Source organism: Delphinus delphis, chromosome 14 (assembly GCF_949987515.2).
Source record: "Delphinus delphis chromosome 14, mDelDel1.2, whole genome shotgun sequence".
In the NCBI taxonomy this organism is placed as follows: Eukaryota; Metazoa; Chordata; class Mammalia; order Artiodactyla; family Delphinidae; genus Delphinus; species Delphinus delphis.
In genome coordinates this window covers 35481082-35625260 of record NC_082696.1, presented here as the reverse complement: position 1 = coordinate 35625260, position 144179 = coordinate 35481082, and the positions used below count along the sequence as shown (strand labels likewise).

At 38.5% G+C, this 144179-nt stretch overlaps 1 protein-coding gene across 2 annotated transcripts; it reads left to right on the top strand.

The window, feature by feature from the left end:
* The first annotated feature begins 136562 nt into the window (after window positions 1–136562).
* On the top strand, window positions 136563–139105 carry LOC132437278 (transcription factor BTF3-like). 2 transcript variants are annotated; one of them, XM_060030540.1, is made up of 2 exons: window positions 136563–136578; window positions 138482–139105. In XM_060030540.1, the coding sequence occupies exon 2, from the start codon at window positions 138490–138492 to the stop codon at window positions 138958–138960; it is 471 nt and encodes a 156-aa protein (XP_059886523.1). In that variant the 5' UTR covers window positions 136563–136578; window positions 138482–138489; the 3' UTR covers window positions 138961–139105. The 2 variants fall into 2 exon arrangements, with proteins under 2 accessions (XP_059886523.1, XP_059886522.1); XM_060030539.1 differs by lacking the exon at window positions 136563–136578 and having other exon boundaries at window positions 138475–138856; window positions 138914–139105.
* The last annotated feature ends 5074 nt before the right edge of the window (window positions 139106–144179 follow it).

The window sequence follows — 144179 nt, the reverse complement described above, 5'->3', positions numbered from 1 at the left end:
GCGTTCCCTAGAAATTCAGCCACTTTGGTCATTTCTCCTGACCTTCCTGAGACTCTAGAATCAGACCATTCAATTATTCATATTATTATGTTATAGCTATCACTAATTATGTTTTTGTGTGTGAATGTTGTCGTCCCAATCAGATTATTTCCTCTGCCAAGAACAGTGTCACTGACTTTAAAAAAATATTCCTGACAGTTATTAGCACAATGTACAGTGTACATAGCAAGCACTCAGTAAACATTGCCATTAAATTGAATTAAATTAAACAAAAGACATTTTATGACATTATTTTTCCCTTGAAAAATTATTAACAGAACCAAAAATCAGAACATGACCATCTTCACGTGTCCCTGTATATAACAAATAGTTTCTTTTCTCTCTTTCTTGTTTTCAGTATTATAAGAGGGCATTATGCCACACCAGTGGTTTTAAATCTTGGATGCACATTTGAATTGAGTGGGGAATTTTTGAAATGCAGACACCAAGGCTGCTATCTAGACCAATTCAACCAGAAGGCACAGGGAGCATAAAGGGATCGCCAGGTGATTTTAATACAGCTAGAGTTAAAAAATACTGTGCAGTTGCATCAGTTGAAGAGTCAGTCAGTTGACAGTGCTAATTATTAAGGTGTTCTTGGAAACTGCTCACGTGGGCTTCTACTGGTTGCCTTTTATAAGTGTGCCATGCTGTTCATGAGTTTTTAGGCTTCTCAAATATCTCAATATCCCCTTCTTTGGTGTATAGGTACTTTTTCTTTCATCTATTTATAATAATACAAGCAGCGTTTAACTAAAGAGTAATTTGGTACAACCAAAATTCAAGAAGTTTAGGGAGTTTAATGAGAGCAGAAGTTTAGGTTGGTTCTATACACTTACAGGAAAAAAGAGAATTAACTTACTTTGCTAGAAAAATCAACCCCCAAACCATTTTCATCTGAAACCCACATCCTTTTAAATATCTAAAATAGCTGTTTTCTCAAAAATGAGAATTAGTTCACAATTACTTGGATAATTACATAAACTCCTAGTCTTGCTTGCAGTTACAGACCAGTATTGTATTGTCTTGTTTTGTTCTTATTTTTAAATCATTTATTGAAATCTTACTACATGCCAGACACTTTGCAAAGCTCTTTACATATAATCTCATTTAATTATCAGACTATCCATTTGAGGCGTGTGTTGGTATAACACAAGGAAACGGAGGCTCAAAAAGGTAAGAAACTTAGGGTCCCATAGTTACTGAGAAACAAAGGCAAGATTCAAACCCAGGTGGGAACAGGTCCAAAGTTCTTAATCTTTGCACTGTGCTTCAGGAATAACTTCTACCATATGGTGCTTCTGAGCAAAGAATTGAATTAAATGCTTAACCTGAAATCCAAGGGTGATGGAAAAGAAATAAATTGGAGGAGTTTCTTCCTCATTGAAGTTCAACTGTAAGTCATTTGTGAATTTATATCTACTGTAATTGTGTTTGTAACTTTCCCCTAGAATGTGTTTTGGATGATCTTGTAAAATTTCAAAGAAAATTCATGGGATTTTTTTCTCAGTATTAAAAGTTGGGGAAAAACCGCAATGTGGCTTTAATGTATGGTTTACTTATAAGGAAATTATAGAATATATTAACACAACTGTTCTGTATTTAAATCCAATGACAGTTCAACTACTGGTTCTTGAACATGCTGTGCTGTTTCTTGCCTCTGTGAATGTGCACATGCTGTTTGCACTACCAGGCCCTATACCCCGCTATCCTTGGTCATGTCTACTTGTCAAATTCCAGCTAATCCTCCAAGATGCTCAAGCATCTTTCCTCTTGTTGAACTCTTTTCACTACTACCTGCCAGGAAACTAAATAACATTTTTTCTTTGTTTCCCTAATTCAGCCTAGACCTTATGACTTTCTCTGTTAGTTTCTACAGTTCTCATGACAACCCTTCCTCACTTGTCTCTCCTGGGAAACTTCTTTGAGGCAGAACTGTTTCTTGATTTTCTATCCACAGTGCCTAGCACAGGGTATGTGCTCAGGAGATGGATGGTTGAATTTTTGAATGAATTGTGATTTAGACAAATTGGAATTGACCAAAAAGACCATGCTGTGCAAGTAGAGCAAAGCTTCCATCCATTTCTGATTAGAATTCTGTTCTGCTTGAAAACCTGTTGCCTCCCCCAAAAAAATTTTTAAGGGAAATATAGGTATGCATATACAAATAAACACATTTACTGTTGATCAAAGCCTTCTCTGAAAGCAATTAGTTGATTTACAGTGCCATTGGTAGCAATGCTTATGTACGTGGGTGTGTATGAATGTAAGTCTTTATCTCATGTCATCTGTTTGTCTCTTGATATTTAATTTAATTTAGAAAACCAAGACATCCGTATATCACTGTTTGCTCTAGTACATAAGACTGGTTCATCCTGACATTCATCTGTGCAATTTCTGTGACTAAAATAACAACATTGAGAGAGACTCCATACATGTGGGGTGTGGGTGTTAGTTTGTTAATATGGGAAACAGCATCTGAATCCATCTTCTTCAAAGCTTTCCTTTGAAACAGATGTGCTCTCTCACACTGAGGAGAGATATTTGGGGCAATGTCTCTTGGGTACACTGGGTCAGGTCCCCTCTGCCTGGCACTGTGAGGGTCCTCAACCTCAAAGGCATGGCAATCTAGTGTGGCAACTTGATTGTTTACATAGAAGCCTAAGGAGCACTGGTTACCTTCTTTGGGGTTGAAATGTTAAAACTCAAACAGTTATCTCAGTCTACAGAAGATTGTGCATTTTGATGACACATTAATTGCTTTCCATCAGTATATTCTGGCCTTAAAATGACTGTATGGAAATTCATTCAATATCTTGAGATTTTTCCAGTTTGCTCAAATTCTGGCTTCTTAACTTATTAATTTATATTCCATGTTTTTAAATTACTCAGAAGAGAGAAGTTAAAAATAACTCATCACTGTGTTTACGAGTCCTAAGAAGCATTTAAGTTATATACAATCATATGATCTCAAAATGTAAGAAGCTGTGCAAGAAACAAATAGCCCGTTAAGGTAGTTATTCAGATGATTCAAGTTTAGTCTTATAAAAACTTTATTTGGTGTGATTAATCATAATTACTTGCTCATAGTGGTTGAATTCTCTGCGTAGATTTAGTTTTCATTTTCATTTAAGTACCACACCTGGTTTTCTAACCGTTAGAGGAAATGAAGCACACAGTGAATACAATCTGAGGCCTTTTGCTCTTCGCTGTGGCTGGTCCATATGCTTGTTTATTTCTTTATTTTTGTTATGATATTTTTTTTATTTAACTTTTTTTTTATACAGCAGGTTCTTATTAGTCATCCATTTTATACACATCAGTGTATACATGTCAATCCCAATCTCCCAATTCATCACACCACCACCCCCCTTCCCACCACTTTCCCCCCTGGTGTCCATACATTTTTTTCTCTACTTCTGTCTCAATTTCTGCCCTGCAAACCGATTCATCTGTACCATTTTGTTATGATATTTTGAGTCTGTGGTGACTGTGAAATTCTGCATTTGTCTTGGTGATTTCTAGGAATTTCAGGGACTTTGACCAATTCAGTGGTTCTACTTCCAAAGATTTATTTGTTAGCTGATAACTGGATACCAGAATTGTCACAAATAGGTAAAAATGACACATTCTTAATTTGTGACTCAGAAAGTATGTGAGCTCTGCCAATCTTGGTGGAGCCAAATGATACAGTTCTAGAAACTGTACAAGAGTTCTAAGTTTACCCCAATGTACTCTGGACCCCTCACTCAAATCTCGTATGTGCTAGAGTTTGTCTGTGTGAAAAGGAATCTTACATTTTAATCTGCTCCATGAACTGTTTCTTACTTATGAAATACTTTCTGCATTGCTTATTTAATTGAGGTGGAAAGAGGGAGATATTTTCCCAGAAAGGTGTTAAATTATCTTTTAAAAGTCCAAGTATAATTTTGAGAGTTTTATGAGTTATCCTCACATTTGTTTGATCACAAATCTGAGTTATGTGGGTAAGATAAAAACACATAACAAATTAGTGATTTTTCCTAACATGTCAACTCCATCACATTGCCTACTTTGAACTTCAGACACCTGAGAGGAAGATGTAAACGCTGTTGGCTCTGGTTTTCAACACTACAAGATTTCTTTCCTCGTTGCACACTCTCTGTATGTTATGTATTTGGAATGTCAAGATAAATTAACTATAAAGATAATTCCAATGTAAGTATGTAGGATGAGAACTTTGGAGACCAGTAGAAAGGACTTATAACTCCTTTCTTCTGAGTGTAACTGGGTTCCAGACGCACTAGGGGTGATGCTGCTTCAGGCTTCAGTACACTGGCCAAGATTGTTTCATTTGGTACCCTAGTAGAGAAAATAGGACATATTTTTTTCTCCCTAGTACTGGATGATCAGTTGGGTGCTGGAACTTTCTCAAGAACTTAGAAACAGAAAATAAGAGGAACTCTGTTAGAGAGTTAAATTATAGAATTTACACAGGTTAGTGGGAGAGTACAGTTAATCAGGTACTTAAGTAGCTTGAGGCCTACAAGACATATATATCTCCTACAACTAATAAGTTAATTTAGCAAGTTCATAGGACATAAAGTCAATATATAAAAATAAATTACATTTCTAAATACTAGCAATGAATAATTGCAAATTTTCTGAGTTAGGAGACTTATCCAGGATGCTTCACCTAGCTCTAGAGTTTTTTCCAAAGTGTGATGTAAGCAGCAGGAGGACTGAGTGCTTTCTGGAACTGTGTTTTTGAGCTGACTTTCAGGGTGGTATGTTCTTGAACAGTTGTTCCTCGATTCATGGTTATTTAAGTGGTGGAATGGAAAAAGTGATTGTATACATGGGACATCACTAAGCAAACTGGTAGAGCTGTCTGTTGAGTTTTCTCTGACTACTATGTTTTTGTGAAGTATGCCTGGGGAGGTGGTATTCTCATATTCATTTAATTTTGTTTGTGCTTCTCAGAGTAATAAAATCTCATGTGTCATTTTGAGCATGGTTGTATCCTTTAATCCTGTGTGGAGGTAGAAACTCTGTCAAAGAGGAGCATATATCTAGTAGGATGGAGAGGGATGTTCCTTTAGAAGGGAAATTTTCTCATTTAAAATTATTGCAGTGTTATATATTTATATGTCAGTGTTGACATAGTCTCAAGGAGCTTTAAAATTACTGCCCTAGTTGCCGGGATTCAATACTTGTGATTTTGTCATGGAGAAATAGAAAACCCTTGGTCTGTTGTGTCTTCCAAAGGCTTTATGCCGAAACCTTGGGACACAGTAGACATGTCATAGGAAAGGTTATTCCCTGGCTGATGGGCATGGAGAATGCCAGGGATCTCATAGGCATGACCTGGGTTTGAATGTAGAAAGAAACAAGATGATGGTTCTTTTTCGTACCTTTTAATTACTATGTGTGAGCTGAATGTTCAAGAACAGGCTTGGGGTGAACACTGTAGGTCACATTAACTGTGGCCTATTTTCTACTTAATTAATAACAAGTACATTATGTAGAGTCTTTTCAAAGAACTCTCACATATGTTTATTCCACCAACACATTCTGCCTTATTTTACCCTCACAATGAATTTGTAAGGCAGGTGGAGATCTGCCTTTTGAGGTAGCTAAAGAAGCTTGGATGGAGAATCAGATCTAGATTCTAGTAATTAATTTTATGGCCTAAATCTCCTGTTTAAGATACTTCTAAAACTCTCATTGTAATATTTCCACTTTCTAAAGATAAACTCATAAAACACAGAGAGTTAAGTTATTTTTTTCAAGATCATGCTTTTCCATGCAGTTAGGGCTGGCTCTGAGCTTATAGCATTGACCTGTAGAATTTAAAAACACCATGCTAGGAATGTCGATACTAGCAGTGTTGATAAACAGATACTAGTGGTAATCAATGTGTAATGGATGAGACTGGCCCTCCTATGTGATTATTTAAGCATGAAGCCTTCACTGAGAAGTACAGACCTGGAAAGTAATCTCTTCAGTTGTATTGCCTACTGAGGATTGATGAAGAGCTGCATTATTTGCAGTAATCTGTGAAGGTTTTAAACATACTCTAAGGGAGAGGAAGCTGTGGTCACCTTGGTCCTTGTGTGAGGTAATGGTCTAGAATGGAATTGACTGCATAATGCTAGAATGGCTGGATGACCTCGTGTTCATTAAGAATATTTAATTCCCTTGCTTTTTTTCTTTGTTTGCCATATAACTTTTCAATGCCAACTTGGCTTTTCACATAGAGTCACTTATTCAGTCAGCAAAAAATTTTTTGAGTCTGCCAAATGCTAGGTCCACATATTCAGAGTTGAGAAATGTGGTCTCTGTCCTTGTCCTTGTTCATGACCTATTTGAGGTGGGGGAGGGGGAGCTAAACCAAACATAAAAAATAATTATTTTAGAGTGGGAACCTGCTGTAACAGAGATATGAACAGATTGTAATGGGAGCAATTAACTCTTCTGGGCCCAGGTTTAAGTGGAAAAGAAGGAATAAGAAAAATTTTCACATGGGAGGTAATACTTAATCCAAGTCTTACAGTATGAGAAGGGAAGAAGAACTTTCTAAATAGAACCATTTGTTAAGGGATGGAGGCATGAGAAAGCATGGCTTATTTAAGGAAAGAATGGCAGATTTCGTGTGATTGGAGCTTGGTTTTGGGGGGGGTTATGGCCAGGTGTGGGAGAAAAGAAGAGATAAAACTAGAGTCAAGCTGACATCAGACATCGAGTGACTGATTCCCAGGCCAAGGTTTTTCTGCATCAAATGATGAGCCAACAAGGGGAGAAGAGTTTGCTATATTTAACCAATAGGGGAATTCTGGTTGTCTTGGAAATTAACTCTTGACTACAGAGTAGAGTATTTTGGTTTTTAGTGTAGTCTTTCTCTTGGTCCAGTACACCCATAGAATTCCAGGTTCATTGGCAAGTAACCTGATCAGTGCAAATAGGTAAAGTAGTGTTCTAGTTTACAATTCAGTCTATTCTAAGTCTTGATACTTTCAGTCTCCTTTGGGCCTGATTGGTTCTGGGTAATTCCACAAAACTGTATTTTTTGGATCTGCACAATGGAATACCCTCCTGTTGATCCCTTTGTGATGTCTCCTGTGTCCTTAATCAGCTTATCTCCAACTCTCAATTGGTGGCAGATTGAGGTTAGACTCTAGAACCTCTTAATCCTAACTAATTATTTATAGACGTCATGCTATCTCTAATTTCAAAAGCCCATATGAATTAGATTTCAGTCTCTTTCTCATGAGAATCAAATGCTTTAGCTAGCATGGTATGGTGATCATGACCATTAGGGCATTGTTGCTGTTTGTTGCCTTGTCTTTAAACCTCTGTAAATGGAAATGGGATTTATTAATCTTTGTATTTCCCCTCTACCCCCCATCATGCCTAGTCTTGTGCATGTAGTAGGAGCTCAGTAACTATTCACCAAATGCTGACTTCACAATCATATTTCTTCTATAAATAATTTTTGGGTTGCATCTGGGATCTGTCTCTTGCTATTTTGCTTTACCTATTAATATGAAATTGATTTAAATTGATCCAACTTTCTTGGAGAATTTCCTTAAGAAGAGGCTTGTTATATCAGAGCTATGAAAGGCTAAAATTTGGAGAACAGAACACAAGGCAGTGAGTCACTGCTACAGATATAAGCTTGGGGTTTATAACCACAGTCAATGGCTGGAACCATTTGTGATTACACGGAATGTTATTTGTTTCATCAGACTATTCCGACTTGCAGGCTTTTCTTCCTCTCAAACAGCTTAACTTTTATTTGACATTAATGTATCAAAACTAAAGATGACTAGATACATAAATTAGTGGGTTTATATTTTCCCAAAACTGTGTGATTTGACGGTGATGGCTATGAAACAGAGGAACCTTCTGATGGTATTGTTAGAAGAAAAGTTATTAACTTCAGAGTTCTAATAGAGTATCTAGATTGGAAAATAACTTTCTCTCTTGGGAAGGTAATCTCCCTGACTCAGCCTCTCTGTTTGTTATCACTGACGGTGTCTCATTAGCTGCTAAAAAGCAGCAATAAATAATGCTTACATCATGGGACCTCCATTCTGTATTTAAAAGACCATATAGTAGGGCTTCCCTGGTGGCGCAGTGGTTGAGAGTCCGCCTGCCGATGCAGGGGACACAGGTTTGTGCCCCGTCTGGGAAGATCCCACGTGCCGCGGAGCGGCTAGGCCCGTGAGCCATGGCCACTGAGCCTGTGCATCTGGAGCCTGTGCTCCGCAACAGGGTGGCCCCAACAGTGAGAGGCCCGCGTACCGCCAAAAAAAAAAAAAAAAAAAAAGACCATATAGTAATAAATGATAATTATTTTAAATACTACTCAAGGGAAAGCAAACTTCCAGAGAATATGTTTTTGATGTGCCAAGGTGATGAATAAAAGGAACATTTTACATCATTTTAACTTTCCTTACCTTAGGGCAATAGTATATTATGGAACTTGTCTGAGAAATATGACATAATCTCTATTTTATTGCATGCATATTGAGTGTGAAACGTTCCCATATTTTTAATGGTTTCTGAGCGTGATTCATGAATTTTTTTGTAATATCCTGGGTGTTCTCAAACTTTTTTTTTTTTTTTTTTGCGGTACGCGGGCCTCTCACTGTTGTGGCCTCTCCCGTTGCGGAGGGCAGGCTCCAGACGTGCAGGCTCAGCGGCCATGGCTCACGGGCCCAGCCGCTCCGCGGCATGTGGGATCTTCCCGGACCGGGGCACGAACCCATGTCCCCTGCATCGGTAGGCGGACTCTAAACCACTGCGCCACCAGGGAAGCCCCCAATCTTTTTAATCAATTGAAATTTTTAAAAAATCTGAACTTGAGCCAAGATTTCTTCATCTCATCTTCTTTTGCCTCTAGAGATTTAGTTGGCTTATAAGACTAAAATTGGTTTAAGCTCTTTATTTCTGAACTCTTTAATTTCTTTACATTTCAGTATGTGTGTGTTCTTGGGGCAAGGGCTGGAGAGTGTGGGCAGTAAGGAGAGGAAGTGGAGTGAAGCACTTAAAAATGCCTCTTACCCTTTTAAAGAAACATCTCCAAGCTCTCTTTGTTTGTTCTTATGGTAAGTGGTTTTACAAAGTGCTGGGTAGGATAATTTCCCTGAAATTTTCCCTGGATTTTAATGACCTGAGAATTATTCAAAATTTCTTCCAGAACACTAAATGGAAGGGCGTGTGGTCTAGTCTGGAGTTTCCGCACTGTTTTTCTGGACAGATCACACCTCTAGACTCAGCAGGCCACCCCAGAGGAGATGTCCTTTCCTCTCATTGAAGAACCCTTCTGCCTCCCTGCCCTCTAAGCTATTATTTGGGGTAATTACGTATTGCATTTGGTGTCCACTCACGTCTCTGCTCCCCTCCATGTCCTCTTTTCTGCTGCCCTCATTTCCCTAGTCAGGTGCGGCACAGCCTCTGCACAGGTGTTCCTTACTGCACTATGGAAGCTTTCTCTATAAGGTCTCCTCTCAGTCTTGCCCACTCTGAACTTCCCATTACGACTTGTCTTCTCTTTGTCTTGGGTGCTATTTAAGTTTAAAAGAATTATTCAATTATTTGTATATATTCCTCTTAGATATACTTGCCTTTTAATTAAGAGTACAGTACATGTCAGATGCATTATTGGAATGCAGAGAAATGAATGGTGGTTACTTTGGGTTCCATAAAATCTGAGCTTTTTAAAAGTGTGCCTGTACCACTCCATGTAGGCCACAGGTGCCATACAACCCGTTTACATTCCTGCCTCAACCTGCTTCTCTCTTCTGCAGCAATTCTGTCTTTCCCCCAACATAGTTGCAATCATCTCCTTTCTTTAGCCTTCCTGCAGAGATCTGAGAAACAAGATTGAGAGAGAGGAGGGGGCAGGGCAGGACAAGCTGGAGAACAGTACAGTTAGTAGAAGCCCAGTAAGGAATATTAATATGTACCAGTCCCTCACTTTAGTGATCAGTTTTCCTCTTGATCAAATGGGCCTACATAAACAGATGCCTACACCGTTTTGCTCTTTCATGTTTCAGCAGCTTAAGAAATGTCCAAAAAGGGGATTTCTTTTTTTTTTTTAAGGAATGGGTAAAAAATTTATGGGTTTAAACTACTAATTAATTTAGAAAGTGTAGGTGTTCAACATTCATTAACTCTACAAGGATGTATTGAGTACCAGTTATGTGCCAGACACAGCTGGCAGATAATTAAATTAGGCAACTGCTCACGTAGCATTAAATCTACCGAGGAGTTGCTTCCCAACCTCCCTCTTCTGGGAGTTACTTCTCACTGCTAGGAACTTGGTAGCACCCTTAAATTATCTGTAGTCAATGCACATCATTTGGTTGCCTTTTAAGAATATATTGCGTTTGTGTATTCTGCTTCAAATGTGTTGTGTTTTGAATTCAGGAGGGCATATTTCCCCAGATTTCAGTAAAGCCCTACTCTTTGGTATAATATTAATACCATACCTCTTAGCCTTTACTTTCACATTCTCTATATCCGATCACACCACCTGTTCAGCAAAATTCTCTGTCTAGAAGTCTTGTTCCACATATCTCTGTCAAAATGAAAATAAATTTTATTCATTACTCAAAATTTGTCCACATGCTTGTGAGTTGATATCAGAACTAATAGACTGTACGTAATTGACTTTCTATGTATTGCTAAACAAGACTTAATGCTGAGATCTGCCAGGTAATTCTGATCAACTTCGTGCATGGGAAGTTGGATCCCTGTACTTTTCCTGATAATAATAGCAGTTAAAATTTATTGACGTCAACTAGGTTGGGCTTTTGTGTAGTATCTCATTTAACCTATGCTAGTCCTGTGAGGCTGGGTCCATTTTCTTCCCAATTTTACATTAGATGAAATGTAAACTTAGGTTAAGTCATAATGATAGCAAGTCAAATTTAGTGGATATATTTGGGAATGTTAGAAAAATCAGATTCTTCTTTAACATCTGAGACATAATAAAGGTAAAGTAAGATAATTTTTTTCTCAATATATTTTGAGAAGGAAAAAGAAAACAAAATACTTTAAGGATTGTGAAATCCTTCCCACATCTTTGCAACACTGAGTGCAAAAACAAGGAGGGCAGGGATTCGATCTTAGTTAAAAAAAACCTGTAGATGTTATTAAATCTCTCTTCATTTTGATATATTGTATAAGTCTGATTATTACACAACCCCAAGTATTAGGCCATTTTTCATTTCTCCAATGAAAAGATAATAAAATCAGTTTTGTGGCCAAGTTGAACACATAGCTCTTATAGGGATAGATAAAATAGGTAATTTGTGCCTATAATAATGATTGATTAATTAGTTGTTCATGCATATTTGAAATAAAATAATATATTGATTTTAGAGTCAATATGTTGATATGAAATAATACATGAACTAGTATATTGATTTAGAAATGATTTTTTCCACACTTTTCATGAAACAGTTTCACTGAAATGCTTTACATACATCTTCAACATCACTAGAAGAACTTTTGAATCACCTACCAGAGTTTTCCCAACAACTTCATATTTACCTGCACCTAACTGTTGAGTTATAACATTGTTCGATTTAGTATATGATGCCGATACTGGAAATTTTACGCTGTTTGTAATTTCTGTATTATAATAACTTATTTTCAAAAAGCCTACTTACAATGTTAAATCTGTATTAAGTTTCTTTGCCTCCTACCTAATTTTTAAAAATCAGTTCTTTCAGGTGACCTCTATAAGTCTTGTCTGATACAATTTCAGCCAACATTACTTTTGTTCAAACTAAAACAATTGAGAAAGTGCCCTGCAGTATGAGAGATATTGTAAGGACTTCGGTATATGATGATCCTCTCATTTCTGAAGTATAGTTTTTGAGGGAAAACAAAAGCTAGATTTATATTCATGAATATGTTGTAGTTCCAGAAATTTCACTTCTGAAGCACAACCATAGTAATTTATGGATGTAAAATGATGTGGAAACGGTGTATCAGGTCCAAAGGACTCTATAATGTCTATACGATCCAACCTTTTATTTTAAGTTCTTTGCTTACAGTGAAGACACCAAGACCAAAGATAAGATGTTTACAAAGTTTCTTGGGTAAGAGTAGAGGATAAAATAGTACATGGAGAGTCAAACTTGAATGCAAAATATATTATCAAAAAGGAGGCACAGGGCTTCCCTGGTGGCGCAGTGGTTGAGAGTCCGCCTGACGATGAGGGGACACGGGTTCATGCCTTGATCCGGGAGGATCCTACATGCCGCGGAGTGGCTGGGCCCATGAGCCATGGTCGCTGAGCCTGCGCGTCCGGAGCCTGTGCTCCGCAACGGGAGAGGCCCGCGTACCGCAAAAAAAAAAAAAAAAAAAGAAGGCACAGAAGCTGTCTTTTCTAATTCTGCTTGAAAATCATGATGAAAACAGGCATTGCCCTTCACGTGAGTACACCTTACACCCTCCATTTCATGCTTCTTTGTTCTCATCTCATGCCAAAAACAAAAATGCAAGGGGAGGCAGCATAACTTACCTCTCTGAGGTCAACAAGAAGACTGACCCCTGCCCATGAAGAGTGAGCCACACGTCGATATGATCGAGGAAGTAGCTGGAGAAGTATCAGGACAAACCAACTCTCTTTTTTGATAAAGATCTTGCGGTTTCATATTAGGCACTTTTAAGAGCTGAGTATGTGCCTGGCACTTGGCTAGGTTTTGGTCGCTGGTGGTGGTGGGTATGGTTTGACCCAAAGAAAAATAAAAATGTGCTCCCGGTTTTCAAGGAGCTCATGGTCTTAGAAGGGGAACAAGCCTCAAGATCTGAGCTATGAGAGGAATTCCAAATTCCTGGTCTCCAGGAAGTGGGTAGAGAGGATAATTTGGTTAAGGCTTAAAGTGAAGGTACTTCAACAAGGGAGGACAGACCAGGTAGCTACTCTGGGAAAGAGGTTTAATGAAGGAGGGTGGTACATGGGTAGCTCCGGAATCAAGGGAAGAAATGGCCTAAGACTTTTTTGTTGTTGTTGTTGTTAATTCCAGAGATTGAAAAGGAAATCAATCAGACTTCTGAGGTGATATTTGGGATTGGAAAGAAATATGTGGTTGTGGGTCTGGAAAAGATGGGCCTCTGTACCAGTCTGGGCATGGAGGCTTTAGAGCAGCAGGGACTTTGGAAGGGCCTAGCTGAGCATGTGCCTGGCAGGTCTGGCAGCCTGGGTGGAGTGCGGTGCCGAGAGGGTAGTGCTGCTGACAGTTTTCCCTTCTTTCCAGAGGCCATTGCAACCTATGGCACTTTTTGCATGCTTTGGATTGGAAGTTAGGTGACCCTCCTGATTGGTTTTTGTAAACCTGGGATTCTCAGATAATGCAGGGGAAGGAGAAGAAGGTGAAGTAGAAGATGAAGCCAGTATAAGATTCTTGAGTTCGTTTTAATCCTATCTGGTGAAATAAGAGAAAGGATCTCATTTGTACCCAAAATTGTATAAGCATTTCAAACGAGTTCCATTTTATAGATTAGGATTAAAGTTGTGACCAGCTCAATGTCACATAACTAGTAAGTCACAATGCTGAGATTTCAATAGCTGTAACCAGATACCCTAGGCAGTCTCATTTCTTATGTTACGTTCCTTCTTTTTGATAGTCTTCCCATTTTGAAATTCTCCCCTTTTCTTTGTATCCTTACCTCATTATTGTCTCCCTTATGGTTTTAGAAACCTTTCTTGTTGCAGGTGACAGAAACCCAACTTAAACAAGGTTGAGCAAAACAAAATTTGCTAATGGAATCTACTGTATAGATGTGGGGGTGACTTCACATACTCTGAGGGTAAGAATGGGACCGAGCCTCAGGAACATTGTCCCGATCGTCTGTGGCCAGGAGGACTCATTCTATACCAACATGGTGGCTTCCACACTACAGATGATGTCTGGGCTAGGGGAGGGGCAGGGAGGATCTGAGGCAAACGTTCCCAGAAGAAGGTATTCTCTTTGGCCAACAAATGTTTATTACAGTTAATAATAATTTTGTATTTATTATAATGTATGCCCCACTTACAAAATGATTCCATGAAGCTAATAATAATAATAATATTTTATGAGGCTATACAGATCTTCCTCAACTTACAAAGGGATTTGTCCCAATAAATCCATCGGGAGTTGAAAATATGTAAGTTGAAATGCGTTTAATGCACCTAAACTACTGAACATCGTAGCCTGGCCTACCTTAAACGTGCTCAGAACGCTTACATTAGCCTACAGTTGGGCAAAATCATTGAACACAAAGCCTATTGTATAATAAAGTGTTGAATAGCTCACGTAATAGATTGAATATTTACTGAAAGTGAAAAACAGGATGGTTGTGTGGGAACAGAATGGTTGAAAGTCTATCAGTTGTTTGCCCTTCTGATCACGTGGATGACTGGGAGCTTCAGCTCACTGCCACTGCCCAGCATCATGAGAGAGTATCATACTGTACAGCACTAGTCCAGGAAAAGATCAAAATTCAAAATTTGAAGTACAGTTTCTATTGCGTGTGTATTGCTTTGGCACCATCATAAAATAAAAAAGGAGTCCAATCATCATAAGTCAGGAACCGTCTGTATATGTTACATGATCTAATTCCAAATCACAACTACTTGATGCAGTCAGGTGGCAGGTGTGCCTGTTCCCATTTTTTTATAGATGAGGAAACCGATGTGCAGAGAGGTTACAGTTTGCCCAAGGACACACAGCTGGTAAGTTACAGAGATGGAACTCATGCATTTACCACCACATCCTCCTCCTGGAGGCTTTAATTCTCAAAATAAATCAGCTCTGTTGTTTAGGTCTTTTTCATTTATTTTAAGGAAACAACATTCTGGATTAATTTTAAGTAAAAGTACCCTGAAGGTACACTGAATTTTCAGACTTGGACAGCTGATTATCTGATGGAGCTATAGTGTTTCCATTTCTCTTCTGGTTGGGAGAAAGGCCATTCTCCATGCTTCTCTTTTCATTTGATTTCCTATTGGCATCTCTGTTTCCCTCTATACTCTTCAACAGTCAAGCCAGATGCCAGTTGTCTGTGTGAAGACACACTGCTCCTCAAATACACCAGGATGCCAAATGTATGCGTAATATTTGACCATATGAAACTCTCCCAAGTAAACTCCTGGGTACTGATGTTCCAGTGTCAGCACCGAACAACAGGAAGACTGTAAATTCCATCACCTAACCAGAAGACTCACATATGCCTCATATTTATAAATTTTCTATAGATGTAATGCAGTCTAAATTTGACTTTTTAGTATGATAGAGATGTTGTATGCTTTCTCCATGGAGGCAGTGAGAGCTTGCAAAAATACAAATCGATGGGACCTCAACAGGTTATTGCTGTCATTATTGATTATAGCAATTGATTATTGTGGAGAAACTTGCAAGCAGGGAACATTTCTCAAGACGGATCCTGAAAGAAAAGAAGAGAAGGATGTGTAAGTGGTAGGCAATAGATATGCTACAAAAAAATAAAAGGTTGAACTACTACTAGCTGGGCCAGGAAAATTCCCTGCGGCTGGACAGGGTGGGCTTAAATTCTGGAACTTCAAGCAAAGTATTTCAAAGGACCTAGGATAGAGGCTAGGATTTTAAGAAATGTCTTTACCACGTCCCAACCCCCTCCCAACTCCTGAGATGCTGCCCTAATCATCACTGAAAAAACAAAACACAAAACAAAACCCCTTTCGGAGGATTTACTACATGCAAAGCTTTTTTTGGGACCTGGTGCGCGTTAGGATGAAATAGGCCTTCGTCCTCAAGTCACTCGGGGTTTAGTACAGGGAAACTTCATTGCCATCAAAGTGCCTGACAACACAAGGCAGGAAGCCAGAGTGGAAAGCAACATTTCTTTGAAATGGCCCCAGTATTGAGAGAGAGGCTGAGACTCTTAACTTGCCTCTGAGCTGGCTGAAGGATCTGGTGAAAAGAGAGCTCTCTGTTGAACTGCAGTCTCTTCTTCTAGCAGGTATTAACAGTCCTTTTGGTAATAAAAGAGCAAGTATTTATCAGGCACTTACATGTGCTAAGCACTTTAATTCTGTTTTTCATTTGACTTTCAAAACAACTTAATGGAGAGATACCATTCCTCCCTCCCCCCCGCCCCCCACCCTGGTATGCGGGCCTCTCACTGTTGTGGCCTCTCCCGTTGTGGAGCACAGGCTCCGGACGCGCAGGCTCAGCGGCCAAGGCTCAGGGGCCCAGCCGCTCCGAGGCATGTGAGATCTTCCCAGACCGGGGCACGAGCCCGTGTCCCCTGCATCGGCAGGCGGACTCTCAACCACTGCGCCACCAGGGAAGCCCAAGTTACCATTCTTATACCTGAATTACAGTGAAGTGAACTGAGGTTGTGAGGATAAAATAACTTGTCAAGGTCATATAATTGTAGGCTCATAAAATTGTTGATCCCATAAAAAATTGCATTTTCATTCTACAGAGATGGGGATGTGTTAACCATTCTCTAAAGGAGGTGTACTTCGAGTCACAAATGTGTTACTTTTCACCTCTGCCAAGGCAAACCCTATTCATCCTGCAAGAATTGTTGGACTGGCTCAATTTCCATCAGAAACTCTTCCTGGCACCCAGTGACCTGTCTTTCCAAATAGCACCTAGAACACTTGTGCCTGCCTTATTTATATGGCAGTTAATTATGAACTGCCCTGAGCTCTCACTTATCACACAGTACTGTTTAACTTCATTTAATCTTTCCATCTGGCTTGTAAACTCCTTCAAAGTTGGAGGCTTTGTCTTAGGAATCATAAAAATAAGGCTTCTATAGCATCCACCACACTGTCATTGTAATCATTTTTTTAAATTTATTTGAATTAAAGTTGTATTCATTATCTCTTGGGGCTTAACAAATTACCACAAACATTGTGATCTCACAATTTCCATGGGTCAGAAGTTGGCCACATCTTGACCGTGTCCTTTGTAAAACTGCAACTGAGGGGTCAGCTGGGGCTCAGTTCTCATTTGGAGGCTTGCGTGGTGATGGTTATGCTGTCAGGCTCTCTCAGGTTGTTGGCAGAATTCACTTCCTTGTGGATGTAAGACTGAGGTCTCCAGCTTCTTGTTGGCTATCAGATGGAGCCCCTCTCAGCTCCTATAGGCTGCCCCCAGTTCCACGTTACATGGTTCTCATCCATAGATCCTCTTCTAAAATGGCAGTTTCCTTCTTCAAAGCCAAGCAACCGAGAGCCTCTGGAGTGAGTCCGTTAGTAAGATGGGGTCTTACATAATGTAACAATCCCATCACCTTTGCCATATTCTATTTGGTTAGGAGCAAGTCACACGTCCTGCTCACTCTCAAGGGGGTAAAATTATTCAAGGGCTGGAACAGCAAGAGTTGGGGATCATGAGAAGCCCACCTTAGAGTCTATCTACTGCAAAAGTGAGAGAAGCAGAAAATGCACAAATATTTGAGACTATCAAATTCATCTAGCAAATCAATAATAGTACTTGAAATAGAATTCAGAAACCCGATTCTGATCTTGTTTTAACTACTAAATCATCACCATCAATAGTGAGATGCCCTTGGCTACATAGTCAGTTCTGGCTGGTGGAGACATAGCCCAGGAATTAATCAACTAGGGGTGTGTGTTGAGGGAGATAACTTGCTTTGAATAATCACTGTCCAAAGTGGTGTGGTCAACTCAAACTTCACTCTTGCTGGAGCTGAGATACAAGGTCATCTATCCAGGAGTGGGCAGCAAAGACCTGAGTGTATTAAGATTGCGGTTCATTTAGTCTCTCAGAGAGAGAAGTTGGAAAGGTCCAGCTAGTTTGTCAGGACCTTAGCCTGAAAGGACCAGGATATAGCCTAGTGGAGGATTCAACTGCTAACAGGAAGCTGAGATGGAGCCACAGCTATGAAGAATGGAGAAACACACATGTGGGGTGGAGGTTGGATTGTGGCTCATTGCGCCCATTCCTCGCTCACAGGACTAGCATTTGGCTGCATCTGTGGGCAGAGGGAAGGCTCCTAATGTACTCCCTGTGGAGGGCCTCACTGAAGGGAGAAGCTGAGAATTATCTCGAGAAATGTAGGCTCTGATTCCGTATTGATCAAATTTGTCAGATCCAATACATATTTGCATTTTGTTTTTCTCTGAATGTAAGACACATTTTCTTAATTATTTTAATGACTTTTTCCATCTTCCTTTCTCTTTTCTCCTTTTCTTTAAACACTTTAACTTTTATTAAAATCCTTTGATTACTATCCACGTATTCTTTTTTCATTGAAAATCTAATGATAAGATATAATCCTATCGATTGAACAAATTGAATCAGATATGCTTTTTTGCATATCTCTTATTTATTACAACTTCCTCTACATTTTAAAATAACACATGTTTTATAGGGTCTTTCTCCCATGACTCATTTTTGGAGCTGGTCTGAGAAGGAGTTATTCTCCAGACATGGCACCATTGACCCTCATTTCGAATTACATTTTTAATTTATTTTTAAAAAGATATTTCATTCACAGAATCCCCACTGAGCTTTTTACTGTGGAAAATTAGGGCCTGTAAATCATCCCCCTCGGAAAACTATAAATTTTATACAATTGAAACATTCCATGGACTGGGCTTGGCACTTTGATGAAATCACTCCTTCTCATAATTTATGTGCTTCCCCTGTTCTCCTCCCTTCTGCGCCATCATCATCTTGCCCTCCCAGCAATGGCGGGGGGCGGTATCGTGCCTTTAAACTGCTCGCTGGGGTTTACTGAGTATAATTTTTGAGTGAATTCATATAAACCCACAATATTACAACCTATCCAAAATTATGAATAATAAAACTTTTCATTTTCTCCTGGCAGGCAGAAGGGACTGGGTTGATCACGAGGGAGGTAGCTCAGCGCGACGCACGGGGGAAGGACAAAGTCCCTGGAGCCAGATGACATGGGATCTATGAGTGGCTTCCTGAGTCCCAGGCCTCAGTATCCTCAGAAATTGGTAGGTGCAGATGGGTGATTTTTAAGGTTCTTTTTAGCTGTCACTCATTCTGATTCTATGGCTTGAAGATGGTTCTTGGCATGTTGCTTCTTTTAAAGGGTAGTTAGGAAACCCAACAAGATATATCTCAAACGTTTGATGTGCTATCTTGAATGTGGGTGGTTAACTCTCATTTTTTAGAGGAAAGCACAATAGTAGTAAAGAACAAAGCACTCCTGGTTTTTGTCTGTTGGTTTTTCACTGGATTATCAGGTCTTGGAAACTAGGGGCTGTGTCTTATTTAACTTGGAAACCTTGGCTTTTAGTATAGAACCTGATACTAAATAATAATAAAAGCATTCAATAATAAAAGCATTGAATGAACACAGAGAATCCAAAGGTGTGTTGCCTCCATAAATTCAAGTGCCTGGAACAGTGCCAGACACACAGTAGGTATTTGATACATATTTGTTGAATTTCCAACAGATGGGCTACTTGCCATCATTGGGATGTTTGAATTTCCCTGTGTCCATTCCCAGTCCAGTTGGAATCTTTATATCTTAGTGTTCTTCCTCACTAGAGCTCCAGATGGGTCTTCTAAGAAATTGCTAGCTTTACGGCATCACTAGTACTCACAGTCCTGGAAAGAGTTTTGCTGCTGGAGAAACAGGACAGAATTAGAAGATAGAAGTGGTATGGCAGAGTGGCTGAACTTGAGCTTTGGAGTGAGACCTGGGCATACATCTTAAAATCACTGTGATCTTGGGTGGAACATTCCCTCTGCTAAGCTCTCTCTATCTTTTGAATTGGGTGGGGGGTGTCATAATTGCATAGCATGGTGGGGGTCATAATTGTACTTATCTCTTAGGGTAGAAGCAGGGATTCAAACAGATCATCTATGTCAAGTGCTTAGCCCAGTGCTCGTATATAGTAAATATTCAGTAAATGTGGGCTATGACTTATTTTTAATTATTATTATTAGTATTGGTGTATACATCAGTACTTGCTATAGTTTTTACTTTTGTGTTGAAATTCAGATTCTTTTGTGGCAGTGTAACTATTGTCCTATGTAAAATTTGTTTCAGTTTTAATTTAACCATTTATTTAGCTTTTCAGGGCATATTTTGAGATCCTTGCATTAAAAGAAAAGAGTATCTCTGATACTCATTTGAAGAACCTCACCATTTTGGATGGCGAGTGTCACTTTGATTTCTTGTTATTCTGAAATACAGCTTTTGTGATTCCAGGCTTTTGAGAAAGAATGAGAATATAGTGCTCTATAGAAAGGGTCTGGTATCTCTTTTTTCCCATGGAAATTTTTTTCCCGGTAGTTGTCAGTTATGACTTTGCCTACACGCAATTATAATATAACACACTACTATTTAAGGAAGAATATTATTTAGGGTCAAGAATGCAAAACTGTCTGAAATACTACTTGAAAATCAAGGTGAAGCCAGTTAGTTGCCTTTTCTTTGACCTGCTTGCAGGATACCCTGACAAGGTATGAACTGGAATATGTGTCTTGGAAATATTTACCCCCTAAATATTAAAAACATAAATAAGCAGTAGAGTTTGGGGTGACAGTGGATCTAAAGTGATGGCCGCCCAGCCTTTGCTGGTCAAATATGGCTTACCTAATAACATTTCAGCCCTAAATCACTTCACTGCAGGCAGGTTTGCAGCTGAGGTAGTTGCACAGAAACATTCCTTCAAGACCATTTAAAAAGGCTGAGCAAAGTATCCTGTGTGACAACACTCAATATCAAAGGGGCGTTCAGGTACACATATTATTGCCCATGGCTCCATGCCCAATAACCTTTTCCTCATAGAGATATATTCCCTGGACAGAAAACAAATCTCTTTCCAAGTCAGAGAACTTTATCAGATTTATCTCTCATTGTCAGATCAGCATGTAGGAAACAAATGAAGTGTGCAGCATGATTCAGATTAGAAGCAGAGCAATTTACAGTGTTCACTGGCTTCTCGTAAACCTTATTAATGTTTGGCACGGGGTGCCAAGGAGCCATAAAGAATCGTCCAGCTGAACATTTATATCTGCTTAGTCTCTTATTATATATCCTCAAAACAGCTTAAATAATGGCAGCCAGAGCATCTCGTGAGCAGGAAATGAGAAAGTTACACATGTTTTTGTCTTATAATCAAATATTCTTCCCTATCTTTCTAAAGCCTCCCCCTGGGAGGCAAAGTACTGTTTTTTGGTTTCATTTTTCCTTAAGCTGTTGCCTGTAATTTCTACTTTGTTTTAGATTTGTCACAGCTCTATAATGGAATTAGTTTGCTTATTTATGCTCATGTCTTCTATTATTTTGGATTCGGGGCATTTCTTAATTCAGTCATGGCTATGTAGTTGCTTGAATTCATATTCCCTTCTGAGTTCTAGCCCATAGTGTCCTAACAATGTGAACACATTATGGATAGCGCCAATTATTTATTTATTAGAGTCAAATTTTATTTTTCTTTAAGGTCCTCAATATATTTAACCTAATAAGACAAATAGGTAACATTCGTAGAATACTTACTGTATGGCAGGCATCTTACATTTTAATCTTACTTAATCATCATAAATAAGGTAAGAACTAGTATCATGAGGTAAGAACTAGTATCACCTTCATTTTAGAGATGAAAAAAAAATCCTTTTCCTGGGACACACTGCTGTAAACAGAAGAGCCAGAAATTGCATCCTAACATCCTTCTCTTATCCACTGCATTGCACTCCATCTCTGACACTATAGTTCATTGAATGCAATGCCTTAGAAAGCATGAGTGTAACAGAGAAGATGGGAGGAAGATGTGAAGAAAGAATGTTAAATGTGGAAAGAGGAATAACATGGAGTTTTACCAAGAGTGGAACTGAGGGAATCTTAGTCACACAATTGGCTCTTGTTGAACTGAATTGTCTTCTCAGGTGCCTTGTTAATGGGCAGTGATGTGGGTGGGTCATTCACACATTCTGATCACTAGAAGAGGACAAACTTATGCTATATAGGATTACATATTTTTTAGTACTTTTTTATTTTGAAATAATTTTAGACTCAAAAAAGTTATAAAGTACAGAGAGCTTCATACTCCTTTACTCAGTCTCCCTCAAATATTAATATTTTACATTTGTTTTTATCATTTTCTCTTTCTTTAGATACTTAATATTATTTTATGAGCCATTTGGGAATAAGTTACATACACAATGGCCCTATACCCCTAAATACTTCGGTGTACATTTTTTTAAGAATAAGTAAATTCTCTTACATAACCACATTATAATGGTTATCTTCTGAAAATTAACATGGATTCAATGCTAATGTCTAATCTATAGATTTTATTTATATTTCACCAGTTGTACCAATGAAAATATTTTGGGAGGGTGTGTTCTGGCACCAATCTAGGATCACATGATGCATTTAGTTGTCATGTCCCTTTAAGTCAGGAACAGTTTCTTTGTCTTTTTCCATTTTAACATTTTAAAAAGGAGTTCAGGTCAGCTGTTTTGTGAACTGTCTTTCAATTTGAGTTTGTCTGATGTTTCCTCATGATCGGATTGAAGTTACACACTTTGGGGGGAATAACACTGAAGCAAAGTTGTGTTCTTCTCAGTGCATCGTGTCAGGAGGCACATGATACTAATTTGTCCCATTATTGCTGGTATTAACAGGTTTCTTTAGTGTAAACTTGCAATTTTTCAATGAATTAAAGTTAAAATTTGAGTTAGATGCTGGTTTCTGGGAATTTGTTTCAAAGAAGGTCCATTACCCGAGCAACTTTGAATATTCTGAAAAATCTAGTTTCCCGATCTCTAAGTCTCAGGAACACGCTGCGAAAAGTGGTGATTCAGCTGAGATGTTCCTTTAGGGAGAATTAACCTAAATCCCACCCCTGACACCAGAATCTCAGGTTGTGCTTCTGTTGGTACTTAAGGAAGTGTCTTGGTATTTGGTGAATCTTTAATAGATACATGAAATATCAAAATATTTCTATGTTAAAAAAATATGACTTTTACCATAGATTCAGATTATGGGTGAGTAGAGTAATTTCTAGAGCAATTGCTCTTGGGGTGAGAATAAGGATGTGTGATCAGATAGCTCTGAGCTGTTGTTGGACAAGGAAATAGATGCCTTCCTCTCTAGTCTGAAGGCCCAATTCATTGCAGCAAGATTAGGCCAAGTCTGAAGGGCTGACATCTGAAACTGCAACCTGCCTTGAAATGGAGGGAGCTCAGTTTGGCAGAACATCATCTCCTGGAAGGCACTAAGGGATAGTGCTACTTGTGAACATTTGGGGATTATATTAAATGATGGAGGTGTCCAGACAGCAGGCAGGTGGGTCTACCAGCAGCCCGTGTGTGTGTGTGTGTGTGTGTGTGTGTGTGTGTGCGTGCTTGTATGTGTCATGGGGAAATGGGGAAGGTGTGTAAGTGGGGGTGGCACAGATAGAGAATAAAATTAGAAAAGGAAAGGCAGGTGAGGACCCAACTGTCAAGGGCTTGGGGCATTAAGCAGACACACAGACTGGTACTCCAGCCCAGGGAAACAAATCAGAAGACTGTAGAACTGGGCTACAAACCAAGTCTGGGCTGGTACTAAGTAGCACTTGAAGGAGACTCCTGACAGAGAGGCTAGAGAACTAGTGAAATTTTTAGCCTAAAGTCTGGTCTGGTCTTAGGGATTGAGGAAAAGAAACATAATTTCAGCTGGTGGAGAGGCAGGGCACAGGGTCTGTGGACCAAGTGTGATGGCTTATGCTGTTAAAGATCTGAGGCACATAATCAGCATTTAGGCAATCAGTGTGAGCAGTTGTATTCACCTCAACCAAGCTACACTCACCTTAGGGTTGCACTGTTATTGGGTGGGGTAGGGTTTTTTTGCATTTTATGAAAATTTCTCTCTTTCAAGGTTATCCTTCAATCACATATCAGTTGCGCAATGTGTTGGAGCTGAGAAACACATAGCATGATTTGGTCTGGTCTCCATACCCTTCCAAGAAATACCTTAAGACTGAGAAACATAGTTTTCTTTCCATACATTTGAGTTGGGTGACAATAGAAGGCGAAAACCAGAATGCTCAATGAAATATGTATTGTTAAAGAACTGTCAGAATAAAATTATTTTAGAAAATAATTGCTTTAAAAAAATTTGGGTAAGATGTAGACATAGAGAATGGACTTGAGGACACGGGTTGGGGGGGAGGGGAAGCTGGAAGTGAGAGAGTGGCATGGACATATATACACTACCAAGTGTAAAATAGATAGCTAGTGGGAAGCAGCCGCATAGCACAGGGAGATCAGCTCTGGGCTTTGTGACGACCTAGAAGGGTGGGATAGGGAGGGTGGAAGGGAGGCTCAAGAGGGAGGAGATATGGGGATATATGTATGCACATGGCCGATTCTCTGTGTTGTACAGCAGAAACTAACACAACATTGTGAAGCAATTATACTCCAATAAAGATGTATTAAAAAAAAGTAAATGATTGCTTTTAAAAAAAAATGCCCATTCTTGCCTCTGTAATTCTGTTCCCTTTCAGCTTCCTTTTTAAAAATCCCTTTCTTCTCCCATGACATTTCCTATTCGTTTAATTTAAGCAATGTTCCTAGAGAGTTGTATAAACATAAAAAGGGACAATGGAAACCCATAGAAACACATGCGTGTGTGTATATAAAGCATTTTTGGGGGCAAAGCTTTGCAGGGCTCATGAATTGGGAAAAAGAAGTGTTTCATTGTGATCACACTGCTATTTGAATCTAGTGTTGTTGTCATCATGATTTAACATTTATTGCAAGTCTGTAGTTCCCTGGACAAGACCCTGGAATTAAATGTCAACTCTGCTTAGCGAATTTATGCTTGAAACTAGATAGCAAAGCCACAAAATGGAAAAAGATAATACTTCCAAAACAGAAATATTGAATAATGCATTCCCAGAAAAGGTAGGTAAGGAGAAAATGAGTTTGATCCAGCCAGTTAAGAATGAAGCAAGTGTGAGAAGACTTAAATATAGAGCTTAGGGATAGTTTGCAGCCATTTCCAAGAACCCTGGGAAGGGACCATGGAGACTGCATGACCTAACACTTTAATCCTCCTCTGCCACAGCTCAGACCCCATGGGGAGGAGTCTTGATGAGGAGACTCCCTGTCTTGGATAATAATAACAAGCTGCCCTCTCTGTGGCAGATTTTCAGGTGGAAGTCTTACTCTGCTCTTTGCATAACCAATGCAGCAAATAATCCAGTCCTCAAACTGGGAGGGAAACCCTGAGGGTTTTTTTTAAATGTCATTCAAAAATAAAGATAAAATTTCTTAGAATAAGTTTTTTTTTCCCTTTAACATGTGTGTCAGACCATCTCTTTCCTACCTCAGACACCCCCTACACTTTTTAATACTAAATGTCTCTTAATGACAAAAGTAAACTGCATGTTATTTATGGAAACTGCACAATATTAACTTTGCTAATCACATGATTGCTCACTTTCCCAGGACCCCGTCACCTCCTGTTTATTTCCAACTGCTGTGGCCAGTTACTTTAAGAGTAAGACAGAAATAATAAACTGCAAGTTTCACGTGTTATTTCTGCAGCTGACACAGGGAATTTGCCGTCTGGGTTTGTAGGGTGCATCTTCTCAATGGAGTGAGTTGGGCTTCCCTTTTCACCTGCCTATTATAACTTTGGGGAAATTTCAAATGGAGTTTTGAGGCCAAAACAACCCAGGTTCAGAGACCTGGTATGGCAACTTACTTAGTCTGTGAAATCTTCAGCAAGTAGCTTCTCTGCCTCTTGGCTCTCTGTATATAGATTAATGATAATGAGTGCTAATTTCTAGTGTGGCTCTGAATCTTCAATGGTATGATACAAGACGGTGCCTGGTGCTTGGCACAGGGTAAGTTGTCAGTGAATGATGGTTCTTAGTTTCTTCCCATTCCATTTTATGTTCCTTCAAGCTTTTGAATGCTAAACTGAGAAGGCACAAAAGATGGCATATATACCAGACTTGCTCTAAATCCAGAATTAAAAGCTCAAACTGGGCTACGTTCTGCAGGGGGATTTGCTGTGTCATGAGAACTACTATTTACCTGGTGTTAACTATTCCTCCCATCCCTCCTTGGTTAGTGAACTTGTGCCACCACCTGCTTATTGGAGAACTGAGCTATTTGTAGAGGGATGTACATCTCTGGACCCTAGAACTGAGCTTGACTAAACTGATAAGTCAGTCAGCAACCCTTTACTGAGGTCTACTAAAGATGGCAGGAGTGGTTCAGCCTCTCCAGATCTGTGAAATAATTCCTGTGGTTACATCAACTTGCGTCTTTGGATCTATAAATTCTTTCTGTCTTTTCTTTTTTTTCAAGGGCTTTCTACTTGAATACTGTTTCGCCTCAAACAGCCTGTTCCATTCTGACAAAGTGGAGATATGGAGTTTCCCTCAACTGACACAGCTTGGCTAAGTGCCAGCCAAGAGTTCCTCCAGGGTATTTTAGCTGTGGGATAAGTTACAGATAGCTTGGCCTTGCTATCTGCAACGATCATTTGTTGTAGTAATAACAATCACTGGGTACATAATTGGTTGTCTAAAAACGTGAACTTTATTAATTACCCTCAATTTCTGCTTGGCTGCTGGCAACTACGTCTAGACTCTATTTCTTGGCATTCTCTCATCTGCCATTTCTACCACAAATCCTTTACTGATTTTTAGCTGCCTACTTTCCTTTATTTCATTGTCTGTCTTTCAGCCTCTGGCTTTTACTGTGATTTTTCACTAAACCGGAGATTTAATGTCCTCCTCCGTTGTAAGGGAAAGAAACTGAGTCCCCTTGAATCAGTATCTCCTCATATCTTCTGGTTTTCTATGTCTGCTATAGCCCGATAACCTATTACTGAAGTAGGCTATGCATTTCTAGACTATCAAATCCATTCAATATACACTTATTGAACATACGGCAGTAGGCTTGTAGCTGGAAACAGAGGTGAAACCCCCCCTCTGTCCTTGAAGAACTCCCATTCCATTTGGGAAGTTAGGCATTTAAACAACCACCATACAATGTGCTAAGTGCTATAACTAAAGTATAAACAAAGTGGCTTTTGGGGGTCTGATGTTGCCTCCATATGCATCTGAAGCAAGCTATAGTATTTTGACCTCCTCTAGAGTAACTGTATATCTCTGTTTGCCCAGCAGTTCTGATTTATTAATAGGGCCCTCTTTCACTTTTGGTGTCTTTATTTCAAAGATAAATTGCATGGTTTTCCTATTTATAAATCAAAGACCAACATATGAGGCTAGTTTAGTTGAGGAACAGTTACATTGCTATTTATCAATAATTTTTAAGTTGCCTGGATTTACATAAGTGGTTGAGGCAATGGGGTAGGTTCCTGATCTGGTTCACCTTTCTCACCAGCAGTAATACTGTACTTTTCTCAGCTTACATCAAGTGTAGGGAAACAATCCTTTGCCCCAGCCTCTTTGTGTTCCTTTAATAAATAGATTCAACAATAGTATGAGTTTCCAAAAGCATTTTTCCCTCACCCATTTGAATTTTAAAACAACTCCCCAAGGAGCTGACTAAATATCTGGGGGGGGGGGGAAGACTAGTCCATTGAAAACTATTTTAAAATAGAATAGAAAAGAAAAAAGTTGGAGTATCTTTCATGCCATGATGATGTGTTGTTTTATGAAATTTGTCTCAGCTTTTTATATAAACACACATATATATGTACTGTCTTGATGAAAATGTATTTCTTTTCTTTAAAATTTTTTAATTTAATTTAATTTTTTTATACAGCAGGTTCTTATTAGTTATACATTTTATACATATTAGTGTATACATGTCAATCCCAATCTCCCAATTCATCCCACCACCGCCCCACCCCCCGCCACTGCCCCCCCTTGGTGTCCATACGTTTGTTCTCTACATCTGTGTCTCTATCTCTGCCCTGCAAACCGGTTCATCTGTACCATTTTTCTAGGTTCCACATATATGCGTTAATATAAAATATTTGTTTTTCTCTATCTGACTTAATTCACTCTGTATGACAGCCTCTAGATCCATCCACATCTCTACAAATGATCCAATTTCGTTCCTTTTTATGTCTGAGTAATATTCCATTGTATATGTGTACCACATCTTCTTTATCCATTCATCTGTCAATGGGCATTTAGGTTGCTTCTGTGATGTGGCTATTGTAAATAGTGCTGCAATGAACATCGGGGTGCATGTGTCTTTTTGAATTATGGTTTTCTCTGGGTATATGCCCAGTACTGGGATTGCTGGGTCATATGGTAATTCTATTTTTAGTTTTTTAAGGAACCTCCATACTGTTCTCCATAGTGGCTGTATTGATTTACATTCCCACCAACAGTGAAAGAGGGTTTCCTTTTCTCCACACCCTCTCCAGCATTTATTGTTTGTAGATTTTTTCATGATGGCCATTCTGACCAGTGTGAGGTGATACCTCACTGTAGTTTTCATTTGCATTTCTCTAATGATTAGTGATGTTGAGCATCCTTTCGTGTGTTTGTTGGCTATCTGTATCTTTTTTGGAGAAATGTCTATTTAGGCCTTCTGCCCATTTTTTGATTGGGTTGCTTGTTTTTTTAATATTGAGCTGCATGAACTGTTCATATATTTTGGAGATTAATCCTTTGTCCGTTGATTCATCTGCAAATATTTTCTCCCATTCTGAGGGTTGTCTTTTCGTCTTGTTTGTAGTTTCCTTTGCTTTGCAAAAGCTTTTAAGATTCATTAGGTCCCATTTGTTTATTTTTTTTTCCATTACTGTACAAGGTGGATCAAAAAAGATCTTGCTGTGATTTATGTCAAAGAGTGTTCTTCCTATGTTTTCCTCTAAGACATTTATAGTGTCTGGTCTTACATTTAGGTCTCTGATCCATTTGGAGTTTATTTTTGTGTATGGTGTTAGGGAGTGTTCTAATTTCATTCTTTTACATGTAGCTGTCCAGTTTTCCCAGCACCACTTACTGAAGAGACTGTCTTTTCTCCATTGTATGTTCTTGTCTCCTTTGTCATAGATTAGTTGACCATAGGTATGTGGGTTTATCTCTGGGCTTTCTATCCTGTTCCACTGATCTATATTTTTTTGTGCCAGTACCATATTGTCTTGATTACTGTAGCTTTGCAGTATAGTCTGAAGTCAGAGAATCGGACTCCTCCAGCTCCGTTTTTTTCCCTCAAGACTGCTTTGTCTATTCGGGGTCTTTGGTGTCTCTATATAAATTTTAAGATTTCTTGTTCTAGTTCTGTAAAAAATGCCACTGGTAATTTGACAGGGATTACATTGACTCTGTAGATTCCTTTGGGTAGTATAGGCATTTTCACAATATTGATTCTTCCAATCCAAGAACATGGTATATCTCTCCATCCGTTTGTGTCATCTTTTTTTTTTTTTTTTTTTTTTTTTTTTTTTTTTTTAAATATTTTATTGGAATAATTATTCAATTGTTAGCATGATATTCATGATAACATTATTCATAGGGTGATTCTTTCCACTTTAAGGAGATCTATTTTTATTTTATTTATTTATTTTTGGCTGTGTTGGGTCTTCGTTTCTGTGCGAGGGCTTTCTCTAGTTGTGGCAAGCGGGGGCCACTCTTCATCGCGGTGCGCGGGCCTCTCACTATCGCGGCCTCTCTTGTTGTGGAGCACAAGCTCCAGACGCGCAGGCTCAGTAGTTGTGGCTCACGGGCCTAGTTGCTCCGCGGCATGTGGGATCTTCCCAGACCAGGGCTCGAACCCGTGTCCCCTGCATTGGCAGGCAGATTCTCAACCACTGCGCCACCAGGGAAGCCCCGTTTGTGTCATCTTTGATTTCTTTCATCAGTGTCTTATAGTTTTCTGAGTACAGGTCTTACCTACTTAGGTAGGTTTATATCTGGGTATTTTATCCTTTTTCTTGCAATGGTGGATGGGATTGTTTCCTTAATTTCTGTTTCTGATCTTTCGTTGTTAGTGTATAGGAATGCAAGAGATTTCTGTGCATTTTGTGTCTTGCAAATTTACCAAATTCATTGATTAGCTCTAGTAGTTTTCTGGTGGCCTCTTAGGATTCTCTATGTATAGTATCATGTCATCTGAAAAGAGTGACAGTTTTACTTCTTCTTTTCCAATTGGTATTCCTTTTATTTCTTTTTCTTCTCTGATTGCCATGGCTAGGACTTCCAAAACTATGTTGAATAATAGGGGTGAGAATGGACATTCTTGTCTTGTTCCTGATCTTAGAGGAAATACTTTCACTTTTTCACCATTGAGAATGATGCTTGCTGTGGGTTTGTCATATATGGCCTTCATAATGTTGAGATAGGTTCCCTCTATGCCCAATTTCTGGAGAGTTTTTATCATAAATGGGTGTTGAATTTTGTCAAAAGCATTTTCTGCATCTATTGACATGATCGTATGTTTTTTATTCTTCAATTTGTTAATATGGTATATCACATTGATTGATTTGCATATATTGAAGAATCCTTGAATCCCTGGGATAAATCCCACTTGATCATGGTGTATGATCCTTTTAATGTGTTGTCAGATTCTGTTTGCTAGTATTTTGTTGAGGATTTTTGCATCTATATTCATCAGTGATATTGGTCTGTAATTTTCTTTTTTTGTAGTATCTTTGTCTGGTTTTGGTATCAGGGTGATGGTGGCCTCATAGAATGAGTTTGGGAGTGTTTCTTCCTCTGCAATTTTTTGGAAGAGTTTGAGAAGGATGGGTGTTAGCGCTTCTCAAAATGTTGTTTAGAATTCACCTGTGAAACCATCTGGTCCTGGACTTTTTTTTATTGGAAGATTTTTAATCACAGTTTCAATTTCATTACTTGTGATTGGTCTGTTCATATTTTTTAATTCTTCCTGGTTCAGTCTTGGAAAGTTATATCTTTCTAATAATTTGTCCATTTCTTCCAGGTTGTCCATTTTATTGGCATAGAGTTGCTTGTAGTAGTCTCTTATAATGCTTTGTATTTCTGCGGTGTCCATTGTAACTTCTCCTTTTTCATTTCTGATTTTATTGATTTGAGTCCTCTCCCTCTTTTTCTTGATGTGTCTTGCTAAAGGTTTATCAACGTTGGTTATCTTCTCAAAGAACCAGCTTTTAGTTTTACTGATCTTTGCTATTGTTTTCTTTGTTTGTATTTCATTTATTTCTGCTGTGATATTTGTGGCTTCTTTCCTTTTGACTTTGGATTTTGTTTGTTCTTCTTTCTCTAGTTCCTTTAGGTGTAAGGTTAGATTGTTTATTTGTGATTTTTCTTGTTTCTTGAGGTAGGCTTGTATTGCTATAAACTTCCCTCTTAGAACTGCTTTTGCTGCATCCCATAAGTTTTGGATCGTCATGTTTTTGTTGTAATTTGTCTCCAGGTATTTTTTGATTTCTTCAGTGATCTCTTGGTTATTTAGTAACGTATTGTTTAGCCTTCATGTGTTTGTGTTTTTTGTGTTTTTTTTCTCTGTAATTGATTTCTAATCTCATAGTGTTGTGGTCGGAAAAGATGCTTGATACGATTTCAATTTTCTTAATTTTACTAAGGCTTGATCTGTGACCTAAGATGTGATCTATCCAGGAGAATGTTCCGTGTGCACTTGAGAAGAAAGTGTAATCTGCTGTTTGTGGATGGAATGTCCTATAAATATCAATTAAATCTGTCTGGTTTAGTGTGTCATTTACAGCTTGTGTTTCCTTATTAATTTTCTCTCTGGATTATCTGTCTATTGGTGTAAGTGAGGTGTTACAAAGTCCTCCACTATTATTGTGTTACTGTTGATTTCCTCTTTTATAGCTGTTAGCATTTGCCTTATGTATTGAGGTGTTCCTGTATTGGGTGCATATATATTTATAATTGTTATATCTTCTTCTTGGATTGATCCCTTGATCATTATGTAGTGTCCTTCCTTGTCTCTTATAACATTCTTTAGTTTAAAGTCAATTTTATCTGATATTTGTATTGCTACTCCAGCTTTCTTTTGATTTCCATTTGCATGGAATATCTTTTTCCATCTCCTCACTTTCAGTCTGTATGTTTCCCTAGGTCTGAAGTGGGTCTCTTGTAGACAGCATACATACGGGTTTTGTTTTTGTATCCATTCAGCAAGCATGTGTCTTTTGGTTGGTGCATTTAATCTGTTCACTTTTAAGGTAATTATCCATATGTATGCTCCTATTAACATTTTCTTAACTGTTATGGGTTTGTTTCTGTATGTCCTTTTCTTCTCTTGTGTTTCCCACTTAGAGAAGTTCCTTTAGCATTTGTTGTAGAGCTGGTTTGGTGGTGCTGAATTCTCTTAGCTTTTGCTTGTCTCTAAAGCTTTTGATTTTTCCATGGAATCTGAATGAGGCCCTTGCCGGGTAGAGTAATGTTGGTTGTAGGTTCTTCCCTTTCATCACTTTAAATATATTGTGCCGCTACCTTCTGGCTTGTAGAGTTTCTGCTGAGAAATCAACTGTTAACCTTATCGGAGTTCCCTTGTATGTTACTGTATTTTTTCCCTTGTTGCTTTCAATAATTTTTCTTTGTCTTTAATTTTTGTCAATTTGATTACTATGTATCTCGGCATGTTTCTCCTTGCGTTTATCCTGCCTGGGACTCTCTGTGATTCCTGGACTTGGGTGGCTATTTCCTTTCCCATGTTATGGAAGTTTTTGACTATAAACTCTTCAAATATTTTCTCGGGTCCTTTATCTCTCTCTTCTCTTTCTGGGTCCCCTATAATGTGAGTGTTGTGTTTAATGTTGTCCCAGAGGCAGAGGTCTCTTAGGCTGTCTTCATTTCTTTTCATTCTTTTTTCTTTATTCTTTTCCTTGGCAGTGAATTCCACCATTCAGTCTTCCAGATCACTTATCCGTTCTTCTGCCTCATTTATTCTGCTATTACTTCCTTCTAGTGTATTTTTCATTTCAGTTATTGTATTGTTCATCTGTGTTTGTTTGTTCTTTAATTCTTCTAGGTCTTTGTTAAACATTTCTTGCATCTTTTTGATCTTTGCCTCCATTCTTTTTCTGATGTCCTGGATCATCTTCAGGGTCATTATTCTGAATTCTTTTTCTGGAAGGTTGCCTATCTCCACTTCATTTTGTTGTTTTTCTGGGGTTTTATCTTGTTCCTTCATCTCGTAGCTAGCCCTCTGCCTTTTCATTTTGTCTATCTTTCTGTGAATCGAAGATGTATTTCTTAATGTGGGTCTAAGCCAATAGAAGTTTGAATTAACTGCTCTAGACAAGCTTACCTAGGCACAGAATGAAGTGCTCTGAGCTGATTGCAGGCTAGGCACAGAATGAAGTGCTCTGAGCTGATTGCAGGCTAGAATATAGAGGTCACCCAAAAGGGATTCTGTTAACATCTGAACCATCCAGAATCCTAGTGGAAACTCCCAGGAAAAAGTAGAATATTGGTGCTAGGGACATTCTCTATCGGGGTACCAATTTGTGTGATGATTTGGTCATGAGACACCATGTTTAACTGTATGTGCCAGTTGACATTAGGTTTTTCTTTTTAAATTAATTAATTAATTAATTTGGCTGCATTGGATCTTCATTGCTGTGCACAGGCTTCTCTAGTTGCGGTAAGTGGGGGCTACTCTTCATTGCAGTGCACAGGCTTCTCATTGCGGTGGCTTCTCTTGTTGTGGAGCATGGGCTCTAGGCGCGCAGGCTTCGGTAGTTGTGGTGCATGGGCTTAGCTGCTCCATGGCATGTGGGATCTTCCCGGACCACAGACTGAACCTGTGTCCCTTGCATTGGCAGGCAAATTCTTAACCAGTGCGCCTCCAGGGAAGTCCCAACATTAGGGTTTTTTTGCATGACCAGATATTTTGGACTGTGAACTCTTTGAGGACAGGGCCTGTGTGTTATTGCTGAGGCTAAAACAGTGCCTGTACCATAGCAGGAATTTCCTGTGTACCCTGACTTTTCTTTCCTTCATACTACGCAACATACGTATGTTGCCATTAACGTCCTCTCTGCCTCATCCACTGGGAGCCATGTCTTATCATCTTTGTTTTTTTCTAACGTCTAATTCAATACCTAAAAGTAGATATTCAGTAAATTCATTCATTCAATAAATGTTTTCTCTGTTATTCTGCAGAGTATTTTCTGTCAGCTGTGCAACAATAGTTCTAGAAGGCACACAGCTGAACAGGTTTGATAAATAGCAACTCTGTGAAGAACCAAGTCTACTGTGGCCTAAATGTCATCATACTGCATAGCAAGTCACACTTGGCACTGATTTTTATACTGTATTATTTTACTTTCCATTCCTTTTGCTTAAAGTTTTGGTTTTTCTCCAAAAGTTTTGTGTGTCAACCTATCTCCTATTGTCAAGCATTTCTTACTTTGTGTGTGTTTTTTTCCATATACTTTGCTCCCTAAATCACTATGGAGCTGTAATAACGTGGTCTAAACATCTGCCTTCTGACCACTCTTACCGAGGGCATCAGCTTTTTCTATGCTGCAGTTGGGGAGCCTTCACGGCACAGAGCTTCCTCTCCCTACCAGTCCCACCACCAAACCTACCTCTCCAGCTTCAGTGATTGCTGCTGTTTCTAATCTCAGGTGATTCCAATGTGCAGTGAAATTAAGAACGACTGCTTAGACAGAGAATGAAGCCACTTCATATTTAAAGTTCAAGAACTTTCTTCAGCACTCAGAATATATTTATGTCTCTTCTAGCCTTGCCCAAATCTGACAGTATTTATATTGCTGTTTGAGGTAAAGCAGTTAGAATGTATGTTACCCAAGAGGGAAAAGGCATTAAATCATTACTTAACCTCTCACCTGTGCTGGTTATTAATCTATTTTTTTACCTTCCAGATTCCATTTTATATTCCACTTTGTGATGCTGGGGCTGGGAATCTACAGATGACAATTCTTAGCCATCTGGCTCCTTGGGGGTGCTAGAGGAAGACCCTGTGGGAGGGAGGAGGAACTTGCTTCTTCCTGTCTGCTTTCTGTTCCTTCAGCATCACCCCAGCACTGACCTTTCACCCTGGAGTGGCAGGAGGTATTAGTTTCCAGCTTCTTTGGGTGCTCCCAGAATCAGTCTTGCTGCACCCTCTGAGAGGAACTGGCAGCAATCAGGTGTGGATCCCAGCCTATGGGCACCTCCTCCAAGATTCTAGGTTACTGTAATCTCCTGTAGTTATTACCTGTGTTACTTTAGTGTCTTAAGAAAAAAAATCTTTCAGTACTTGTTTAACCAGTTTCCTATATTAAATTACTGTGTGCAAATATCTGTTCTTTTCTTCTCTGACTGGATCTGACTCTTAAATTGCCTTACTTCAAATTAGTCTTTAGATTATCCAGTTTAACCAGTATGGCTCTACAACGAGGTGGGCTTTCAATGGAGGCAAAAAACAAGGTTTAGGTAGCTTGTCTCCATCTGGGGCAATGACAGTGTGCTGGAAATCTTCCTAGGGGCCAAAACTGGGAGAGAGGATGCGAGAATGAAGAAGAGGTGGACAGACATGTGGGATGAAAGTACACTGGGTACAGTCCTTCATAATTTTGCTTGATCTGTTTTAGCTGAGAAACTCTGGGAGTATGAATCAGAGATAAATGGTAAGCAAGGAAGAATCTATAGTAATCCACAGTGACATTTGTTAGTAATACAAACCTTATGGCCTCCATCCCCTTTCCTTCCTATAGGCCCACAGTTTACAATTTTTTTCTGTATTTGTGGTCTCATCCTTAATCACAGGGCAGTGCAAATTGCTATTCTTCTTTTGGATGTGCGATTCACTCCTCCTACTGCTAAGAGTAGGCCATCCTATCTGTTCTTACATAACGTGTAGTAAATCCATTTGGATATGTTTCATTAAGTCAAAAATTTAGGTTCTGCTTTCTCAGATTTGTCTATTTTGGTCAGCAGTATCTTAACTCTAAAAATAAGGTGGGTTCTATTTGGTCCAGTTATCCCTACTGCATCTAATATATTTAACGTTACAACCATTTTTATATAAGCAATGAGTTGACTCACATACTGTCATGAATGAACTTTGGGCATTAATAAGGGAGAGTTAAATTCACACACCACTTTCTTAAACTGTTTCATTGTCTTGAGACTTTGCTATTATTAACTTTTTTTGGAGTTATTTTGTGCTAAAAATGAACAAATATAATCACCTCCTGAGTATATTTTTGCATATGCAACAATGTAAAGAAAAAGCAAATCTTGCTAAGATGCAGAACCTAGGACCAACAGCTAGTCTAGAGGTTCAACCCTAGAAGGGTTCTGAATCACAGGCTCAAGCCTGTGATTCAGATTGTTACACCAAAAAATTGCAGAGGTGAATTTTGGTGGGGTTACTTATCAATAACTGAAACCACAAATATTAACTTTATGAATGTCTGGGTGCTACTTTGCCATAAGTGCACCAACTGTCAAGATTATATATTAAATTTTTGTATTTATGCTAAAGAAATGGGATAACTATTCGCCAGTATATTTAGGGGAAATTTAATACAGCCTAGATCCTCTACCATGAATTCTATATCTCCTGGCCTCTAAAGAGATCCTTATTTCTTATGCTTATTACTAATTATAGAAAAATTTTTAGTCTTAGTATCTGTTGAACTGGCTGAGCAATACTGCAGATTTCTAATCCAAAGTAGCTCATCTGCCTGTTCTTTGATGAGTCTGTTTCTCCATGTGATCAGCATTCTCTATGGTGTTGGAAGGGATGCTCTGTACCTTCTTTGAAACGGAGAGTCAATTCCTGTTTGTCATCTGAAAATGGTTTCCCTATTGTATGATAACATCCAGGAAACAATAATCCTTTTTCTCTCACCTTGAATGGGTATGTTGAGCCACATTGTTAATATTGTCTAGTTTATTCTTTCGTTGATTATGTTAGTTTCAGTGCGTAGTGTAATCGAGACCTTCAAGACCTTCAACTGAACCTTTTATTCTGACCTGTGATTATTCTGCAGGACCATTGATTAACTTAAAAGGAATATGGATGACTAACTGTAACCCTACCATCTGACTGGGAAAACAAAAAAAAAACAATGATAATAAACCCTTCAAAATATTTGCCACCAGAAAGCAGTGAATAGGAGAAAGATCACTGAAGATGGAGTCAGGAAATCGAGTTTCTAGTCAAAGTACTACTACTTATTAACTGTGTGACCATGGGCATTTCACTTAACCACTCTGAACCTTAGTTTCCTATTCTATAATGCAAAATGTAAGTTATAATATGCATTTCTTCTACCTCACAGACAAGGAACTCTTAAGAGCCTGGAAATTCCCCAATTCCCAACTCTTTTAGGCAGGTTGACTTTCTGGAAAAGGGCTTTATTTTCAGAGGATTTGATTATTGAGTTATCTTTATATTCCACTGCTGTCAGTAGATTTACCATAAATGCTTCCTGAGAGTCTCTCCTTGAAGAGATTCAGGCCGCAGTTAAGTTCATCCCAATTAAAAATAGAACCCTGAGAAGCAGCAGCTGTAGCACCTCTTAAACCTCTTCAAGTAACATTGAATGACTAAGTGCCTGCTACTGTGGAGATAGTGCCCACAAAACCAGCAGCAGACCCTCTCAGAAGACGATAACACTTTAAGTGGCTGTCAGTCCTTAGTAATTTCTAGTAGTTCAGGGCATGCTACCTTATCTTCTAAGAGTTCTAAAAGTTCCTGGGTGGGTGGGGGGGATTGCATGTTTGTTATTAAAAAGCAAAAAAATCAAAAAACTCCCTCCCCACAACAAAATCTTTCAAAACAATACTGAACAACTAGGCATACAAGTCATAACGAAGTTCTGTCATCTGAATGGAGTAGGTAGCTGTAGTAATGTTGATGTCTGGCAGGTTTTACGTAAAGGGTTGATGAAGCAATTGCATTTAGAAAATGAGCATTGATTTCTAGGAAGATGGACAAATTTACTTCCATTCTTCCTATTTCTTGAAGAAATTACTAGCTTTCAGAAACATGACTCAAGAATTGAACTCAGCTCTAATGGATATTCTTTTGATTCTTTAAGAAGAGTTTGAAAACAAACTTTCCTTATCTTCTCCATAATAGAAATTCTGACTATTAAGAAATTACCAAATGAAAAATTATAGAAGGTACTGTGTTTATAAGGCAAAGCTCAGAGGAAGATCTCTATTGTATTTCAACCAATATTCACTGTGGAGACATTTCTTTTCCCTTTTCTTAAATCTAAATTGCATGTATTCATTAATAGAAAAATGACAACTATTTAGGCTGCCAAATCTCTTTTATAAACATTTCCTCAGGTAGGTAGGAGTTTTATATACTTTCTGAAAGGGCCAAGTTGACAGACATGGACTTTTGCTTCATTACCACAGAGCTCTGAATCCGAGTCCCTGAGTCAAAATATATGCCATTCACTTCCTACATTTGGTTGTGTGATCCCTCTGAAGGTTGACCTAAGAGAGTCCTTTCTGATGAGACTTTCAGCACAACCATTAGTCCCTAGATAAACATGGGAATGTAGTCATTTGCAAAGTAAAAACTCCCGAAGCAAAGGTTTGTCCTTTACAGTAAGAACAGGTCCAGTTTTCCTTAAAAGCTATGTGGTGTGATTTGAGAAATCTTGAACGCTTTGTCCCAAGTATGTTTCCCATTGAGCTCTAAATTTTCACAAATAGTGTGTCACTAAGTGGGTTAAATCTGTTTTTTCCAGGCCATTCTCTTTAAAATATGGCAGTAGCTCTGGAAAGGTCCTGACACATTAGTGTGCTTGACTTCTAAGATCCTTTCTCCTTTGACAAAAGAGATAGGGTAGGATGAGAAAACTGGATGGCTGGCAGGGAAAACATGTTGGAAGAAGAAAAATGATGCACAGAATGGAAAATGAAGTGCTACTGTGCTGATGAGAGTCAGCCTGTTTCTCTATCAGATGTCCTGAATTTATGAATGAGGATTCAATATGCCTATGCCCTGTGTTAGCCTTTGGAATGTTCCCATGAGCATCTGGCTGAGTGTAAATTGAGAATATCTTTCTGGAAAAACAAGTTGGAAATATTTATCAAGGGGATAAATAATATTCATATATATAGAAACAATAATTTCAATTGCAGGACTCTATCCTAAAAAGTAAACAGCAGTGAGCAAATTTGGACCCAAAGATGTTCATTGGGACATTACTTATAATTGCAAAAGTAATCGAACAAGTTAAATGTTTATTAATTTATAGGAGAATGAATACTATGAGAATGAATTTATGTCATGGATATGACTAAAACAGTATAAAAAATATACTAATAATATGATCTCAAGCATATAAAATACATATGCATAGATAAAAAATAGAATTTTAATTAGTGGTTGTCATTTTTCTTTATTCCTTTTGTATTTTCCAAATTTTCCACAATGGTCGTTTATTACTTTAGAAACAGAAAAAAATATTATTAAGAAATTCATCCAAAAGCAAATATTTGTGTCATGGTTATAAACCTAAAATATAGTGTCCTCTGGGGAGGTTGTCTATTGCTGTATAGCAATTTCCCAGTGGACAATTAAAGATCTGTCAGACTTTCCCATATGTATGGGTCCTTTATATTCAAGGGCTATAAGTCTACATAAAGATGTCTACATAGGATGAAATTTGGCACCTAATGTTTGACTTTGGATAGTATTATAGCTTGCTGTGGCCAAATTTGAGATTAAAAACAAATTGGATGGAGTTTAGTTTTCTAAGCCGTTTTCTTACAACTGACAATGGCAGATACATGTGAAAAGCAGAGGAAGCCTTGAGTTAGGTCTCAGCCCAAACATATATGTAATGGTTTCATTTATTCACTGGACATGGACCTGGGTCATCAAACTCTTTTTCCTAAGTTTGGTTTGCTTTCCATGTTTCAGGCACATTTGGTATATCTGAAGAGAGGATCTATACTCACTGTCTTGGTACCATTTTGGTGGTCTTTCCTCCACCTGGAATGCATCTCACACTTATCCCCTCTCATGTTCTTTAGGCCTAAGTTACATGAAAGATCTTCTTGAGGCCTCTCCTGCTGCCCCAACGAGTGTAATCACCCTCCTCCTTTGAGCCTCCATGACACACGTAGTGTGTTTTTACATTAACTTTCTATTAGATTGTCAATTTTTTAAGCACAAGGGCTGCTATCTTTTATTCCCCATGCCTTGCCCATCTTGGCAGAATTAAACTTATCTATTTAATGAATCAGGTGTTAATTTGGCTGGCCCAGTGTCTCCCTTCTCCCTTCTTCTCTTCATGTGATTTAGATATGATGCCCATCTATCAGCTCAAAAAAGTCACTACAAGTAAAGGTAACAATGAATTTTTCAAAACTTCTCCATGAGGTATCTTTCTAGAGTAAACTATTTATAGATGAAAAACATGGAGTACAGAGCTACAAACTTCTCATGATTTAAGTTACCAGGGCTCTCCACCATGTTTTATTTAACTTTATAATGTGGAAGAATGATGTGGGCTTTACTGTTAGAAAGAACTGGTTGAACCTAACCTTGACGCTTATTGGCAGTGGTGTAAATAATTTATCCTCTCCGTGCCTCAGTTTCTTGATTTGTAACATGAGGTTAATTATTGGCTGTCTCCCAGCCTTGTTGTGAGGACTGTGTGAAATTAGGCATGAAAGCACTTAACATAGTGTCTGGTACACAGATTTAAGTCTCTGCGTTCATGAGGGCAGAGGATCCATCATGTCCTGGACAATTTATGCCCTCCTGGAAAGCCAGGGCTAAGCTCCCTAGAATTTGCAGGGCAGTATTTACTTAATTTCTGGGTCTGTTGCTCTGAAATTACTATTCACATAATACAGGCCCCCAAACAGTGGCCCCTTTTGAAAATTGTGAGGGAACACCGAGATGGAATATAGAATAAATTTCTGCAGTTAAAAGCCTGTTTAGCTATAAGTATGTAATGTATGAATTTTTTATACTCAAAGCAGGAGAGTTTAGTGGGCTCCAGAGCTAAACTGCTTGGGTTAAACGTCCTGCTGCTGTGTTGACCCTCTCTGTTTCTGAGAGAGGTTCTTATCTTTAACAAGAACTAATGATAATAATAGTAGTAGTAATAAAATACCCGCCACAAAGAGCTGCTCTGAGGATAAAATGAGTGTGTGTCTGCCAAACATTTAGAACAGCGCCTGGCACATAGTAAGCAGCCCACCAAAGCTAGCAACTCCGAATCAATTGATTTAAACGATGGAGCTCTTCAAGGACCATGCTGAGCTAAGTATTCCAATATGGAAATGAAGCTTGTGTTGTAGCCCTGGTGTCCTCTTTGGGGGGAGGAAGGGAGTGTATACTTTGGAGACTTGTGCCTCACAGTGGTTTGGACTTGTTAACAGCACTAGTCAAGGAACACAGTGTGCTGAAAAGGTTGCCAGACCCCAAATGAGATAAGGAGCATCCTGTGAGCAGTGACAGACTTGAACACTCCCAGCAAATAGACAAGGAAAGTGATGGCTCTGCCTAAGAAACCTTGTCCTTCAATCTTGACATCACTGATTTTTTTTTCAGATGCTGCTGACCATATAAATAAACACAGGAACTTCCTGATAATGGAACATCTTTACTTTCTAATGTAATTTCCACCTCTACTTGCAACATGGGCATTTAATATATTGGAAATAAAGTGGTATGCCTGTGTGGATAACCAAGTAACTAGATTATCTGATCTTAATAAATAAAGAAAATGTTTAATTTGCTCTGATTACCAGATCTGTACATTATGGCTAAGTCATTTGATGTTTCAGGGACTGTCTTCTTGTAACTAGCCCTTAACTTTCAGATATTGAATATCCTCTAATGATCTATCAGGCTTTTTTCTTCTTTCTCTCCTAATGTTCTACCTCTTGTCGTCCTTTTGAGTCTTTTTTAAACCTAATAATCTACTAAACTTTGATTGAATATCATTTTAGCTATTATAGTTTTTAATTTATAATTTGACAGATTATTTAACAGGTTTTTAAGTTTTTTCCTTCTCCCTCCACACTGTCTCTTCTTCCTCTGCTTTTTTTTTGGTTGTTGTTTGTTTGTTTCTGCCTTTTATGTTACGAGATTTCTTCAAATATCTGGTGAACCTAGGTTGTCCATTCATAATTGTGAGACAATAAAAAGGTATATTGACATTGTGATTCACAGAAAATTAAGGGAGTAAATCAGATCTCTCATGGGAAGGGGGAGTCCCCAAAATGTCCTGGTCTTAGTTCTTCTCTCTGTCAGTCTCTGAAGAAGAATTTTACACTGTTTCGGAGGTATAAGGTTGAATGCTAGCATTCTCAGAGCTGAATGTGGGCATGGAATGCGAGAGGCTCACTCCTCAGTATGCAGAGTTTTACCTAATTGCACTCACTTTTTAGTACAGGTGTGACAGATTGAATAACAGCACCAATTCTTTATACATCCCTATATTCATGCCCTTTGCTGTATGACTCTGCAGTTCCTCTCACCTCAGAGGTGGAGTCTTTTTCTCCATGAGTTAAATCTGAGCTGGCTTGTTACTTACTTTGGACAATAGATTATGGCAGAATTGAAAGTGTGGCCTTTCCAAGCCTAGGACTCCAAAAACTTTGTGAATTTTGGCCCGTTCTCTCATACCTGTCATCAATACCAGGACATTTTGAGCTCTCCTGCTGGAAGATGAGAGGCTTGTGGATCAGTACAGAGTCACTCTGGTCATCCTAGCCCAAGTGAGCCTAGATCAGGCAATCAATCTCCCAATGTGTTTGCATCTCCAGCTAACTCCATATTCATAAACAATGAATTGTTATTGTTGAATACCACTGTGGTTTTGTGGTTGTTTGTTACAAAGCATGATCGCCATAACAGATAACTGCTACTACAGGGTTTCACCCTCCTCCTCAGGGCTACAAACCTCTTGAGAAATTAACTTCTTGCCTCTGCCCAGACTGGGGGTAAGTCACATGTTATATACAGCAGGAAAGGAACTGGGCTGATTAATTGCACCTTATTTGTACTAATCTTCAACTGGTCCTCTTGAGTCACACCCTGGGCCCCATACTCAGGTGTCTCTGATGTGATGATTCCTGAGCTTTTCCAGGGCTCTGTGTCATAAGTGGAGTTGTTTCTTTTTGAATCTCCCTCCATAGGCACCAGGTTTTGTCCTTTTCCTGTTGGCTAAGTCATCTCCCCATACACTTCCCAGTGTCTGAGATTTTGCTGCTCATTCTTCTCCACCTTCAGTTCTCCTTGGTTCCTCTCGTCCTTTGGGATTTAAACTCCTTTAATTCTTTTCCTCTCACATAGAAAGATTTTAGGAGGAAGTGTGGATAAATGTGTTTCAATTTCGTGTTTAGCCAGAAATATCTCCAGTTATTTATTTTTTCCTCCCTGATTCTAAGTCTTGCTTTGTTGTTTTCTTGTGATTGTTCATCTGCTAGGTGTGCCTTACTTCAGGGTGCTAAATGATACGATTATAAACATCTCTCTGAATAATTTAATAATATAATGATAATTGACTCCTTTACTAACGCTTTCTCGTCTGTGTTGAATCTCATATATTAATTCATTCAATGGCTACTTATCAAGGGTCTACTATGGACCAAATATTGTGCTAGCACTGGTGAAACAGTGGAGAACAAAATAGACGTGGTTCCTCTTATCAAGGAACCTACAACATAGAGATCTACCAGTTGTCTGCCGTGAACACTTCTTTCTGCAGTCCTAGTAAATATTATTTATTTATTTATTTTTTGTGGTACGCGGGCCTCTCACTGCTGTGGCCTCTCCTGCCACGGAGCGCAGGCTCCCGACGCGCAGGCCCAGCGGCCATGGCTCACGGGCCCAGCCGCTCCACCGCACGTGGGATCCTCCCGGACCGGGCCATGAACCCGTGTCCCCTGCATCGGCAGGCGGGCTCTCAACCACTGCGCCACCAGGGAAGCCCTATTATTATTTTTTAAATAAATTTATTTGTTTTTATTTTTATTTATTTTTGGCTGTGTTGGGTCTTTGTACTGCGCGCGGGCTTTCTGTAGTTGCGGCGAGCAGGGGCTACTCTTCATTGTGGTGCGTGGGCTTCTCTTTGTAGTGGCTTCTCTTGTTGTTGAGCACAGGCTCTAGGCACGCAGACTTCAGTAGTTGTGGCACGTCAGCTCAGTAGTTGTGGCCCTCCGGCTCTAGAGCGCAGGCTCAGTAGTTGAGGCTCACGGGCTTAGTTGCTCCGTGGCATGTGGGATCTTCCCGGACCAGGGCTCAAACCCATGTTCCCTTCATTGGCAGGTGGATTCTTAACCACTGCGCCACCAGGGAAGCCAACCTAGTAATTATTATTGGTCACCCAACAGCTACCTCCATTGCTTACTGGGGTTTATAATGTGCTGAGCCAGTTTAAGAATGGAGTCACATAGTCGTCAGCTTAACTATTGTGCAGTAACTTATCCTCTTTAACTCTTGGGATCTTCAGTGTAGTGCGGAGTCCTAAAGCAAATTTAGAATATCTGGTCAACGTTTAAAAACTAGGATTACTCTTCTCTTTCTCTCTAACACATATACACAAGCATGCATAATCATGCATGCACACACGTACACATTCTGATTTCCAACTTCTTTAGAAAAATCAAAAGATGCTGCAATATCAGGCCACCTTCCCGCATGGCAATGTTAAGCAGAACTCATAGGGGCTGACCTCTTTATTTTTAATTTTTTAATTTTTAATTTTTAATTTTATTTTTGGCTGTACCACGCAGCTTGTGGGATTTTCATTCCCCGACCAGGGATCAAATCCTGGCCCTCCACAGTGAGAACGCGGAGTCCTAACCACTGGACCACCGTGGAATTCCAGGGGCTTACCTCTTTGGTAGGGTATGATCTGTCTCATTTGCCAGGGTCCCCACAACCTCGCATTGTAATAGACCTGTCTGTTTTACACGTTTACAGTATTTGCCTGGTCTCTGTGGGCATTTGAGTTTTCTACATGCTCTAGAAATTAGGAAATTGGAGACCTGTATTTAAAATATTCCTAAGGAATATTTAGTTAATCCGTAACTTTCAAAGACATGAGACATACTATTACTTTTCCCATATCATATTCTTTTTCTATTATTAATCATATCCCTAAATATAAATGTATTTATTTGTATATATTTTTAAATGTATTTCAATATTTGTTCCACCAGTATTTGTTAATGACTAGATTGTGGATTCTGTACAGGTTTTCAGCCTTCTTAGGTATCTGTGAAATCCCTAATCTATCTGATTTCCAGCTCTTTATGCCAGATCACTGTCCACAATTGATCTGATATATAGCCCTCTCCAAACTGTTTCTGTGTTGTTTTCATTTTCATTTAGTCTCTGCACAGTACTGAACTCATGACTCCATTTATGCAATTTCATGCTCTCCCTTCAGAACCAGTCTTCATATTTGCTCTCCATGGTATGCTGGCTGTGAATATTCTTTAAAGACTTTAGCCTGGCTTATTCCTCCAGTCCCTATTGCCTCCTATTAACTTAGGTTCAAAAGAACTGTTCACCCTGCCCCTGCATCTCTGCAGAATGTTAGCTGTTTCAGCCCTGCTGAGGTCCACCCCTCCCAAGATCAAAAAAGGGGGTTCAGACATCCTGTAACCCTAGGATCCTATGATAGTTACATTGAGCAAAGCACTCTTGAGATATTAAGATAGATTTGAACACTTGAAATAAACTTTATGATTGGTTTCCACCTATGGAAACTCATGAAGAGGGATTGATTCTCCTCACCTCCTTAGGAAAAATAAATAAATCTTTGTTCTTTAGATACTATATGGTGCCCTTATATTTTGCCTGATTCCTTCAAGAGATATGAGATTAATAAAAGCAAATATGATCCTAGGGTGTGGAAGTAGGAGGACAATATTACAAGAAAGAGGCTGGTCTCATTCTTCCCTGCAGTGTTCAGTCCACTTCTGGGCATTGTGATTCCACCTGCACACCATCAAATAAGGGGGAGGTAGTTAAGCTAAAGGGTGTCACCACGAGAAACTTTAGGATCCGTTGTGGGAACCCAAAGCCATATTATGTGAGGAAAGGTTGAGAAGAGAAGACTTGGGGATGGTTTGAGAGAGGACAAGGAATGTAGTTATCATCAGAACCATCAAATTGTCATGTGGAAGAGAGGGCAGATGACTCCACGGAACTGAAGATGGTTCAATGTGTAGGAACCTAAGTAGACATATTTTGGCTTTTTTTTTTTTTTTAAGAAGAATAGTTTAAAGCTGAAATTTGCTGCCCAGGGAGAATATTCTGGACCTCTAAGCAACCAAGCATAAAGTGGATGACCACTTGGTGGGGATGTTGTAGAAGGGATTGACTCATTGATGGGATGGTTGGACCAGATGATTTTTAAAGTTTCCTTTTATCCTGAGATACTGGAGTGTTTGAAATTGTCATGGCAGGTGATTCCTGCACACTAAAAAAATTAAAATCGCAGTATTGTGGCATGTTTTTACATAACCTAGGAATTTATTTATTTCTGCCTATTATAATGGGAATAATAAAATATTAATGTATGAATATGTTCTATTTACTCATATAGCAGATTAGACCTCTTTTTTTTTTTTTTTTTTTTTTGGTCAAGAAGTGCCACAACACATTGTTGAAATAAACTTGGCTTTTTTCCCCCACAAATTAATCATTTGGTCGATTAAGATAAGAACATAACAAATGTCAGCTTTGGCCCCAATTTCTGGGTTAAAAATAACATTTATTCCTTTTCCTTTTTCCTTTTCTCTTTCCACATTAGTAGAAAAAAGATATAAATACTCTTTTCATATTTTTGCTGAGAGTTAAGAATATGGGAAATCGGGACAATCTAGTTAGGAGGACTTATAATTGAATAATTCATTCTCATCCCTATCATGTTGGATGAACCTCAGCCTTATTAACTTTTCTCCCCATAGCCTTACCTAACCTTCTCAATCTGAATTCTTTCCATTTTCTTCCATGTCCCTGGACCACTTCCTGTGTTTTGACTAGGGAGCAGCCATTTGTGAACATGTTTGTTGCTCCCTGTGGATGACAAAAAGGAAATCTGTCTTGTACATTTTTGTAATCTCCACAACACCTATTGCCCTCTCCTGCATTAAGTGATTCTCAATAAATGTTTGTGGTTTTAAATGGTTTTTATCATAAGCTCATTCCATTTATTCACCACAAGTCCGGTCTATCAGTTAATATGCTAGCACTCATTAAATAGCTCCTGTGAGATTGTGATGAACTCACTTTGGAAGTTATAGATCACTACCATTATGTGAGAAGATGACAAACCTGATGGCTCCGGACATGTCGGATCATGGCTGAAAAGGAAATGCATCTGATTTTTTTTTTTTAAAGCACAGTTTTAAAGAGGGGCCAGGCTTTTCCTGTGGTCTGGAGCCACTGTCTCCTGCGCTTATACAGAGTTGTGAAAGAACAGAGAACACTTGAATCTAGTCCCAGCTCTACTACCAATTAGCAATGTTGCATCGGGTCAAGCATTGAGTCTTTCTGGTCTTAGGTTCCTCATCCATAAGACAAAGGAGCTGAAATTCACTGGATTTCTAGTCCCTACCAGCTCTAATATTCCTCGAGAGTAAGTTGAGAGATCCCCCCTATGGCAGACATTGTTCCCTTTCTCTACATTCCTTACAATGTGTGCGACTGCAGACAAGTGATTTAGCCTCCGTGTGGCTCAACTTCCTAACTTATAAGATGGGGAATACCTATTTCTTAGTGTTGTGATCAGAATTAAATGAGTTGATGCATGTGAAGTATTCAAACAGTGATGCAGAAGCAACACCAACTTAATGTTAGCTCTTTTATTTTGCTACTTTGCTGAAAATATGTTAGCTCATCACCAACTGTTAAAATTACAAATGAATTCCTGACATGGTGCCTGGCACAGGGAGTACACCCAATATGGATTTTAAATCTATTTTCTATCATTCCTCTTTCAAGAAGCATTATATAAAGTTGTATTTCCATCTGTTCTTAGAATATGTTGATCACTCACTCATTCTGGTTCACAATTTGCTATCTTCATCTCCTACTCTGTGATGCTCAGCATGTTTGCTTTTACACAGCCAAACTTTGGCTCCCGGCTCATTGTCCTATTTTCTGGGAGAGACTTTGGCCTTGCCATTTCCATGTTCATAGAACTCATCAGTAGCATGGATGGAGACAAATGGCACAAGAGATGGTATCTTTGGAGTATCTGAGTCTAAGAATCTAATGCAAGGTTCAGCATGAGAATGCACTGATCTTCTAGAACCTTTATTTTGGCTTGGAGCCTGATGTTACCTTGCCATAATGGAAGGTCAGTCATTTCAGTTCAATACATTAGAAGCTTAATTAAATCTACTGAGCATTTTGATCTGTGATGAGCTCTGTTCTAGTTTCGTGAATGTGAAGAACTATATTCCACTGAAGGTTGGAGAGAGAAAGCTATGAAGGAAACAACAGTGGGGACTTTGGTCTTAAAGAGTTTGCAGTCTTATTTGATGTGGTGTTCTAGGTATTCTGAGAACAGTATGCCTTAGAACATGATTACTGACACAAAGAAACTCATTGCATACAAAATCCTTTAATACATGTAATATCCTTTAATCCTTTATCACTATTATTTGATTTTTTATATCAAAGGGTCAGTTGAACTTGAGAGTTTAAATAAGGTACCAGCAGGTAGCCAAGCCAGAATGTGAACTTGGGACTTCTGACTCTAGGGTGTGTTCTTCAAGGTGTTCAGAGAGGAGCATGTAATGACATTTCTGCCAAAGAAACCTTGAGTAAAATGTAGAGCTTCCTAGTACATTTTACTGGTTTTATTGTTAGTCTGCAGTACATCTCTGATTCTCTAAAGTGATCCACAATTTTCCAGCTATGAATTTTGACAGAGTCATGATTTAAAGCTTCAAACATATGATTATGAGATGGTGGTTCTCAACATTTACCACAGCCTTCCTGCTAACCACACAGCAGCCAACTCTCAAGACTTCCTCTAGAAGAGCAGAGGGATTTTTCTCCCCATAGGTGGTCCTGTTCCATGGGAAAAAATTAGCAGTGACAAATGACTCTGAATGAGTGCTCGAATCTGAGGTGAATTTGAACCTTAGCTCTTCCATAAGAGGAAGCCACCATCAGAGTATTTTCCATGAATAAGTTTGAAAGACATCATGTGAACAATTTTGGTGACCATCTATTAGCCTTTGGGAGAATTGCTGTAAATTACTCAGCATGCAGTGGGAAATGTTATTTCTTGGAGTCAAGTCTATTTACATGGATATTTATAGATATTTATATATATTTCCTTTAGCAGGCGTGGACGAACACATTTTTGAAAAGCACTTAAAACCTGTGGAAAAACAAAGCAGAATATACTTAAAAAAATCTACCACAGAAAGGATAATAATAGCTTCCATGTCTGAAGACAACAGACAGGCATAAAATATAAGGGAATTATTTTATCCTGGACAAGAGAATTGCTGTTACAGCAAATTTTGACCCTGTCACAGTCTGGATAACTCTTAGCTTTAAAACTTCCACTCCCACAGACCCCAGTCCACAGAGGAGATAACTGATCTGGGGCTTAGCAGTACTGGCAAGGTGGCGTATTATGGGATTTAGCTGTAGAGTGTTTGCTCCCCAAGAGAAGAACTGCAGGAATTTTAAGAACTTACATCAATTCCCTTGGGTAGAAGCAGTATGTCTAAGTATATTTCAAGTAAATCCTCAACTCAACACATAAAGCTGCAGTTACACCACGCCTTTAAAAGGAAATTAGCACGGGAATGAGGCCAGACTGACCCTCCCAGAGACAAATCCACCATTTATCTCTTCAGTTGCCCTGTCAGTCTGTTTTAGTCACATGTTAGAGAGGCTATCATTTTCACTGAAAGCACGTTCACCTCCCCTCCCACCCCCTCCACCACCACATGGGTTTCAGGTTCCTGAATTTTCTTTTAGGCCCCTAATAGCATACTACAATTTGGATTGTTTCTTTAGACATTGTTTCTCTAGCAGATTGTTTCAGATCACAACTCTTTTTTCTGACACATTTTTAAACATTGGTTATCATTTCTTTTTCTTAAAGGAAGTCCTCAATAATGGTCTTAGGAAGGTAGATTTGATCTACCTCAGTAGATTTGACACAACCTCAGTCTTTTACAAGAGAAAACAAAGGCTGGTGAGCATGTGGAGAAAATGGAACCCTTGTGCACTGTTGGTGGGATTGTAAACTGGTATGGTCACTATGGAAAACAGTGTGGAGGTTCCTCAAAAACTTAAAAATAGAACTATCGTATGATCCAGCAATTCTATTTCTGGGAATACATCTGAAGGAAATGAAAACATTATGTTGAAGAGATATCGGCACCCCCATGTTCATAATTGCATTATTTACAATACCCAAGACATGGAAACCACATAAGTGCTCACTGATGGGTGAGTGGATAAAGGAATTGTGAGATAGATAAATATATATATATTTGCATATATATATAAAATTCAGCAATAAAAAAGAATAAATTAAATAAATGATAAATAAATAAAAATAAGAAAGAAAGAAAGAAAGAAAAAAACGGAGGAAATTCTGCCATTTGTGACAACATGGATGGACCTTGAGGGCATTATGCTAAGTGAAGTAAGTCAGACAGAGGAAGACATATACTGTATGATCCCACTTATATGTAGACTCCAAAACAAAACAAAACAAAATAAAAACAAACTTATTCAAAAAGAGATCAGATTTGTGGCTACCAGAGGCTGGGGGCAGGTGAAGGCGGAATTGGTTGAAGGTGGTCACAAGGTACAAACTTCCAGTTATAAGATAGGTAAGTACTAGGCATGTAATGTATAACATGATGACTATAGTTAACACTGCTGTATGACATGTATGAAAGTTCAGAGAGTAAATCCTAAGAGTTTTCATCACAAGGAAAAAAAATTTTCTCGTATTTTTTGTATTTGTATGAGATGAGGGATGTTAACAAAACTTATTATTTGACAGTATATGTTAGTCAAATCATTACGCTGTACACCTTAAAATTTACACAGTTGCTGTATGTTAATTATATACAATAAACTCAATAAAAGGTGGAAAATACAGAAAAAAAATCCCTCAATCATTGAATAAATGCAATATACCTTAGTGGCATACCAACTAGATTGCTTAGATGAGGGTGCTTGCTAATTACGGCAATTTAGCATAATGACTAGGGTCATTTATTCATGTTGCTGGTTGTTTTTCAAATGTAACCTGGGAGAGAGTGGCAATAAATAACCGTTCTAGCTTCTTCACTAGAGATGGTGAGATCCTATGGGTTTATGTGGAAAAAAATGGGATAACAACACAGATGACGTCACAAATTCATAAAGCTAATGATTTTATCTATTTGATACCTACCAATTTTTAATGGTTTTAGCCCCAACCACACATTAGAAGTAAATCTCATTGACTGCAGAGTTTAATGATAGCACTATCGTCTGTGTGTGTGGGAAGTGGCACCTTGAAGACAAACATAATACATGGGTGGCACAGGTTCTAGGACCTGTCACTTGATGGACCCACTTCTGGATTGGCCAGTTGCTTTTGCTTCTAGTCATCTGCATCAAATGAGTACATTTTGAACTATTCAGAATTATCTGACACGATTCAAGTTGTGGTGTGGTGTTTCTCCCATTGACCTTTTGCCTGTTACTTGACCTTGGTTAAGTACAGAGTCACAACATGGATATCCTGTCATTTCATATTCTGGCCAGGTCTTATATCTATCTCAATGTGTATCTATGATGTGGTCTTACTGTCTAATAGGGGTTAATATGGAATATATATTATGAGTTTGAAACAAAAACAACTATTGTTATTTTTGTAGAGTGATGACCAATAAGCCATTCACTCTATTTGACTGTAACTGATCACAGTAGTAGGTTATTGTCTCTTCAACACTGTAATGATACCATGACTGTTTTTAATGATTTCCAACATAGGAAGAAAAACTAAGAACTCAGAACTCAGGGTGGGTGTGGTAGGGGAATTATAGTATAAAATCCATATGTTTTAGAGTTGGTTGTACTATAGGAGGTTAGAAGAGCTCAGGTATGTTTTGGGTTAGTCTAGTCCCTCAAACTATTTCTTTCAAATGTTTTCTCTCAACCAAATCTGAAACACATTTTGCCAAAACCTTTTTTCCCTTAATTTTTAAAGCCATGTGTATTTAAAGGGACATTTAATCCATATGTTTTGGCTCATTTACACTTAACTCATCAAGATACTGTTTTTAAGAGCTATTTGAGCTCCACGAGACTCATTTTATAAGTCTTTTCTTCCGCAGTACTAGGAAGTTGTGTTTTGCTGGAAACAGAAATGGAACCCACAAAATAATTAAGTTTGGATGAAAAATGAGAATGTACAATATTTTTGAGAGCCACCAAACTTCACTTGGAAGAAGCATGTTATTCTCTTGCCGTTTTTTAGTTACTTCTTCTAAGTACAAATATGCTTTGGCCAAGCTGTTAAATTTGATCATCTAGTAAATCTTTATTTCCCAGTTAAATGTGTTAATACATATTGCTCAAAATATCTTCTTTAGTGTAAAGGATAAAAGCAAGTTCAAAAAATAAGGAGAGCCCAAGATGGCGGTGCCCGAGGCCTGGCGCGCCCGGAGTTGCTGGTTCTGTGAGGTAGCGGCAGCAACGACCATGGAGTCCACCGGTCACGTCCCAGGAGGCGGCGCCAGCGAAGAGCTCAGCCTCGGGCCCCAGCGCTCCCCCTGCCCTGTTCAAGCTGTGTGGGAGGGCGGTGAGCGCCCATATGGGGTTCTGGAAAGTGGGGTGTGGGCCCTCCCAGGCCCAATACTTCAAAGCATCTTACCTCTGCTCAATATATATTACTTGCAGAGGATTGAGGAAACTGCCCTCAAGAAAGGCCTCTCCACTCAGGCCATTTGGCGCCGACTATGGGATGAGCTGATGAAGACAAGGCCTTCCAGTTTGGAAGTAAGTTAAGGCACCATGTAGAACTCTGGCCTGACTTTGCACAGTGAAAGCAGGAATAGCACACAAACACAAGCTGGGTACTGGTAAAGTGCAGGGGCAGGCATGGAATGAATTTGGGAAGAGGTCTCTGATGGCTTGTCACAAAGTTCTTTTCATTTGACATTTGTCACTAACTTGCTTATTCACCATGTTTGCAGGTGACAAAAAACAGGGAAAGGTAGTGATCACAATGGATGGCAGAACCTGGATTCAGGTCTTGACAGGGCTGGAGCAATGGTCAAACCTAACAAGATGAAATTTAGCAGAATAAACAAAACCAACTCTCCACTTGAGTCTAAAAAATTCTAATTGCATGACCTCAGGGTAGTGGGTGGAGGGGTCTGGCTTAGCAGCAGCTAGTATAAAAAAGATTAAGGGGGTTTAGTCTACATTGTGCTAAGGACACTCATATAATGACTGAGCTGTGTGAACTAATGTAACTATAACGTAGACTGAAAGACAAGGGGGATGATAGACCTGCTTGACTCTGCAGTGGTCAGGCTATCCCTGGAGTATGGAGAAAGAAGTCAAAGCCACATCATGTGAGTCACATTTGGAAGACTGGAGATGTTTTTCCTGAAAAAGAGAAGACTTGGGGAACGTGAACTGTCTTGAAATATTTGAAAGAGGGATTAACAGACTTGTTCTGGGTGGAAGCTAAAGGAGGATAAATTTTTGCTAAACTGTAGAATTTTTAAACTCTGAGGTTATTGGTGATGAAACAAGCTAATTCCAGAGGTAATAAGCTTCCTATCACTAAGTGTTTAATAGAGTCTGGATAACCACCTGACACAAGGGTACTGTATCAATAGAAGAAGTTCAGCATTGTTGGAGATATTGGACAAGATGACTTTTAGGGGTCCTCTTAGCCCTCAGACTAATAAGATTCTATTATTCATTTGTTCAAATATAACTCACTGAAGCTCTCATTTAAACAGAATTCCTTTTGCTGCTCCATAATTAGGTGACAGGACCGATTGAGTTCAATAAACATTAACTCAAACTTAAAAAAAAAATAAGGAGAATATACAAAGAGTGAGCTCTAACTCCTTCTGAAGTTGATGCAGAGCTATAAGCTTGGACCTTCAGGCTGCCTTTTCTTTCCCCACCTGCATTTCCATAGAGTTTTCTGCCTGCTCTGTCTCTCAGTGCTCCTTCTGCTGTGTTTCAGGGAGATGGGGAGCTACTGTTGTCTATATCTTCTGCAACTTGAGAATCCTCAGATTTTTCCTACTAGGTAGAGGGATGACTCTAGGACACTTACTAAACATGTAGTAGGATTGCCCATCTGTCTAGTATTTCCCAGGAAGTTCAAGTCCTGAAGATATTCCTGAAGAGATTTCAAGAAAGTCAGTATATGCCTTATATTGGGCAGTGTCACTGAATAGTTATGAGGGTGATAAAGCCATTCAAATCAGTAATGACTTGATGTTAAAGTCTCATCATTTCAGGGAGGAATTGAGCAACTTTGAAACAAATTTTGTCCATTGAGCCTCAATATCCAGTGAAAATAAATGACTCTCAACAACAAAAAAATGTTCTACAATTCAATTCACATGCCTCAGAATTCTTTGATCAACGTTTCTGGAGTGAGTTGAGTTGTCAACACTCTGCTTTTCTTCTCGTGTTTGAGTGAACATATGAGTAAAAATCTGTTTCAATTGAGAAGTCAGTAAAAATTAATAAGATTTTATTTCATAGTAAAGTATAAAAATGTGTGTTATGTTTGTATATTGTTATAAGTATATGATACTTATACCAATGAGTATCGATTGATATAAATAAAAATATTTAATTTGTAAAAATACATCTCTGGGGCTTCCCTGGTGGCGCAGTGGTTGAGAATCTGTCTGCTAATGCAGGGGACACGGGTTTGAGCCCTGGTCTGGGAGGATCCCACATGCCGCGGAGCAACTAGGCCCGTGAGCCACAACTACTGAGCCTGCGCGTCTGGAGCCTGTGCTCTGCAATAAGAGAGGCCGCGATAGTGAGAGGCCTGTGCACCGCAATGAAGAGTGGCCCCCACTTGCCACAACTAGAGAAAGCCCTTGCACAGAAACGAAGACCCAACACAGCAAAAATAAATTAATTAATTAAAAAAAATACATCTCTGAATCTTGTTTGCTAGTATTTTATTCAAGGTGTATATATCTTCATTTATAAGTGTTATTGGGCCATAATTTCTTTTCTCGTGTTTTGTCTTGTTTTGGTATCAGTGCTATATTTACTCAGTAAAATGGATCAGATGACTTGTCATCTCTTTCTTTGCTCTGGAAAGTTTATATAACATAAGAAATATCTGTTTCTTAAGGGTGTGATAAAATTCCAAGTAAAAACTTAGGTTGGGTGCCTTTTGAACTACAATATTTTGGCTATTAGTTTAATTTCTTCAGTGGTTATTGATTTGTGAAATTTTTTAACACTTTTGTTTGAGTCAGGTTTGGTGATCCACATATCTTTTCTGGAAAATTGTCCATTTCAGCTAAGTGTTCATCTAAGCATGCAAAATTTGCCACCTGAAAATGGTCTTTCTTTCCCACATCACAAGCTAGAAGTAGATAAATTGCTTTTCTTGCTGAGTTAAATTTAACTTTTGTAGCAACAAAACAACCAGTTTTTGTTCTGTTTCCAATGAAGTAAGTTATTTTGCCATCAAATAACTGTAGGACATTTTGCTTTTTTTTTTTTAAACCAGGTGGCAATGCATTTAAATAATGCCACCCCTAACTCCAGAGTCAAGAACCAGAGATTTCCAAAATGCTTCTAATTTTCTTAAACTCTGTATTTCCTCACCAATAAAATTGAAAATAATACCTTGCTATCTCATAGGGGTAGCTATGTTAAAATATATAATGACTCTACCAGCCTCCGTCCAAAGTTTGTGTGTGTTAAGTTACAGGGATAGGTTTTTATTAATATATCCCTTTGCTTTAAAGGAAATGTACTTAGTGAAAACTGTTATTTGCCTAAGAGAGTTTTCCTCTATGTATAAGCAATTAGAATTGAATCTGGGGCTTTGGGCTGTTGTTTCATCATCTTCATTAATTAACAGTGTAAAGTTAACTACTTTGTCTAATTTGAGTTATCAAACAAGTAGACCGGCCAGATTAATTAAAAGCAAAACAAACAAAAAGTGATTATACCTAGTTAATTGTAGTTCTAATCAATTCAATAAGTAAGTTAAATAGTCAAAAGTATTTGTGTTTTTACACACATCTTAGATCAGTGAGGATGATTTTGCTGACTTACTAGTGATTGTATGAAAGTAGCAGGTCTGAAGATATTGTTCAGCCATAAATCTATAGGTTTTCTGCTGCTGCAAAAGTTAAAATGCATTTGGCATGGAGAGAAACTTCTCTACCCTAAGCCAGGCAGGACAGTGAAGGTGATGTGAGAAGAAAAGTTCAGGAGATGAAGTCAAGAAGCTAAACTAGGTGTTCTGTTAAGTTTGGGCCACACAGTTAACTAAACAGTTAACTAACAGTTAACTAAAATCATTCTTTTGGAAAAGGAGCTTATATTCAGTGTCAGCTCAACACCCTCTCTTTAGCAACACTTGATTGGTTTTGCCCTTTATCTTTAAGTTCTTAACAAGATAAGTGTCTTTTATATTGAGCATAAGTGAAATCCAGGCTAGTTAAGTAACTTTTTCTTTCTAGTAGCTTTGCCTTAGACTTCATTATTCCAAGACTCTTTCTGTCTCGATTTTGTTGTCAATTTGAGTATTCCTTTCTCTGTTAAACCCTACCAGGGAAAGAGCTTCCAATTTCTCCCAGCAAGACCATTTGTCTTACTGACTAAAATTTCAGATCAAAGATACAAGGTTATGAGATCAGAAGTTTGTGTCCTTTTTATACTTCCTTGCATTATGCTCCTCAAGAAAGTTGAACTGTATCACCTAGTAATAAATCTAAATTTTATCGGTGGGGATCTCTGACCTTTTAGTGACCAGCAGATTTCTATATCTCACCTAACTCTTCACCCGTGGAAAAGAGTAATATGTGATAGTGTTAAAATGAGTGGAGTTTTCTAAGCAATTGAATTTGAATTCTGTGCAACAAGGACTGTAACTTCCAATTTGTAGGTAGAATTGGCATCAAAAAATAATGGAAAGAACATGGATTGTATAGTCAGAAATCCACACTGGAATTCTAGCTCTGCCATATTTTCAGCTGGGTAAATCTGATGCAGTCACTCAAAATTTCTGAATTTTGGTATACACATTCGTAAGAATAATAATAATCCATCTCATAGAGCTATTATAAAGATAAAGTGAAAATCCTTCTTAAAGCACCAGTAAGGTGTCTAACACATAGAAGACTCTCAGTATCTATTAATTCCTCTTTTTCTCAGTAGCTACATTAACAGGAGACTGTTCTGTTCCAGGCTGTATTTCTCACAAATGATATCACCTTGGTAGTTCCCATAAATGTTCCAAGTTCCAGTTTTCTTAACTGTAGACCGGGAAGAAGTATGCTCCCATATGAAAGGTCTGTCTTAGAGAAATTGTGTGGCTATCAAATGAGAAACTAATATGCAATAAACTTTGAAAACTATAGAGTACTAAGGAAATAGAAGCTATTCTCTTTTAAGTAGGTATTAATTCAGGCACTGATATTGTATATATTGTATTTTACCATAAAAATACACAATAGATAAACATTCAGGAAAGAGGCATTCTTAATATCCAAGATCATATTTCCTTGGTCATTTTCTAAGTTCATGTGCAAACAGAATTCTAAAAAATGATTTTTTTCTGACTATTGACATTTATTCTTTTACAAATATAATTGTGGGTCACTGAAATCCCCTTAGCTTCCCGAGAAACAACTAAGAGCACATTGAATCTTCTCCTAGGGAAAAACAATGTGTGTGTGTGTGTGTGTGTGTGTGTGTGTGTGTGTGTGTGTGGGCAAGAAAAAAAATCAGTTTTACTTTGAAGGAAAATAAGTGGAAATTTTTAGGTTGAAAGGATATGGAATTATTTAGCAAGGTCAAATTAAAATGAATATTGTTAGAAGTTTTTTATTTTATGTTTTTAGAATACTAGTTGTCTGGATAATGTCACTTGACAGAATAAATTTGCTTGAGTGGCATAAGATTTTCTTTTGTTTTATTTTTTGATAATTGCATCAGATTTGGAGAAGAAATAAGAATTGTCTCTGTTATTGTCATGTAGCCTCTTTTGAACAATAGAACTGATTTACCAACATGCCAAGTCACTGACCAGAGCCATAGAAAAGAAGGGTTTGACTTTTGTTTTCAAAATTAGGTTATGTATGAAAGTTTGAGAAATTTTAGCATGTTCCTCACAATCCTTTTTTTTTTTTTTCTGGCAATTGGACTAACACATGACATCACTTTACGTGATTAGGTGTCACTGATTGCATACATAAGCTTTGTGCTGATATGTGGAGAGTCTGTGATATGCTTAGAAATACCTCGAATTAGTTTCTGGGCTTTAGGATGGGGCCACTTGATTCCCTGTGATCTGAGTTGGAACACCCTGTTTTATTCCACAGCCATCTAGATGGAGAGTGAGGAAGAACAATCTACTAGCCAAGCAACAAAGCGATTGAGGTAGACAGAAAGTAATTAGTTTTTAATGATCTTTTGGAAATCCCATGAATAGATTGATTTCTGTTTTGATCTTGTTTGAATTAATAGATGCTTTTGAGTCTTCAGTCCCACTCCAGCGCACATTGTTTCTCCATTTCACAGTCTGGCGCTCCCGCTGTTTAGGGTTTACTTGGACCATTGTTCCGTTTTGTAAGGCTCAGCCCAGTGTTTTGTGTTCTTCAGCTTTAAACATTGTTGTGGTGTTTTCCTTTTATTTCTATAGCTGTTTCCTCTTGGGAATTTGATGGGGTTATTATCACTCACACGGGACTAACATCCAAATTGGAGGTTCTTAGTCAATTCGTTTCTCACTAAGAACCTCCATGCTCCTTGCAAAGAGATGTCTCAGCCCTGTCTTGGTTACAGCCCCAACTTTTCCTTTCCCCCTTTTTGGATTATGTGAGTTATTTAGAACCAACATTAATGAGGCTGCAAGGAAGCAGGTTGTATGGCTGGAGTGGCTGTTATGACGAAAGGCTTTTCTCTATAATACACAGTAATTTGCTTCTCCCCAAAGCTTTCCAGACAATGACAACATCCCCAGTTTTTACTCGAGTGTTGTCACCAACTCCCTGTCTCACTGTCAGATGGATGTCTACATTCTTACACTCTGCTTCCCGCTTGTCCATCCAATTTTTAGACACTTTTCCTTGTCAGGAAGGTAGTAAAGGATTACAATTTCTTTTCATTCTTTTTGTTTGATTGTTTCTTTTTGGTCAGTCAAGCTATGCATGTATATTTCTTTAAAATTATTTTTCAAGAAAATGTGGAAAATGGAGGAAAAAATCACCAATTTCCCACCAACCAGAGACTTTCAACACTTTAAAGCAGATCTGGTTTTTATATAATTATATTCTTTGATATATGACTATTTTATGTGAGTATGCTTTAAAATAATTTTTCACTTTAAAGTGATCATCTTTACATGTCAAAAAAAATACAGATCTCCATGATAATGTTTATAAAGACTGCCAACAAAAGTATTGTATCCTTATGGTCCTGGCTTTAGGATGGCTTTAAGAAGAAAACAGAAGTAATTTAAAGATACTAAGAGAAGATCAAATAAATACCACTACTGAAGTCCTCTAGAAAGGAGAAATGAGAAGAAACAGGCTTGAGAAGTTCAGAAGAAATTACCTTCTGGTGTGAATCAACAGAACACTACCTAAACACTGCACTTACATTTAAGTGTGAATTAGCATTTTGGAAGTTGAATCCATGAGTGCTGGGATTTCAAATCTCCTCAGTCTGTCCCTCACCTCCCCTAACTCCACAGGACAGAGGAGGGAAGTGGGCAAAGGAAGAGAGTGCAGGATAGAAGTAGAAGGTAGTGTACAGGAGCCACATTGGAAAAGAGAGGAGAAGGCTGGACTAGCAGGTTGGGAGAAGCTTTAAGAGAGGAAAAGGGAGAGGGGGCTTCAGGATAGTTACAGCCAACATTCCATTTAGCACCAGGCACCCAGTGGAGAACAGGCAATTTATCCTTGTCGTAGACCTGGCAGCACTGCTTCTCCAGCCGCCAGGCATTTTGTTCCCGGAAGAAGGGGCTACCCGGGAGTAAAGGGAAGGTTGCCGGTGAGGGTAAGGAAAGGCTTTCAGGGCCAATAGCACCCTTAGTCCTTTTCAGGTTAGCTTACAGCTTTCTCACTTGGCCTTCTGTATTTGTTCATTATTCTCTTTTCATTTCCGTTTTGTGTTTTGTATAGTTGGGTACCTCTAGCTCTCTGTTTCCTTCTTTTAGCTAAGTGTGGTCCTTTAAAAAAAAAAAAATTAAGATCCTCTTCTAACTATGCTAACTATAAGTTACTAACGTTTTTTTCCTTCAATTTTTTACCTCTGGGGAACCTAACCTTCACCAGAAGGACCAGTGGTTGCTTTCTTATGTACCAATGACTAAGTTTAGATACACATAATGGCGAGTATGCATTTGTTCAGTGTGACCTTTGGGGTAATTTGGACTTTTGGAATTTTTCCAAAATAAGGAAGGAATTATAACAGTTGCTTATTGTTCTTATGAGTTCAACCTCATCCATAATCCAGCATTTTGGGAATTTTCTACCTTTCCCAGTAGAAGTTGTCAAGCTCTAGTAAAGACACTTAGTATCCTAATCACGAGACATATTTTGTGTAGTATGGCCTACTTGCTCTGGAGGAAAAAAAAGTGGCAGGATTAGGCAGTGGATTTAAATTCCAGCTCTGTCTTCTTCTAGCAAAATGGTCTTCTAACTATAATTTGGTTTTCTCACGTATTTAATGAGGATATAATAGTATTTACCTTACAGGATTGTTGTGATAACTAAATGACATTTTATATGTACCTGGTACTTAATAAGTTCTCTGTAAACAGTAACTGATGGCTTTATTATGATTGTGTTAATAATAACTATTAGCCATAACTTCAAGATGCTTATATTTTGTTTACAGGTTAAAATTATCAGATGCTAGTCACCTAGAGCATACTTAAAGGATTTTTAAGTGTTAAACTGTATGATAGTAACAATATTTTCAATTAGAGGCACTCAGGTGAAGAAAAGATTTAGGTGGACCAGCAGATGGGGAAAAGAAGACCTCCCTGAAGAGGTGAGGACTGAATTGGGCCTAGAGTAGACAGAATTTAAAATACACAAAAGGGGATTTAAGGTTCAAGAGAAAGGAGGTCAGGGAGCAAAGTATGAGTAAGCATATAGCAAAAAATGGCAAAAAATGGCAGGTTTCAGACCTATTTTTCTGGGTTATTTGGCAGCATTTATTCTCCCTCTTCTTTTTCTTTTTTATTAGAGGCCTTTTATTAAATTTCATTGAATTTTTTTAGCTGTTACCTGTGCCAAAATAATAAGTATGCTCATAATATTATATCACTTTAAATCCTTATGAATTTTGGGCATTTTACTGTTCAGCTGTTGCTTTTAAAGAATACCATCTTGGAATTAATTCTCGAAAGCTATATTTGCATTATTGCATATATGCTAGGCAAATAGAAAGAGTTTATATTCCTAGGGACAACATTAACTTTCTAAGGAAAAGCATTGCATTTCAACAAACAGTAAACAACATCTAGTGTCTGTGCTGGCTGTTCCTCCACTGATTGAGGAAATGATAATGAGTAGTCTACTGTAGTAAGACATGGTGCTACTGAAATGCTCCATCCCTACAGTTACCTCGTATCCTCAGCGCTTCCCCATAGTCACAACTGTGAAGGAAGCTTTGGGGGTGGGGATTTAAAAAGAAGTGGAACCATCCACAGAGTCGGGGTGGGAGGGGGGGCGGTGGGGGGGAGTGTGCTGAGGACTCTACAAATGAAGCGAGTTAAAAACAACGAGAATTTCTCTCTTTGCAGCTGTAAAGGGAAGATTAGGGAGGCATTTAAAAAAAAAATCCTGAGATTGTATGATGCTTTGTATGATAAAATTTAGAGAGGTAACATTAAATTGTACCTAGTGATTTATTCATTTAGTTTCTACTCTACTGAAATATTGTTTGCTGCCACTCCTGGTGTTGCCCCGCTGGCCTCTCAACTCAGTTCGCCTGGTCATGACCAGAGGCTGGCCAGCCAGCCCATGGTATCCTGACCAACACGGACTCATCAGGCAAAGCAACATGGTCTCCTTCAATGCCCAGCCTATCAACCCAAGTGTAGAATGGACAGAAAATATTACAAATGCATTTTTACCTTTAGCTCCTTAATTTTTTTTTTTTAACCTTTAGCTCCTTAATTAATACGTTTGTAGGGGAGGTTTATGTGATCTATTTAATTACATAATTCTTTCCAAAAGCACTTTATTTTCCATGAAAGCGCCTGTAATGAAAGATTCTGCTGGCCACTGTAACTGAGCATCGCTTGGAAGTATATTAGGAGAGGCAATATAGTTTAATGTGTTTGAAACTAAACAGATATGGGTTGAAGTTTTGTCTCCACGACTTATTAGCTGTAATATTTTGGGTAAGTTATTTAAGCTATCTAAGCTTGTTTTCTCCCTGGTAAAATAGGGATAATAATAGGATTTATTGCAAAGTTTTTTTAAAAAATAAAGATTAAAAGTTTAAGTCACCTAGTAGAAGGATTGATACATAGTGAATCACCATTAAATGAGATTGATAATAGATAATAATACTATTAATTATGAATGTAAGTATTAATATATTTGCATTATTGATATATTGTTTAATAAATATAGGGATTAACATTAAAAATACATAATGTTAGCTACTGCTACAATTATTATCATAATGCTTGATTCAGTTAATTTTTATTTGTTTCCTCATCTGTAACATGAGGATAATATACCTATAGATTGATGCTGTGAGCTACACTGACATGGCTGTGAGAATTAAATAAGAGACTGGGTGTGGCTGTGCTTTACAAACTGTAAAATAATTATTATGGCAGAGCTGAAAACAAGTAGAAGGTATCTGGTAGCACTTCTCACCTTTACATGACCAGAATCTGCAAAACAGAGTTTTGGTGAGTGCTCATCTTTTAAGAGTGAGGACCAGTGTTTCTGGAGAGCCAAACAGATGGTTTGCAATGGAGCAGAATGTTGTGTCCAGAAAGGCTGGCAGAGCAGCTTCCAATTGTGCTTCCTTTGCCAGGCACAGTCACTGTCGTCACTCTAGCGTTGTTGTAGCTACCATGGAATTCCAGAATTAGTCAACTTCTAAACAAATTACTTTGCTAAGGAACATTCTTTCTTCTTTTTCTACTTTTGTAACTCTGTTGGGATAAACTCACTGGGCATCCACTTTAAGCTAGATACTTTTTTTTTTTTTTTTTGCGGGACAAGGGCCTCTCACTGTTGTGGCCTCTCCCGTTGCGGAGCATAGGCTCCGGACGCGCAGGCTCAGTGGCCATGGCTCACAGGCCCAGCCGCTCCGCGGCACGTGGGATCCTCCCAGACTGGTACATGAACCCACGTCCCCTGCTTTTTGAGGCAGTTTTACCTGTGTTATTTAACAGTATCCTTATAATCATCCTCTAAAATGTGCTTTATCACCTATATTTACAGACAAGGAAACTGAGGCTCACTAACTTGCCTAATAGTAAATGGTAGAGCTGGGATTAAAACTCTTATCAAACTAAAGCTAAGTCTTTTCCCTTCCACTACCTTAGTTCATTGGTGCTCATGTTGTTTAAGCACAAGTGTAGAAAAAGTGCAGGAAAGGGGAGTGGTTCTCAATGGAGACAGATGCTGTCTCCCTATGGAGCGTTTGAAAGTGGACTGGAGAACTTTTGATTGTACAGTGACTGGGGTGATGGGGTGCTGCTGGATTTGGGGAGTAGGGACCATGGATATCAAATGTTCCACAGTGCTCTTGACAGTACAATGAAAAATTGTCCCACTTGAAATGCTAGTAGTGCCCTTATTGATAGACAAGGGACTAGGTGATTCAGAAACATCTCTCCTGACTTCTTCTGAAGTGATAAAAGGGGCCATGGCTGTGTTAGTAGTTATATTTTATAATTTTCACTTGTATGCTTCTCACAATGTAGGAAAACCCAACCCTTACTTTCCAAGCAAGACTACATTGTTTTTCTTTAGGTGTTTTGTTTATATGCCCCTTGTAACCCTTATCACAATATATTAATCACTGTATTCCATACCACAAAAACGTAAGCATGGATACCATTTTATTCATTGCTGGTTTTGCAGTGCTTAGCGTAGAGTCTGGTTATCAGTAGGTGCTCAATAACACTTGTTAATATGAGGACATAGCAGTTTCTCTGTCATCTAGAAAGCCCAGGAAACAAGCTTGAAAGCATGAATCTGTGTTTACTGCACCTCCTCCCCTAGATTTCCTCTGGAAACCCTAGTTTGTCTTAGAAAACATTAGTGTTTCAGTGGTCATTAAGTACACCACACGTTTTCATTCTTGAATTCTTGCACCTTTCCCGACTAAGGAATACTCTGATAACTTGGGGTTCTCATTTGGTCACCAGCAACCTTCTAAGAAGTGAAGTTCTGCTTTTTGAGTCTGGCCAAGCGACTGTTGGCTTACAAGGATTAGTTTTCACTTCAGCTCCGTTAAGTTGTAGCCCCATTTCCCCCCCGGGTACTTTGAGTGATAGCGCTATTACCAGACTCAGGATCTGTTTTCAAAATGTTTGGCCAGAGTAAAAGCACCGCATCTGATTTTTCAAGCAGACCCTTTAATTCATCAGAATTGTTAGTTCTCATTTTGTAGCTGTTCAACTTTGAAAGAGTATTTATTTTCCCTTGTGGCATTTGTATATACATCAGCATTATTTTCCTCTTTCTTATCATTCCAGTAGCCTTTCATATATTTTAATGTATGGAGCACTTCTGGTTGGCACTGGCACTTTTTATTACCAATTAAAACACCTCAAAGCTGCTTTGAAAAAGAACTATCTAATTTTCCATTTTATTGACGAGGCTTCAGTTGTCATGTGACTTGCCTAAGATCCCTTAGCAAGTAAGTTGAGGGGTTAAAATAAGAACGAAATATCCTTGATTCCTAGTTACTTGACTTTAATGCTTTTTTCTTTCCACCTCTTCCTTTCTCCCTCCCTCCCCTCTTCCCATTCTCTATTCCTCCCTCTCTCCTTTCCCCTTTCCTTTCTTTCTTTCTCTTCAGGAACTTCATTATTTACTTTCTTCTATATCTTACATGAAATTGCTAATTTTCTCACTATAATTATTGCCTTAGGCTTAGCAGTCGGGTAGACCCAAGTAAAGATTGCTAACTTAGGTTAGACAGTCAGCATTATGGAATCTGCTCACCCTCTCTCTCACCTTTCCTTATACTTCTCCCACATTCTTAATACCCTCTTTCATCAATTTCTTGAAAAAAAAATGACCACTTTTGTCTACTATCTCCCACCTTTTCCCATCCCTTTATTCACTATTATGACGTTTTCTCACTAAAGCTTTTATTTCTTCCTTCCTCCCTCCCTCCCTCCCTTCCTCCCTCTCTCCCTCCCTCTTTCTTTCTTTCTTCCTTTTTCTTTTTTTTTTCTATTGCAGGCAGCATATATTCAGGTTTTGTGTTCTCTCTCTCCTTTTTTTGGGATAAGGGCAGTATGGTGGTGGGGTATGTGTTTCCACACAGAAAAGTTTAAAAGTGCTGAATGAAACTTTATGGCATTCTAAAATGTGGATTAGGTTGTGGTGTACTGGTTCTTTTTGAATTAACGTAGTTTCATCAAATGGCTGAAACAAAATCAATCAGCATACTTAAGAAAATGTATAATGAATAGGCAATGGACATAAATATATTTCAATCTCTAAGTGGGTAAAGAGAATTATCTTTAACTTGATAATGTGTTTGAGAAAAGGACAAGACATTGACTTGGGAAGTCACTGCCCTCCTCCCTGGGAGAAATCCAAGGATTACTGGTATTAAGAGGAGAGATTGCAGATTATGGTTACTGAATAGAAGGATTACTGAGACACGCTTGCCTCGGGCTCAAAGAAGACAATGGGAATTAAGAGGCTACGATGAATAGAGAGTGGTATTTACTGTATTTCCAAGGTTGAATACTTTACAAAAGAAATAAAAACAGCTATTCCTCAGGCCTAAGTTTGGAGTGGTGCTGGAGCTGAGGTTGCTTTTAAACATTCTTTCTACCTCTGACTCCAAGTCTCTAGGTTCTGCATATTAGTCTAGGGAGAAAGATGGCAGTCGTGGTGATTTGGATATTGTTTCAAAACTGTCTTAATTTGTTGTCTTAACGCATGCACGTTTTGCCCTTCCTTACAATTCAAATAGTGAAGAGTGATGTAAGAATCGTACCTGAGTCAGTTATGGAAGAAAGTGTAAGGTCTCTGGACTGGTTTTCACAGACGTGGAGTCTAAACCCATTTCTGACCCAAAGAATGCAACTGAATTTCTCAGACCTCAGATACTTCATCTGCAAAATGGAGGGAATGATGCTAGATGATTTTCACAATTCCAGATATTGTTAAAAATATAGGAACCTCTCAAAGATCTACAAACATATTAATTGGAAGCATTGAAAATCTGTTTAATTGTTCAATGATATTATATCTTGAAAATATCATACAAAAGTTCATGAATGTCTTCCCTTTAAGAAGCCTCTAACATTTATGAGATTTGTACAAACCCTGTTGGGACAACTGATTTCATTTTAAAAGGTCTAAGAACTTTTTATTTAAGAATAATAAAATGAATTTAAATATAAAACATAAAATGCTTAAAGATGTCCTTAAAGTGTGTTTAGTCCAAACATTGCTAATTCATAGGAATCAACAGGCAAAACTCTTGCCGTTGAAGTAAACTAAAAATGAAGTTGACTGATCTAGCTTTCGTCTTAGTTATTTCATTCAGTTCTGAAATTCCTGTAAGAGTAAAGCCACATTTTGATAATGTACTTACACTTGACATAAGATTAATATGTAAAGGACAAAACAATAAACAAAACAAAATGAGAACAGACATTCATAGGTACAGAAAACAAACAGGTTATTGCCAGAGGGGAGAGGTGTGGAGGGGGGCAAAATAGGTAAAGGAGATTAAGAGGTACAAACCTCCAGTTACAAGATAAACAAGCCACAAAGATGTAGTGTACAGCCTAAGGAGTATGGTCAGTTATGTTGTAATAACTTTCTATGGGGACAGAAGGTTGCTAGACTTATCGTGGTGATCATTTCATAATGGATGTAAATATCAAGTCACTAAGTAGGTATACCTGAAACTAGCATAATATTGTATGTCAACTATATTTCAATTAAAAAAATGGGAAGTAAAGTTAACAAATATGTTGGTATATTTCATTTTTGGCTAAAACCCCAAAATGAATAAATATTGATAACAGAAAAAAATTATAATATAAAAAAATATAACTACGTAGCTAGAATAGACTACTGCTACTTTAAGTCTTTCTTTAAAAAATACTAGGAAACTGTTTAGTGGTTGTGCTTTCCTTATTTAGCTGGGTTAACCTCTTAGTTGCTAAGGGCAGACTGATTTGTTTATAAACTTGTTAAACCAAATCTGCACACAACCACATCACAGATAATAAAGTGGGAAAAAGCCATTCAAATTGTCAGTCTGCACCCACTTAACCGTCTCGTCTTATTAATGCCTAATTTAACTTTTTCAGCAGTGTATTGCACATTGCATGTTTGCACATTGTATTTTTAAATGATGTGGGTGTGGGTGTGGCAGCAAAGACCCGATGTGTGACCAGAATTCCTTTCCCAATGACATACCCAGGCTGGGCCATTGTCAGTGAGTCATTCTCACTGCAGTGACACTGGAGCTCCATGTGCAGTCTGATGTGTTTGAGACTGCCTGGCCAGATGCCAAACATGTTTATTCCACATCAGTACCACTAGCGCTAGAGAGGAGTGTATGCCACGCTTAGGTTACTGGCAATTAAAACTTTCCCTTGATATCTGCCTCTTTTTAAAAGCTTCCTGATTTGGGAATAAATAAAACCAGATCTTTCTACTACCACTCATCTAATGAGCTTTCAACCTTTATAGTGTATAGTCATCTAACACATGGAATTATAAAGTTCGTGCAACTTCAAATTTCTTTGTGTCATATTTAGTTTTCTTAGCAATTTTTATGAGAGTATTGTTGTCCTGATAGGTCAAATATCAGTGCTAAAGGCAGCAAAGCTTGTGTGATTGTGTGTGTGTGTGTGTGTGTGTGTGTGTGTGTGTGTGTGTGTGTGTGTGTTTAGTGGAAATTTAAAGAGTAGGTGAAATGACTTTTTGACAGGTGATAGCATTAACCCAAGTATGGAAAAGTTTCTATCTATTGTAGCAGATTGAAGTTTATACACCACAACTTAAGAAGGCAGAAATGTGATTTTTTTTCCTAGAATTAGAGTCTCAGTTTTACCCGTGAGGCCCTGCTCTACAATGACAAGATAATTTCTCCCAGCCCAGTATTCTCAGTTTCATCCAGTGATTTTCAGCCAAAATTAAACATCTTAGGCACCGTTCATTTCAAAGCTTGGTTGCTTTTCAGCGAAGGGGAGCTGGAAGGATTTCATTCCGTTTCCTCAGTGGCATCTGGGAGCAAGGGAGAAGTCATCACCATCATGGCAGTGGCAGTGGACCAGCTGTCCTCCCAGTCCATGCTGGTCTCACCCTGCAGTGCCTGACTTGCCTGGCTCTAGCACATGACTCATCTCTTCGAGCATCCTGATCATTTCTGTAACTTATGCTTATGCACCTTTGATATTGAGACTCTTGATCAATGTGGAGGGTCCTTTTTGGACGCAGGTCCTGAGCACTTCAGTATTCCCCATTAGGACTTCTGGTTTCTTTCTCCACCCCTCACTGGAGTGTGTGAACCCCCTGGGGCTGGTCCTAAAATTCACATATAGGCACCTTCCTTAGCTGCAGAGACTGTATTTCACCACCCTCCTGTAGCCATTTGGAATGCTGTGTCATTTCAAATGTAGAGCTTTTAAGAAAGGTTTATGTTGGGTCCAGTCTCTGCCCTGGAAAGCAGAGGCTCAGTAATGGCTCCTCAGGTGCCCCCAAACCTAAGTGGGTGCTACCCTCTGTCCCTGAGATTTGACCCCTGGGCACTGGGTTGGGAAGTGGACTTCTCACATCTGATTCCTTGTCCTTCTCTTTTTCTTGCTCTTGCTATTTCTTCTAGCACAGAAATGGGTTTTCCTTTACAATTTCTGTCTTCTAGAAATTGATTCTGGGTCATAGCCTCTTTCTTTTCTGCTCTAGACCATTTAACTATTGATCTGAGTCCTTCAGGCTTGATTTTTATATACAAGATGCTCAGCTTTGGGAAGTTTCAGTAAAACTCTTTTCTTCTTCAAGAAAGCTTTTGCATTCAGGCAGTAGTCTTGCTATGAATGTAAAATCTCGTATTGTAAAATTGTAAGCGGATTGATGACTGCTGTTCTTGGCTGTATGTTGCCCTTTTCTTGAAGCAGTGAACTCCAATGAATTAAAGGGGTGTGGGGAATATGGGGAAAACTACAGGAACATGAGGATGTAAGGCTTACCAGGGATGAAACTACATTGGTTTAATAGTGCAAAAATATTATACCCATTACAACAAGATCATCTCTAAGTCACCAATTTACCATGGAGATTTTTTAGATGGGTCTGATGAAAAGGAATGAAATTCACATTTGGATTTCTATTAATGAACAGTATATTTTGTTAAAAAGAAGAGTCACTATAGTCTTCTTTACCTTGCTGTTACTCAGCCATTTTTTTCTTTTATAATTTAGTCTTTACATTTTTAAATTATAAAATGCAGATACAGACCCTCGCAAATGAATGTGTGTATACATTAATGAATTTCTTAATAAATTTTAAGGTGAACACCTTTGTAACCATCACTATGACAAGAAATAGAACTTTGCGAGCCACACAAAAGTTCCCTCTATTTGTTACACCCCTCCCTTCTGCTACATGTAACTATTTTCCTGACTTTTGTAGTAATCACTTCCTTGTGTGTATGTTTAGTTTTGACATTCAAATGTGCATCCTTAGACACTAGAGTTTAGTTTTTCCCATTATTTAAAATTTGATGTTTTTAAGACTGTTTTAATCTATGGTTCCTCCCTCTACCTCTTTCTTTTCCTTATGTTTCTGTTGAAGACCTGGACTGTTGGATCTGTAAAGTTTCCCACAGTCTGGATTTTGCTGATTGCATACTCATGGTGCACTGTAGTATGTTCCTTTGTCCTCTTGTATTTTCTGAAAATTGGCAGTTGGATCCAGAGGCAATACTAGACTCAAGTTCAATCTCTTCCGCAAGAATAGAGGTGGTGTTTGGGAAGACCACAGGAGGCCCATAATGTCTGATTGTCTTTTTATGACATTAGAAATGGTTGATGTTTATAGTGCCTAAATCGATTATATATTATACTCTCTAGTGCCACTCTCATACCCGGATCATTAATATATATGCAAGATTCCGAAAACTGCAGGCAGATGGGAGATAAGGTTTCCCAAATGGTACAGCAATTTTAAAAATTTCTAGATGCGCTTTACTTACTTTTGTATTTGGTATAAACTAGATTGCCAGGGTTACATCAAGCTTGGAGCAAATGCAGAGTGACAATCGCAGGGAAAAAGCAATTTCTCTGGGTCTATCCCCCACCTGCTATTGTGGCACTATTCCTTCCTACAAAGGTCTCTTCCTCTCACCGGATACTACTGGAAGTCCCCAGGTGGTGTCTCCTGTATGCTCTGGAACACAGCATTCTCAGCTACCATGGGACATCTTTCTGCCTCTTCCCTTGTTGCCCAGCTTTGATTTCCTTTGGTGATGTCTTCTTTAAAGCTTCTGGAGTCCATGAAACCCCACATCGGTGGCCTCTCATGGCTGCTGCTACTGCATTGATGTGGGAGACATCTTCCACTGATGCCAAGGGGCAGAGTCTGCTAATTGTTCACCAAATATCTGTTTTCTCTTCCTCCTGGATATACAGCTGTATTATATTACTCAGTCATCCTAGCAATTGCTGTGGCCACGTAACTGATTTCTAGACAATGCTAGATTCTTGGAAGGGATATGTGCCATTTCTGGGAAGCCTGCTTTGTCCCCTCCAGGTTCGCTTTCCCTTTGTGATGGCTAGATGCAAATGATGATGATGCTCTGGGGCAAAGTTCTGTACATTTTTTCTGTGAAAAGCAAGAGTGTAAATATTTTACAGTTTGAGTTCATATGGTCTCTGTTACAACTACTCAACTCAGCTGTTATTGTGCAAAAGCGGCCAAAGACAATGGGTAAATGTGTGACTGTGTTCCCATCAGACTTTATTTACAAAACAATGGGCGGGCTGTAGTTTGCTGGTACCTGCCCTGGCAGGGCCACAAGATGTAAAGAGCTTGGATACTAAGTATGGAGGAAGGCTGCCTATTGACCAGGACCACCTACCTTCAACTGTCATGTGAGAGAGAGATAGCTTTTGTTGTATTTGACTCATGTATTTGTTATCTAGGGCTGCCATAACAAACAACTACAAAATGGATGCCTTAAAATAATGGAAATTTATTGTCTCACAACACTGAAGTATAGAAGTCTAAAATCAAGGTGTCTGCAAGGCTGTGCTTCCTCTGAAACCTGTAGGGAAAAAATCTTTCCCTGCCTTTTCCTAGCTTTAGGTTGTGGCCGTCTGTCTTCGGTGTTCTTTGGCTTTTGCAGCTGCATCCCTCCAGTCTCTGCTTCTATTGGCACATGGCACTCCCTGTGTTTCTGTCTCTGTGTCTCTTCTCCTCTCTTAGAAGGACAACAGTCATATTCGGTTAAGGGCCTGCCCTGCTCCAGTATGATCTCATCTTAATTTTATATCTTTATTACATCTGCAAAGACCCTATTTTTATTTATTTATTTATTTTTATTTTTTGCTGTACGCGGGCCTCTCACTGTTGTGGCCTCTCCCGTTGCGGAGCACAGGCTCCGGACACGCAGGCTCAGCGGCCATGGCTCACGGGCCCAGCCGCTCCGTGGCATGTGGGATCTTCCCGGACCGGGGCACGAACCCGTGTCCCCTGCATCGGCAGGCGGACTCTCAACCACTGCAGCACCAGGGATGCCCAAGACCCTAATTTTAAATAACTACCAAGGGTTTGGACTTCAACCTATCTTTTGGGGGAACTCAATTCAATTTACAAAAAGCTATTATATATTTTGCAGGGGGGATTTATTTATTTCTGATGCACACTTGACTATGACCATGTCAGTAGCATGCTGAACTTGACTGATTTGGGGAAAATTTATTTTTCATACCTTTGTACCTCACCCAGTGTATCTCAGAATTTTTTTTTTTTTTTGGAAACAACTTACTCTCCTGAAAGAAGAGCCACTATCTTTCTAGAACTCATGCCCCAGTCCATGGAGGGCTGGAAGGAAGCCAGAAATGGTAATGGAGAGGTAAACAATGACAGCCCTGTCAACAATGGACAGGCTTTGCATCTGAGCATTGTTCTGCCTGCTGTTCACCCGGCTGCTTGGCATAAACTGTTTCCAGGGGGCTCATTAGTCAACTGTTCTCTTGGCAGAACCACTTCTTTCTCTCCTGATCCTCCTGCTAACACCCCCGCAGACACGACCAGATACGTTTAATCATAACCTGAACACAAGGGACACTCCTGTTTGTTATTGATACTTCTGCTGAGAGCTATAAAAGGTGTTAGGGCTTCCCTGGTGGCGCAGTGGTTGAGAGTCCGCCTGCCGATGCAGGGGACACGGGTTCATGCCCCGGTCCGGGAAGATCCCACATGCCGCGGAGCGGCTGGGCCCGTGAGCCATGGCCGCCGAGCCTGCGCATCCGGAGCCTGTGCTCAGCAACGGGAGAGGCCACAGCCGTCAGAGGCTCACGTACCGCAAAAAAAAAAAAAAGGTGTTAAAGACACATGATAATTAGAACTTCACCTCCATCTCCAACCAACAGCCTTCTTTTAGGTAAAGCTTAACAGAAGTAACTGGTAGACAGGACACTGTCAGTAAACTGATTTAGATGATTTCTTTCAAGCAAACTTTTGAAACAAAGGTACACAACCAAGGTGAATCAAAAGGTAAAAACATTGATAGCTACCACATGGTAAACTTGTTATTTTAGTTCTTAAAACATTAATTTGCTATTCTGTGGACAGTCTAGATACAAAATAAATGTGGGAACCGGTGAATATTGAGAAGGTAATGTTCTTGTGTTTATGTCTGTGTTTAATCATTAATGTTTCTCAAATTTATGCAAATGATCAGCACAGAAGTGTGTTCCCTAGTCTTTATACTCTTAGCAGGCCAGCCTTCTTTCTCACACCTCAGACATGTGTTTCCAGGCAGGTTTGCTGATGTCTAATCAGTCAGCTGAGATACTCAACTGTTACTTAGCTCTCCAGCCCTGTCTGGAGCAACTCCAGCGTGGGAGAATCTAAACATATCATTCAAAGGCCTCTGATGTTGCAAAGAAAGGAGGTTTTAGATGATTTTTGTTTTTCTTTGGACTTGGGTCAGTGCCTTCCATTTACACCTGGAATGTGTACTGGATGGTGTCAGATGTGTTTTGGAAGACTGATGTGGGCCTCCTGGAAATCAGCTACAGTGGGGCCCCAGGAGACCCTGGAGCAGGTTATCATGTTAAGAAACACATCTCTTTTTATCAGTGAATATGGATACTGAACAATGAGGCTATGGAAATTCTCCACCTCCACTGGCAACCTTGGGCCTCCCAGACAACCTGCATAGTCAGAATGAGTGCCAGGGTGAGCTCTTCTCTGTGGCTTCTCCATCAGGCTTTGACTCCAAATAAAATGGGTTTACCCAGGGGATTTCAAGTCAAAATCCAAGAACCAAATTATTCCTATAAATGACATGAATGACCTATCGTTGGTAAGTGGAAAGAAAATGCTCCCAATGTATAGGAGAACTATAGGAACAAATGCTAGTAGGTAGGTTAATGTTTTGCCAACAGTATCCCACCGGTCCTACAGGCTATCACAGACAATTGCCATCTTACCACTTTCCTAGGGTGAAAAGATGTCTTATAAAAGTATGACTCACTCTTGCTTTATTTTATGGGGGGGTCTACCTGTGGTGAATACACTTGTCCCATACCGTGATGTCTACCCCTTTATCTTTTGACCCCCCAGTACAACTTTCCACCTTCTTTAAAGAAAATGCAGAATCCAAAGGAGGATTGCAAAGTTATTCCAGAACCAAACCAAACCAAAAACTAGTTATCAACATTTAGAAATCAGGAGATTACACCTAAGAATCTGCATTTCTTATAAAACGGGCCTGTGACAACACCAGGCCTGCATTTCTGCATGGTAGCAACACACTGGAGCCCCATTTAAGGGGGGCATGTGCTCTTATTAATACAGGTCAACTTTACTCATTGACACGACCAGCCCCATCCTTGAAAGCATTCGAATTTGCAGTGCCTGGTCCATAGGAAAGGAAAGCAAGCTTCAACAATTTTCATTTTCTTCCTTGGGATTCTAAAGTGTTTTGTTTATTTTTTTAATTATAAAAAAATTTTTTTAATTGGAAATGAGCCACAGCCAGTGAGTGGAAATGGCCAGTGAAAATGTATAAATAAGTGGGCTTCCCTAGAGCTACCATTAAGTACATTCAGCAATAACCAGTTTCAGTGTTTCCCATGTCTGAAAGACAGAACCACCAGAACTAGGTAGGCAGTATGTGTTTAGTCTGTAGATATATTGCAAGGGGAGATGTTTCCCAGAGGATGGTAGTGTTGGTATTTAGTGCCTGGAACTATGGCTTTAAAGGAGCCTGTATCCCGTTATGGTCACCTAGCGAGGGAAGAAAGTTTCTGGGTCTTGTAATATTACACAGGACAAGAAAAACAGGATGCTTTTGGATTTAGTTAATTTTTATTCTCTCTTCAACTCCTTCTCCATAGAGGATATGGTCACCTGAGAGGAGTTCTTGCTTCCTCTCCCAAGACTGTGCCCTTCTTTCAGGTTCCAGAGAAATTATAATTTCTGGTTATGGAGAAATTATCATTTTTTGTTTTGCAAATATGATTAGAAAAAAATATAAAAATCATGATATATGAAATGCAACCTCTTTTCTGGTTTTTAATACTAAATAAGACAACATTTTTTTTTATACATGTCCCTATTTCTGACTCTCTTAAATGCTTCACCTTCCCATGCTTTCTATTCTCTTATAATTCATTTTATATGGTCTTTTTCCAGGAATCTTTCCATCTCATTAGGTTTTCCTTTCTTTTTTTTTCTTTCTGTGATGCTGCATTTTCCTTTTATTCTAAAATCTGTGTTTAATTTTCCAGTTCTCTACTTTTGTTCTTATTTTCCTTTTGTCAGCCCAGTCTCTTTTATTTTCTGTCTATTGTTTCATTTTCTCCCTCTTGGTGCCCTCATTCATGTGCTATTTTACATGGTCTGCTTATTTCTCTCTTCTTTTCAGTTTGTTTTCTTCTCTTACTGTTTATTTATGCCTCCTGCTTAAAACAAAAACAAAAACAAAAAAACACACAATATGGATTCTTGTGTTAATTACAGTTTTCTTCCTAATTTCTTTACACTAACTCCACATTGTAAATCAGTTTTTTATACTCTAAATTGCCAAAATCCCATTATGAAATAAAAATTTCCCCCAGTTTTCTATAGAAAATTAGAAGTTTGTTTGTCTCTTAAGGAATGAATGTTTTTTCCATGTGGTGGCTGCTGTGTGATAACCCTGGGCTGCAAGTCATCATGTCGGCCCTGATCCTATTTTGTCCCTTTACTCTCTGTGTTACCTTCAAGAAGCCACAGTGTCTCTGGGTCTTTTCTTCATCTGTGAAAGCTAAGTGGGGAAGAACTTCCCTGCTACTCAAACTCTGGTCCTCGGACTAGCCACATCAGAGTCAGCTGGGAGCTTGTTAGCACTAAACAAGCTCAGGCCTCCCCAAAACTTCCTGACTCAGAATCTGCACTTTTACAAGATCCCCTGGTGATTTGTCTGTTCATGGAGGTTTGAGAAGCAAACTAGGTGATCTTCAAGGCTTTTTCCAGCTTTAACTTTGCTGAAAATAAGTGCAAACTTTATAATAAGTGAAAGTAAGTGGGAAAATAAAGTGAAAACTACCTTGCTCACAGGGCACAGTAAAAATCACCCAAGAATCTTTGATAAAAGGCAAATGCCTTGGGGTCCTTCCTTAGAGGAACTAATTCAGAAACTCTGGGGATGGTATTTGTTCCTGTCCGGATGATTTTAATGAGCCTACTGAGAACCACTCAGGTGTACTACTGAAACTTTTACCTTCTTTTCTGATACCATTAGCACTGCTTTCCTTTGGATGGGAAGTAATTACTATGGAAAGAGAACTCCAAACTATTTGTTTTTTACTTACTTAAACCCACCAAAAATTATTCTGGGGAGGATAGGAGTTAAGGAGATAATTATTGAAGGTGACTATATACATTTTTATAGCTTTGTGGGAGCAAAAAGCAAGGTTCACTTTTTTTTTTCCTCAAGCCTCAGTCAGACTTCTGCTGACAATGGGAGTGTTTGTGGTAATAAGAAGGAAGGAACCCCTGGCGAGTGATAGATATGACATTGTACCCTGAGTCGTGGGAATGGGGGTGGATATTTCAGTAGAATGGTTTCATTTCATCATAATTTGGTGTTGCCTGTGTCAGCACAATTAGCCACAGGCTATGATTGGGTTACCAAACATTAAGTTCCCATTTACTTTTAATTACTTCAGGTTGTTGAACTATAGCTGATTTAAGAAAAATTGAAACCAACAGATTGTTTTGTTTTCCTAAAATGTCCATTAAAATATTTTTAGTGTGAGAACCGGGGAAGTAATAGTCATCAAATAGTTTGTCACAAGAGTGGAAGTTGTGACAATACCATTATGGGGAAATCTTTTATGTTATAGTTTTCCAAGTTAGATCTTGAGAAACTTTCTTTAAAGATTGTTTACTTTTCCTTAAGGTTATTTTTTTTTCTCCAGTGCTTAATGAGAAACATGAGCAAATGATTACATTTTTGGAGTGATCAAATATTTTGATCAAAGTAAAGAAAAAATGTATTTTCCTTAAACATTTTCCACTTAATAAGTACACCACCTTCTTTTCTCAGTTTTCATGTCCTGAAATATTTCTGCATCAGGTTTAGCTGAGGGGTCCAAATTTGGTCATTGTGGGGAATTTCTGAGGTGTCACATCAAAGAAGAGAGATAGCAGAATAAGATGTCATTTTGGTCTGTTACTTGAGTGTTACTCCAAGAAGTTATGTGAGCAGAGAAATACTGATCTGGTTGGACATCTGTCTTTCCCACAGTGTGGCAGAACCCCAAGCAGAATCTTTAGTCAAGGCTGGGCTGTGGCCTCATCATGTCAGGGCTTCAGAGAGTCTCTGGTAGTTATGGGGTTCTTACTTCACACATTGCTCAGAGTCTTGTGAAGACTCAATGAATATTTCCTCAAAGATTTATTATAGGGCTTCCCTGGTGGCTCAGTGGTTGAGAATCTGCCTGCCAATGCAGGGGACACGGGTTCGAGCCCTGGTCTAGGAGGATCCTGCATGCCGCGGAGCAGCTAGGCCCGTGAGCCACAACTACTGAGCCTGCACATCTGGAGCCTGTGCTCCGCAATAAGAGAGGCCGCGATAGTGAGAGGCCTGCGCGCCATGATAGTGAGAGGCCCGTGCAACAGCGATGAAGAGTGGTCCCCGCTTGCCGCAACTAGAGAAAGCCCTCGCACAGAAACAAAGACCCAACACAGTCAAAAATAAATAAATAAATACAAAACAAACAAACGAAAAAAACCACACAAAAATGGTTCTTTAAAAAAAAAAAAAAGATTTATTATAGCCCTGGTCAAAATTGTGAAGTAGGAAAATTTTCCTCAATTGTATCCTCTCTCTCATTGAAACATGTCTTCCTCATGTTGGCAGTACTTTGTTTCCCTTCTGCTGCATCTTTGTCCTACTTAGAACTAATGTAGGGAATCCCTGCAACAACTTCTTCAAGCCACTCTGTTACTATTCATTTTTTTCTCAATAAAGAAATCTCTAAATTGACATATTTTTCTTATGGACAGGAAATCTTTCTTTTACATTGTTTGATACATCTCTTCAGCTTTCTCAGTTCTTTTGTAGAGGGGAGGAAGTTGAAGAACTTTCCATCAAAAACTTAATTGGGACATTCCAGTATGGCTATTTTATTTGATTTTGGGAAAAAAGTTCTAAAATTAAAAAAAATCTTACCCCTCATTTAAAAAATAATCTATATTCCAGAGCTATATAAAAATGTCAAGTTTCCCCATTTTCTTAGAACTTTCTAAATAGAAAATATCTTTCCCAGGTTTCTGTTGAGATAGGATGAGGAGGTGGTGGTATTGGGGGTACCTGAGTGGTAGGTGGTGCAGAAATATGGGTTAAGCTTGGAAATCAAACAAATCAGAGGTATTCTTTTTCCTTACTTCAATTCTTAGGTTATTTTTTATCTTCAGAGTCTTTGAAATCATGATGTCAGATGGAGGTGTGTTTTGTGATGTTAAAATTTAGCTACATGAAAAAAAATAGATAACCCCATCTTACATTTAATACAATACCTGTTGTATTATACGTAAGTATATATACATATATATGTCTATTTATGGGAAAGAAGTTGAAATGGAAGCTGCTTCATGTAAAATATACAATTTGTCTTGGCAAAACTCAAAACTATATATATATGTATATTATTTATATAATATATCTTAACGATAAGACTGATTCTTGCAAACATCAGCTTCATGGATCTGGAATCTTTCTGATTGTAAATTATTAATACCTTCTAAATTTATAATCATGGCTTTTGAGTCAATCTGTACATCAACAGATAGCAAAAGTAGTTAGCTTGAACCAGTGATCTGGACCAACAAACTCTGAAGCATTTAATAAGTTACTTCTAGTGCTTTTTTTCTTGAGGCTGCTGCTGAATTGTGGTGTAACCACTTCCGTTAGAACATACTTGAGCCTTACGAAAATTCTCATACCCTCATTAATGTTGTGGAAAATTTAGAGAACAAAAGTAGGCTTGGTGCTGGTTAGAATGTGATTTCTCCTGAGAACATATGGAATTTGATGTGGGTTAACGAAAACTTCAGTTGCCATTGCATGTCACGTGGTTTCTCACTGGATGGTGGGATTTTTCCATTGTTTCCAGGCTGCAGAAGGAAGTGTGAAATAATGGACTCAAAGTTTGAAACAGGGCGGCTTATTTTTTTGTCTAGTTGTCAGGTTCAAATATTTGAGTTGCCTGACTTGTTAGCACAAGAGCTGGTGGAGAGGACGGTCAGCATTCTGACTCACACGTCTCTGAACCAGAGTCCTGCTCAAAGAAGAAACCTAACAGGCGTGTCAGGAGGTGCCGTCCTTTGTTTGGGAGCCTCTTCCACTTGGGATAGAAAAAGAAATCCACCTGGCACTACCTAGTACTATTTGAAGGTAGCGAAAACATCAGCAATAAAGCTCTCCCCTACATTTGTTTTGCAGGCTTAAAGGTCCCATCTTTAGAGCCTCTCCTTTTAGTTAGTGTCATTGGTCATGTGCAAATAGGTATCTGAGAAGACCAAATGCTTTTTTGTTCACAGATTAATAGGTTGGATTATTTTGCTCTTAGAAAGAGCTCTGAAAGGAGGGGACGCAGGAGAGGTATATTTTGCTTGTGGAGTCAAAGGGAGAGTCCAGAACATGGGATGCTGTAAAAAGATGTCAGATCTTGGTAGGTGGTGCAGGAAAAGGGGTACTGGGCAGCCCAGGGGCACCCCAAGGAGATGAGTTTTTAAAGTGGGTGATTCTCAGTTATTTCTTAGCTCTAATGTGCCATAAAAGTATTATGTATTTCTTAGCCAGCTACCAACAGGTATTTACTGAGCACCTACTACATGCCAGGCATTGTTGTGGGTGCTGGAGGTACAGCAGTGAATAAGCTGACAGAATTCCTGCCTTCAAGGAGCTAACATACTAGTAAAAGGGTCCTTTTGCCCTTGTTAAGTTTGAAATGCCTGTTTCTGGCAAAGAAGTTTAAATGGGAGATGTCTCATGTTAAATATATGCTTTGTCTTGGCAAAACATCCTTAAGGAGAGATTAAGACAATGGGGCAAAAAGCATTGAGTAACATTCTCTCCATTTCCACCTTTCTGTGAGGTCATGGATATAAATTACAATTCTGGCCCTCGTTCACCCTCACATTGCTCTCTGGCACCCTTCCCCATTCTCTGAACACGAGAGGAATGAGGAGGTTATTTGGAAGGTCATTGTTCTGAGGAGTTGTCCTGCTACAGTTACAGGAGAATCTTGAATTTCATCTGGAGAGACTGAAAGGCAGCAGGGGCAAATACACGATGAGGAGTCAATTGGTGAGGAGACCCCAGAGATGAGAAGCATATGGAAAGTCAACTTCATGATTCGCTTCTTTGAAAAGAATAGTCTGTGGAGGATTTTAAATCCTACTCTAAATACAAGCTAGCGTCAGCGGCTGTTTCCAGGAAAACCGAAGGAACTCAGCGTTCCCCAATGTGTTACAGAGGCCGTGTGGCCTCAAGCAGTAAAGTGAGGAACTTGGTTTGTCTTCTTTCTCAGACACCCATCCTGGAACCCAGCAGAATTTCTGGCCGTGCATCTGGTCGCTCCTGTGCTGCAGAAGTGATTAGTGTGTTACTGTGGGCTCTTTCTCTGGCCCAGGAAAATTTTCTCTTGTCTGAGAGAAACAGGAGCAAGCTCCTGCATGGGTTTGGGGCGGGGGGTGGGGGGGACTATTCCTTCTTAATAGGTAACGTGAGAAGCCCTGATCCAGGTCCTCATTACTCAAAATGTGGTCCTGGGAGCTTATGAGACATGCAGAATCTCACATCCCACCCCAGAATCAGGAGGTTAAATTTGGAGTACTGGCCTGGGCAGTGCCTTTTCTTTTCTCACCTTTCTGTGCCTGTCACTCCCCACTGTCCCCCGTTCCCCAGAGGCTACCGTCAGGAATGGCATTGGTGGGGTTCTGGGTTAGGCGATAGGCCACAAGCATTCAGTTCTTCTTTATTAAACCAGTATTCCAAACACAGAAGAGTGTAAGTCACAGAAAACAAAGGAATGATCTCATTTCAGACACATATAGAGTCTTTGTTGGTTAAACCTCAGGAAGCCCACAAAAAGCCCCCATATATATTAGGGTATGAATTTTGAATCTGTACTTCTTCACATATGTTTGGTTGCCATGACCTTCAATTTGCTAAAATATGGAAACTTCATTATGGCATTCTACCCATAAAATGAGGAAATCACCGATGTTTGTCTCAACCTCAAGCCCCTAAAGGAATACTATCCCTAACCACACTTTCCTATATAACACTTTACACAAAAAAGTGAATCAAGATATTGGTTCCCTGGAAGTTAATATAAGTGAATTTTCCCTTCTTGTAAAATAGAAACAGTATTGAGTTCTTTTGATTATCACAGACCTCTTGAGTAGAAGTCAAAACTCTTCAATTAAAGTTTTCTCTAGATAAAGGGATTTTTTCCTTGGGGTATATCCCCACCTTGAATGGTCCTGCCCTTCTAGATCTTTGTGGGTGAAAGGTAAAGCCACCTTTGCAATTTTATGCTATAATTGTGCTTTGGGGGTTTTTAGAAGAAACAGTTACAGTGCAAGAGCAAACTGAGAAGCAAAGAAAGTGAATGAGAGGAATGATGCACTGTGTTGAGCCCCAACAGAAGTAAAGATAAGTGATTTTTTGTAGAACACTGTATCCAAGCAGTCTGTTTGCAAGGTTGAGGCAGCTTTCCCAGGTTGGCCTCAGACTATCCAATCACATTAATACGTGATCTTCAGACAGTAGGACATATATTTTGAAACGTTTTATATTGTTGATTACTTTTCTTGTGTCCATCAACAGTCTCAAACTCATAGTGTTGTGACAGTAATGAACCCAGGTCTTCCTGTCAAGAGGTAGTTTTTCAGAAGTAGACCAAAGTATAGAAGAATGAGACGTTGCTCTAGCTTGGTCTATTCTGAGATTAAAGTGTCCAGGATCCTCTTCACTCCTACACACTTGGCTCCTTTTTGACGTAGGTTTAGTATGTTTTGTGTGCACGTGTGGACATTTTTTCATTCCTAGGCTTTTGGTTTCCTTGAGAAGTCAGATGAGGAGCCAGAAATACCAGAGAGGCTGACCAGTTTTGTAGTTGGAGTTAGTTTATCTTCTGTTTGGGGCTGAAAGAGAAAAAAGCTTGGAAATACCCCTCTCCCCCAAAATCTGATTTAGCTGATTTCTAGGTTATCTAAATCAATCTGAAAATTTTGAATAAGCATTGTTTAGGCACTAAAGGCAACAAAAATCTATTCAACTGTGTCTGCTTTTATACCTGGCTCGAGGCTGACTGCTTTTATTCCTTTCAATCCTACTAGAAGCCTGAGGAGTGAACCTCCTAGAAAAGGAATTTCACTTAGTTACCATCCAAAAGCATGAACAGGGACAGCAAAGTTCATGTTTTTGAATGGTAACTACATGGTAACATCAACTCATGTATTTTCTTTCAAGTTAATACCCCACAGGCATTCTTGTTGGTATATTTTATTCTGGGGAATTGTTAGAACTGAAATTAGCCTAATGACTTAGAGCAGTGACTTTTGTAAGTGTCTCCTGAAATGAAGTTTTGGTACTAAATGCCCCAGAACTGATTTGACTATAGATATTAATGAGGATTTCATTCACTGTTGTTCATCAGAAAGACAGCCTCAGTCTCTGTTCTCCTTCCCTACCCCTCTCAGAGATTAACTGAGGAAACATTTTTAAAAGTATTCAGTTTGAGTTAGGAAATAACATTACTAAACAAGTTTTGGTGGGTGGTGGGTAATCACTGAAAGGCTAATTTGTTCAGGAAGCAGGAATTAACACCTCTAGTCCAGTGGGGGGGAAAAAAAACTGGTACAAGACCTTAAGTAATGAGAAATGATGGAGTTTGGATTAAGCCCTTTAACAGAGGAGAGGGTTGGAGGGAGGGCAGCCCTGAGTTGGAGACCCGGTGAACAACTGCTAGCCCCTGGTTAAATATCTTTTTCCTTTTCTTTTTTTTTTTGTGGTACGTGGGGCTCTCACTGTTGCGGCCTCTCCCGTTGCGGAGCACAGGCTCCGGACGCACAGGCCCAGCTGCCATGGCTCACGGGCCCAGCCGCTCCGCGGCATGTGGGATCCTCCCGGACCGGGGCACAAACCCGTGTCCCCTTCATCGGCAGGCGGACTCTCGACCACTGCGCCACCAGGGAAGCCCAGTTAAATATCTTTTTATCTTGACATAGAGAAGTTAAAAATACCAGCACAATTCAATGTAACCTTCCCCCTTTATCCCAAAGGCCAAAGAATTTATTAAAGAAAAAGAATCCATTTGGCCCAGCCATTATACATGACTCTACAGTTCTTGGAAATAAACCACAAGTCAGCTCTGGAAACAGAAAACTAATCCAACTGACCACTTGAGGGAGGTGGTGGGTTATCTTATTTGGAAAAAGGAACCTAGTTCTTTTTTTTAATAATGTACAATTTTAAGAACTTTGAAAATCTCCTGTGCACTATGGGTGACAAAGAGATAACAGGAACCCAGACAATGGCCCTTTTCCCACTTGGATCCATTCTCTAATTTTCCTATTAAAATAAAGGAAGTAAAATAGATTTACTGAACACTTGTGATGGTCTGTTTGATGGATCACTTTAAAAAGAGAGAAAGGGGCAAAGTATGGGTAGTTTATTTTTACAAATCAATTTTAGTTTTTTTTTTTATGAAATAAATGAACAAGCCCATTAAAATGGTGGTTACAATTCTTCTTTTTAATTGTTTACTCTATTAAGGTGACAATACTCGACAGTTTGATATATGAACAGTGTTCCCTTGCCTGACATAAACATAAATTATAACGTGAGAATGTGATGATCCTTCAGCCCTTCATTCACTCACCCAGGTTAAATGTAGAATTTGGAGAGAAATCAAAAAAGTTACATTTACCTAGATTCCAACAGCTGTTTCTTCTTGTTTAATGGTGGCTGAAGAAAAGTTAGATGAGATAAATGGTAAAATGGGTCAAGTCCAGCAAAATCATTGTATTTCATCAGAGCCAAGATGGGAAATCAAATCATTAAAGCCAACTTTACTGTGCAAACACCATCAGTTCACAGATTTCTTTTTTCCCAGATACCATAAAAAATACTTGAACTTGGGATCATTCCTCTTGGGTTGAATCGAAGCATTATAGATCAAAATTTTCAAGGGATTATATGTAAAATTATTATAGAAACAGGAATTTTAATTAATATTTTATTCTGTATTTAATGCGGATATATAGTGTATAGAGTCAAATAATAGAAAATTTATAATGAAAAACAGCAATACCCTTTTCCACCGCTTTTTATGCCCAACTCTTGATACACAGATAAAACCACTCTTGATTTATTTAGCTCTTTCTTCTGGCATATAACTCCACATGTCTAAATAACATGTTTATACAGTACTTTCTTGTATATGTGTGATTAAGTTTTAGATATTTTCTATTGCTTCCACTTATAGTAGGAAAGAATCCAGCCCTGTCAATTCTCTCCACAAGACTTGACGTATACTTCCTATTTCCTCATCCTTTAAATATAGTGAAATCATCCTTTTTCGTTTGACCTATGTTCAGCATTAACTTTATTATGACTATATAAACGCTGTGCACAGCTAAGCTAAGCAGGGTGCTCTGACCTTTCAACTTTTTGTTTTCCTAAATGAAGCGTTGCATCATTTTTTCATTAACTTACTTTTATATACTTAGTACTGATTCATCCTTTAAATCGCAGAGAGAAGTATACAGCCCCTCTCAATAGAATCAAAATATGAGTTTCCTTTTTTGACCATCCCTCCCTTTACCCCCCAAGTCCTCTGGCTGTCTCCTCATTCCACAAGTCATTCCCTACGCCTACTACTAAGCTCTTGTCCTGGGTTTTCCCTTCATATCAAACTGGGGATTCTCTTTATCCTTTTCTGTCTTTGCTCCTCTTTCCTGAATCACATGCTTTTCCTGGTTTATTCTTTCCTTTTTGGGGGGATTCATTCTCCAGCTACTTCCTAAGAAAAGTTGGATGAGAAGAAAATGTATTTTTTTCTACCTTCGTATTTTATTAAAGCTTGGCTACTTATGGTATTTTGGATGGAAATTATTTTCCCTCAGAATTTTAAAGATGTTGATCCAATTACTTTCTATCTTCCACTTCGTTGTTATAAAGCCCAGTGTTACTTTAATTAATAATACTGCACATGGGATTTACTTTTTCTCTCTGGAAGTTTTTAGAATCTTTTCGTTATTTCTGGAGTACAGAAATTTCACACAAAAAAGATATCCTTTTTCCTCTCATTTATTGTTCTGGAGACTTAATGGGACTTTTCAATCTGGAAACACATGCCCTTTGTGATTTTTTGGTGTTATTTTTGTGTATTAATTATTTGATAATTTCTTTGCTTCATTTTCTCCATTCTCTCTTTCTAGAACTTCCATTATTCAGATATTAGAACTGAATTGTTTCTCTAAGTTTTCAAGTTCCTTTTATTCAAGCTATTTGCCAAATCTTTCCTGTTTTATTTTTTTGGAATATTTTCTCTACTTTATCTTCTACCCTTTCTGTGGAGCTGTTTTAAAATTTCTGTCATTATATACTTTTTAAATTTTTATCCAAAAATTATTTTTCTTTTCTGGCCGCACCACGTGGCTTGCAGGATCTTAGTTCCCTGACCAGGTATCCAACCTGGGCCCCAGCAGTGAGAGTGCCGAGTTCTAACCACTCGACCACCAGGGAATTCCTGCCATTATTATATTTTTATATTTCAAGAGCTCTTTTGTGTTCTCAAAATATTCTGCATTAAAAACAAAACCTCCATAGCATTCTTTTTTTGTGTTTCACTAGATGTAGAAATAGCTTCTTTTAGACTCTAAAAATATTTATTACAATTTCTCTGATGTTTTTGTGGTGGAAAATGGGATGTGGCACCCAGGTCCCCCTCCAAGGAAGGACCTGTTGCCCCCACTTCTGGGAGTGGTGTGAGAGAATCTTCAGCTGTGGGCCCTTCAAGGATCATCTCAGCTGCAGAGAGATGCTTCATGAAAGATCACTCCCCTTTCTGGGATGGCCCACATCCAAAGAGTGTTCCATACTAGGTATGAATGCTTGGACATCTTGGCCCAACTTGGGATAGCCCTGAAAGGCTGTTGTAGCCCCTGAGACTGAAGCTGAGTCCGTCATGGGTCTGCCCGTGCAGCTTGATTTCTCTCTGCCCACTCTTGCTTTTGTCCCTTCCAAGGATACTCTGTAGTAAGCATCCTGCCCACTTAACTCCATCTTCTCTTCTCCATGCAGCATATCTCCTTCTCCTAAGTTATCTTTATTCTGCTTATTCATTTTGGACTTTGACTTTCATGCTACCTTCTGTCTGATCTTAATTGAAAGCTGAATTGATGGGAAGCTTAAGTATGCATGGCACATGTGTCCTTAGGGTCACCAGGTAGAAACCAGGGAACCAGCTGTTTCTTTGGTGTCTGTAAGTCTTTTGGCCCGAGGTGGTTTCCTCCTTTCTCCTGCTCGGAGAGCATAAACCTGGGCAGCAGCTTTCTAGGACCTAATGGCAGAAAGAGCTGGGAGTCCCGCTGTTAGGAGAAACATTGTAATGTAATATTCTAAGTTTTTAGTCTGGAATCTCAGCTCCAATTTCAGCTCTGCCTGGCAAATCTACTAAACTTCTCTGTTACGAACTCTCTAGAGAATTCTCTTTACTCTTTCCTCTTATTTTGTACTAGTGTGTGGGAGGGGCATTCTCAAGGTGTATGGGATTGGGAAGTTATTTGGGGCATCTATCTTTACCTTATACAAATTTTCACCCAGTTACTTTGTCTTCAGCTCCCCGACCCTCCAGAGGAACTCCTCTAGTACCTGATCCTTTCTAAGTACTGCAGTAGGAATCATGTTGCTTCTTGTGGACTGCCTTCCCCCTGTAAACTTGGGGCTCTCTCCTCTCAGCTAAGTCAGCCACTGTTCATCCATCAACTTTCCATCTTCCAACATTTTGTTGATATTGCTCACCTGCTATGGTCTCTTCTTCCATTCTCTATGTTTTAGTGGCTTCAGTTCTCTTTTTATTTCTTTATTGTTATTTAAGTGGGGCTTGAAAGAGAATGTGTATACACATAGGCTTTGCTTAAACTAATTTGAATCAATCAGAATACTCTTACTATAGCGAATCAATGGCATGTTCCAATGTGGATCATGTCTTCTTTTTAGAAACACGTTCTTGTTGGCTTCCAGAACAACAAAACTGCCTGGTTTCTTCCTACTTTGCTGGCTATTCATTCTCACAATATGCTTTTTAATCTCTCACTTTTCCAAAGACAAACTTAACATGAAAAAAAACCCCTCAAAACAGGACAGTTCTAGTAAACAATGTTAACCAGGATAGGTATCTCCAGATGACACATCTGAAAGATTAAATGCCAGATTTCTAATTTAAGGTTTCTTTTTAAGATTAAACAAACAGCAAAGATTAACTAAGACAATTCACAAATAAAAATGAAGAACATAGTTCTCTTTTCAAAGATATTCATTTAGCACTCAAACAAGTGAAAATGAATTTCAAATTTCTTGTTTCTGAAATATCATGAAATCTAAACGTTTGAAAATATGAACACATTTTAATTTATTGATCTATAATAATTAAGGAAAAAAACTTTAAAAATCAAACAAATTAAGACTCATGCTTTTCTGAGTTTCTTTTCAGTTATAGATAATTTTTGTAAATGATAGAATTTTGTCAAAACGATTTTTGATACCAGAAAGGGCAACAGAATTTTTATAAACTTTGTAAAAGTAAGAACCAACATGCTTGAATCAATACTAAAAATTCAAACCTGCTTTGTTCAAATAGAATATACTGTGTGATAAAGTGATTAAAGGTAGTTTGGAATGAAAGAAATAGGATAAAATACAACTTTATTAGAAAAAACATCAGTGATTGTATTTCTTGATCTTTGACCTATGAAATCATATTTTGAGAAATATTTTATTTGGTTATCTTAGATAATCTGCACAGATTACCTATTGTGAATATATATTTAAAAATTTTAAATATATACCACTATATTTTATGCCTTTCAAAATGAAATGTGCACCTGAGAGCTAGATATTGTGTACGATTAGTACGTAACTTTTCCCTGAAACCCAAACCATAGTAATTGTTGCCATTAGCTAGGTAAACCTGATATTACCTTCACTCATTGGATAGTTTATCATGTTTACAGCAAAGAAACACTGGCATGGGAACTTTAGTGTTATGTTTATAAACAAAATATTTCCTAAAATGTTAGTTCTTAAATTGATTAATTTAGAGAATGGAACAAGTTTAGTGCAGAGCTATAACATGTAGAGGCAAGAAGGATACATATGCTTTCAAACAATTGTAAAATTAATGAGTAGTTGTTTATTTCTCTTCAACAATTGCATATGCATGTAGTGATATGAGTCTGAGACAGGTGCTGAATCTTCAGTCACTTGGCCACAGAGTTATATGGTTAATAAATTATGGAAATTGCTTGTCTTAATCTGACTGTTAAAGCTATATCCCATTGTCTTTTCATGTAACAGAAACAAGGCTTGAATGACAAAACCCAACTACTTACAAAATTTAATTTAATAGTTTAAAGCGCAAAGGGCATTCCCTATGCAATAAAATCTTTTGTTTGGAAAATTTTAAACAAATTATATTTTACTTTATGTTCATTATTTACATAATAAGAATTTACAAGAGCACAATTTTCTCAAGATTTAAACTGCTCATTGTTCCATAAATAGGACGCACATTTAGAAAGGTGAGTTTTTTTTAAAGGAATATTTTACTGATTAGTTCTGGCTCAAGACATAAATCTCTTTTATTGCTTGATGTTACTGGAATTTTGCCGTAGATTATTTTTTGAATCTCTTCTGTAAGATTAACAATAGAAGTATTTTCATGCTCAATTCCTTCTTTGAGCTACTACTTTGAATTTAAGTTTTGTATATGGATGACATTTCCTTCTGGCTTAATACCTGAGCTGGTAGAAATGTCTCACCTAAATCCTCTATCTTCTTTCTGTTAGAAAGGTTCATAATCCAGAGCCCTAATAGTTGGACATGCATGTGATGACCTGTAGGCTCACTCCTGTCCCTGTTTTTTAATTCCCATGACAATTACTTCGCTAAATATTATCACCCAAATTCTGTTTGATTACTTCCAGTGATGGGGAAATTTCTCTTCAATTTAGGCATCTTGGGTCATGCTCAGGTCATTACCAACTATTTTCACCTTAATACAGATTCCTACCTATCAAAGTGTTTTGTGGGTTGGACCATGGAGCAAGAAGACTTAATCTTGGTTCAGGAATGTAAATTGACCAAGGTGAACTCTGACCTATAAGAGAAGGGTACCATTGTTCCCATGAGATTGTGATTGTGGTAACTAATAGAAAAGATTGTCAGCCATGCTGGCCCTGGGAGTGGGGCAGGGAGTATTTCCCAAGACTGGTTAATGTCAGTATCCTGTGAGTTGAGAGTATTCTGCGATCTGGCCTGTTTTCAGGAGAACTGAGGCAACTGAGACAGCTTACTGAGCCAGGGTTCTCACTACTATTATTTTCTTTTCTTCACTGATTCCTTCATTTTAATGACTTTTTGTCAACACTTAGAGGTAAGAAATAAGATCCACCAAAAACATAGCAAGTCATCCTGTTGGACAACAGACACTTTAAGAGCAGACTCCTTGGGGTAAGGAGGAAAATTTAGAAGAAATTGCAGACAGTTTCTACTATCAATGAATTTACAAACTGATGGAGATAAGGAAGAGACAACCAACTCATAAATAAGGCATGTAAAACATGAAAGTTTTATAACTTTATAGACTGAAGTATTACATACTGACATAAACTCTAGAATGCACAGATTCATCAAAGCAGAATGGGGGTTGAAAAAGTTTCTACAAAAGAGAGGGAAAGAATATGATTTTACAGGATCGAGCGAAAGCTTTTGGGGAAGGAAGAGGTATTGTTTAGTAAGGCAAGGGTATCCTTAGATGATCTGCAAATCCCAACAGAGCAGAAGTGTTAAGGAAGTTAATCTATGCCCAGAGCCTTGCTGTTTGGGGCAACATTTCTTCTTTCCCCACTTTTTGGTGGTCTTTTTCTTCAGAGAATTTGGACTCCCCCTACCACTCAGGGGGATCTGGAACAGAATTGCTTTGCCTTGCGCATGGGCTAATGGGACTTGATTGTTGATGTCTCCAGCAGTCTCTTTTGGGAGCACTCTACGTCATTTTCCCCTGTGGTATGTGCTTGAGACAGCATGCCTGCTTGAGCCCCTTGCCCTGTAATATGGCTCCTCTTCTGAGGATTTAAACTCCTTCCCTTCCTCCTGATGTGAGATCTCTGCTTTCACTCCTGGTGCAGGTAGGTAGACAGCTTTGTACATTCACTCTTAGAGGAATCATTTTTATGACTCTTAGTGTTCAGGGCACGTCCTGAGCTGAGAGTGCCTGTTCAGGAAATGAATCGAATCATTGTCTGTGTCTTGCGACCCTCAGATCACCTTTATTATTTTACAGTCTCTGCCCAGTCACTGAGGATCAGCCTGGCTGCACACACTGAGAATGCCTTTATATATTCTGTAATTAAAAAGCCCATTTTAAAACTGGGGTTGTTGCACTTCACCTACCTCCCTGCAGGGTGATGAGGTTGGTGACACTGGGAAGACTTAACAACAAGAGAATTCACGCATTCCTCCCCCAACACCACTCACCCCCAAACTGCAGGCTTCTTGGACTGATTGATGGCATTTCCTAATATAGCAGCGGTGAGATGACTTATTTTGAAAATAGAATTAAAACTTTCCCTTTTTAGGAGCAAGCTCCACTTTGGCAACACCATTAGCCCCAAACACATTAGTTCTTGTGGTCAAAACATTAACAGGGTGCTTTGTTAACAATATGTTCAGGTCATGATAAGGCCAACAAAGGAACTGTTAAGACTTTATGAGCTGAGTCTTTCCAAATAGTGCTCCAAATCAAAAGTACTGAGAGTAAAACTTCCTCCTGTAAACAAGGCCCAAAGGAGCCAGGGTGAGAGTTTTCATGAGTGGGCTGAGGTGTCAGGGTGTCGCATTGACCAAAATAAGCCACCTCATGAAAAGTAGGAAACGACTGATGGGTCCACAAAGTATGCAGCTCTCTGTAAGTTTCCAGTAAAGGAGCTGAGATGGGCTTACTAATTAGCCTTCTTGGACATAGTAGGAGAGCTGGGAGCCCTTTAAAGAGGTCCCAGGGAGTGCTAAGTGCTGGGGGAGTTTATTGCTGTGCTCATAAACAATGGCCATGGACAGGGGATTGAAAGGAGATCCTGTGAACTGCAGGGGCACCTGCTGTGGGAACTCATCTTTATGAAACCTTCCCTGACTGTAAACTCTGATTACTGTCCTACTCAATCACCTTGGCATTTTAAACAAGAAATCTAGATTAATTTTTACTGTTTACTTGGTGCTTTGTCTGTTTAATGAGGAGGAGAGGGGAGAGAGAGAGAGAGAAAGAGAGAGAGAGAGAGAGAAAGGTTGGGGGATAGTTGATGCCCACACCCTGGGAGAGGCATCTTTAATCCTCAGTTCAAGTCCCATCTCTCTGGGATTCTGTCTTGTCCTCTGTAAAATAAGGGAATTGGACAAGATATCACTTTGATTTTCAAAATCACTACTGATTTCTTACGTTTTTGAGTGCCCCGACACACCGTATTTGACATTATAGTAATCCTTGAGGTAGGTGAAATAGAAAACATTATCTGTGCCTTAAAGAGGAGTTATCTGAGACTCAGAGCAGTCAAGTGATTAATTTATGAACCACAGCAAATACATAGTACAAACTGGGTCAAGAACCAAGGAATTGTGATTTCTACTTCTTTCTACACCCCTCTAAACTACAACTGTAGTTTAGATAGTCTAGAGTTCTTCCTTCACCAGAGTACTTGAAGGCAAGGAGAACATTAAGTATCTACTGTGTAGCTGCTATGGATCTGGCTCTAATTCTGCGCAGCTTAATGAATGTTGCTCACTGCAGCTTAGGAGACAATGTTCTTACTCTGAAGTCCAGAGTAGAATAACAATAGTAATTATAGTTTTTTTAACTGCTACACTGTGCCAGAATCATTACATACGTCATCTCATTTGTTATTCATTTTGAAGAGGAAGCACCTAAAGCTCAGTGGCAAGCCAACTGGGTGGAGATGGAATGTGGTCGAGGCTGACCTCTCTCTCTCCGTGTATCTTTCTCTCAGTTCTCCCTCCGGCTCAGAATTCAGAACTTCTCTGGTTCTCTGAATTGGAGGAAGGCATCTAGGAAAGAGTATAGACCCTGTGAGTGTTGCAGGAGGATTCAGTAGGATACGTGGATTCTAGGAACTAGGGGAACCTGTACCTGGCTTTCCTGTAGTGTTGCTATGGAGGAGAAGTTTTTCCCCAAGAGGAGAGGCTGCATAGTTAGTAGGGTGAAGCCAGACCATATGTAACGTCAGAAAAGAGCTTCTTGCCTGAAAGCTTGGCACAGGGACGGTAGCTTGTTTAGGACCAAGCAGAAAGGAGTGACCGGGGGCTTCCGTGGTGGCGCAGTGGTTGAGTCCGCCTGCCGATGCAGGGGACACGGGTTCGTGCCCCGGTCCGGGAGGATCCCACATGCCACGGAGCTCCTGGGCCCGTGAGCCATGGCCGCTGGGCCTGCGCGTCCGGAGCCTGTGCTCCGTGACGGGAGAGGCCACAACAGTGAGAGGCCCGTGTACCGCAAAAAAAAAAAAAGAAGAAGAAAGGAGTGACGGAGTTTCCAGTGGCAATCTGTGAGGACTGATGTTCCAGAGCTGGGTCCATCTCCCTACCTCCCTGATGCATTTGCACAACAAAACACCCCGTGGCACTATTCCAGGGGGTGATGATCTGGAAGTCTGAGGTTTTATTTGTGCTGCTAGCCTGGTGGAATGGGCTTCTTACACTCAGAAAGTAATTTGAGATATAGAAATTAAAATTTTAATTTATTGTCTATCTCAGATTATTGATTGTGATACATATTTCCTATAGACGATTTCACAGTCCTTCATGTAGAGACTAGTGATGGAGAAATTGAGCCACCATTCAGTGCCCTACACTTCAGGCATGCTGGACTCAAAAGAACTGATGCCATAAGAATAAATGTATGTCAATGTTTGACTAGCAACTAGTGTCCATCCCTTTAAATTAAACCTTTAAATTAAGGTTGCAAATTTGATTTTCATTGTCTTATTATTTCATTTAACTTAATGTAAGTTGTATTTGGCTTCATAGTTTAAATTGACTTCATACTTTAAAGTTTAAGAGTTATAAATATAAAATATTTATATCTGGTTTTATGTTGGCACATAAAACACACTAAGTATATCTAGTATCAACATTGGAATCCTTGACATTATCTCTTTCTTCATGGCCCACTGAAGTTTGAGGAAAATTGGTCTAATTCAAGGGAATGATTCTAATTGTAGTTGTTGAAGGTCAAGAAGGAGGAGAAAATGTAGTAGGTCAGTAGGGGAAGTATCTTGGGACAGTTCCTGGAAATAAGTCACCTTTCTCTATTCAGAATGTTCTGCAGATAACTTAGATTTGCTTTGAAATATTTATTTGGTAATATGATTTATTTCTAAGTGAGGAGTCAAGTCAGTAGGACTGGCTTAGCTAAGCTGTTAAGGTCAGCAAAGTTTATCTTACTCTTTCAGTCTTCCTCAGGATGCCATCCCAAATCTCCCCTTGGTGTTCTTTACTCTCCTTTTTGGAGACCCTTCACCTTCTGGAATGGTGAGCAATGATCTGGTGAGGAGCCAGCCCTCCTCTGCATGTCCTAGCCCCAGGCTGCTCTCAACATCCACCTAAAAATAAATATTGCAAGTCTGCTGAGCCTGTTTATTCTGAGAGTCACTTGTATTCTCTTAATGATATGCTTTTCTAATTTAAAAAAATTCTCCTATTCATTAATACTTAATTTTCCTATCTGATGTTCTTCTATTCTCTTCCTTTCTGCTTCCCAGGGTAACACTTGCTGATTTAATAAATGGAACCATAATTTAAGGTAATTGCTTTAGGGTTTAGTTAGCCCTCCATATTGGCATGTGCATTTTAAAAGAGTCTTCTGAAGGAGATGCTGTAATCCCAAAGATTAACTTCAATTGTGAGACTTTGGGTCCTGTGGTTTTTTTGTTTGTTTGTTTTGTTTTTTGTGAGGTAATGAGGCCTTCCATGGCTTGCCAGAAAACATGACACAGGCAGCTTACTGGTTTATAAGACCGAGGACAGAGCATCTCCATTTATTTTGGTTAGACACATGTATGCTGGGCCCAGGATAACTATATCTTTATTTCATTTCATCTAAGTTAAGCATACAGCAGGATTTTCTTCATTAAATTGCAAAAATACATTTCTTTGGGATCTACAAGAATATCTAAATGAAACTTCAAAAACAACCAGTTGTTTTTTTTTTTTTAAGATTCCATATATATGTGTTAGAATACGGTATTTGTTTTTCTCTTTCTGACTTACTTCACTCTGTATGACAGACTCTAGGTCCATCCACCTCACTACAAATAACTCAATTTCATTTCTTTTTATGGCCGAGTAATATTCCGTTGTATATATGTGCCACATCTTCTTTATCCATTCATCTGTCGATGGGCATGTAGGTTGCTTCCATGTCCTGGCTATTGTAAATAGTGCTGCAGTGAACATTGTGGTACATGTCTCTTTTTGAATTATGGTTTTCCCAAGTTAAAAAATAAAACAGTTTAACTGAATTCCTAGAATGTATTATGGTGCAAGAAGTAGGATATTAAGTTAAAAAGCTATACCAAATAATGATTTTGGAAAAGAAAGCAATGTAATATTTTCATTGCGACTAGGAAGCATCTGTTATGTTGTGTGACTTCATCTGGTCACTTCCTCTCTCTAAGCCTCAGTTTCTCATCTGCTCCTGACTGTCTCGCTGAGTGGATGTAAAATTCAAATAAAATCAATTAATTTGGGTGAAAGGGTTTGTTAACTTTCACAGCTGCTGGAATTGGGTTTAGAGGGTGAAGGGGACCAGGGTGGAGAGCCACTGGAAAGGACAGAGGAGCAATTGGTAAGGGGAAAGGATGGAGGGGAATGCTTTGTGAAAGTGGCCACCCCCATGGAGGGCTAAGAGTGGGTGAGGTGGGGCAAGGAGAGATGTGGTCTGTCCTGCTCAGCCCGGGGGCCCCTGGAGCCCTGGGGAGGGCTGGTGCCAGGTGGTCACATCCTACCTCCATTACCCTCATAACTGAGAACCCAGGTAAGGGACCCCAGCAAGAACCTCCTATTTCATTCTCTGTCAAGATGGCCACTGGGCAGACTGTTCCTATGGGGTTTACAGGCATTGCTTCTTCTCTCCTCCTGCCCCAGGGTCTGCTAGCTGAGCAAACGCCCATTGTTTTATGTATTTTATGTTGGGGGGCGGATGGAGTGGGTGGTGGAGACCTTTGCTCTTTGACAGGTCAAGCTCCAGGACTGGGACTGTGTCCAGCTAATCTCAGGACAGGACCCCCACCTTCCATCCTCACAGGCTGACAATAATAATAGTGGTGGATTAATAGCCATCCGCATTTGCTAGGCACTAGACTGGGTGTTCGTTACAGCAACCCTGGGAGATGGGATCATCATTCACATTTCACAGGGGAGGAAACTGAGGCTTCAGAGGTTAGGTAAAAAAAAAAATTTCATTGCATTTTTCAGGTGTCTGCAAAATGTAGACTTGAACATTGACAAATTACAATTAAATATCACCTAGCATAATGGCTATTTTAATTATATTAACTTAGAAATCTTACCCTAGTATATAGCAGAATTATCTTCTTACTACCTAGGAGTCTTTCAAGTATGTTGTAGGAATTTTGTTAAATATTCCCCATAGACCTTTGTAATGTCTAATCACTTTTTTCCTTGATGTTATATTTTTTGAAACAGTTCCAAATTCTGCATTTGGCTCTTTGAATGAATCCCTCATGATCTTTCGTTTTCTGATCACAAGAACTCATAGACTGCTGGATAAAATTAATGAAAAATAACCCTGAATTTTGAATTTCAGGGATAAAAGAAGAAATACACATCTAATTATAAAGTCAACGCCCTTTTTAGATAAAAAATACTCTGCAAATTAAGACAAAAATGAAACTTTATTAGCCTGCTAAAGGCATCTATAAAAAAGCCTATAGTTAATATTTTATATAATGGTGAAATACTAAATACTTCTGCCTAAGATTGAGATATAGGCAAGGATATCTATTTTTGTTACTTCTACTCAACTAAAGTCCTAACCAGTATAATCAGAAAAGAGAAAAAATATATATACAGATTTGAAAGGAAGAATTAGGATTGTTTTTATTTGTAGATGATATAATCATGTATAAAGAAAATCTTATGGAATTTACAAAAAGACTACAAGAACTAATAAGATAATTTAGCCAAACTGGAGGCTATAAGATTGATATAAAACCATCAACTGAATTGTTATATACTAGCAGTAAACAATTAGAAAACAAAATTTGGAAAACAATACCACTTTCACTTGCAACAAACAAAACAAAACAAAACAAAGTACCTGAGAATAAGTCTAATGAAAAATGTGCAAGACCCTACCTTGAAAGTTGTAAAGTGTTACTAAAAGAAATGAAAGAAAACCTAAAATAATAGAGAAATACCATGTTTGTGGATCGTTAGACTCAACATTGTTAAGATGCCCATTTGCGCCAAACTGATCTACAGAGTCAACTCAATCTCAATCACAGTCCAAATAAACTTTTTAAAAGAAATAATAAATTTTAAAACTTTTGAAAAAGTAGGCAAATTCTAAAACCTATATGGAAATGAAACGAATCTAGCATAGACAAAACAATCTTGGAGAACGAAGCACAAAGATTTACACTACCTGATTTCAAGACACATCATAAAGCTGTGATAATCAAGACACTGAAGCCTTGGTGGAAGAATAAATTAAATATATCAGTAAAACAGAATAGAGCTCAGAAATAGACTCACACAAATACAGTCAATAGATTTTCCATCAAGGCACCCAGTCAGTGAGGAATTCACTGGGCAAAGGAAAATCTTTTCAACAAATGGGGATGGAACAACTGGGTATTCATGTGTAAAATTGTAAGCCTCAGCCTCTGCCTCACACTATAAATAAGAATGAATTTGAGATGGATCATAGACTTACATGTAAAAGCTAGAACTATCAGACATCTAGAAGGAAACTCAGGAGAATATCTTTTTGACCTTGAGGTAAACAAAGATTTCTTAGGACACATAAAGCACACATTATGGAAGAAAAAAATTTATAAAATAAACTTCATCAAAATTAACAATCAGTTTATCAAGACACCAACCAAAAAATAAATAAGTAAACCACAGACTGTAAACAAAATATTCACAATCCATACGTTTGACAAATGACTCACATCCAGAATAGATAAGGATTTCCTACAAATTAAAGATTTCTTACAAATTGACAATAAATAGACAACTCAGTAAAAAAAAATGGGCAAAAGTCTTGAACGAGCACTTTACAAAAGAAGATATAAGAATGGCCAATAGACATATAAAAATGGTTCAACACTGTTAGTAATGAGGAAATGCACTTTAAAACCACAATGTGATATCATTTTGTACCCACTAGAATGGCTAAAATAAAGTTTTACAATTCCCAAATTGTAAGTTGGTAAGGTTGTGGAGCAACTAGAATTAATTTGGTGCTCTTGTGAAATAGGTTTAAATTCCTGTTCAAAACAATTCAATTTATGTGATTTTTTTTTTCTAGAAAATATTTATTCATCATGCACTTATCCAACATCTATGTATTTGGAGTTCACAATGGGTAAAACAAAGTTCTTGCCTTTAAGGAGCATGTAGACAGTTTGCAAACAGAAGACTTGTTCAGTTAGCCACCAGATAGCTAGCGTTATTTACCATATTTTCTTGATTCCCAAACACATGTGTTATCTTACAACCAATTTCAAAATAAATCTGACAACTGATTGATCTTCTCACAAAGGCATTTTTATTGAATCAATGGTACATTTTACAGTTGAGCAAATGCTCTCAGTAAATCTAGCTGTTATATTCATATCAGCCAGCTGTTCTCCCTGGAGGAAATTAATTTGAAAGGTTAAAAAAAAAATAAAGGAAACAACTCTCTCCTTCTGATTAAAAACAAAAGTCATAGGAGTTGTAGATTTTTATATTTAATCAATCAATCAATCAATCAATTAATATTTAGGGATTGGTTCTTTCTGCTTTCTTTCACACAGAGACTGAAAGAAGAGCCTTTGAGTGCCAAAAGGTTGAAAAGGTGATTTGGTGAAGGGGTTAAGAGATGTACTCTGGGGTCAGATAGAGCAGAGTTCTGATTCTCTATTTACCAGTTAGTTGAATGCAGACTAGTTGCTTACCCTCTATGGGCTCAGTTACCTGATGTATAATGATGCAGGGTCCGATGGGCAGTGGTGGGGTTTAATGAAGTTTTCTTTAGAAGATGCTCAGGATGGTGCTTCACATATTGTAGGTGCTCACTAAATTGTCAATCTTATCATAAACTAAAATCTTCCTTCTGATTAGTATCAGAGTCTTAGCCAAGGTGAACTGAGCATAAGACACTTACGGCTAAGGTAGTTTGTTGAGTACTTAGAGATTGGTAGCCTGTCAGAGGCACCTTCATTAGTGAAACAAGAATGAATTCCGGGCTTCCCTTCTGGCGCAGTGGTTGAGAGTCCGCCTGCCGATGCAGGGAACACCGGTTCATGCCCTGGTCCGGGAAGATCCCACACGCCGCGGAGTGGCTGGGCCCGTGGGCCATGGCTGCTGAGCCTGCGCGTCCGGAGCCTGTGCTCCGCAACGGGAGAGGCCATAACAGTGAGAAGCCCGCGTACCGCAAAAAAAAAAAAAAAGGAATGAATTCCGAGGATAAAATTTTGTTTCTCAATTAAGATTCAAGGCTGATTGATTAAGGAAAACTAAGAACCAGAAAGTCTCCAAATTTTACCAGGATGTCACGTTTGCTTCACTAATTCATTAAAAAAAATATGTAATGATTTGAAAGTTAAATCAGTTTAGCGATTTTCAAAAATGACTTAAAAATAATAATAGATGGTAGGAAAAGTTTACAAACCTGACAGCTGAATCTGTCTGTAGCCTCTCTTCTTAAATCTCACAGCCATAGCATAGAGTTACTTGAAACTTGAGGGTTTGAGGATTTTTGTTCTTGTTTGAGAGATGAATAAAGCTTCTTGTGATGTTAAGTTTGCATATGTAAATAGATACAGCCCCAGAGAACCAAATTACCCTTTTCAGAATATATTAATTTTATTTTTAATGATTATATGATTGGTTAAACAACTTCCTATCTTGGCATTTTCCAAACATCAAGCAGAGAAAATTGCACAGATTTGGCCAAGTCAGTCTTTTTCATCTGGGTATTTTTATTCTGTAATGCCACAGAAACACATTGAGGATTTCTGGAACAAAACCATAAATGTGCACCTGGAAACAAGCTATACTAGAAAGCAGTATGAGTGGCTTTGGATTTGTATACAAAAGAGTTCTGGTTCATTAGTATATATTACTGGCTCTGTGTGGCTTTTTGATCACACAAACAAATGGCTTAAGTTTTCTGAGCTTCAGCTTCATCTTTACAATTATATATATCCTACAGGGTTGCAGGGAGGAACATAGGGATGGGAGTTTTCTCCTGAGATGTAAATTACTTTCTTGAAATGAGAGGTACTTGAAAAGAAGGACCTTACTGAGGAAAGACACTCCTTGGGAATGAAGAGGAAAGCTGGATGACATCTGAGAAATGATGTCAGGGATCCTGGGGGCTTCATGGTATTCCCATGTGTGTTGTTACTGACATTTATTCTCTTACTCACTGAACAGCCAGAGTTGGAGCCTTTGCCAAGTTAAGGCACTTTGCTAGATACTGAACATACAAAGACGACTGAGACTCCTTTCTTTTAAAGATCGTATAATGTACTTGGGAGACAGCCCAGTACTTTTACAATACAATGTGATAAGTGCAATGGAAACATTAGGGCAGGATGAGTTCTTAATTTAACCTGCGTAGTAAACATAGGCTCTTTATCCTTGAAAGAAAGGAATTACTTAGTACAGAATGGGGAGGCCATTGCAGGGGAGGGAGCAAAATGTATCAATAAAAGAAAAAGATGTGTAAAGTTGCCTGGTGATGATGGATTTGGAGTGCCTAGTGGGTGGTAAAGCTGACCAGCAGGCAAACCCTGTGGCCACTCAGCTCACTCAGTCTACAGCTCTGATGAGAACCAATTACTTTTCCGGAGTTTCCTCTGTGTGTGTGTGTGTGTGTTACTTTGTAGAAGGAGAAAATTGGAGAAATAACCATGGAAAATCCCTGTCAACATTTCCCATTCAGAGATTTTGGGAAACACATCGAATAGGCAATGAAGTTTTTCGAGAAAGATGTCCCTAATTCTGAATGTAATTTGCAAGTCAGTGATGATGACTTGATGAATGACTTTACAATGATGAATGTTAGTGTTTCCTGCTGTGAGATTTACCAGGACAAAAGGATCAGAAATCATTGGTCTTGAATTTAAGAAGCTTGAGTAGAGCTTAAGCAGAACATCCATCGCTACAATGGAACATTGATGATATAGCTTTTTCATTGTGTTTGACTTCATGTCTACAAATGCTCACAAAGATATATTTGTGTTTTCTTTTCTTTTTATTATTTATTTATTTGTGTATTTATTTATTTTGGCTGCCCTGGGTCTTAGTTGCAGCATGTAGAGCTTCGTTGTGGCATGAGAACTCTTAGTTGTGGCATGCATGCAGGATCTAATTCCCCGATCAGGGATCGAACCTGGGCCCCCTGCATTGGGAGCACGGAGTCTTTCCCACTGGACCACCAGGGAAGTCCCTGTGTTTTCTTTTGAATTTTCTTTTATCGGTAAGTTTATGAGTGCCTCAAATCCTAAAGAAGATGATGGTGGTGCCACTTTATAATCTTTGTCAACTTGACAGGCAAAAATATCTTACAGTTCTTTAAAAAAATAAATCTATGAACATCCTATTGCTTTATTTATTCAAATCTTCTTTTATGCTTCCCAATAAAATTTGATAGAAAATGAGAAAATTTTTACTTAGTTATTTCCCTGAGGGCTAGGAAAATGAGGCCCCATGTACCTGCATCAGGTACTGAGGTTTCCATTCCTTAAATGGCCAATAAATGTAAGAACAGATTTTACTTTGCCTGTAGTTCCTAACATTGATTCTCTGAGTTTTTTTTGTGGTTGAGCAGGGTTAGGATAGCCCTGGCCTAGCAATATAATAGCATATTATATAGATTTGCAAGATAAGTTCATGTATAATAATTTAACATTAATAATCCTTGGGAGTTCCCTGGCAGTCCAGTGGTTAAGACTCCGTGCTTTCACTGCAGGGGGTGCGGGTTTGATCCCTGGTCCGGGCACTAAAATCCCGCATGCCGTGAGGTGTGGCCAAAAATTTTAAAAAATATTTAACATTAATAATCCCAAATTCTTGTCCCTCAAAACATTCATTGTTTATATATTTCTAATCTCTGGTGTTTATGTACATCTTTTGCTCTTGTCATTAGTGAGACGTAGATAACTGTGTTATGTTTTTACAGATTGCAGAGCACTTTATCTTTTAAATCACTTTTGTTAGAGGACCCTGGTATCTTGTGTGATAGCTGGCCACGGGCCTCTCACTGTTCTGGCCTCTCCCGTTGCGGAGCACAGGCTCCGGACGCGCAGGCTCAGCGGCCATGGCTCACGGGCCCAGCCGCTCCGCGGCATGTGGGATCTTCCCAGACCGGAGCACGAACCTGTGCCCCCTGCATCGGCAGGCGGACTCTCAACCACTGCGCCACCAGGGAAGCCCTAGCTGGCACTCTTTTTAACCTCATCTGTATTTCTGTAGTACTCCTTAATTTAGGACTGTGTTGCAGCAAGTGCTTTTCTTGCAGAGTAGCTTATCAGTGTCTTCACTTGGCCAAGGTCTTGTGTTAGTTACTTGATGGACATAGCTTCTAAACCCTACAGTGGCTTTCTTTAAGTAGTTTCTATTGTCCCATTTTATTGAGGACTAAAATTAGTTCCTTGGAGAGCTTAACAGAACAGCTCAAGGTTATAAGTAATGTAGCCAGGATTCAAACCCTGGTCCACCTAGTCATCAAATCACTTTTCTCCTCAGTGTACCACACTGTCTCCATATATCTAATACCTTAGCATAGTTGAGGCAGTATGTTGTATGTAGCAGTTAAAAGACGTGAACACTGCCTGGCTTCAGATTTCAGTTCTGATGCGTACTTGCTCTGTGACCATGGATAGATCATTTAACATTTTCATTGCTTCAGTTTCATCACTTTAGGGTTTTGGGGGCATCAAATGAGTTGATGGACCTAAAAGCACAGTACTTGGCATAGAGTGTGCATAGCTGCTTTTTATTCTCTGTTTGCTTTGGTGCCTGATGTTAGGTCCTTCCTCTCCAAGCAGTGGAAATGTCGAGTGGTCACTGTTTCCTTTGTGCTACTTACCATTTCACTGATGATACACGTCACTGATCATTTATATGACGATTCAATTATTTCTTCATAAAATTCGTTACTCTTGCATACTCCCTGAAAGCTTATCTTATTCATCTCAACCCTGTGACATTCACTGATTTACAGATACATTAACAAATGTAATTAATATGGGTTTTAGAACCTAGAGTGGACTACCAATCTGCTCTAGACAACTTTTTGGATTTATACCTTAGAAAAAAGTTTTATTGTAATTTGAATGGGATTTCAGGTTGAAACAAATATAAGTGAATTTTTCAGTCTGCCATGTTTTATGTAGAGGTTGACAAACTGTTTTCTAATTTATATTTTTCACTTAAGCATATAACAGGAACATTTTCCCATTTTGTTAAATGTCCTTGATCATCACACATTTTAAAGGCTACATAGTATTTCACATTATGGGAGATTATTAGTGCAATTTCTAATGACTGGTCCAATCCATAAAGATTTCTGCATGTTCCTTAGATCATTTTATCCATTATTTTCACTGTATCAAACAAAGCACACCTGCTCCTTTGCCTTTCCTTCCACATAAATCAGCTTTATTATATCACCGACAAGATCATTTATGAATAGGAATGCAATAAGGACACAAATATATAGATTTTCTTATTTTGACTTCTTTCCTATGAGTGTCATATCCTATCACTTTTGTGTGGTTAGAGGTATCACAATCCTGCTCCGCAGCTGCCCTCAGCTCTCACAAGGTGCAAGCTTGTAAAATCTAGAAGGCAATGAAGGACTAAGGGAAAACATGAACACAAAGGACATACACCAGTCTAACAAAAGGGCCTCTCATAACAAGTAGACTATTTCTTATCCAGGTGAGAAGAAATAATAAAACTCCTTATCAGTCAACTTGATCTTGAGTGGAGAAGAATGAATGCAGTCTTTGAAGCAGCTTAATAAGACAGAATAGACTTGGTGGGAACATTTTAGACATAGCTTACATTCTACTCTTAACCTTTCAGGACACAGTCACTGCCCTCTGTCAATTACTGCCATCTCTTCATTGACAAGTCTGATGGGTTATAAGTACAAGAATCTTCCAGATGCATGGCAGAGGAAAAAAATAGCCCTCTAACACTGGGGTGGTGCTTCTGGTTGCAGGAACTTAGGGCCAGAAAGGGAGGAAACCATTGTAGGGAAAGAATGAGCCTGAGAACTGCTCTCTATCAAAAAAAAAAAAAAAAAATTGTCAGTTTGTCCATTCTTATAGTAAGCATATGTAAGGTTGTTGCTCTTTCTTTTTTCAGATAATTTAAAGTGGGTCTTTATGAAAGCTAAGAAGAAGTTTGATTTCTTCTAGTTTTCTCTATTTCTGTATCTTGTTTTCAGATAAATCTTCCAATGGATTCCCACCTGAACCTGATCCTAATTCCAGAAACACAAAGCCTGGTTTCTTTGTGTTCACCACGCTTATTCTGTCTTTCTATGAGCTAAGGCTGTAAATCCCACAGTGAAGCATGCATAAACACAAGCTAGGCAGGATTAGACCACACTATTTAGTTAATCTCAGTTTACAAAACCCCTTCTTTCTTTGTGTGACAGGCTGCCACAGAAATTCAGCAAATGCAATTTGCAGACCAAGTGTGAGAACTTTCTGCATTATGGGTAGAGAGACGGTAAAAAATAACTACTCGCTGTCATAAGCTCTCTCTCTTTGAGAAACCTTAGGGATATTATTCAGGGTGAAGGATCTCTACAATTAATTCTTCAAATCATCATCATGAAGGAGAAGAGCACACAGTGTTTCCTTCCAAAATTTAAGCACCATAACCTCCAAGAATCTTGACATGTGTAACTAAGACTACCAAGAAAGAAGCCTCTTCCCGACGTCCACCCTCCAATTCACGCCCCCTCTCCCCATGTTTAAAGAATTTGTGTTTCTGGATCCAATGACACTAATACTGGGAGGACTTTAACCAAAGTACTTTGAGTTCTAGGAGGAGAAACAAAGGATGGTTTTCTATAGCATGTTCATATAAGTGAACATCCATTAAATAATTGGTGTGCAGCTGGGAATAAAAATGGCTTAACAGAGAAAAGTTCCTATAACAGATGTGAGCACAAAGCCAACGAAGGACTTGATGGCCGAGCACTTCTAATATCCTGTCACAATCACCCGATGTCATGTTCCTTTATAGGAAAAGCACTGTGGTAGAAACATCCATATATATACGTTCGGTGACAAACATTCCATTTCAGTTCTGTATTTAGATGAAAGATGCTCTGGGTGATTTATTTTCTGCAATCCTCAGGCCTGTGGCTCTACAGACTGCTCTTTGAATGTCCTCAAGGATCATGTTTGCTTTGGTCAAAGATCAGATACACATCCCAATGTTCACATTTTCTTCTCTCCCAAGTTGGAACAAGTTGAAGTTGCTTTCAGAGTCCAAATGTGTTAGACTAATCCAGAGCTCTTAAAGTGTGTTCTAAATTACAGAATTTAGTTTGTCACAGAACAAAACTTTACTTCAGTGAAAACAGTGACTGTTATGGATATATATTATGGGATGCTAATCTCCTGTAAATCAAGGAGAAATTAAAACTAGCAAAAAGTCCTGATGGTGTCAGTGGTGGTAGTTGAAGGGGTATGTGTGTGGCTGATATAGTAGGAAAGAGAACCACATCGAGTGGTAGACTGTAATTATCATAATATTCTCTGGCCTTAGTGTTTACCTTCTTCTCCTCCAGAGAACAGCAGTATTATGTTATTTTAAAATACAAAAAGTCAGAAATTAAAAAGACCCACCACCATGTTTTAATCTCTGGAGTTTATACCTAGTTACGAGTTCACTGCTAAGCAACATATGTAGTGACAAAATATGACTCTTCAGGGTTTAAATCTCCATTCTGGTCTGATACACATTAATAAAGAAAGACTGACTCATCACTGGCTTGTCCTGATTTTTCTGACTGAGAGTAGTTCCCTCTATTGAGGCAGTGGTTTTTAGATAATGGTGCAAACACATATTCTTAAAGCATTGAGAATAGGGAGTGTTTAGACAGAGATTGTGGGGATTTGTCTGCTAACATGGTTTTAAATGAAAACTCAAGTAACTATCCAAAATGAGCTGCCTGCCAATATCATATTCCATAAGAAATCTTGGCATCTGTAACAAATGATATATTTATTGATTCAATCTCCTTGGTAACTACTTGGTCCATGGACAAATGCTTCTCTATATCTGGGACAGCTATGACAGTGCTCATCATAAAAATGTTGAATACTGGCCATTGATTTTAAATAATGAAGATTATGTTTCAAATTTGCTTCTCTTGATAAAAAGAAAACCTTAATAGGAAAAATTTGACATAGATTTTATTCTAAATTATTCTTTGGGATAATTTTCCTTAGATAAAACAAAGGTGTAAAAAGTTGGCAGTTATAAGGAATGCAGTCTTTAGATTGTACATTCTGCATGCTGCCTGTTCTATGTGCTGTTATCCTACATACTCCATATGGGACCATCGCCTTCCAAGAACTAGAGAGCCTTTCCACAGATGTCTTTCCCTGTGGATTGGTTCTAATTCTTTCAATTCCACAATGGACCCAGGAAATTATAAAATAAGCCTACTGTCCTGTTTTTTTTTCAAATGATATTTCACAGACTTCCATTTTTCTCTATTTCTCTCTTCCTTGAAGCGTTTGACCCCAGTCTCTTTGATTTTTCATGATAATTTATATCTTGGTCCTCTTCTCCTTATTCCTCTTCTTCTCTACACTTCTAGAAATTTTTTCTTCTATTCTCTCTTTACTTATCTTTTTTTCCTTAAATTATTTGTCCTCTTCTTCATTCTCTCATTTTCTTACTCACATGACTCTGTTATTTCTTTTTTTGCCTACTCTATTTTAGAGTTCTTTCATATTCTGCATTAAATTGTAAGGAATATAACTGTGGACATGTATAGCCCATTCAATGGAGTCTTGTGCTATAGCATTAAATTGTAATTATGAATGCTCTACCTTCTCCTCCACTGTTGCATTTTATACCCCATAAAAATAGTCTTTATTTGTTTTTATGTTTGTATTTTGCCCAAGTCCTCACAGAGGTGATGCCCTATAAATGCTGGCTGAATGCTGAATAAGTTAACATTCATTAACCTTTATGCCAGCCACAGAAATGAACTAACCTGAACTCCACTGTAACCCCGGTGCATAACATGGTACCTGATATATAGTAGGCACCCAATAAAGGTCTGTTTAATAAATAAGTAATCAAAGACCAAGATTACACCTAAAGCCTGTTTTAACATACTGTTGTTCACATAAATGTATATTCTGTCTTTTATAGGTTGATATACCCATATTTAGAAACTGTTTTACTCTCAAAGAGTATTCGGAACTTGATGGGCCAGTCAGAATTTCATTCACTTTCTAAGGCTTGAGTGTGCCTCACCCATATTTCAAATCAACATTTCTTTTGACTATTTATCTCCATGTATTCCTACTTTTTTCCTGTAGTTAAGACCACAAAAAATCTTGGCTTGCAGCAAATATACATTTCCATGGAAACCAAGCCAAAAGCGCTAGAAAAAGAAGGCATTAAATATAAAATGTCTCTTGGCTGCCAAACTTCAGACCACTGCCTGATTTTCTTTAGCTTTGTGTTGATTTCTTTAATTCAATGTGAATACACAGACCAGGACTTTTTAAATTAAAAACTATTTTTTTTTAAGTATACTGTGTTTGTTGATTTAAAACATACTTACAAACATACACACATTTGCAGGGTGTGGAAAAATAGCATTAGTGAATGAGGTTTGTGTTTCAGTGTTACTTTTATAGAAGCTTCATCTTTACTGGGTTAAGGGCATTTACTGTAAATTTAAACTGTTCACTGACAGATGAGGACATTATTCATTTATAGAATGAAGGCTTTTTTCCCCTATGTGAAGTGTAAGGGAAGTGTAGTCGCATATTATTAAGTAACAAATGGTTACATCAGCAATTGCATAAAGAATTCTGCCTGCTCTTCAGGCATGAATGTCTGAGGAATAAAACAGATGATCTGAAAACTGGTGGTGTATGACCGAGTAAGTGATCATGGCAGATAACTTCTGGGTGAGCACGAGCCTAGGGCCATTTTCTGCACCTGAGAGTTGTACGCTTGCACAGGGCCCTGTGCTCAGAAGGGCCCTGGCCTTGGTTTAACGCTCTGTTGTTGCATCTTAACATTGTCAATAATTTTTGAACAAAGGGTTCTACATTTTCATTTTGCAGTGAGTCTTGCAAATTATCTAGCTGGTTCTGCTGAGACTTACCCTTCACACCATCTTCAAAGTTAGGGAAGACTACTTGGATTTTCCATAACTGTTTTAAGAGTATAAGAAAGATTCCAAAAGGGTGAGTAGAAATATTAGTGAAGGTGTAGCCTTTTATCTGAGACCTTCCAGGTGTACTAAGAGTCTGTTTTATTACCTCAGCCCACCCTGGTCACCACTGGTTGAGAGCAATCCATCTCTTTGGCAGTGAAAAGCAATTTATATGGTGTTAATGAAAGGCTTACCTCAAAACCAACTTATACTATTGTATCTCAAAAACCTCGAAATATACATACCTATTAACTCAATAATTCCACCACAGGATAAATGGTGCAAAGCTGTATGTACTTTACAGTATTACTCATAATAATAGTAAATAATTGGAAATGATCTAAGTGTCTATCTGTGAATAATTAAATAAATTACATGCTACTTGATGGTATATGAAGTAGCCATTAAAATGCTACTGTAGATGTATACTGCTAAATATTAAAATTATATTACAATATACTATGTACAGCATGATACATTTAAAAATCTCTGCATAGATAAAAAGTTTACAAAGTTGTCTAACACAAGGTAATTATCTCTGGATGGTGAGATAAGGTTTTTTTTTTAGCGTATTGATACATTCTAATTTTTCTAGATTAAGTTTGTAAAGCAAAAATATTAATAAAAAGAATGAGATTCTGCCATTTGCAGCAACTTGAGTGGACCTAGAGAGTATTCTGTTCAATGAAATAAGATAGGGAAAGACAAATACTCTGTTATCACTTATATGTGGAATCTAAAAAATAAAACGAATGTTTATAACAATACAGAAACAGAGTCACAGATATAGGTGAGTGATTACTAGTTGGGAGAGGGAAGAGAGAGGGGTGAGATAAGGGTATGGAATTAAGAGACACAAACTATGTATAAAATAAATAAGCAACTAAGGTATATTGTACAGCACAGGGAATATAGCCATTATTTTGTAATAACTTTAAATGGAGTATAATCTATAAAAATGTTGAATCACTGTATTGTACACCTGAAACGAATATAATATTGTAAACAACTATACTTCAATTAAAAAACACAAAACATACATACAGATAACAGCAAAAAAATCAGTCAAAACAACAGAGAAAAGCAAACCAAAAATAATCATCTATTGCTAAGCTTTGTTTCCATGCTCAAGAAAACTATGACTTTTTATTATTTTTCTTTATAAACTATAGGCATTGAAGAAACAACCATGTGTTAAAGAGAAAGTTTCAATAAGATATTATTTTCTTCCCATTGAAGATATTGTTGTCTTCATGTACTTTTAGTTAGTCAGCTATAATTTACTGTTCTTTGGTCTTCCTCAGAAACTTCTCCAGAAGCTGTGGCAGGTGCAGAATGCATCAGCTCAGCTGCTACTGCATAAAGGTGTGAGAGAAGTGGCAAAGCCCCCATCTGTGAGGCACACTGCTTGCCAGCTTGATGAAAGGATTCCAGAACAGATCCTTATTTTCTGCTGTTAGACTATGGCTCTCTCTCACAACCACTGAGGAAGAGAAGTTACTGTATATACTAGAAGGCCTGTGAGTATTATATTCTTTCAGTTTTTCCTACCACCACAGGCTATCCTGATGGATACAGTCCATTTAGCTCTGAATTTTACCTTAGAGGGCAGTGACAAGGTTGAAAGCTTATAAAATCATCCTGTCTGTACTTATACATATGTGTTCCCTCCTAACAGATCTTGATTCCATAGGTCAATTACAGCTTAATATGGTAGGCTGGCAAGAGCCCATCTTGCCTGTGGTGGCCAAATTTCATTTCCTTGGGTGTTGATGGAGGTGAGTTATGGTTCATTGTTTCTGCCTGAAGCTTCTGCCAACATTATGTACTGTGTACACTATGTAGCAACTAATGACAATATCATGTACTATAGCTTTGTCTCCAGCTATACGAAGACCTGTTTTAGCCAAGGATTAGTAAGCAAGTTGGGCAGGTCTAGTTGTCTAAACCTGTTGGCTTTTTGATAGAATCTTTATGGTAACTGGATTTCTTAATGTTTATTGTAAAATATTAATAACTAGGGATGTCTCTTTCCATTCAATCTAAACAAACATTTTTTTTTAAGAAAAGGCATCTGAGGAAATTTGGTAAATATATATATATATATTAAATTTTATATAAATATATATATATAAACAAAATATACTTTTTTTTTTTTTTTTTTTTTGCGGTATGCGGGCCTCTCACTGCTGTGGCCTCTCCCATTGTGGAGCACAGGCTCCGGACGCGCAGGCTCAGCGGCCATGGCTCACGGGCCCAGCCGCTCCGCGGCATGTGGGACCTTCCTGTACCAGGGCACGAACCTGTGTCCCGTGCATCGGTAGGAGGACCCTCAACCACTGCGCCACCAGGGAAGCCCCCAAAACATACATATTTTAATAAATGATGAAAATTCTACTTTTTTTTTCATAACGAAGTGAGTTTATTCCAGGATTGCAAGGTTGGCTTAACATTAGAAAATCAACGTAATTCACGTTAACATCTTAAAGGAGAAAATTAATACAGTCATTCAATAGCTTTAGAAAAAGTGTTCAAAAAAATTTAATCTCTATTCATAATTTTAAAAATTAGCAAATTAGGTAACTGAAGGAGATTTCTTAATTTGATAAGAGGTATCTACAAAACCTAGAGCAGAAATAATATTATTTAACTGTACCTCCATATCTCTTTTCCTGTTTGTCACTTATAATTAATATAGTTGATCTTATTCCTCCTCATTTCAGAGCTCTTCTCAGAACCATGCTATGCAAAAAAGACCACTCAAAGCGGTTAAAAGATAAATCCTCTCATTTTCCCTGCTAACGCAGGCCTTCTCATAGTCCTTGAATTGGTGTGTATTTTAAATGCTGAAATCAAACAGAACGTACTTGTTATATTCATTTGGACCAAAATGGCATAGATCACACAGCTGTCATAAGAATTCCAGTTCCCTGAGTCTGCCGAAGTGACATTGCCATGTTTTGGAAGCATCTTCCTCAGAATATCAGCTTTCTTGTTATATAGTTTAGTTGGGCTTACAGAACCTTCACATTTCCTCTTACCCACTCCTGGCCCTTAATTACTCCCTACTTACTTCGCAATTAATTCCAGTAGGCATACCCCCATCCCACTTGCTCTCACCCACCTGTATTCTGTCTTTTCTTTTGCGTCTTTGCTTTACCTTCCTGATATTCTTTCCCATGCTTTCCATCACTCATGTTCGCCTAATTCTCTGGCTCATCAACCCTACGTAACACTTCCCAATCTTCATGGTACCCAGTCTTTCCCCAGCTTCTGTTTGAAGCTGTTTTCAATGGAATAGGCTCTTCCCCATTTCCAGCTTTTTTTCGCCTCTTCTCAATCCTTATCTTAAACTTTTATCAAACTTTATGTCAAGTTATACACCTATGTACCTCCCCTTTCTCTCTCTGTACTCACTACCACCTCCTACCTTGGAATTGATCTAAAGCTGCTTCTACCTGGCCCATGGGGCCCCCAGATCAAAGCAGGTCTCATAATTTTAGAGTCACCACTCTGCAGTAATATTGGGGATGTGGCAAAACCAGTTACAAATCAAGTAACAGAAGCTGTGCTTGTGCCCTGTGGCCTTCCTAGCCCAGCAGGCCTATCCACCCAGCTTGCAACTTCTGTCCTCATTGTTTTGCATTTTTATTCTGTTTCTGATCAATAGAGATCCATAGAACGTTTCAACCTATATGTGTCTTTCCCCCTTTTTATCAATATATTAATCCATCATTTCTCTGTTAGAGCAATATAGATTAAATACTTATATACTCATTTACCAAGAAGCAATCTGCCAAGCTGGTGTTCAGCATTCATTCCCTAACTGATCTATTTAAACTTTTTTCTATTCTCTGGATCGTCTCTGTTTCTTCTGGGAGTCAGATCGTTGTTACTCTTGTTTCTTTTCTTTTATGCTCTGCTTTTTCTAAATTGAAGTATAGTTGATTTACAATATTTTATTTGTTTCAGGTATACAACATAGTGATTCAATATTTTTATAGATTATACTCCATTAAAGTTATTATAAAATATTGGCTATATTCCCTGTGCTGTACAATATATCCTTTTAGCTTATTTATTTTATACATAGTAGATTGCATCTCTTGATGCCCTATCCCTACCTTCCCCCTCCCTGCTTCCTCTCCCCACCGCTAACCACTAGTCTGTGCTCTATATCTGTGAGTCTGTTTCTGTTTTATTCATTTGTTTGTTTTATTTTTTAGATTCCACATATAAGTAATAACATACAGTATTTGTCTCTCTGTTTCTTACTTATTTCACTTAGCATAATACCCTCAAGGTCCATCCATGTTGTTGCAAATGGCAAAACTTCATTCTTTTTTATGGATGAGTAATATTTCATTTTATATGTATACCACATCTTCTTTATCCATTCATTTGTTGATGGACACTTAGGTTACTTCCATATCTTGGCAATTGTAAATAATGCTGCTGTGAACATTGGGGTGCATGTATCTTTTTGAATTAGTGTTTTCGTTTTCTTTAGATGTATACTCAGGAGTGAATTACAGGATTGCATAGTACTTCCATTTTTCATTTTTTGAGGAACTTCCATACTGTTTTCCATAGTGACTGCACTAATTTACATTCCCACCAACAGTGTGCTAGGATTCCCTTGAAAATTCTATTTTAATATTGCAATTAGCAATTAGCAATAATTTATTAGGATTTTAGTGCTAGTGTACTCAGACCCCAGTTGAGATTTGAACAGATACACAAGTTTGAAATAAGTGCATTTATAGTGAGGGGAGAGAGAATAGGAAGACTCAGCCATTTTTCATGTCCAAGGATGAAAAAAGGTAGAAAAAATTTATTTTAAAAAGTTAAGATAGGAGCACATTATATTTCAAAGATGGTTGTCCACTAGTCATTAAGGGAAATTTACTTTATCATAACATTGATTTGAATTATAGTCAATTAAACTGTGTTTTGATTTAGAAAATACATAGACTCTTTTTTAGGGGTATAATGAAGGATAAATTGAAGCACTATTATTTAGCCAGGTATCCTTGTGTCTGTTTCTTCCTGGCACAAGTTGGAGGGAAAGTTGTGCTAGAAGACAGCAGTTATGGAGGACATCTAGGAGATGGGGATGGGAGAGGCAAAAGGAAGATGGCAGAAACCGCAGACAGACACATAGATAACACACTCGAACATGTGTGTATGTGTGAACACGTGTATACACACACACACACACACACACACACAGGAGTTGAGCTTCCCACTCAAAACACTGTTATTAACCGTGGTTCCCTGTGTCAGTGTGTAGGTGTGTCCCCTTAAAATACTGTCTTAATAACAATGATCCCTGATATTCTTTTTGGGATTTGTTTCTGTTCAGAACTCTGCCTTTTAAAACCTGCAGTGTAACTTAGAAAATGCCATTCTTCTGATTATTCTTTGTCAGGCTGGCAAAGTCCAGGTGAGTCTAGATTGCTTGACATAATAACCTAGCCTGCCTTTGAGCTGATGCCCTTAGGTTTACTCTGGATCAGTGCTTCTCAAACTTTAATGTCTCTGGGAATCTTGTCTTTGGGGCCCTAGATTCTGCATTTCTAACCAGCTCCCAAGTAATACAGATGTGGCCAGTCTGTGGACCACAGACTTTGAGTAGGCAGGATTGGATTGCTCTACTTTAATTCACAGCACAAGAGCTGTTCAGTTATCTTGTTCCTGGTATTCTCAGTGTCTTGTAGGGTTGGCATGTGAAAAGGATTATATGAAGCCTGGCTGTACCTAGTTATCTAACACTCAAAACATGTCATATTTTTGCTTACAGCCTTGGTGGAGAAGCTAATTTTAATCTGCAGTGAGTTATTTGCTGAGTGCTGCTGGTTCAGAACTCATAATACTTCTGGGATTCTTTAGGCCCCTCTTGGATTTGGTCTCTGTGCCAAAGCAAGGCTTCCTCCAAAGCACACTGGTGTTTGTAAATAGGCTTCTGGGTACCTTGTCAATGAGAGAATATTTGACCACTAGTCATGTCTTGAAGGGAAATTCACCTTAAGTAAGCATGACTTTGAATTAAACTCTGTTTTGATTTGGAAACTTACCTACACTCTTTTTTTTTTTTTGAGTGTAACAAAGTAGGAATTATTTCATTGAGGAAATAAAACGTATTGGATTGGCCAAAAAGTTCATTTGGGTTTTTCCATAAAAGGTACAAAACCCCAAACGATCTTTTTAGCCAGCCCAATATATTAAAACAATATCTTTTAGCCAAGTATCCTTGTCTGTATTCTTGGCAGGAGAAGTTGAAGGTCTCATGCCATATAATTTATTGTTAACTTTCACATCTATGATGTTTAATATCTGTGATGGATATGATGTCTTTTGTCCAATGTGCTTCCCCCTTTCTCTGAGAATTTATTCTCTCCACTTGTAATCAAGTGATTCTGGTAGGGCTTCCTTTTGTGGTGCTCTGCCTTGTATCCACAACGGTGAACACATGACCAATCGCATTGCTGTATTCCCCAGTCTAAAATGATTTAGTCCAAAGAAGGGTAAGTGACCCACCCTGAGCCAGTTAGAGGCCTCCTGGGAATTGTTCTGTCTGGAGCTGCATGCGTAGTGCATTGTATCTGGGCCATGCAGCTGCTAGGAGGTGAAGCAGAAAGCAAGAAGCTACTGATTCTGTTGGGGAGAATAAAGCCACTCAGAGACAAACAGATGAGAGACAGAGCACATTGAGTTAGTAGTTCTAAGTCACTGAAGATCTCAGAGTCGTTTTGATTCCCTTTGACTTTTCTTTCAAATCTCTGGGCTTCTCAGATCTCATGAGCCACTAATTTCCTATTAGTATAAAGGCAATTTGAGTTGGTGTTCGAGCTGTTATAAAGAAGCCTATTAAATATCTAACACACATTTCTTTAAAACAGTAAACTGAAGAGGTATCTCAGTGAGGCTGCCATACCTCATGGCTGTGCTGCCGTCAGTGTGTGTAAACTCAATTTGCAAATAAGAATCAGAATTAATGAAGAACAACTGAAACCTGTCTTTGTTTGCCAGCAAGTGCATTACATTAGTAAGTGATACCAAAGGGCTGAAAAATAAAAGGTAATAATCACAGTTATTGTCACAACAAGTTTGAATGAAGATGAACATTTTGAATACAAAGTGCATAAAATGAACATTAACTTTAAACTAAAGACATTGATTAAAGAAATAGAAAAATAAATCTGCCTGGCTCAAAAAGTAAATGAGGTCCGGCCATTGTAAGATTGAATATAGAAAAAGAAAAGCAGCTTAGACCAATTTTTAATGGAAACAAAGGATTGTTGGTGAGTGATGATTTGCCACAAAGAAGAAAAAGTACTCTGGAGTTTATTTTACTCTCAATAATACATGCATCAGAACATTTACTAATAGTATCTAGGGACCTCAGTGAGGAAGAGGGAAAGGAGAATAAGCAGCACATACTTGGGGGTAGATGTTTGAATCACCCAGAGGCCTTCCAGACTACACATGCTGCTTTCCTCACTCCCCTTTTTGGAGCTTCTCATAGGCTTTTCTAGGGACTATTTTTTCCCATGCTAAATCCCACTCTCAGGTGAGAACTCAATAAGGGAACAATGATTACTAATGGGAATGTATAATGTTTTTCAGATGTGTAAAACTTTAATAAAGACTGATAAATTCAGACTCAATAAGAAAGCTGGTTCTTATTTAATGAAAAATGGAGTAATTTATAAAGCATACATAATGCAAACAAGGACAGAATGGCTCCATTATTTACAAAAATGTCTGCAAGTATGACAAAAGGCTATAGCTGCCCATGAAAAAACCAAGAAGCAACGGAAGGAATGTGGTCAACACACTGAGAATCTGTGATGTACTCTATGGAGTACATAACATCTGTCATTAAGTTATCATAATGTATTATAAGTTAGGCATTCTTATATGTGTTTAACAGATAAAACAGATACAGAGAATCAACTTGCTCAAAAACCACAGGGTTGTTATATGCTGGACTCATATCTACTATTGTCTGTTTCCAAGTCAGTGAGCATTCTCGTCCTCTACAGATGAGCAACAAATAGCTACTAAGTGCCATATAAATAAAGGACTGGGAGGAGACTAATATAGATAATTTATAACATAATTCAAATGTTTTAACCAGAAATAGATACAATATACTTACAATAGAAAGGAATTTACAACATAGTTCAGGTGTTTGCAGGAGAAATGGGGACAACGAATAGAATAATATATAATCAACTAATGTTTATGGCTGCTTGGATGAGTTATATAAGGGAAATTATTGAGGAAAAGTTCCTGGAACAGTAAGGAAAAAGATCTTCAATCTTTTCAAATAATCAGTTTAGAGTATGTTAACAATATACTATAAAATGGTATATTTGTATGACCCTTTGCATGCCATTTGAAAGTGTAATTGGTAAGATGAGAGAGGGAATTTTATGAGGATTGTCTCTAGAAAATAGAGAATCTGAGGGCTTCCATGCTGTATCCTAAGGTATGGATAAAATAAGGAATTGTATCTCTTAAATAACTTTAATTTTATTGAATATAATTTTCTGCATAAAGCTTTATGACCAATCTTTTTTTTTTTGTGGTACGCGGGCCTCTCACTGTTATGGCCTCTCTCATTATGGAGCACAGGCTCCGGACGCGCAGACTCAGCAGCCATGGCTCACGGGCCCAGCCGCTCCACGGCATGTGGGATCTTCCCGGACCGGGGCACGAACCCGTGTCCCATGCATCGGCAAGTGGACTCTCAACCACTGCGCCACCAGGGAAGCCCTTTATGACCAATCTTAATCTCATGGAACAGCCTTAATAGTTAAAGAAAAAATAAACAAACTGATTTCAGAGTCAGGAGATCTGTGGTTCAGCCCTTCACTGGCTGAATGACTTGGGCAAAATCATTATTATCCATATCCTATTGGTAAAGTAAGGAGGTTTTATTATGTCATTTCTGACTTTTACTCTATTTATGAGTCTAAAATATTGATAACCTTCTCAGTCATATCAAACTTCTTTATTAAGTTGCAAAATCTGAAATAGATCAGTTATTTCAAATATTTGGGTGTGTTATGGTTAAGGCTGTTGGATGTTAAATTATAACAAAAATAATAGAGCTTCTACTTCTCTATCGCAATCTCAGATACTTCTATCCCACCATTAAATATAGGAAATCATAATTGTTGTTTTCCTAGGTGCTGTGCTCTTCTCACTCTATACTTTCTCTCTAGGATATCTCACCCTTGGACATGCGTGGTAAGCAGAAGTCTAAGGTGGCCCGCAAGATTCCCACCCCCTAGTATACACATGCTGTATATTCCACACCCCTTAGTATAGGTGGGACTTGTGAACATGATGGAGGATTTCACTCCTATGATTAAATTATGCTAAACGGCAAAGGTGAAAGAATTTTGCAAATATAATTTAGATCCCTAATAAGTTGGCTTTTGGTTAATCAAAAGGGATATTAGCTTGGTCAGCCCTGACCAAATCAAGTGAGCCCTTGAAAATTCAGATATTCAAATTGTCTAGAGATTTGAATTGAGAGAGCTTTGAAATGAGAGAGATTGGAAGCTCTCTTGTTGACCTTGCAGAAGCAAACTGCCATGTTCTGGAGAGGGTCACATGGCAGGAAACATTAGGTGGCCTCTAAGAGCTGAGGGTCTCAGTCCCATGATCACAAAGAACTGAATTCTGCCAGCAACCAGTGAGTTTGGAAGAGGACCCTGAACCTCAGATTAGATTGCAGTCTTGGCTGACACTTTGACTGCAGCCTTGTGAAACCCTGAGCAGAGGACCCAGTTTATCCCTGCCTGGACTCCTGACTCATGGAAACGGACATAATAGATGGATGTTATTTTAAGCTGCTAAATTGTAGTAATTTGTGATGAAGCAGCAGAAAATTAATTCAAGATGATTTCAGTTATCACCAGATGACTCATAAATTTATATATCCAGCAAGACCTTCTCTTGCATATCCAACTATTTGACCTCTTCTCATGGCTGTCTCAAAGGTATTTCAGGTTCAGTGTGCGCGATACCAGACTCATGTTCATTACTCTTGAGCCAAGTTCAGTGAATAGCATTTATTATCCCTCAAGATGAGAAGCAAAACACCTAGGAGTCATTTTTTATACCTTTTTCAGATTTATACTTTATATCCAATGCATCAAAAGTTCCAATTTATTTCACTTCCTTGTGGAAAGTACTTTAGTCTGATTCACTCAATGTCTACTCTATCCCCATCAAATATGCCTTCCTTATACTTTCAAGGATGACAGGCTAAAGATAACATTTATTTTTCTTTGTAGCTGAGATTTCTCATGACACTTAGCTTCTGTAAGACAAATGAATTTATGTGAATTTGGTAAATGAGAAGTGGCAGCCGTGTATGAGAAGTACAGACCATCTAGCAAGCATGTTGAGGAGATGATTGGTTTTTCTGGGGCAGCTATGGCAGGAGTTGTACTATCTGGTCCTTAGCCTCTTGAGGGCCGTGACTAGAACAGTTCCACTAGAACAATCAGTCTTGTGTGGTTGGATGTTTCTCTTTGTTGCAATGTTTCTGGCAGTGGAGCATTACATCTTGGTGATTTGACCCTTTTAGAAATTCTGTAAGTTACCTAATACCTTGAGATATATCTCTTTTTTGCTTACAATAGATTAAGTGAAAGGATATATATTTTTAAAAGCCAGCTAATCTATCTTTTCTCTCCATCTCTACCACCACCGTTACCACCATATTATTACAAGTTTTCATTATTTATGGCATGAACTCTAGCAATAGCCTCTTAGCTGGTTAACTTCTGTATTCACCATGCCCTCTTATAACCCTTATAATCCACTCTCTACTCTTCAGCCTGAATGACCTTTCCACATGTAATCCTCTCCCACTTAAAACATCTCCCCATTGTTTTCTGGATAAAGACCTAAATCTTCACTAGCCTATAAAGCCTGGCCCTTACCACCCTCTATCCTAATTTTGTACTTCTTTTTCCCTTAGTCACCACTCCAACTGGAGACTTTTAGTCTCTTGTAGGTACCGTGCACCTCACCTGCACAGGTCTTTGCATACAAGTTGCTTCCTCAAGGAAGGCTCTTCCTTCCCAACTTTCCCTAATTAACATCACTCTGTGATTTCCAGATTTAAGCTAAATCCTCAAGGAAGCCTTTGCTGACTTCCCTACCTTGGTCAATTATCTCATATGCTTTCTTGTGCCATCTGCTCCTTAGGGATTCTGGTTTGCAAAGTTGCAATTTTATGTTTGTGTCATGATTCGACTAACAATTGCTTTTCCCAATATATGGTCAATACCATGTGAACAGGTACTTTTTGGTTTTGCTTTAATCATATTCCCTCCACCTAGCATAGGATTTGGTACATGGTAGGTACTCAATAAATATTTGCTGAATAATGAAGCAGTTATAATGTTCTAGGTGTTTTTCTAAGTGATTTATACTCAGTTTATCCTTAACAAAAATATTATGAACCAGGTAGGATTATTCTGTCAGTTAGGATAAGCTAGGCAATGCTGTGGTAACAGATAACCCCCAAATCCAGAGATAACATCACCTAATGCTTCATGCTTACGCTTCACATATAATTATGGTTAGCAGGTAGAAGTCTTTATCATAGTTACTCAGGGAACCAGGTCAAATGCCCCATCTTGACACATGCTTCCACAATTATTGCATCAGGGAGGATAAATGATGGAGAATCATGTACCAGCTTTTTTTTTTTTTTTTTGTGGTACGCGAGCCTCTCACTGTTGTGGCCTCTCCCGTTGCGGAGCACAGGCTCCGGATGTGCAGGCTCAGCGGCCATGGCTCACGGGCCTAGCCATTCCGCGGCATGTGGGATCTTCCTGCACCGGGGCACGAATTCGTGTCCCCTGCATCGGCAGGCGGACTCTCAACCACTGTGCCACCAGGGAAGCCCCATGTACCAGCTTTTAAATGCTTTTGTCCAGAAGTGTCACACCAGGGCAAAGCAAGTCACCTGGCCATGTCTAATGGCAAGGGGCAGAGATGTATAGTCATTTCAGGTGCCTGGCAGGAAAAGAATCAGAAATATTGGTGGTTGGATAAAATATTGGTCTACCACATTTATTATTTCCATTTTATAAATGAGTAAATAGACATAGAGAGAAGCAACTTGCTTGAAAGTGAAGAAGCCAGGGTTTGAATCTGGGAAGTTTGACTTCCTCCTCCCCCACCTAGAGTTCCATGTTCTTCTTCTTTGTCCACATTGAGACCTAAACATTCATGAGAATTCTAGGAACAAATGGTTAACCATGCTTCTGTCATTGCTTTTGCTCCCAAAAGAGAGGAGTGAAGCCAATTGCTGCTCTAGCCAGAGTTTCACTCCCTGAAGATAACAAAAATGAAGACTTTTTTTTTTTTCAGGAAGACCCTGGCCAGAAGCTGATACAAGAGCAGTCTTTTTTTTTTTCCCCTCTGTTCTTTTGAAAGAGTCTACTTCTACCACCCTTATATAAAAACACTGTAGATAAAGAATGATTTTGTCAAGTCTATGTAGCCAAATGTTATCCTGAAACAGAAACTTTAAACAAAGCTGATCTTATTAAAGTCTTTTTCTGGTTGTTTTTACCTTTGGTTTGCAAAAGTCTGTTATGCTTTCTATTTTTTCAATCAGAAAAACATTTCCTTGGGTAATGTTACTTTGGACTGTTAAATGAGTTTGAGAAGATGACGAATAATTATCTCTGAATCTCTAAGTTCTTTTGGGCTTTTATGAAAATAAAATCCAAAACTAGTATTTTACATAATAGAGTAAAGCAAAAAAGTTAGTTTTGGTTTTTTTTTTTAAAACTATGGGATAAGAAGAATAAGAGGGGGAGACTTGAGTGTGTTTTTATTAGTGATGTCCTAGCTTTTGAATATTATATAAAATAAATTTGTGATTTTGACTCATGACTTGTTAGGATTTATTTTGTCAGTACAGAAAATGCTTTTTTCAAAATACAGAATTTCAAGCAAAGAAATATATAAACCTTACTAACTCCGATCTCAATTATTTGAGGATATGGTTTGTTATGTATTCAATGAACATTTGGTAAACATTAGTATTTTGCTGAAACAGTCATATTACCTGCTAACAATATCTTCTGTGCTCACATTAGAGTAATTTTTCTTATTTTCTTCCCTTGATAACAAAGAGAGATGAATTATAATTATTCCTACATATAAATGTTTATCAAATGAAGTTTGCTGCCTATTATAGGAATACAAATATTATAGTAATTGAATAATATATCTGGGACATATTTTCACTAGGAATAGAAAAAGAATAAATAAAGCTCAACAAAACATGATAATACTGAAGAAACTGTTGCATACATGTGTTCATTTGTTGCTAGCATACTTTTTTTCTAGTTTGAATTCCTAATTTACACAGGTACATTTTTTATGGACCAAATTGTAAGACTATTTATTTATTTTAAAATATTTATCCTTAGGTAAATGCTAAAATAACTAGCAAAACCTCACAAAGGACTAAAATAGCTCTGCAATAAAGGCTTATCGTCCAGGCTTCAGTGTTTCCTTCATAGAAAAAGCGGGCAAATGTGCCATTTTTCCTCTCCATGGGGAGAGGAATATATCTGAGAAATCAGGTTGTCTTTTCTGAGTAACACTGTCAGTACCTGGTACTCCAGAATTCCAGGTGCCAGGACCAGTTTAAATCTCAGCTAAACATAGGAGACTCCCACTGAAATGAGCCAGAGAGATATATGAGCATCTTATCCAAGCAGAATGATCCTTCCTCTCTACCATGGAGCCTGATTTTGTGAATACTTACATACCTCTGTAGAACATTTGGCTATTTAACCATTTGAGAAAATTGCATAAAAATATGATGGTGTGTTTTGAAGAGAAGTTTAATCTCACCTTCTCTAATATTAATAAAATTCCCTTCTTCCTTCTGAAATTAACTCCCCAGAAGATATTTACAGTGTGCTTCTGTTTTGTTACCTGACACTGCTAGCCCCTCCTCTATTTTAGTTTAGCTAAGGCTTCCCACTTTAACACTGTTCACAGGCCAGCGTATCTGTTTCTCATCTCTATTTGTCTCTGTCTCTATCTGTCTGTCTGCCTCTCTATTATATCTCCTTTCACATGACACTAGACTCTGCAAAAACCTCTCCCCCTTGGAAATGAGACTACTTCCTGTTAAGTGATCCTGGGGTCTGTGGCATGTAAAAACAACTGAGAACAATGTCGTGTGTTCTGTTGTAAAGACACATAAAAGCCATAAAACACCAGAGCAGGGGGTGGGGTATATGTGTATGAGTAGGAGAAGAGGGTGCTGAGTTTTGCGATGTGCTGTTTCCCTCTAGATCTGGTTTTTAAAAGTCACTTCTGGCCCTTTGGCCAATCTGCACTTAATTACCTGTGTCTGCCCTATTCCCCAGACAGCGTGGCCAGTCTATTCCCCATTCCCTCTTCGAGGCCCAGCTCTGGGGCTGAGCTGATGCATTACAAAAGCCTTGTGGACCGAAAAAATGTATGTGTCTGATGGGATTTTCCCTAAGTGGTCAGGATGCCAACCACAGTCCTGATCATTTTAAATGGCTTGCGATCTGAGGATGGGGAGATGCTCATTAGCGGCTGTAGGAGCCCGATATCAGGAACAGATTGAACCAAGATGCTCTGCCAACACAAGCATTAATAGAAAAGAGCGTGTCAATAAAAGTTCCCAAGATGAAGCCATAGAATGAGGCACTTATGGACGATTATAAACATTTTGCCCCGTGGTGACTCTCCTCTATCAAACCTACTCCAAGCCTGATAAGCGCTACCTCTTTAGGGGTCATTAATTTCCCTGAAAATTTAAACAGCTGTCACTTGTGATCCTCCTCAGGTGCTCATGTGGGAGAGATTAGCCTGTGTTTATAAGCCAGTCTGTTCATTAAGCGCCTGCCCATGTGGAACCCCCTCCACAGGCCTGCAGATCGCCCACAGATAATTGGGGGCAGCAGCGAATTACACAGAGGCATTGCAGGCAGCAAGAATGGTGTGGCCTTATTAATATCAGCTGGGGAGAGTGCACCATTTTAATGATTTCCAATAAACCAAAGCAAGCCCTCAGAGTTTCACAAGCGTTTGGGCATGACAGTTAAAAGGACTATACAGGTTTGGGTTTCCTGTAGCTACTATCAACTTTTCTCATTAACACTGAAAATCTTGGTTTAACCCTTTGCACTGCAGTGATTCTTCCATGGTCAGCTTCTAAGTTCAAGTTACTTCTGGTACTTTTAATGCCTACTGAATCTTCTGGCAGATTTAATGGCTGTTATAGTAAGAAATAGATACTTCATGAAGCTATGTGGCTCCAGTGTAGCACATCTGGGCTGTGTTTCTAAATCAAGATACTCATGTTTTAAATAGCATTCTCCAATTATATAATCTTTTAATGAAATTTGGTATACCGTATTTCTGTATTCTCGGACATTAATAAGTTCTTATAAACTAATAAAAAATGTTATATTTTAACATTTTTAACAGGAGTTCAAAACTTGCTGAGAAGTCTTTGTTTGGAAGAACTTTAAATGTATTGGACATTTTCCAGCCCAATCAACATGTAAAGAAAAGATGTAGGGACATTTTAAAAATCGATGACACTTTTTTTTTAGTAATAGAATTCTATAAGAGTAGAAATATTTCCAAATACCTTTTTCAAAATGCTGTCTCTATTGTAAGATTTGCTTTTGAAAAGTAATCACTCATCCAACTTCAAATCCAACAGACAGACTATATGTGTTTATATTTTTAAAAAATCTTCTTGGGAGGACACTATGGGCAGTCATCATAATCACAGTAAAAAGTTTGGCAAATTTTACACATTTAAAGAAATATATTCTGCCTTTAAGTTCGACAGTTCTTTTAAGAACTTTGCCGTGAGCTAACAAGCAAAACTTTGAGAGCCAAAGACTTTCTTGATTTTTCCTACCTCATGCAGTATATTCTAAAAATTCCATTATTTTAAAAAGGCTTATTTCTACAGAACTTACCATACTTTTGACATCCTATGTCTTGAAGGGCATCTCTGGCTTTCATTTCTTTGCTACCACACTTGACTTATGAATGAGGCAGGAAGCAGTCCCTTGTACAGGGCTATCTCTGTAAGCTTAACCTTGATGTCTCATATTCTAGTAGCGGCAGTGGCTTCAGCAATGGCAATGACTGTATTATACAGTTGTATAAAGCATTGTTTTATTAAAGAATTTTTGTACTATTGAGAATCTACCTTCTCTGTTTCATCTTTCGTTTGATAGCTTATAAAAAGAAGTAGTTCTTTGTGTATTCCATTTAAACAAAATCTGACAGATATTATAAGCTGTGCATGAGGGAATATTACTCTGCTCATCCAACTTAGCAAACCTCTTATACTTCATAACGTGATCTGATGGTTGATTGGCCAAATCTTTAACAATGCTTTCTATGCACCTTCCAAATCTATCTGTTGATAAAGGAGTGCTTTGTAGCTTGTTCAGTATATTGATTTCTATAAATTGTATCATACATTTTTATTAGGAAGAAAAAGTGTTTCCCCAGTTGTATGTGGCTTTCACTATTAACTAATGAATCACAGAAGTGGCTCCTAAATACTGATCATTAAGTTTAGTAAAATGTTATGAACTGGTGGCTTGAGGATAGCATGGCTTTAAACATTGCTGAAAAAAATGATTATGCTATATTTTACATGCTTACATCATGAGTTAATATCTTCATGTACAATGTGCCTTAACATGAGACTCATTGTGGCTCATTGTGTGATGAAAATTGTGGCTGTTCATTGTTAAAAATAATGAAAGAAAACCCGTATTTCAAATAGCGTTCTTGATAATTTTGAAGTTTTCAAGCAGATCTTTTTACACAGGACTAGATGATTTTTTAAAAATATATAATGTGGCTGATTAAAAAATAATACTAGGAGCTGAAATACTGATTTTGCCATTTCCTGGTGGTTTGCTTGTATTTAAATTACTAGCATTTTTCAATCCATGGGTTATTTGCTGAAACTTTTTAATCTACTTGACATTTTGTGAGGATAGATTCATTCAAAACCCAATACTTTTTTAATTCATTTAACTGGATCCACAAAAATTATAACGTAATAGAACTGGAAACAAGTACACTGGAAACAAGCACATGAGGCAGTACATTGCTGCCACCCCTGATGTGTTTTGAAACTAGTCCCTTTTTTATTTCTAGATATCTTGCTCATTGCCTGTGGCAGAAATCTCTGCATACTGACTGAATAAGGGGAATGGTGTTGATCCATGTAATAAAGTGTAGTTACTTTCTTATTGCTTAGATAAAAGATAAAGTTCTAATATTTTTCCCTACACTATAACAAATTATCTTCCTTAATGCCACTTTGGGGGCTACTGCTGGAGAGAAGGACGCACAGGCTCAGCAGCTATGGCTCACGGGCCCAGCTGCTCCGCGGCATGTGGGATCTTCCCGGACCAGGACACGAACCTGTGTCCCCTGCATCAGCAGGCAGACTCTCAACCACTGCGCCACCAGGGAAGCCTGAGAAGAGTATCTTTGCCTCTCATTCCTTTACCAAGCTCTGGCTCTGGCCACCAGAGCGTCTTTCTGACAGGATGGGCAATGATAGACTTCGGTTAGAGGTTTTCTCTCTTTGTGGATCAGCTTTGATCTTAGGAGATAAAAATATATAATCACAATGTAAGTCTTCTGGTGATACTCCTATTGCTGTATCTAAAATGAAAAAAAGTTAGAGGTTTGAAAATATTTATTATTTGAAATATAGTAAATATAGCTGAATGCTGCATATTCCATGTATATATATGTGAGGGAGAAACTCAGTTTTTTAAAAGACTTCTAAGATGATCTGGACTTGCCTAAATAAAGTAAGAGATTCCCCAGGGAGCAAGTGATATCTGTGTTCTTTCATTTTGTTTACACTAATGAACAATGAATGGGAGAACCCCCCTGCCCATTTCAGACTCATTGAAAGACTCCCTTTTAAATAGAATATGGCTTTTATACAATAGTAGAAAACTTTGTTTTCTTTTTGGCTGCTTTGAAAGAAAAGACCCAAGACTCAGGTGTATATATGAAATATCTTACTTTTTAAAAAGTGAAATTCAATTAGTAACTAGACTGTTTTGTGTATTCAAAGAACAGAAGTAGTTGTTTGGGCACAGACCCTGTTCACCCTGATGGACACACTGATAAGGCAAAAAAGTACTCAGGAGGGATGAACCTATATCCTGAGGGTTAGAAAGAAACAACTGGATCTGTGTTTGGAAATTTTTTTTTTAATTTTATTTTACTTATTTTTATATAGCAGGTCCTTATTAGTTATCTATTCTATACATATTCGTGTATATATGTCCATCTCAATCTCCCAATTCATCCCACCACCAGCACCACCACCCCCCACTTTCCCCGCTTTGTGTCTATATATTTGTTCACTACATCTGTGTCTCTATTTCTGCCTTGAAAACCGGTTCATCTGTACCATTTTCCTAGATTCCACATATATGCGTTAATATACGATATTTGTTTTTCTCTTTCTGACTTACTTCACTTTGTATGACAGTCTCTGGGTCCATCCAAGTCTCTACAAATGACCCAATTTCTTTCATTTTAATGGCTCAGTAATATTCCATTATATATATGTACCATATCTTCTTTATCCATTCATCTGTCAATGGGCATTTAGGTTACTTCCATGTCCTGGCTATTGTAAATAGTGCTGCAATGAACATTGGAGTGCATGTGTCCTTTTGAATTATGGTTTTCTCTGGGTATATGCCGAGGAGTGGGATTGCTGGGTCATAGGGTAATTCTACTTTTAGTTTTTTAAGGAACCTCCATACTGTTCTCCACAGTGGCTGTATCAATTTACATTCCCACCAACAGTGCAAGAGGGATCCCTTTTCTCCACACCCCCTCCAGCATTTGTTGTTTGTACATTTTCTGATGGTGCCCATTCTGACTGGTGTGAAGTGATACCTCATTGTAGTTTTGATTTTCATTTCTCTAATAATTAGTGATGTTGAGCAGCTTCTCACGTGCCTCTTGGCCATCTGTTTCTCTTCTTTGGAGAGATGTCTATCTAGGTCTACTGCCCATTTTTTGATTGGGTTGCTTGTTTTTTTAATATTGAGCTGCATGAGCTCCTTGTATATTTTGGAGATTAATTCTATGTCCGTTGATTTGTTTGCAAATATTTTCTCCCATTTTGAGTGTTGTCTTTTCGTCTTGTTTATAGTTTCCTTTGCTGTGCAAAAGCTTTTAAGTTTCATTAGGTCCCATTTGTTTATTTTTGTTTTTATTTCCATTACTCTAGGAGGTGGGTCAAAAAGGATCTTGCTGTGATTTATGTCGAAAACTGTTCTTCTTATGGTTTCCTCTAAGAGTTTTATAGTGTCTGGTCTTACATTTAGGCCTCTAATCCATTTTGAGTTTATTTTTGTGTATGGTGTTAGGGAGCGTTCTAATTTCATTCTTTTACATGTAGCTGTCCAGTTTTGCCAGCACCACTTATTGAAGAGACTGCCTTTTCTCCATTGTATATCCTTGCCTCCTTTGTCATAGATTACTTGACCATAGGTGTGTGGGTTTATCTCTGGGTGCGCTCTATCCTGTTCCATTGATCTATATTTCTGTTTTTGTGCCAGTACCGTATTGTCTTGATTACTGTAGTTTTGTAATATAGTGTGAAATCAGGGAGTCTGATTCCTCCAGCTCTGTTTTTTTCCCCTCAAGATTGCTTTGGCTGTTCGGGGTCTTTTGTGTCTCCATACAAACTTTAAGATTTCTTGTTCTAGTTCTATAAAAAATGCCACTGGTAATTTGATAGGGATTGCACTGAATCTGTAGATTGCTTTGGGTAGTATAGTCATTTTCACAGTATTGATTCTTCCAATCCAAGAACATGGTATATCTCTGTCCGTTTGTGTCATCTTTGATTTCTTTCATCAGTGTCTGACAGTTTTCTGCATACAGGTCTTTTACCTCCTTAGGTATGTTTATTCCTAGGTATTTTATTCTTTTTGTTGCAGTGGTGAAGGGGATTGTTTCCTTAATTTCTCTTTCTGATCTTTCATTGTGAGTTTATAAAAATGCCAGAGTTTTCTGTGTATTAATTTTGTATCCTGCAAATTTACCAGATTCATTGATTAGCTCTAGTAGTTTTCTGGTGGCATCTTTAGGATTCTTTATGTATAGTATCATGTCATCTTCAAACAGTGACAGTTTTACTTCTTTTTTTCCAATTTGTATTCCTTTTATTTCTTTTCCTTCTCTGATTGCTATTGCTAGGACTTCCAAAACTACGTTGAATAATAGTAGTGAGAGTGGACACCCTTGTCTTGTTCCTGATTTTAGAGAAATGATTTCAGTTTTTCACCATTGAGAATGATGTTTGCTGTGGGTTTGTCATATATGGTCTTTATTATGTTGAGGTAGGTTCCCTCTGTGCCCACTTTCTGGAGAGTTTTTATTATAAATGGGTGTTTAATTTTGTCAAAGCTTTTTCTCCATCTATTGAGATGATCATATGGTTTTTATTCTTCAGTTAGTTTCACATGATGTATCACATTGATGGATTTGCATATATTGAAGAATCCTTGCATCTCAGGGATAAATCCCACTGAAACATGGTGTATGATCCTTTTAATGTGTTGTTGGATTCTGTTTGCTAATATTTTCTTGAGGACTCTTGCATCTATATTCACCAGTTATATTGGTCTGTAATTTTCTTTTTTTGTAGTATCTTTGTCTGGTTTTGGTATCAGGGTGATCAGGGTGATAGTAGCCTTGTAGAATGAGTTTGGGAGTGTTCCTTCCTCTGCAATTTTTTGGAAGAGTTTGAGAAGGATGGGTGATAAGTCTTCTCTAAATGCTTGATAGAATTCACCTGTGAAGCCATCTGGTCCTGGACTTTGTTTGTTGGAAGATTTTTTTTTTTTTTTTTGCGATATGCGGGCCTCTCACTGCTGTGGCCTCTCCCGTTGCGGAGCACAGGCTCTGGACACGCTGGCTCGGCGGCCATGGCTCACGGGCCCAGCTGCTCCGCGGCATGTGAGATCTTCCCGGACCGGGGCACGGACCCGAGTCCCCTGCATCGGCAGGCGGACTCTCAACCACTGCGCCACCAGGGAAGCCCTGTTGGAAGATTTTTAATCACAGTTTCAATTTCATTAATTGTGATTGGTCTGTTCATATTTTCTCTTTCTTCCTGGTTCAGTCTTGGAAGGTTATACCTTTCTAAGAATTTGTCCATTTCTTCCAGGTTGTCTATTTTATTGGTATAGAGTTGCTTATAGTAGTCTCTTATGATGCTTTGTATTTCTGTGGTGGCCGTGTGACTTCTCCTTTTTCATTGCAGATTTTATTGATTTGAGTCCTCTCCCTCTTTCTCTTTTTTTTTTTTGTGGACTCCCAACCACTGAGCCACCAGGGAAGCCCCTCTCCCTCTTTTTTTTGATGAGTCTGTCTAAAGGTTTATCAACTTTGTTTATCTTCTCAAAGAACCAGCTTTTAGTTTTATTGATCTTTGCTGTTGTTTTCCTTGTTTCTATTTCATTTATTTCTGCTCTGATATTTATGGTTTCTTTCCTTCCACTAACTTTGGGTTTTTTTTTGTTCTTCTTTCCCTAGTTCCTTTAGGTGTAAGGTTAGCTTATTTATTTGAAATTTTTCTTGTTTCTTGAAGTAGGATTGTGTTGCTATCAACTTCACTCTTAGAATTGCTTTTGCTGCATCCCATAGGTTTTGGATCGTCGTGTTTTCGTTGTCATTTGTCTCTAGGGATTTTTTGACTTCCTCTTTGATTTCTTCAGTGATCTCTTGGTTATTTAGTAATGTATTGTTTAGCCTCCATATGTTTGTGTTCTTTTATGTTTTTTTCCCTGTAATTCATTTCTAATCTCATAGCGTTGTGCTCAGAAAAGATGCTTGATATGATTTCAATTTTCTTAAATTTACCAAGGCTTGATTTGTGACCCCAGGTGGGATCTGTCCTGGAGAATGTTCCATGAGCACTTGAGAAGAAAGTGTAATCTGCTGTTTTTGGATGGAATGTCCTATAATATCAATTAAATCTGTCTGGTCTATTGTGTCATTTAAAGCTTGTGTTTCCCTATTAATTTTCTGTCTGGATGATCTATCCATTGGCATAGATGAGGTGTTAAAGCCCCCCACTATCACTGTTTTACTGTCAATTTCCTCTTTTATAGCTGTTAGCATTTGCCTTATGTATTGAGGTGCTCCTATGTTGGGTGTATGTATATTTATAATTGTTATATCTTCTTCTTGGATTGATCTCTTGATCATTATGTAGTGGCCTTCCTTGTCTCTTGTAACATTCTTTAGTTTAAAGTCTATTTTATCTGATATTTGCATTGCTACTCCAGCTTTCTTTTGATTTCCATTTGCATGGAATATCTTTTTCCATCCCCTCCTTTCAGTCTGTATTTGTCCCTAGGTCTGAAGTGGGTCTCTTGTAGACACCATATATATGGGTCTTTTTTTTGTATCCTTTCAGCGAGCCTGTGTCTTTTGGTTGGAGCATTTAGTCCATTCCCATTTAAGGTAATTATCCATATGTATGCTCCTATCACCATTTTCTTAATTGTTTTGGGTTGGTTTTTCTTTGCACTTTTTTTTTTTTTCCAGTACGCGGGCCTCTCACTGTTGTGGCCTCTCCCATTGCAGAGCACAGGCTCCGCGCAGGCTCAGTGGCCATGGCTCACGGGCCCAGCCGCTCCGTGGCACGTGGGATCTTCCTGGACCGGGGCACGAACCCACGTCCCCTGCATCGGCAGGCGGACTCTCAACCACTGCGCCACCAGGGAAGCCCCTTGGGTTGGTTTCTGTCGGTCCTTTTCTTCTCTTGTGTTTCCTACTTAGAGAAGTTCCTTTAGCATTTGTTGTAGAGCTGGTTTGGTGGTGCTGAATTCTCTTAGCTTTTCTTTGTCTGTAAAGGTTTTGATTTCTCTGTCGAATTTGAATGAGATCCTCGCTGTGTAGAATAATCTTGGTTGTAGGTTCTTCCCTTTCATCATTTTAAATATATTGTGCCACTCCCTTCTGGCTTATAGGGTTTGTGCTCAGAAATCAGCTGTTAACCTTATGGGAGTTCCCTTGTATGTTATTTGTTATTTTTCCCTTGTTGCTTTTAATGATTTTTCTTTGTCTTTAAATTTTGTCGATTTGATTACCATGTGTCTCAGCGTGTTTCTCCTTGGGTTTATCCTGCCTGGGACTCTATGTGCTTCCTGGACTTGGATGGCTATTTCCTTTCCCATATTAGGGAAGTTTTCAAATATAATCTCTTCAAATATTTTCTTGGGCCCTTTCTCTCTCTTCTCCTTCTGGGACTCCTATAATGAGAATGTCGGTACATTTAATGTTGTCCCAGATGTCTCTTAGGCTGTCTTCATTTCTTTTCATTCTTTTTTCTTTGTTCATTTCCGCAGCAGTGAATTCCACCATTCTGTCTTCCAGGTCACTTATCCATTCTTTTGCCTCAATTATTCTGCTACTGATTCCTTCTAGTGTATTTTTCATTTCAGTTATTGTATTGTTCATCTCTGTTTGTTCTTTAATTCTTCTAGGTGCTTGTTCTTTAATTCTTCTAGGTCTTTGTTAAACATTTCTTGCATCTTCTCGATCTTTGCCTCCATTCTTTTTCCAGTGTCCTGGATCATCTTCACTATCATTATTCTGAATTCTTTTTCTGGAAGGTTGCCTATCTCCACTTCATTTTGTTGGTTTTCTGGGGTTTTATCTTGTTCCTTCATCTGGTACATAGTCCTCTGCCTTTTCCTTTTGTCCATCTTTCTGTGAATGTGGTTTTCATTCCACAGCCTGCAGGATTGTAGTTGCTCTTGCTTCTGCTGTCTGCCCTCTGGTGGATGCAGCTATTAAGAGGCTTGTGCAAGCTTCCTGATGGGAGGGACTGGTGGTGGGTAGAGCTGGCTGTTGCTCTGGTGGGCAGAGCTCAGTAAAACTTTAATCTGCTTGTCTGCTGATGGATGGGGCTGGGCTCCCTCCTTGTTGGTTGTTTGGCCTGAGGTGACCCAGCACTCGAGCCTACCTGGCTCTTTGGTGGGGTTAATGGTGGACTCCGGGAGAGCTCACGCCAAGGAGTGCTTCCCAGAATTTCTGCCACCACTGTCCTTGTTCCTATGGTGAGCCACAGCCAGCCCCCACCTCTGCAGGAAACCCTCCAACACTAGCAGGTATGTCTGATTCAGTCTCCTGTGGGGTCACTGCTCCTTCCCCCTGGGTCCCAATGCACACACTATTTTGTGTGTGCCCTCCAAGAGTAGAGTCTCTGTTTCCCCCAGTCCTGTCGAAGTGCTGCAATTAAATCCCACCACACTTCAAAGTCTGATTCTCTGGGCATTCCTCCTCCAGTTGCCGGATCCCCAGGTTCAGAAGCCTGACGTGGGGCTCAGAACCTTCACTCCAGTGTGTGGACTTCTATGGTATAATTGTTCTCCAGTTTGTGAGTCACCCAGCCAGCAGTTATGGGATTTGATTTTATTGTGATTGCGCCCCTCCTACTTTCTCATTGCGGCTTTTCCTGTCTTTGTATGTGGGGTATCTTTTTTGGTGAGTTACGGTGTCTTCCTGTCAATGATTGTTCAGCAGTTAGTTGTGATTCTGGTACTCTCACAAGAGGGAGTGAACACACATCCTTCTACTCCACCATCTGGAACCAATCTCTGGAAATATTTCTTACTAAGATGCTTTTTCCAGGTACGTTTTGTGGACTCTAACCTCAGTGTCTTGCTTTGTGTCAGTTAAAATCAGAAATTATATGAGCAAAAATATAATATATATACTTATCGTCAAAACTGACAATTAAGCAAAATGTACTGAATCCATCATTTATGTGAACTGTTCCTTTCTTGGAAAGTTTCTAATACTTCCTGTAAGTAGTCATAATGCAAATTGCCACGTCATGTAGTTCTCGCAAAAATTCACATTGAATTTGTTTCATTTTTTTCTTTCCATTTGTCTTTTTTTTGGATTCTCTTTTGATGACACTTATTGCTTCATAAAGTTTATGATCTTCTTCTTTCTCTCATAGTTGCTTTGTTCTCCATGCTTTTTGTTTCTCTGAAGGGAGAAGACAATATGGGAAGGCAGTGAACAGAGCATAGGTTTTGAATATTGATAGGTCAGGATTGAGCTTTGCTATGTTTTAGTTTGTACTAAATCACATTGAGAAAAATCACATCTGTGCCTCAGTTTCCTCAGTGTGAAAGGTGATTCTATTTGAATATAGGTTTGGCTGCATGTAACCAAGTCCCCAAATAGCTGGGACTTAAACTGAATAGAACTGAATAGAAATTTATTTCTCATTCATATAAAATCTGGGCTGGTATTGTGACTGCTCTGGGAAGTCATCAAGGCTCCATGAGACATCAGAGACCCAGGCTCTTGCTGTCTGATTGTTCCATTGTCCCTAGAGTGTTGTCCCCAATTCCATAGCCTGAATGACTCACTCTTTTTTTTTTTTAAGATTTTTTTTTTTCTTTTTGATGTGGACTATTTTAAAAATCTTTATTGAATTTGTTATAGTATTGCTTCTGTTTTATGTTTTGGTTTATTGGCCAGAGGCATGTGGGATCTTAGTGCCCTGACCAGGGATTGAACCCGCACCCCCTGCATTGGAAGGTGAAGTCTTAACTACTTGATCACCAGGGAAGTCCCCTGAATGACTCACTCTTACCACTACTGAATTCCAAATGCAGGGAAAAAGAACATGACCTGGAAGTTGTGATCATTGCTCACGTGTCATTGATGAAACTTGCTATCTGGCCGCACATAGCTGCAAGCGAGGCTGGGAACTGTAGGCTTTATTTTGCATGGCCATGTGTCTGGCTAAAAACTGGGGGTTTCATTATTCTAGAAGAAGAGGTGAATAGCTTTTGGGGATTAACTAGCATTATCTGCCATAGGCAGGGTTGGCCTATATTAGCCAGTAGGCACAGTAGTACCTCATGCCTACAATACTTTTAGGGGTCCACAAAAAGATTTTAATTTCTTTTAAAATCAGGAGAAAAAATGAATATGATAATGATATATCATAATGGAATCCAGCCTGTATTATATTTTCTTTATTCCACTGCAGTCATAAAATATAATTTTTAATGTTTTCTTAAAAAGGAAGAGTACCGGGCTTCCCTGGTGGCGCAGTGGTTGGGAGTCCGCCTGCCGATGCAGGGGACGCAGGTTCGTGCCCCGGTCCGGGAGGATCCCACGTGCCGCGGAGCGGCTGGGCCTGTGAGCCATGGCCGCTGAGCCTGCGCGTCTGGAGCCTGTGCTCCACATCGGAAGAGGCCACAGCAGTGAGAGGCCCGCGTACCACGAAGAAAAAAAAAAGAGAAAAAGTTCAACATACAATTTGAAAAAATTTTCAAAACAGAATGTGAAATTTTAGATCTTTATCTACCTGGAAAGATAAATGTCTACAAAATTTCCATGGCAAGGTGGGATTTTATTTACTGTTTTCATATTTATTTAATTTAATAATTTAAATGACTTTTAAAACCAGAATCACACAATAATTACAATTTTTAAATTTAAATATATTAATCAATTAGCAGTTACAACTCATTAGAATTTGTTTTATTGAGTAAGATGGTTGTCTCTTGACTGAGAACAGGCCCCAGGGATAAGGAATCATGGAATAAATGCATGTACTTCTAAAAGGGAATTGAAAAGATACCAGATTTACAAGGATAGTCTGTATCACCCTTGTTCTTTGTATTTTCAAAAATTTTAACCAGTAATTGCAAGTCATTTGTGCTACTGAAGAAACTGAGATATGTTTATTAATATGTAATATTCCATAAATATCAGTATTTAAATCTGTAAAAATGAATATATATATTTTTCAATCATATCAGTAGCAATTACAGTGACAACCTATTTTATCCATGCTTTCTTCAAAGACTGTGATTAAACCTCTAATAATTTAAAATGACCCAGAAGCCTTGCTTTCCAAGCTAGTGTGCAGTCTTGATATACTGATGAGTGCTTGAAATCACAGAGTCAACAAAATACATCTTTCTGAGACAGAAATTTTACCCTCTATTATATTTACATTAAAGTATATTACAAAAATGTGGAATAGAGCAAGATAACCACATGAATTGTCAAAAACAAAAAATGGATTCAAAGAAATTCAACATGTGGATGAAAACTCTTGGGTCTGCCTATAGAGTTCTTACTTTCCTTGTCCTTATAATTATTTCAGTAAGAAAGTTTGAGAAGTACCACTTTAAATATTTAAAATACCACCGTAAATATTTTAATATCACGTTCCACCTGATCCAGCTTCAGAACATGAATACTGCATATAGTATGCATACCTAGGTGGGCCATTTGAAGCAAGAGACCCTCACACAATCAATTAGAAGATAGCCAGATGCCCATTATGATGAAAGAGTCATGGCTTACTGAGGAGGAGACTCTATCTCATGATTGTATCTAGAGATGAGCTCACCTAAGCCAGAGTCTCAGCAAAGCTCTTTACTCTGTAGTTGAGTACATTATCAGAATTTTGCATCCTTAAGAACTTAGGTTATCTGTGACATGTTCCTGTGTCCTTAGAAAAAGGGCAAGTGTCAAAATGCCTGAATAGTACGTTGCTTTTTAAAGACTTTTTGGTGAGTGGATATTTTAAACAAAATTGAGTCCCTGCTTTCAAAGCTTAACAAATTCACTTTTTTTTTCCCTTGGCAACCAAGTAGTACTTAGCAGTTTTACTGGCTCTAACCAATCTCTTCCAGCTAGGCAAGGATAGCTGTTTTCTTTGGCCTGACTATTTGGAATCATCTGCAGGAATTTGGTTGGTCGAAAATATGCTTGACAGTTGAGTCCCCCTTCTCTCTGCCTTGGCTCTGTAGGCAGAGCTTGTTAAATTATTCTGTGTGAGTGTGTTGGTACCTGAAGTATGTGTATTTGCACATGCCACAAGGGTCTTATTCAATAATTTATTACTTTGATTCCTTAAGTAGACACTTGTGACCTGAGTAAGAATTCCTCTAAATGGACTTACCCAGTTATACTTGGGAAGTAAACTTTCTCTTGTTTGGAAGTTTAGGTTTAGAAAATGTTTGCATTAGCCCATAAGTATTTGACATGGTATAGGATATAGAACATAGTCTAGAAAGGCTAGATTAAACAAACTACAGGCCCTTCTGTGATGGATTCTCATTGAAACCTTTCATTGCCTGGTTTGGTCTAATGTTTACGTCCTTGAGTGATGTGGGCTCCACTTCATCATGAATATGATTTCACACTCTTGTAATCTATTATTACCTTATTAGATTACTTGCTTAATATCTAAATTTAATTTTACTTCTTTGTATCTAACTTGTATTCAGTCACTATAAAGTAAGAAATTATCTTACCATTAATTACTATGAACACCCATTCTTCCTAATCACTTCTTAGATTGTAAAAATAGATGTAGTCAGGATGAATCTCTGACTCTAAAATTGAGTGTAACAATATAAGTTTAGGGCTTCCCTGGTGGCACAGTGGTTAAGAATCCTCCTGCCAATGCAGGGGACACAGGTTCGAGTCCTGATCTAGGAAGATCCCACATGCCGCTGAGAAACTAAGCCCGTGTGCCACAACTACTGAGCCTGTGCTCTAGAGCCCGCGAGCCACAACTACTGAGCCCGTGTGCCACAACTACTGAAGCCCATGTGCCTAGAGCCTGTGGTCCGCAACAAGAGAAGACACCACAATGAGAAGCCTGCGCACCGCAACAAAGAGTAGCTCCTGCTCGCCACAACTAGAGAAAGCCCGCGTGCAGCAATGAAGACCCAACACAGCCAAAAATAAGTAAATAAATAAATTTATAAAAAAATACATATATATGTTTAAAATATATATATATTTTTTGCGGCACGCGGGCCTCTCACTGTTGTGGCCTCCTCCGTTGCGGAGCACAGGCTCCGGACACGCAGGCTCAGCGGCCATGGCTCACGGGCCCAGCCGCTCCACGGCATGTGGGATCTTCCCGGACCAGGGCACGAACCCGTGTCCCCTGCATCGGCAGGCGGACTCTCAACCACTGCGCCACCAGGGAAGCCCTAAAATTTTTATATAATTCAGCTTATTCTCTATGTTGCACTCTCTTTCTCTTATAGTGGGGTAGAATATTTCCATTAATTTGGGATTTCCCCTCCTTCACATTTCTTTAGGATATATATTTAAGAATATATCTAAGAATTTGGAGAGGATAAAAGACATTGGGGGAGGGGATCCATGTGGTCTCTCTGTCATATTTGCATGGAGACAGCAAATGAGATATCTACTCTCCTAATTTGTCCTAAGTTATCACTCCACTTGGTTTGCTGCCAAGATGTCCTCAGCTTCCTAGGCATACTTTCTTTGGTTGTGAGGGCTCTTTTTCCTGATTCTGTATCACTCATAGGAGCAAGGAATCTTTCTGTTTCTCTCAGCCATCTCTGTGAGGCTGTTCATGGTCTTTTCAACTGAAGGTGTCACAGAGCCTTTCCCTTTCTAGGTACTTGTCTACTGAGAGAAAGAAAGAGAGACAGACAGACCGACAGACTGATTATTGACGTGTGTATCTATAAACAACTCTTAGAACAAGTATAGACAATTTGTTGTTTCTGGAAGCTTTTCCTAGGAACCAGGTTCCTTTTGTTTCAGTGCTCCATAAACACTCAGATCTTTCTCCCTTGGGCCTTCCCTCTGAGAAGTGGGGTACAAGATCCTCCCTCTGGGATCCAGGGAGGTTTTTGCTCTCATTTGACCTTCGTTCCATCTTTTTCCATCCCCCCTGCTGGAAAAAAGATTTTCTAGTCTGGATAAAAGTCAGATTACCTTCAATTAAAAAAAATCTCTTTAACAACAACTAGGAAAACTTTCCTTAAATCAACCCTAAGTCAAGGAACGTGGAGCAGACGGTCTGCTCAAATTAGGGAAAAGGAAAGCAAGAAATTCTGGAAGGAAAAAAGGAACATGGGTGAATATCACAGAAGTATTATCCCACCACATTTAGGTCTTAATTGTCTATACAAGTTACCACTATCTGAGCCTTGTGAAAAGAAATCAAAATCTTCTCTGTTTTTTGGGAAATTTCCTTGGAATTGAACCAGTTGATTCAATCATCCAAGGGATGGTTTTCTAAGCATCTTGTCTCTTATCTTTCCCCCTTATGCTACTTCTTTCATTAAAGAACAAAAACAAAAAACTCCATAAGTGTGTGGGAGAAGGAAGATAAAGTAGAACAAAAATTCAAATCGCTGTAGCTGCCATCTTGCGTCCCTGCGTGTGTGCGCCTTACCTCAGCTGGTCTGCCCGAGACCCCCTGATCGCCAACCCTAGGCCCCCGCACGGCCCCATTTCTCCTCCAACAAGATGAAAGAAGCTATCATGAACCAAGAGAAACTCGCCAAACTGCAGGCACAAGTGTGCATTGGTGGGAAAGGAACTGCTCACAGAAAGAAGGTGGTTCATAAAACAGCCACAGAAGACTACAGAAAACGTCAGTTCTCTTTAAAGAAGTCAGGGGTGAACAATATCTCTGGTATTGAAGAGGTGAATATGTTCACAAACCAAGGAACAGTGATTCACTTTAACAACTCTAAAGTTCAGGCATCTCTGGCAGCAAACACTTTCACCATTACAGGCCATGCTGAGACAAAGCAGCTGACAGAAATGCTACCCAGCATCTTAAACCAGCTTGGCGCAGACAGTCTGACCAGTTTAAGGAGACTGGCTGAAGCTCTGCCCAAACAATCTGTGGATGGAAAAGCACCATTTGCTACTGGAGAGGATGATGATGATGAAGTTCCAGATCTTGTGGATAATTTTGATGAGGCTTCCAAGAATGAAGCAAACTGAATTGAGTCAACTTCTGAAGAAGATAAATCTTGAAGAAGTTACTGGGAGATGCTATTTTATATTATGACTGCTTTTTAAAATTTTGTTTATGGATCTGATAAAATCTAGATCTCTAATATTTTTAAGCCCAAGCCCCTGGACACTGCAGCTCTTTTCAGTTTTTGCTTAATACAATGTCATTCTTTGCAGCTAATTAAGCTGAAGAAGCCTGGGAATAGTTTGAAACAAAGGTTAATAAAGTTTCCAAAAAAGAAAATATTCAAATCACTAGTAGTTTTTTCTTATAAGCTAACATAGAGAAAGACAAATTGCTGGCAGGGTTTGGTACATTCTCTGACTTTCTCTAACCTAAATTATGCTTTTTCTGAGAGTTGTTTATAAATACACAGGTCAATAATCAGTCAGTCAATCTCTCTCTCTGTCTCTCTCTCTTTCACATATCCCAGGAGAGCAAGTACCTAGAAAAAGGTCCACAAGGTTAATGTGCTCATAGTTGACATCATTGCTCATTTTGGCACTCTATCACCTGGAGTCTGGTGACCAAGTTTTTTCAACAGTTATTCCATGTAGTCACTATCAATCACAGTTGACATACAAGATGAAATTTGTTTGATATCCTTGCCTAGTGGTTAAAAAAGTGTGCTCTGTTACCAGACTGCCAGTGTTCAAGTCGCTGTTCTATCATTTATGAACTGGGGAAACGGTTTGGGCAAGACATTTAACTTTTCTAAGCCTCAATTCTTTATGAAGTAATAATAAGAACTACCCAAAAAGTTACTGCAAAAATTAAAGGGAATAGTCTATGTAACGAGCTTAGAGTAGTGCCTAGCCCACAAAATACTTTAGCTTTTATTAATATTACTACTATTACTCATATGAGGTGTTTTCTATTTAGAATATCCAGGGAAAGGTTGACATATGATTCCAAATCTGTGAAAATTCCATCTGCCTAGAGTTTCTCAAATGTAAGAAAGGTTTTATGATGTAATTGGGAGAATATGTGAGTAATCATTCTTGGAACCCTTGATTGTGGGGGCAGATTGGCTGTACCCATTAGTGATTGGAGCTGGAACAAGAGCTATCACTGTCTACACTACACCATTTTATTAGGAGTCAGTGTGGACAAAAACCCTTTTTTTGTTGTTTATTTATTTGTTTGTTTTTCAGCACCTAAAGAATCCATAGTTGTGGGGAATCTTAGCTAATTTGAAGCTTTTCCTCATCTTGACAGATTGGATAGAATCTATGCCTAGTATCAAAAGTTATTATAGTTGAAATGCTCAGACTAGAAGAGTAAATGTTATTAGCTTTTCTTCCATGAGAAATCAGGCTTAAAAAGGGTAATTTAAACCCAAAACAAAGGGCCGACTGGCAGAGAGACACATATCCACTTAGGGACAGATGGATTGAATCTACTCTTGTATTGGTAGCCAATTAGGTAAGTGAAAACTTCTGCTTTGAGTGTTTAGCTTCAAAAACTTCATATAACAGAAGTTTGATTATAATAACTGAAATTAGAAATAGAATTACAATGCTATATTGTAACTGGAAACTGAAAACAGGTGTGGTTCTTTGCTCCTCTCAAGCAAAGAACCAATTTTTGAGAGGGAGACATATATGAAGTTTGAATATATTGTATTACTGGAAAATAGGTTATATAAAAATTTTTGTAAAGATAAGCCCCAGGGTTGACCTCACACCAAGATGAGCAAATAATTCATCAATTATTGAACTTGTGAAAAGTAAATGGGAAATACTATGGTGTAGTAGAAAGATTATCTTAAAACCAGTTCTAGATCCTTTAAGCATTCACCAGTTAATTAATTAACAAATTAATTAAAATAGGATTGATTGTATGCCATTTCCTGATTGGATGAAAAAAATAAAATGGTATTAATGACCGTAGTGAGTAGAGAACACAAAACTGGAGTCCAGAAGAGAGAGAAGAGCTGTCATGTATAATGGGTTCACTGGCTTAAAGTGGTAGTTAAATCCATGGGAGTGAGTAAAAATCATCCACAGAAAACAAATAGAAGAAATGGAGCATAAACCTTCAGGGAGGAATAAAAGAAAAGAAGGCAGAGCTAGCTGGGACAAATAAATGTCAGAGAAGTGGCAGAGAGCAGGCTAGGGGGAGAGGACTTTGAGGAAGTGAGGCTTCTGGTTCAAGATGACAGGTTGCACATACATTATCTCTTCTTCCACAAATCCCATGGAAATACAATTTAGAAGTACCAAGGGTAAGAAATTTATAACAGTTCTCCAATGAGGCAGAGACATACGCAAACCATTAACCTTGATGAATTTCTGGAAGATGGAAAGTATGTGGTATATTAAGGAATACAGGAGCAGAAGCACAGCCAGATGTGCACACCCAGAGGCTGCTGTGGAGGCAGGAGCCAAGCTCCCTAATGGTGGTGCCTCCAAAATGCTTCCAACCTAGAGATAAAAGCTCCAGTTTCACGAGGGGTTATGGCTCCGATATCAAGGTTGATGTTTGTCTCTAAACGGTTGTTAGAGACAACAAGTTAGCACCTGTTCCGTAAGCACTGCTTGCCAAAGGAATTGGTTTGGGATTCCCAAAATAAAACCCAGATAGTGGGCCTAGCTTGCTCCCTGCTGTCTGCTTACACAGTTTAAAGGAAAGCTGTCTGTGGGCTCAGAGCTCACAGTCCATCCCTCTCACTGAAGAGAGGCCTAGTGGGGAAGAGAACTACATGCCGGCAGAGGGAAACCAGGTCAGCAACGTGTTCCAAGTAAGTAGTCCGCAGTTCATGAGTTTAAATGGACACATATCATATTAGAGGAAAAATAATCATACACACATATGCACAGTGCCAATATGAACCAAGGAATCTTTGAAAGAAACTGATTATTCAGGACACAGAATATAATTTCATATATCTCTTCATAAACACTAAGGAACAATAAAGAAATATTGGAAATTTAAAAATATGATGTCTGAAATTTTCTTGAAAAATTAAAAAGAAGTGCTGGAATAAAAACCTGAGGAAATCTAGAAATTAGGCTAAAAGAAAAATAGGAATGTATAGAAGAAAACTTGAAAGTCTTAAAGGATCTATCTAGGAGAACTACAGTCTTTCAAAAAAAGTTTCAGAAAGAAAAGGGAATATTTTAAGGAAATTATTGGAGAAATAATGGATGAAAATATATTTCTGAGATATAAACACATGGATCCTCAGCTTGAAAGGGCACACAGAATGAGGAGGACATGAATGAAGAAGAAAAACCATACCTAGACAGAGATTCGGGAAAAGTAGAAAGATCCCCAAAGCCTCCACTTACTGCCTCTAATAAATGGAAATGCAGCTTCTCATCAGAGACACTATATGCTTGAAGACTGAGGTCTGAGAAAAATGTGATGTGTAATCTAGAAGTAAATGCTCAGCCAAACTATCAATTAAGAGTTCCAGTAAACTAAGGATGTTTTTAGATATGCAAGACCTAGAAAATTTTACCGCTTGTCAGCCACCCTCTTTGGAAGACTTACTCTCTATTTATCCAACAAAACAACAAAGGAATGTGAGAAAAAGGGAAAAGAAAGTGAGATCCATGAAACAGAATACCTAATCTATTGTATATTATGGTTGTGTAGTAGAATCCCTGTTTTGTAGGAAACATACACTACAGCATTCAGAAGTGATAGAAAATTGAGTCAGCAGTTCACTCTCAAGTGATTCAGAAAAACATATGCTTTGTATTGTACCTTCAGCTTTTCTGTAATTTTGTGATTATTTTGAAATTAAAAAATTAAAACAAAACAAAATGAAGAAAAGAGGCTATGCAAGGTTAAAAAACAAGCCCCCTCACCCAAGGCATGGCCTACCTAAAACTCCATCCCCATCCTCCATTCCCCAGCACTCTCTATCCCACCTTCCTAGCATCAATCAATAGTTGACGTACGTAGTAATGTATTTAATTATTTATATGTTTCTTATCTTTTGCCTCTGCCTCACTGCTGGAATAAAATTTGTGAGGAGCTCTTCATTGCTGTATCCCCAGAACATGGAAAACTGCCAAGAACATACTGAGTTCTTGATAAATATTTGTTGAGTGAACTAATAATCTTGTTATTACAAACATTAGTAATAAGTAAAATGTCATTCTTTATAAAATATTAATGCTTTCCAAATACTAAAATTGCAGCTACTCAATATTGCCTATTATTTGAGGTTACAAATTTTCACTTCCTTTCTATGTGAAAAGAAATCTACTCCAACACCACTTTTAAGATTATTGTCCCCCGAGATTTTCTTGAAAATGAGATGTCTTCTGCAAGTCAGTCCAAGGGAGGAAAGTTTCAAATGCTAGATTGCAATCTTAAGAGTATTGAGAAGATGGTTTGCTACATTATTTTTTTTTTCAGAAAAAGATATCAGTAAAAATATTAGGATAGGTAGCAGAAGATTTTAAAAAAGGAAAAATAATTCCAGGATGACAGTGATATAGAGTAGGTTTAGAGTGCAAATTAGAACAGCAAATAAGATGGCTCCAAAAATAATTTCCTGTAATAAAATGTGATTAAGAAGCTAAGTGACCTTAGTGATAAAAAGGAAGTATAGCATCATAAAAATAAACAAACATAAGCAACGTGCCTTGCCCCCTTCCCTGTTTGTTATGTGCTCCTTCCAGCTGAACAAAATTAATGGCCCCTGCAATCCCCATCTCCACTCACTGTCCAGTCACTGTTTGATTTTGCAGGGAACTATATCTAAATAATTATAATATTGTAAATGCTGGGGTTTTTTGATTAACCTACAGACAAAGCAGAGTTAGCTACTTTTAGTTCTAAGAAGAGAAGAGAAATGATATAAAATCGGATGTTACAAAGTATGAGACAGTGCCTAAAATGGATGAGTCAAGAAATAGAAGGTTGTGTTTTATTTGAAGACACACATTAGCAAATTTTAAAAACTTAATAAATAAAAATAGGCCTTTAGAGTTTAAGGTGGGAAATCCTTGTGGGAATAGGGAAGTGAGAAAGCAGTGTAAATCAGCAAAACTCCTCATTCTTCATGGTAGGGGTAGCAGTTAGATATAGTTTAAATTGATAAATAACTAAATGAATAAATATAAACATTATGGATATAACCACCAAAAGAAACATAACTTTGTATAAGTGGTTATCAAAAATGAGGAGTAAGATTGAGGGTGAAGGATAGTTTATTCTTTAGTCTCAAATCCTCTTTCAGTTTGGA

Bases quoted from the DNA above. Each gene is read 5' to 3' on its own strand.
- LOC132437278 (XM_060030540.1), top strand. From the start codon at position 138,490: ATGAACCAAGAGAAACTCGCCAAACTGCAGGCACAAGTGTGCATTGGT.